This window comes from Rattus norvegicus, chromosome 7 (genome assembly GCF_021556685.1).
Source record: "Rattus norvegicus strain SHRSP/BbbUtx chromosome 7, alternate assembly SHRSP_T2T, whole genome shotgun sequence".
In the NCBI taxonomy this organism is placed as follows: domain Eukaryota; kingdom Metazoa; phylum Chordata; class Mammalia; order Rodentia; family Muridae; genus Rattus; species Rattus norvegicus.
In genome coordinates, this window is record NC_141540.1 from 137,515,692 (window position 1) to 137,659,870 (window position 144,179).

General features: G+C 45.6%; 5 long non-coding RNA genes across 16 annotated transcripts; 3 read left to right on the forward strand and 2 right to left on the reverse strand.

Moving 5' to 3' along the window:
* Window positions 1–13,947: 13,947 nt before the first annotated feature.
* LOC148004961 (uncharacterized) lies at window positions 13,948–20,636 on the reverse strand. The gene is made up of 4 exons (XR_015624980.1): window positions 20,381–20,636; window positions 19,745–19,877; window positions 17,884–17,950; window positions 13,948–15,826 (listed from the first exon to the last, which is right to left on the reverse strand). It is a non-coding gene; the product is annotated as an uncharacterized LOC148004961 (long non-coding RNA).
* A 21-nt stretch (window positions 20,637–20,657) lies between these two features.
* Window positions 20,658–98,691, forward strand: LOC103692969 (uncharacterized). Of its 7 annotated transcripts, none has more exons than XR_015624975.1 (7): window positions 20,658–20,881; window positions 28,097–28,248; window positions 31,509–31,701; window positions 32,400–32,562; window positions 95,399–96,025; window positions 96,804–96,947; window positions 97,665–97,779. It is a non-coding gene; the product is annotated as an uncharacterized LOC103692969 (long non-coding RNA). The 7 variants fall into 7 exon arrangements; XR_015624978.1 differs by lacking the exon at window positions 20,658–20,881 and adding an exon at window positions 21,415–21,599; XR_015624977.1 differs by lacking the exons at window positions 20,658–20,881; window positions 97,665–97,779 and adding exons at window positions 21,506–21,599; window positions 98,465–98,691.
* On the forward strand, window positions 61,096–65,833 carry LOC148004962 (uncharacterized). The gene is made up of 3 exons (XR_015624981.1): window positions 61,096–61,661; window positions 62,623–62,668; window positions 64,379–65,833. It is a non-coding gene; the product is annotated as an uncharacterized LOC148004962 (long non-coding RNA).
* A 7,043-nt stretch (window positions 98,692–105,734) lies between the features above and the next one.
* LOC134479564 (uncharacterized) lies at window positions 105,735–110,104 on the reverse strand. Its single transcript, XR_015625982.1, has 3 exons — window positions 109,917–110,104; window positions 106,554–107,253; window positions 105,735–105,831 (listed from the first exon to the last, which is right to left on the reverse strand). It is a non-coding gene; the product is annotated as an uncharacterized LOC134479564 (long non-coding RNA).
* LOC134479561 (uncharacterized) lies at window positions 106,973–116,163 on the forward strand. 6 transcript variants are annotated; one of them, XR_015625972.1, is made up of 4 exons: window positions 107,753–107,798; window positions 109,671–109,809; window positions 111,296–111,410; window positions 115,826–116,163. It is a non-coding gene; the product is annotated as an uncharacterized LOC134479561 (long non-coding RNA). The 6 variants fall into 6 exon arrangements; XR_015625969.1 differs by lacking the exon at window positions 107,753–107,798 and adding an exon at window positions 107,812–108,183 and having other exon boundaries at window positions 111,100–111,410; XR_015625970.1 differs by lacking the exons at window positions 107,753–107,798; window positions 109,671–109,809 and adding an exon at window positions 106,973–107,178 and having other exon boundaries at window positions 111,100–111,410.
* Window positions 116,164–144,179: the final 28,016 nt, after the last annotated feature.

The following is a 144,179-nucleotide window of genomic DNA, read 5'->3' on the forward strand; positions in this document are numbered from 1 at the left end:
CTTTGGGGAGTTCAGTGGCAACTGTGTTTGCTGATGGAGGGATCTTTGGTAAAGAGTTTATGAACAAATAAGATGTGTGTTCATCTGTATTCAGCGCTCTAGAGCAGGAAGATCCTAAGTTCAAGTCCAACCTCAGCTACATAGCAAGTCTGGGGCTGGTCTGGGCTTCATGAAACCCTGTCCCCCAAATATAAACAAACTACACAGTGGTGTAAATAGTAGGACCTGTCATATCTGATGTGACGAAAATGGTGGGATTATTATTTTTTCTTTTTTTTTTTTTCGGAGCTGGGGACCAAACCCAGGGCCTTGCGGTTGCTAGGCAAGCGCTCTACCACTGAGCTAAATCCCAACCCCAAATGGTAGGATTATTATCGAAATGACTGACACTTGCCTTAACAAGGTCCTGCATTAGCTTGGCAAATGAATTTGCATTGCACGGTTTTCAGTTGGTGTGTTTTAGAACCCAGTGTGCACGGCCATGATGCTCTAGGCAAAGCTTTCCTCCTTCTTGTTTTTTAAACACGTGATAGGTACCTGCCCTTCTATTCTGGCCGGTAAACAAGAGGCTACAACACAATTCACATGTCGTAGTAGAGGGGCTTCAAATACACAGTTTCGATGTTGATGCTGAAGTCTGAACGCATATAGGTTTGCTTTGGAGTATAGTTTTTTAACCAAGAGGGTGAAGCCCTAAGATCTAAAAGCACTGAAAGACCCTAAAAACTGCATTGTGAAGCAGAGATCAAAGCTGTTATGAGGAAAAGGCTTCAAGGTGGGGACGTTTCCACACGCAAAGGGCGGATGACCGAGGAGGAAGCACCGGCTTGAGCTGGAAGCCAATTAGATGTGGGAGGTGAGGTGGGCATGAGGGAAGGAAACCACGAGGGGACAGGAATTCCGGGGCCTGGGGAAAAGAGTGCAGGAAAGACAGAATCCAAGTCAGCGGGGAATGGTGGATGGTAGAAGCCACAGGAGTCAAAAGCTTTCTGAGACCACATTTCCAGAACTGGGCTCTGTCCGTGTTTCAGTCGAGAGCTTTGCGATGGACTAATGCACACCACAAACACAGGTCTGCAGCTACCTGTGCTATACATCGTCTGGGGAACCTCAGCGAGTCTGAGCACCCCAAGCAGGGTCACAGAGCTCTTGAGTGCCTGGTGGGGGTGGGAGAAGATGGTGCCAGGAAACGTAATACGACAGAGGCTAATACGACCTCTACCAAATCAAAAACTAAATCTAATCAGCGGGCCTCAGGGGTTTGGAGTACTACTTTTCTAGGGTAGTGTGACAACTGAAGAAGCTTTTTGGAAGCAGCACCACATCTGTGAATCACCAAACAGAGAAGAGTGGGAAAGGGACTGATTCCATTTGACTTACTTATCGAGACAGGGAAAGCACATGGCAGCATCAAACACTGAGATCTAAGTGGCCTCTCCTGACACCAGATTATTTCAAGTGACTTTCCCCTCCCCACCTCCAACCACAGACATCTGGATCTTTCTCTCCGGAGGCAAGGGAATAACACAGGTATCCTGTGTAAGTGAAAATCCATCCTGGTGGCCAGGATACCTGAGTAGAGAGCTGTCGACGAGAGAGGGAGAGAGAACATCAGGGGTCGTCATCCACTGGATGTTGATGGGATGGAAACCCACAGCCGTAGTCAGTGGACAGGAGCGAGTCAACCTATCCAGTGATGCCTGACTCAGTACCTCACAGGGCTCTGGGTGATCTTCAGGGTGGATCCTGTGGGACTCTGAGAGAAGATCTTATTGTCCTGCCTTCAAGACTTCTTTCTATCTGGGGCCTAGAGAGGTAGCTCAGGGGTTAAGAGCACTGGCTGCTCTTCTAGAGAACCCAGATTCAATTCCCAGCATCCACATGGCGTCTCACAACTGTCTCTAGCTACAGTTCCAGGCGATGCAACACCCTTGCATAGACACACTTGAGGCAAAACACCAATGTACATAAAATAAATAAATGCATCATTTTTTTTTAAAATGGCTTCTATCTGAAAGGAAGGGGTTTGGGCCCAGGATTTAGTTGAGATGGCCTGTCCCCTGCCATACACTGTCGTTCCCCTCTTCAATCTATAAACTGGGTGTTGTTTCAAAAACAGATGTTGTCAGAGTTCAGCAAACACCTGCACCACCTCTCTGAATCACTGGACAGAGAAGAATGGGAGGAAATCTGGGACAGTGACATGGTGCCTCCTCTTCCCCCCTTCCTGCTGTTTGTCATGTCCCGGCATGATGTGGATCCATAGGTTCGAATCACAGACATGCTTGCGATCTTTATAACGTCAGGGTCTTTTTTTTTTTTTTTAAACACGAAGCATCTCCTTCCGAGAGACAAAACCGTCCTGGGGAATCCCAGTCTACTGACACCAGGTTGTGCAAAGTTCCTTCCCCTGAGCAGACTTCTACAGTTGTGTCCAGGGTCAACACACCAAGTGAAAGGGTTGGACGCAGGGGTCACTTGTGTGGGTGACAGACAACAGTGACACTCCCGCCCTGGGCAGCACTGACAACCCACAGTGGCTGGCAGTTGTTTGGAATCCACTGGTTCCAGCAATTGCTCTGGCACCTTCTATACGCTACCGGTTTAATTCACACAGAAGCGGCCAATGCACTGCTACAGTCTTCTCAACAGTGAGCAAGCAGATCCTGAGGGGGTCGCATAGCTTTCAAACAGAGGAGCTGGGCTCTAAGTCGAGGCCGACAGGCGAACAGTACTGAGGGGAACAGTGAGGACTCAGAATTTTCCAGAGGGTGAAAAAAAAAAAAGACCTGAGAAGAGATGGCTCCATCCATGACGTCACCGATGACGCCAAGGATGATGAACATCAGCCCCCAGACTCTGCCCTTGCAGCTGCCTGGGTCGTTCCATACTTCTATGAGAAGGGGCCTGTGATAGGACAAACTTTTGGGGGATGGGGGTGCTGCTCACAAGACCTTTCTCAGATGTAGCCATACATCCCAGAATCCTGAAACACAACAATGGCAAGGGTCCCCCCCAAGCCCCTCACCACGCTGACATTGACATCGGGCGGCTACAGGGACACTTTTGTTCCCCTCCTGGGAAAAGAGACGATTTCAGGGAGAAGTTAGCGGAGAAGGCATCTGGAGTCCCATTTCTTTGAATCTTTTGTTCCTGACAGACAGGAATCACAAAGATGAAAGTTAGATAAAAGATTAAAGAATCAAGCGGTTTTTTTATTATTATTATTTATGGAGAAACATGTGAACAGGAAGGAGACCTTCAGGCGGGATTTATTTATAGTGCTGGGGGACTGTATGGATCCCTGTTTGTGAGCAGGGAGTATTCAGGAACTCTGAGGCTTAAATTCTTTTAATGTTCTTGGTAGGTGCCTGGAGGGTTCCTAATGATGCGTTCAGTAAAGTCAGAAAGTCCCCCCCAGAGATCCTCACCGGCTCCCCTTCTGCGTGCTGCCTTCTTGGGCATTCCTTGTTCTTACGTTTTGGGCGCAGGCTCATATGACTCTCATCTGGACACTTGGGGTGACGACTGGTTGACCTGGAGCACGTTCCTAAGACATGGTCTCCTCCTGCTGTTGGCTTTTACTGCAGCCTTCTCATTACTGTACCCAGGAAACTGTTCCTTTGTCACCTCTTGATTGTGCCTCTGGGTACTTTATGCTAAGGGTGACATTTTTCTCTTGCCAGGCATATTGTAGTATAGAATCGTCCTTGTTACTCGTTATTGCTCGTAATAACTATGAAATCTCTCGCTAGATGTCGAGCACTTCGTAACACACATTGGTGACACTTTTACCCATCTTGAGATGGCGAAGGTCACAGACAATGTGCTGGAGAAAGGAAGACAATGGGCACACTATTATAAATAGATATGAAGCTCAGAACGGACCTTTCAGACTTGAGAACATTAGTTGGCAATTAGGAAGGAAATGATGAAATGCAATAACAATTTTGTGTTTTTTAGGAAATTCTCCAGATGTGTGCCATAGACAAGCTATTATGTCTAATCTGGTAGACATTTCAGCATGCCAGAGGCTGAAAAAAGTTATTGAAGTTGTTTTCTTTATATTGAAAAGAGAATTCAAGTGGTTTCCATCTGTGCCCGGAGCTGACCCTGTGTCATAGCTCTCCATACCCAAATCCTGCTTAGAGAGAGCTGGTCTCCCAGGTGTGCTGATACACAGGCTTACAGGAGGGACAAGCTGGAGTCAGAGACAGCAAGACCAGCTAACACCAGAGACAACCAGATAGCGAGAGGCAAGTGCAAGAACGAAAGCATCAGAAACCAAGGCATCATCAGAACCGAGTTCTTCTACCACAGCAAGCTCTGGATATCACAACACATTAGAAAAGCAAGATTCTGATTTAAAATCACATTTCATGATGATGACAGAGGAGTTGAAGAAGTACATAGATAACTCCCTTAAAGAAATACAGGATAACACAGGTAAACAGGTAGAAGCCCTTAAAGAGGAAACACAAAAATCCTTTAAAAGAATCACAGGAAAACACAACCAAACAGGTGAAGGAATTGAAAAAAAAAACCATCCAGGATCTAAAAATGGAAATAGAAACAATAAAGAAATCACAGAGACAGCCCTGGAGAAAGAAAACCTAGGAAAGAGATCAGGAGTCATAGACACAAGCATCACCAGTAGAATACAAGAGATAGAAGAGAGAATCTCAGGTGCAGAAGATACCATAGAAAACATTGACAAAACAGTCAAAGAAAATGCAAGATACAAAAAGCTCCTAACTCAAAACATCCAGGAAATTCAGGACACAATGAGAAAATCAAACCTAAGGATAATAGTATATAAGAGAGTGAAGATTCCCGACTTAAAGGGCCAGTAAATATCTTCAACAAAAGTATAGAAGAAGGGGCTGGGGATTTAGCTCAGTGGTAGAGCGCTTACCTAGGAAGCGCAAGGCCCTGGGTTCGGTCCCCAGCTCCGAAAAAAAGAACCAAAAAAAAAAAAAAAGTATAGAAGAAAACTTCCTTAACCTAAAGAAAGAGATGCCCGTAAACATAAAAGAAGCCTACAGAACTCCAAAGAGATTGGACCAGAAAAGAAATTTGCACCCTCCACCCCCCATCATATAATAGTCAAAACATCAATGCACAAAGCAAAGAATATTAGAAGCAGTAAGGGAAAAATTTCAAGTAACATATAAAGGCAGACCCATCAGAATTACACAAGACTTCTCAACAGAGACTATGAAAGCTAGAAGATCCTGGGCAGATGTCATACAGACCCTAAGAGAACACAGATGTCAGCCCAGGCTACTATACCCAGCAAAACTCTCAAATACCATAGATGGAGAATCCAAGATATTCCATGACAAAACCAAATTTACACAATATCTTTCTACAAATTCATCCCTACAAAGGATAATAGATGGAAAACTTCAACACAAGGAGGAAAACTATACCCTAGGAAAATCGAAGAGGTAATCTTCTTTCTTTCTTTTTCTTTTCTTTTCTTTTCTTTTTTTTTTTTTGAGCTGAGGACAGAATCCAGGGCCTTGCGCTTGCTAGGCAAGTGCTCTACCACTGAGCTAAATCCCCAACCCCATCTTCTTTCAACTAACCCAAAAGAAGATAACCACACAAACATAATTCCACCTCTAACAACAAAAATAACAGGAAGCAACAATTACTATTCCTTAGTATCTCTTAACATCAACGCAATCCCCCAATAAAAAGATAGACTAACAGACTGGACATGTAAACAGGACCCAGCATTTTGCTGCATACAGGAAACACATCTCAGTGACAAAGACAAACACTTCCTCAGAGTAAGAGACTGGAAAAATTTTCCAAGCAAATGGTCCCAAGAAACAAGGTGGAGTAGCCATTCTAATCTTTAATGAAATTGCCTTTCAACCAAGAGTTATCAAAAAAGATAAGGAAGGACACTTCCTAATCATCAAAGGAAAAATCTACCAAGATGAACTCTCAATTTTGAACATCTGTGCTCCAAATGCACGGTCACCCGCATTCATAAAAGAAACCTTACTAAAGCTCAAAACACACATTACTCCTCACACAATAATAGTGGGAGACTTCAACACCCCACTCTCAGTAGTGGACAGATCATGGAAACAGAAACTAAACAGAGACACAGAGAAACTAACAGAAGTTATGAACCATTTGGATTTAACAGATATCTATAGAACATTTCATTCTAAAACAAAAGAATATACTTTCTTCTCAGCATCTCAGGGTACCTTCTCCAAAATTGACCATACAATCAGTCACAAAACAGGCCTCAACAGATACAAAAATATTGAAATAATCCCATGCATCCTATCAGATCACCACGGACTAAGGCTGGCCTTCAGTAACAACAAAAACAGCAGAAAGCCCACAAACACATGGAAGCTGAAAAATGCTCTACTCAATGATAACTTGGTCAAGGAAGAAATTAAAGACTTTTTAGAATTTAATGATAATGAAAGTACAACAGACTGAAACTTATGGGACACAAGGAAAGTAGTGCGAAGAGGAAAACTCATAGCTCTGAGTGTCTCCAAAAAGAAACTGGAAAGAGCATACACTAGCAACTTGACTGCACCTCTGAAAGCTCTAGAACAAAAAGAAGCAAATACACCCAAGAGGAGTAGACAATAGGAAATAATCAAACTCAGGGCTGAAATTAACCAAGTAGAAACAAAATGAACTATACAAAGAATCAACCAAACCAGGATCTGGTTCTTTGAGAAAATCAACAAGACAGATAAACCCTTAGCCAGACTAACCAGAGGACAACAGAGACATTGTCCAAATTAACTCCATCAGAAATGAAAAGGCAGACATAACAACAAAAACTAAGGAAATTAAAAAAAAATCTTCAGATCCTACTACAAAAGCCTATACTAAACAAAACTGGAATACCTCAGAAGAGGGAAATGACACCCTTCACAATAGTCACAAAGAACATAAAATACCTTGGTGTGACTCTAACCAAACAAGTGAAAGATCTGTATGACAAGAGCTTCAAGTCTCTGAAGAAAGAAATTGAATACCTCAGAAGATGGAAAGATCTCCCATGTTCATGGATTGGAAAGATTAATATAGTAAAGATGGCCATCTTGCTGAAAGCAATCTACAGATTCAATGCAATCCATATCAAAATTCCAACTCAATTTTTCATAAAATTAAAAAAGAGCAATTCTCAAGTTCATTTGGAATAGCAAAAAACCCAGGATAGCCAAAACTATTCTCCACAATAAAAGAACATCTGGGGGAAGCACCATCCCTGACCTTCCTGACCTCAAGCTGTATTACAAAGCAATAGTGTTAAAAAGTGCAGGGTATTGGTACAGAGATAGACGGGTAGATCAATGGAATAGAATTGAAGTCCCAGAAGTGAATTCACACACCTATGGTCATTTGATCTTTGACAAAGTAGCTAAAACCATCCAGTGGAAACAAGAAAGCATTTTCAACAAATGGTGCTGATTCAATTCGCGGTCAGCAGGTAGAAGAATGCAAATTGATCAATTCTTATCTCCTTATACAAAGCTCAAATCCAAATGGATCAAGGGCCTCCACTTAACCAGATACAGTGACTCTAACAGGAGAGAAAGTGGGGGAGAGCCTTGAACACATGGGCATAGGGGAAAATTTCCTGAACAGAACACCACCAGCTTATGCTCTAAGATCAAGAATCGACCAATGGGACCTCATAAGATTGCAAAGCTTCTGTAAGGCAAAGGACCATGACAATAGGACAAAATGGCAACCAACAGATTGGGAAAAGATCTTTACCAATCCTACATCTGAGAGAGGGATAATATCCAATATATACAAAGAACTCAAGAAGTTAGACTCCAGAGAACCAAATGATCTTATTAAAAATCAGGGAAGAGAGCTAACCAGAGAATTCTCAACCGAGGAAACTCAAACAGTCAACAAGCAGCTAAAGAAATGTTCAACATCCTCAGTCATCAGGGAAATGCAAATCAAAACAACCCTGAGATTCAACCTCACACCAGTCAGAATGGCTAAGATCAAAAACTCAGGTGACAGCAGATGCTGGTGAGGATGTGGAGAAAGAGGAACACTCCTCCATTGTTGGTGGGATTGCAAGCTGGTACAACCACTGTCAAAATATCTGGTGGTTCCTCAGAAAATTGGACGTGGCATTACCTGAGGACCCAGCTATACTATTCCCGGATATAACCCAAAAGACGCTCCGACATGTAATAAGGACACAGGCTCCACTATGTTTGTAGCAGCCTTATTTGTAAATAGCCAGAAGTTGGAAACAGCTCAACAGAGGAATGGATACAGAAAATGTGGTACATTTACACATTGGAATACTACTCAGCTATTAAAAGGAATGACTTCATGAAATTCACAGGGAAATGGATGGATATAGAAAATATCATCCTGAGTGAGGTAACTCAGCCACAAAAGAACATACCTGGTATGTACTCATTGATATGTGGATATTAGGCAAAGAGCTTGGGATACCCAACTCACAGACCACAGGAAGCTCAGAAGGAAGGAAGACCAAAGAATGGATGCTTTGGTCCTACTTAGAAGGGGGAACAAAATAATCAAGGGAAGTAGAGGGTGGGAGAAATTTGGGGGGGACGACAGGAGGGAGAGGAAGAGGGGCAGAATCAGGTATTAGAGGAGATGGGGGAGATGAACTGAGGGTCAGGAAATTGAACAGAGATGTGTAGCAATGGGGGATGGGGAGCTGGGGGTAGCCACCAGAAAGTCCCAGATGCCAGGAGAGCAAGGGCCTCCCAGGACCCCACGGGGATGACATTAGCTGAAATATACTATAAAGGGGAGGGAGAATCTGTTGAGACCCTATCCAGAGGTTAGGCCTGGGTCCTGGTTGAAGGATGGGGCCATCCACCCATTTCCAAAATTTTAACCCAGAATTGCTCCTGTCTAAAGGTAATACTGGGACAAAGAGTGCAGCAGAGACTGAAGGACTGCCCCACTGGGGATCCATCCCACATGAAGACACCAAACCCAGACACTATTGTCAATGCCAAGAAGCACTTGCTGACAGGAGCCTGATACAGCTGTCTCCTGAAAGGCACTGCCAGATCCTGACCAATACAGATGCGGATGCTTGAAGCCAACCATCGGACTGATCACAGGGATCCCAATGGAGGAGTTAGGGGAAGGACTGAAGGAGCAGAAGGGGCCTCATACGGCGTCAATGGGAGTGGAGGCCCTTGGTCCTGTGAAGGCTCGTGCCTCAGTATAGAGGAATGCTAGGGCAGTGAGGCTGGAGTGGGTGGGTGGGAGAGCACCTTTATAGAAGCAGGGTAAGGGGGATGGGATAGGGGTGTGCAGAGGGGAAACTGGGAAAGGGGATATCATTTGAAATGTAAATAATAAAATATACAATTAAAAAAGAAAAAAGAAAAAAGTGAATTCAAAATTAAGATTGGGCAAAGTACAGTTCAATAGTCACAATTTAGCATTTGATACATACACACATAGACACACATATATGCATACATATTTACATATATGCATATACATGTACATACACAATACTTACATGTACACACATACACACATGCATACACACATACATGCATGCATGCATACACACATGCACATATACATACATGCATGCATACACATATACATACATGCATACATGCATATACATACATACATGCATACATATACATATATACATACATGCATGCATACATGCATTATATATGACAGGGTATCATTATGTAGCCCAGTCTTGTCTAAGTGCTGGAATAACAGGCATTGGCTGCCACAAAGCTTCCACCTTATAATTTTAAATAATGAAATCTATCAGAAACATGTTAAACACTTTCCCTTAAGTTTTCTCTGAACTCTTAAGACTGCACACACAGGAGACCATTTTAGTTAGCGCCGAGTTCCGCTTAATCTCTCAGCAATCCTCAGAAATACATTTTAATGGAAGACGTTTCATTTTATATTAGGTTTGTTATCTGGTCCTCAGTAATGTCACCAGGCACTAGTTTAGAATATCGAGAACATGTGTTGCTAATTCGTGCTTCTTAGCAGCTGGTGAGGGACCGTGACTGCATTAAGGTAGTGACAATGACTGGGCCTGGAGGTGGCAGACTCCTGGGGTCCTAGCATTAGGGAGCAGGGGCAGGAAGAACTGGAGTCCTAGCTTAACTTGGGCTACACATCAGGTCCCTTTCTCAGAAAAGAGAAGAAAATGAAAGCAATGGCGGTGCCACTAAGTTGCCGTTAGTCCGCAGTCAGTGACTGTTAGCCTGCCAGTGCCTGTGTGCTGTCACCGTAGTTAGTACAAAGGGTCAGGGCTGGAGGTAAGTCCCCTAGAATTCCAATTTCTTCATCTGTAAAGGAGGAACCTCTGGTCAATTACTGTTGTTAATACTGCCGTAATGTTCTTTTGCTGAAGATTAAACAAACAGTGTGTGCCAAGTACTTGTACAACCCGTTTTATGAGGAGTCGGTATAATCACTACCACCTCCATCCCATTGTCAGAGAAACTTCTGGTTTAGAGTTTCAGGAAGCTGGAAATGGCTAGCAGGAAAGTGCAAGGAGGTGCCCAGCTCCTGAACCACCCCCCCACCCCCACACCCCCACCCCGCTACCCCGCTGGACGCTGGTTTCTCCTTCTCCTACTGCTCTTTGGAGTGCTGCATTGTGGGAAAGGAGGGCGAGGGAGTGAAGCTTAGTCTCTGGGCCAGAAATCGAATTCTAACTTTGGGAAGAAGTGACAAGGTGACTGGGAAAGCAGTTATTTATTGCCAGGTCCCCTTGGCACTTGTCTCTACTTCTGTACCATTTCAATGTGTCATACCTGTCCAGCCTTAGGGAGAAGGTCAGGGTAAAAGACCATTTTCTCTGAACCTGCTCGATCCTCTGGAAAACAAACCGGCCTGACGAGTAATAACCCGCTGGCCGGTTATCCGCTGCTGTCACGGTCATAGAGCTGGCGCTCCATCTCTACCCAGCTCCGTCAGTTTGCGGGTTTAACTGTACGATTTTCAGCAAAGTCAGCATGAGGGCTACTGCCGAATCGAGGGCGTCACCCATCGGAGCAGAGCTCGTAGAGTGACCGACCTTGTTCCCTTTGTGTTAAACAGCGAGGACTCGCACTGCGCAACTCCCTGCCCCCCTGCGAAAATTTATTAGCACAGGTGTTTATTTGAGGCCGAAGTTTTCTTTGCACGGCACCCAGATAATCTCGATTTTGCATTCTTGTCTTTTTAAATGTTCTCTTTGCAGTACAATGTTTGGGGGGCGGGGATGAATAAAAAATGTCCCCCACAGGCATGAGTATTTGAACGAAGGTGTGGCTCCCAGTTGGTCATGCTGTTTGGGGCTCTTCAGATGGTCCAGCCTTGCTGGAAGACGTGCACCCCTATGGGCGGTGCTAAGAGAGTCTCTCCCTACTTCCGGTTCAATCTCTATGCTCCAGGCTCACGAGCGCTCGGTTTCCTGTTCTCGCCACCATGATAGACTCTTCTCCCTTTGGAACCATAAAGCCAAGCGAACCCTTCCTTCGCCATGCCTTAGCTATAGTGCATTACCACAGCATCAAACAGGGAACTAACGCAGAGGGTTTAGTGAAATCTCATCCTTCTCGGGATTTGGTTGCGTGTGCTTCCCTCTGCTTCTGTTCTGGGTTTCACTTGATATTAGAGTCGCCTGTTGCAATTTGTTGGAGCTCAGCCTTCTGGCAGGCACACACAAAGGGCCTCCTCTTCACTGTGTAACGTCTATGTAACTCTAGCCATTTCTCAATGAGTCACCAGCGTTCTTAGACAAGCCAAGCACTTCACACTAACTTAGAATTAAACTTGGTGGTCACTCCCTGACAAATGAACGGAGAGGAGAAACCACCTCATAGTTTTGACTCTAAGTGATTTCTTTTTTTTTTTTTTTTTTTTTTTGGTTCTTTTTTTTTCCGGAGCTGGGGACCGAACCCAGGGCCTTGCGCTTCCTAGGTAAGCGCTCTACCACTGAGCTAAATCCCCAGCCCCGACTCTAAGTGATTTCAAATACTGGCTTTTCCAGTTGTTGGAACAACATTGACAGGAACGTAAGCTATACAGTGAGAAGGGCACAGGGGGGAGGCGAGATGCAGGGAGGACCTGGTGAAAAGAGAGAGGAGGCAGGAGCATATCTTACTGGTTATTCCCATGCCTTGGGCCAGTGAATTCCTCCATTCTTAGCTGCAAATGCCTTCAACTTTTTTCTTTTAAATATTTATTTAGATTTCAACTTTTTTTTTTAAAGACTAAATCAAGAGAATGGAATTCTTTAGGTTCTCAAGCCAGAAAAACCAAACCATTTGGCTAGTGAGAACTGTCCTATACTACCTTTCCATATTTTACTCCACCATACTAGACCCTATCCCACCTACCCTACCTGTCTCAGTCAGGGTTTCTATTCCTGCACAGACATCATGACCAAGAAGCAAGCTGGGGAGGGAAGGGTTTATTCAGCTTACACTTCCACATTGCTGTTCATCACCAAAGGAAGTCAGATCAGGAACTCACACAGGGCAGGAAGCAGGAGCTGATGCAGGGGCTATGGAGAGATGCTGCTTACTGGTTTGTTTCCCCTGGCTTGCTCAGCTTGCTTTCTTATAGAACCTAAAACCACCAGCCCAGGGATGGCACCAACCACAGTGGGTTCTTCCCCCTTGATCACTAACTGGAGGCATTTACTCAAGGGAGGCTCCTTTCTCTGTGATAATTCCAGCTGTGTCAAGTTAACACACAAAACCAGCTAGTACCCTACCCTGCCCTACCCTGCCCTACCCTGCCTCCTATCCTACCCATTCTTTTTTTTTTTTTTTTAAGATTTATTTTATTTATCTGAGTGCACTGTAGCTGTCTTCAGACACCAGAAGAGGGCATCAGATCCCATTACAGATGGTTGTGAGCCACCATGTGGTTGCTGGGAATTGAACTCAGGACCTTTGGGAAAGCAGTCAGTGCTCTCTCTCTCTCTCTCTCTCTCTCTCTCTCTCTCTCTCTCTCTCTCTCTTTTGGTTCTTTTTTTCGGAGCTGGGGACCAAACCCAGGGCCTTGTGCTTCCTAGGCAAGCGCTCTACCACTGAGCTAAATCCCCAACCCCCAGTCAGTGCTCTTAACCGCTGAGCCATCTCTCCAGCTCCTATCCTATCCATTCTTACCCTCCTCTCCTCTCCTCTCCTCTCCTCTCCTCTCCCCTCCCCTCCTCTCCCCTCCCCTCCTCTCCTCTCCCCTCCTCTCCCCTCCCCTCCCCTCCTCTCCCCTCCCCTCCCCTCCCCTCCTCTCCCCTCCTCTCCTCTCCCCTCCTCCCCTCCCCTCCCCTCCTCTCCCCTCCCCTCCCCTCCCCTCCTCTCCCCTCCTCTCCTCTCCCCTCCTCCCCTCCCCTCCCATCCCCTCCCCTCCCATCCCCTCCCATCCCCTCCCCTCCCCTCCTGCATCCTCATTTAGTTTTGTCAGCCAGATCGAGTTCCGGTATTCGTACTGAGCTAAGTTACATGGCTGCAATTCTGAACTTCTTTCGTTCGGGATCCAGGACAATGGACAGTGATGGTGAGGAGATGGACAACAGGAGGCAGGAGTTACTTCAGGGTAACCGCAGGGCATCCATCCATTTGGGGGACCAAGTAGCTCTGGAGTGATCCTGAGGTGACCTGCTGTGGCATGGGTCACACCACTCCCCAGTGGGTTTCAGGGACTGGAGCTCTTGCCTGACCACAGCGCTAAAGGAAACAGCTTCTCTAGTCCCACAAGGAACGTAGAGAATTTTATTTCTTCTTTCTTTCTCCGCTAATGTCTTCCTGGGCTGGTGGGATAGGAAAGAAGGGTTGGTTTGTCAGCGTATGAAGAAAGAATGACAAGTGTCCTAAGGCAGGCAGGAGAGTCAGCCCCGGTTTCTTCATTCTTTTTTTTTTCTTTCTTTCTTTTTTTCTTTTTTCTTTTTTTCGGAGCTGGGGACCGAACCCAGGGCCTTGCGCTTGTTAGGCAAGCGCTCTACCACTGAGCTAAATCCCCAACCCCCGGTTTCTTCATTCTTGAATATTATCTCCAGGCCATTTTTTTTTTTTGCCATTTTTGGTAATCTTAGCTGCACCTTTAATTAATTTAAGTGTCTATAGTTAACGTGGCTTCAGGGAGTAGATGGGTTGGGTCTCCTCTACTTTGTTGAAAACAATATACCTTTATTTCTTAAACTTCTATAGTTAATGACCATTGGAGGAGACCCTTATGCCTTCTTTCTATCGGTGTCTCTGAAGACAGAGAAGGAATGAGGGACAGCAAGCTGCAAGAAAAGGAGGCATTTACTTTTTTCTTGCCTTTACTTTTATAAGTTTTTTCGAACGGCCCGACTGGAACCGCAGGTTGCCTTTGAAACCGTGGTGATCCTTCTGCCCTGGTTTCCCCGAGTGCGTGTGTGCACCAGCACACCCGGGAGGAGACATCAAAAGGTGGGGCTCCCTTCGCAATGGAGCCGTTTGCCTCCTACTTAGTAGAAAGCACTTGGGTTCTTTCACGTTCTCCAAGAAGACCCAATTCTCTTGGTTTGCTCTGCACACTCCGTGTCAGTCCATGCCGGTCCCCTGCCCCTGTTCCAGCTGCCTCCATTCACGGACAACGGATGGCAGGGCAGTGGGCAAGGCGGCAAGGCAGCGTTCTCGGTGCGCTCCAGCTGTGCTTCCTGACGCTCAGTTGCCAGACCGCTCGAAATGGTCTTATGTGCTCCTGAGGAGAATGGCGTTGTGCTGCTGGCCCCGGGCTCTGCCGCTCCATTGTCATGAGAAACACTGCTCTAAGAGAATCAAGATTGGACAGGCGGAGGTTGGACGGAGCATGCACAGGTGCCAATGCGGGCATCGTTGCTTGCTCCCCCTTGGGCACGTTTTCCATTCAGACCACTTCACACATTCACGCCAAGGTTACCACTAATCTAACGGAGGGAGGCGAGGCTTGTCTTACCCTTGTTTGTGAGGGGCAACCTAGGAACTAAAATAATGGTTTGCTTTTGACTTTTTTTTTTCAAACTCCATTGTAATTGGCTACTCAGTTAGCTGTAGAGGAGCACAGTAGGTCCTAAAGCTCAGTTGGCTGTAGGGTAACACAGTAGGTCCTGAAGCTCAGCAAAAATGGTCCAAAGTCTTGGATTCTCTCAGGTTATGTCCCTCCTAATTGTGTTTCTATACAGAAGCTGTCAAGATCCATCCCAACTTCGCTAAAGTCACAGTTAAGATGATTGGTTCTCCACCTGTGGGTCATGACCCCTTGGAGGGGGTTGAATGACCATTTCACAGGGGTCACAGAGCAGACGTAATGCATATCAGATGCTCACATTTCAATTCACACCAGTAGCAAAGTTACAGTTGTGAAGTAGCAACGAAAAGATGGCTGGGGTCAGCACAACACGAACACTGTACTGGAGGGAAGCCTTGGGAAGGTTGAGAAACGCTGATTCAGACGAAGGCTAAGGAGGTGTCAGGTCAGGTTGAGACAGCGTCTATGACTCATGGTGCTCTAGAGGAAATCAATCAAGGCCCAGCATCCAAGAATAGAGTTATTAATCAGAGTTTGGTAATACAGAGGGATATGGGAATCTTAGCGGTAGATATCACTTGTTCGAATCATAAGAGGGTGAGGGGAATTTTTCCTTTAAATTTTTTTTATATGAGGAAATTTCAGACTCACAGGAACATTAGGAAGACTGTACAATGGTACTTTTACTACACACAGCGAGTGTTAGTGACTGTGTTGATGTTGTTGATGTTGTTGATGTTGTTGTTGTTGTTGGTGGTGGTGGTGTTGTGTCCTTCTGCAGGAGCCGTGTGCTGTTCTGAACCATGAAAGACATAGTGACACATTGTCCTCCATGAGCAACACGTACAGTTATGCCCTAAAACCAAGTGACCCCACAATATGACCTTGGATAGAATCTATGTCTTCATTTCTCTAATTGTTACATCTGAATCATTTACAGATATTTCCTCACCCCCTATATATATAATTTTAAAATGTACAATATAATATATACTATATACAAATATATAAAACACATATACATTTAAAACTGGAGGCTTAAACTTGGGCCTTGCCAGTTTCATTCTACCACTGAAGCACATATCCACCTCTTCCACGTTCTGGAATTTGACTAGGAGCCACGTGACTTTAATTATGATTTTTAGTCTCTTGAGATTTATACTTTTGTAAGGTTAAAAGAATGTGCCGGGTATTAGGTTCTGATGACCTTTTCCTTTGTCTCTTTTTTCCCCTTCCCCTCCCTTTCCCTTCCCTTCCCTTCCTCTCCTCTTTAGAGACTGTTACACCAGGTTGACTTTAACTCATTGTGTAGCCCAGGGTGACCTAAACTTCTGCTTCTCTTGTCCCCACTCATCCAGCACCGAGTGCTGGGGTTAAAGGTACACACCGCCATGCCACATTTTTGTAGCGCTGGAGATTAAACCCTGGGCTTGGTGGGTGTTAGGTGAGCACTCCACCAGCTTAGTTATATTACCATCCTGACGATACCTTCATAAATAGAATCATGTAAACCTTTGGGGCAAAGGTCCTGTCTTAATTAGGGTTTCTATGGCTGTGAAGAAACGACATGAGCAAAGCAACTTGGACAGGAGAGGGTTTGTTTAGCTTACATTTCACAGCCCATTGATGGAAGCCAGGCAGGCACTCACACAGGGCAGAAACCTGGAAGCAGGCACTGAGGCAAAGGACCTGGAGGAAGGCTGCTTTCTGGCCTACTACTTTTGGCTTGCTCAGCCTGCTTTCTTATAGAACCCAGGACCACCGGCCCAGGCATGGCCCCACCCACAATGGGCTGGGCCCTCCTCCATCAATCACTAAGGAGATGCCCTAAAAGCCAGCCTCCAGCTCAATCTTAAAGAGGCATTTTCTCAACTGAGGTTCTCTCCTTCCAGACGATCCCGGCTTGTGTCAAGTTGACATAAAACTAGCCAGCACAGGTTTGTCAGAGTTCGTCATGCTGCAATCACATTAAATCTAGAGTTTGTAGGTTTATATTTTAAACTATGAAAATATAAATTTAAGATATAAATTTTAATTAAGTTTATGAGATGGGTATTCTGTTGGCATTTCTGTCTGTGTACCAACTGCGTGCTTGCCTGGATCCCTTGGGCCTGGGATTACAGACAGTTGTGAGCTGCTGTGTAGGTGCTGGGAGCTGCACTCGGGTCCTCTGGAAGAAGAGTCAGTGCCCTAACCTGCTGAGCCGTCTCTTCAGGGTCTCCTGTGTTTTCATACGCCGGCCAATATGCGTCTCACTGTGCAGACCTTTCAGTTTTCACTAAGGTTTCAAAGATTTCCAAAACTTGAAAGTCCCCAGAGGTCGGGGTTGGAGTAAGCTATTCTCATCAGGAATGAATAAAATTTATTTATCCCATACTCATATCTTAAACTTGCATACGGCTCTGGGCCACCTGCTGTGGGTGCTGGGAATGAATCCAGGTCCACTGCAAGGGCAGTGTTTTTAGCCACTGAGCCATCCCTCTATCCCTGATCTATTTTTTAAAAATAGTAACTACATGATATTCTGTTGCTCAAGTGCACCAGACTTTATTCTATTCCTATCCTCTGCTGTGAGCTATGCCTGCTTCCCTGCTATAATTAAAACGAAGCAGCCGTTGAGACTCTTAGCCGGCCAAGCACAGGAGGACAGTTAGAAACCATGGCTGTCTGGACTTGAAACTACACGACAGATTTCCTTTTTCTGATTACTTTTGCGTTAAGACCCTTTGTCCCTTGCTTTTACTACCTCAGTTTTGAAAAACAGGATTAAAAGTAGTATCAGTTAACCTTTAAGAAGCCTAGGTTGACATGGTTTGAAGTGTCATGTCATTAGGTCTCCAAAAGATAACTTACCAAGTCTCTCTACTGGTTAGAGTTTGTTCCGTGTATCTGCTTCTGTATGGCAGCCACTTCATAGCTCCTATTTTATCGAAACAATAAGGAGAAGAGGAAGGGAAAGATAATAGTGCAATTTTATTTTAATATTTCCTAGGGCGTAGATACACAAACTGTAGCTCCTCCTTCCTCCAACTCCGTTTTAAAAAAAATGATTATGCCAAATGTCCCACTTGATTTAATTTTAACCATTTCTGTTTGCCTGTGCATACGTGTGCACCAGTGCACCCATGTAGATGTGTGTGTAGAGGACCAAAGCTGGAGTCAGTGTCTTCCTTAACCACTCTGCACTCTATTTACTGAGGAGGACTCTTGTTGAACCTGGCTCATCTGCCTAGCCAGCTTCCTCAGGGATCTCTGCCTCTACCTCCCAAGTGCTGGACTGACAGTAGCTTCTACACCTTCCCTGTTTAAGCCTGAGTTCTGAGACCCACTGTGGCAAGAGCTTTATCCACTGAGCCATATCTCCATCCCCATGGTAAGTGTTCTGAAAGCCATGATTACCCCAGATTACTAGTGGGAAGCTCTCCCATTACATCACGGTTTTCTGTGGCAGAGATAGAACTCATTCCAGGTTAAGGTGATCAGCCCAACACCTACAAATGGATCCCAGATACTGAAACACAACATTTTCCTTAGGTTTACAGAGCAGAAAAACATTACAAATTTCACTTAGCATCTGCGTATTAAAACCATTTATCATTTTAATTGTGCCCATGTGTGAAATAATTTTTTTAAAAGAAGACTATGTCATGTGTACTGGGTGCTGTGTATGGACGGATGCTCAGCACAGGCATGAAGTGCCTTTAGGGACAAGAATAGCCTGTCCCATCCCTGAACTGAGTTCAGGTGGTTGTAAGCTATTCTGGGAACCGAACCTGGGTCTTCTGCAAGAGCAGCGAGTGCTCCTAACTGCTGAGCCATCTCTTCTAGAATAACGAAAAAGCATCTAGTTTCGTTTCCCGGAATCACGCATCCAGTCCCCGCAGAACTGTCTGGGGTGGGTACCGCTCTTGGCCCTCTTTCTTCTCATCTTAAAGTTTTAGTCTGCATCCCAGCCCTTCCTGACGCAGCTTACATCACCTTTGACATCTGTCAGCCTGGCTCTCGCTGTCTGCTCGTTTACTATGGTCTTACATAGGAGTCCGTCCAAGCTGAACGAAATCCTATTAGAGAGAACTTTGGTTGTTGTTGGTGGTGGTGATGCAAAAGTATTTTAAAATTAACTTTAAAAGAATCATTGTCTCGAGATGCCAAGTCTGTTAAAACAAAGCCACGACACAACTTTCTGTTCTCTTGAGACTTTTTAAAAGAGGACTGCTGTCCGTCTTGCTGGCTTTGTGAACCGAGTAATTCTGTTATAGCTTAATTTCATCTCCCTCCCCTCTCTCTTTCCTCTCTCTTCTCTCTCTCCTCTGTCTCTGTCTCTGTCTCTGTCTCTCTCTCTCACATGGGAGAGAGAGGGAGAGAGGGAGAGAGGGAGAGAGGGAGAGAGGGAGAGAGGGAGAGAGGGAGAGAGGGAGAGAGGGAGAGAGGGAGAGAGGGAGAGAGGGAGAGAGAGGGAGAGAGGGAGAGAGAGAGAGAGAGAGAGAGAGAGAGATTCTGTCCTTCTACCATCCAGGCCCTGGGAATCAACTCAAGGGTACTTGGGGCTTAGATCATTAGGTTTGGAAGCAAAGGCCTTTCTTCGTTGAGCTCTCTCTGTGGCCCGCCCTGTTATGGCCTCTGGTTGTTCACATGCACGGGGATTATTGATTTCTCCATAGTTTGACAGTCGGGTGTCATGCTGGATCACTTCTCACCGGGCGAGCTTTCTCACCAAGTCTCTTGAGCTCTTCAGCTAAGTCTTCCTTTCATCTGCATGTCCCCACGGCTGTACCAGGTAAACAGTGGTGACCTGAAGGTGTAACTTGTCTGTGTGCACATCCAGCAGAGTCTCCCTGGGCACCTGCCTGATTGCAAAAGTGACGTAAACTGTCAAACATCAGCACACGCAAGACAACTAAAGTTACAGACGGCGTGAGGCAAAACAAGACACGCATGTGGCTGGTTAATCAGTTGTTTCAGAGCTGCTGGGGACAGGATGAAAGGACATCACTGCACACCGCTGTCCCTGAATAACCGCCGCTATCCCCAAATAACCGGTCTTGCGTTCTCTGTGTTCCTTAATACACCATTTGTCTATAATACAGATTTGAACCTGTAAAGCACTCTGATGAGATTTAATTTACTGCCTGCTGCTTATGTTATAGTCCCTCACAACTAAAACCAAGTTTAGTGGACCAGGTCTAAAGGACTCTTGCCTCTCAGTTTGGGGACACAGAGCTGTCACTGGGAGCCCAGTGCCAGGGTGTCAGCAAGCCACAGTCTCTGTACTGTATGTATTACACTGCAGAGAGGACATCTTTGACTCCTCTAAGTGATGTTTGGGACAATGCCAATTGTGTGCCTTTACCTGCAGTGTATGGAGAGTTGAGACATCGCTGCCCTGCCCAGTCCTATCCGAGAGCGTTGAAGGAAGTGATTCATTGACAGCCTTGCTCGGAAAACACAACTCAGGATTGCATCAGCCAACATTTGAAAACAGCGTGTCCCAGGAAATTATTTGGAAACCCATCCTGGCACTTTCTCTTATTGGTCTGAGTACTGGTTGAGTTAACGCAAGCAGCCGCCGCCACTTCGCTTTGCTGGTTACGTGTTCTGGTAGCTCTGGAAAGGGGTGTGGGAGGGCCGGCTCTCTCATTTGCTCACTGAGGGAAATGAGGCCCCACAGAGGATCTGGGGTGTGTTCAGTGCTGCGTAAGCAGAAGGTGGTGGAGCCAGGAGTTCCTAAATCCCGTTCTGCCAAGGTAGCACGAGGACACACGTAATTGGATCCCTTAGGAACGTGGTTTTCTGACTTGGAGAATGGACGTCACGCTCTACAGTGGTGGTGTAAGGATGAAAGGGAGCCCTGGTAAGCGCATGTAAGCCATTTCAGGCAGTGTTTTCACATACACAGAGCACGGTGTATTTATGTATCATGTCTGTATCATACCTCAGCTTCCGCTCTTCGAGCATCGTGTTGACAGGCACAGGTTTAATTTACACTTCTAGACATCCACCCCTAAATCTCTTTACCTATGTCATAGCAAATTATGGCACAGTTTATCAGATCCTCAATGGGATGATTTCCCCGGGGTCTAAACTTAAAGCAAGTTTCTCCCAGTACTTTTTACTTGTTATCCTCTTCGACCACTTTGCAAAGGCCAGGAGTGTTTCCCGATGGTCAAGATGAGGCTACGGTTTATTGGATCACACCATCAGGTGGAGTTAGATTGACGCTGTAATATGTGTGCCAGTTGACACATCTGAATAAGGCCATAAGCATCAGGCAGAAGCAGAATCATAAAAATGCACTTATCGGCCACTGCATTTGTGTAAGCGATTACACAACTGGTCAGGAATTTCCTGCTGTGCCAATTTCTTTTCCCCCCTGTGGAACTTTTCGACTGCTTGTAATGGGTCCCTGTGCTTCTTCCTGAGGCCTGGCTGTTATCAGCTAGTCCTTCCTATGTGGTTTGGCGTGCTCGAGACACTTGTGAATGGGTGTGCCCGGCTTCCAATGATTAGAATGTGTGGCTGTGTCACAGAAGGCTGGCTGTCATCTCTGCTCCTTCACACACAGGAGTGTTGTAAGTGACTTTTCAAACACATCTTAGTTCTTCAAACCTCTAGGAAAATGGTTTCATAAGATCAGAAGCGCTGCACATTCTATAAGAAATAATTTTCTTAAAAAAAAAAAAAAAAGGATGTGTGAGGTAACAATGAAGAAACTTCCGGAGAGCTGAGGAAGGTAATCTGAGTATTTTTTCTTTTTAATTTGTTTTTAGACTTATATATGGGTATGGGTGTTTTGCCTGCTTGCCTGTCTGTGCAACAAGTGTACATCAAATACCCTCGGATGTCCGTCAGAAAAAGGCGTTGTATTCGTTGAGACTGGAGTTACAGATGATTATGAACCACTATATGGGTTCTGAGAAACAAAATGGGAGTCCTCTGTGAGCATCCAGTCCTCTTTTTTTTTTTCCAGAGTTGGGGACCGAACCCAGGGCCTTGCGTTTGCTAGGCAAGCGCTCTACCACTGAGCTAAATCCACAACCCCGAATCCAGTCCTCTTAACTGCTGAGCCATCACTACAGCCCCTCATCTGAGTGTTTCTAGTTAGAACTGTGATGCAAAGTGAAACAAGACGTTGCAGAAGACGGCCAGCCGGCGGGCAGCTTAGCGGGCCACAGGCTCCAGTCCAGCCCCACAGCCAACTCAGTGAGCTGGGAGAGCACTAGGGGATTCAGGTCTGCTTTCTTCAGCTCTAGAAATGAGGGTGCTGGTCAGTGTTCATCATCTCTGACTTATCTAATGAAGTCAAATGAAACACCCCGAAAAATCCTCTTTTAGAGATATAGGGGGAAACTTACAACAGCCTTATTTTAGTGCGTAGACATGCAAATTAACCTTGAACCTATTTTAACATTCGTTCACATGGTAAACAGGAAGTAGCCTAGAGATTTAAGGTTTCTTAGCTTTCCCATGGAGAAGCCCGGACCTTTGTTAGTTTGTTAAATTAGATTCAGCAATAGCAGATTTAATGAGCTATCAGCTTCCTAAATCTAATCTAAATCTAATATAATCTAAATATATATTTTTTAAAAAAATCAATTTCTGGAATTGGGGATTTAGCTCAGCGGTACAGCGCTTGCCTAGGAAGCGCAAGGCCCTGGGTTCGGTCCCCAGCTCTGAAAAAAAGAACCAAAAAAAAAAAAAATAAAAAAATAAAAAAATAAATAAATCAATTTCACAACAATCTACCAGGAAAGGGGGGGGAAATCAGTATTTTCTTAAAATCTCTCTGCATATGTAGCTATCAGTTGAACTTTACCAAGTGTTTTAACTCCCTTAGATTAAAATTTCTGACATACTGCACAGGTGAGCGACAGTGATACAGTTGCATAATCCTTGAGGCAGAGGCAGAGGCAGAGGCAGGGGCAGGGGCAGGGGCAGGGGCAGGGGCAGGGGCAGGGGCAGGGGCAGGGGCAGGGGCAGAGGCAGGGGCAGGGGCAGAGGCAGAGGCAGAGGCAGAGGCAGGGGCAGGGGCAGGGGCAGGGGCAGGGGCAGAGGCAGAGGCAGGGACAGGGGCAGGGGCAGGGGCAGAGGCAGAGGCAGAGGCAGGGGCAGGGGCAGGGGCAGGGGCAGGGGCAGGGGCAGGGGCAGGGGCAGGGGCAGGGGCAGGGGCAGGGGCAGGGGCAGGGGCAGGGGCAGGGGCAGGGGCAGGGGCAGGGGCGGGGGCGGGGGCGGGGGCAGAAGCAGATCTCTGAGAGCTACAGGCCAGCCTGATCTATGCAGGGATTCCAGGCCAGCCAGGGCTACACATTGAGACCCGTGGGGGAAAACATAAAAGAGAACATGTTAGTGCTACTCCCCTGCTGTACAGAGGAGCCAATGTCTAGAAATGCAAACACAAATCCAGAGATCTCACAGGGCAACTGGACAAAGGGTGAGCTAGGAATGTGTATCTTGGGAGGAGCAGGAAGAATTACCATGACCTCTGCAAGTGACATAATGGTCTATTCTGTCAGACTGGAAACTCAGCAACAAATATGTTTAGAAACAGAAGGCGAACTTACTTTTCAAAAAATAAACTTCTTAAGAAGTAGGCATGCTAAAAATGAAAAGGTCGGAAACAATAGCTTTTGTAACTGCAATTGCCACTATTTATTTTGTCTTCTCCATACTGGGGATTGAACAAGGATCTTGTAAGTGCCAGGCAGATGTTTGCTAGCTGAGTTTGCTACCTCAGTCTTCAAAACTATAACATATAGGAAAACAGGATTTCACTGTTATAAGAACAAACTGCGTAAGGGCAAAGGCTGGTTTTACACAAAGCCGTAGTAGAATAGTCTTTAGTAAAGACAGTAGACCGACACAGATGTGTGCCGATAAGTGGATTACAAAATAAGTATAAGTAATCATATTATAAAATACATAGGTCCGTAGTAAGGAAATAGTTGAACCATACTGAAGGACGTGAGAGAGGACTTGAATGAATGCCTGGCTCTTTTTTTTTTAAAAAGTTTCAAAACAGGATCTCGGAGCATACCTGTGGCTGTCCTGAAACTCACTATGTAGACCGGGTGGCCTGGAACTCACATAGATTTGCCTGCCTCTGTCTCCCAAGTGCTAGGATTAAAGACTTGCACCACTACATAGGTCTGACCAGAGTAACTTTTTTAAAAAAGATTTATTTATTATATATAAGTACACTGTAGCTGTCTTCGGACACACTAGAAGAGGGCATCAGATCTCATTACAGATGGTTGTGAGCCACCATGTGGTTGCTGGGATTTGAACTCAGGACCTTTGGAAGAGCAGTCACTGCTCTTAACCACTGAGCCATCTCTCCAGCCCCCAGAATAACTCTTAATTTGTACTTGATACTGTATTTGATACTGTAACAGCTTCCATTCTTTCTAGAAGAATCTAATTGGTTAACATTAGTGGAATTAAAATATCCCATAGACATTGTTTTGTACTTGTGAAATTACTTGTTTGGTGGAAGAAGCCTGTGTAAAAGAAGCCAGTGGGTGTTCAGAAAGAGGAACAGCGGCTGAACATAGGTTTTTCCTCTCCTAAGCCTTCACCAGTTCACCAAATACGTCCAGACTTCACTATGAACATGGGGGTATTTTATGACTATTGATACAAAAAACTCAATCAAGTAGACCCAAACTCGGTCTCTCTTAAAAGTACCTCGGGGGGAACAAACACTATGCCAATAAACAAGAAACTGTGCAAGGTAAACGGTGGTGACCTGTTAAGGGGAAGGAAGTGAAGAAGAGGCCAGACTGGGAAGTTAGAGTCGGAGGCGGGGGGGGGGGCATGAAATGGTCAATGCTAATTGTTGGTTGGGTGTCTGGAGAACTCTTAGCAGTAAGGTCTGAAGTCAGTGAGCCGTGAGGTCTTCTGGGATAGCAAAGTGCTGCACTAGACTGAGGGTGCAGCCAGCAACAGTGCTTTCTAAGCAGTTCGTTCCCTGGGTTCGAGCCCCTGCACTTCAGAAAACAAGTAAAGAAACTCAATGTGGCAGTTATACAGTTTGGTCTTGGCCCCGAAGAAACACCGGGGAATGGATGAAATATTGAGTTCAAAACCAGCCCAAACTGGCCAAATACATGTGAAGAGTCAGAATAAACTGGCTAAGAATATGAACTGTTCACTCACAGTGCCGGAATAAATTGCTAGCCATTTGGCTGGGGAGTTGGGGGTGGGGAGCTTTCTGCAAATCAAACTTACCAGTGCACATAAAAGGCCTCTTGCTAAAAAATATGCATTAAACTGTTAGAATATTAATTAAAAAAGCAACCCATCCGCTCTTTGACTATGGAAAGATACTTAGAGCAAGACAGCAAAGCCAGGACATAAACGAAGAAGTCGACGGAGCTGATGACAAGGAAGTTTATGGAAAGCCGTAGAAGCTTACGGTAGAGTTACAGCTGGGGAGGAAGGGAGGAGCGGTCAGAAGAGACATGGCGGGAGTGATGCAGCGAGAAGTTAAGGCTTCTTTCCAGAACCTAATGAAAACTCTGACCTTGTCATCCAGAAAAATCCTCAAATAGACACACGTATTTTTGCGTGTAGTGTTAGACATGGCAGCAGTCCATCCGTGGACCTCAGATTAAGGACCTTAATATAGTTCATTTATTTACTTATTTCCAGGGCTGGGTAGGCACCGAGCCACGGAGCCACACCCCCCCCCGCCCTTATGTTTGACTGTGACACAGGACTTCAAGTTTATTTATTTATGCAACGTTGAATAAAATTATGTCACATCGTTTCAAACCCCCCAAGACTGCCGAAAGAAAGGAAGGATTTGCTTATTTCATTTTGACTGCTTAGAGGGTTTAGCAGGGCTTTCGAGATGGATTGGCGCCTGATCCTGCCTGGCCGAGCAAGGACTTGACACTGGAACTTAAGTCCTGTCTTCTGATGGTGAACTGATCTTTCTGCCTCTCCCCTCCTAAGGGGAGGCTCAGTTCTTCAGGCTTGGGACTCTCTAGAGTTGAGTAAAACGATGTCAGGTCCGACATTTCGGTAGCAGTTCATGCCCACACGGAACGGTCGCGCAGTGGACACTCGGTTTGCAGTGTTACTGAAACCCTGATATTCCATTGCCTAGCTACATAATTTTACACCACGTCAGGTCTGGGGAAGAATCTGGTTACTTTGGCCAAAGCAGTTGCTGGTAATTGTTGCTTTTAAGGTTTTTTTTTAACTTCCTAGATTATGTGAAAAATATTTAGTGTATGTATTTGAAGATATTTTTATGACTTTACTACAGAGTTTTTTTGTTTTTTTTTTTTTTTATACCAAATAGTATCTGTGAGGAACGTTGAGGCTAACGGGGAGAGGCAATGCCACAGAAAACAGTTCCTTGGGATGAGTCTTAGGAGATCATTCACTCAGGTGCCTTTTTGGATGTAATTTTTTTCTCCCAGTAGGGCCAAGCAAGGCCTCTCTTTATTCACTTGACTTCTGATCACTCAGTGGTTAGCAGTTAGCCCATCCTTTGCACACATCCACCTGCTTGTCTCAAAAGCATGCAGACTTCTCTCTGTCAGTAAAGAAACCAGCAGGTTCAGGACATTTCTTTGCCAAGGTATTTTATCAGTCACTGTGGCCTGGAATTAATGTCTTCGTTAACTAGAGATTCATCTGGTGGGTCTGAAGAGGAAGAGAGTGGATGTGAGAGAGGAGGAGGAATCGCAGAGTTCTCTGGGAGTGTGGCCACTAGAACTATGGGGGAGATTCAGAAGCGGCTGCTGGAGCTTCCCGGTCTCTGGGCTATGTGCTGTGCACAGGTGGGCTCTCCTCACATTCAAGGAGCCTGTGAGGTGGTCGGTGTCACCATTTATTGCTAAAGTAGGAAGGAACAGACTCAGGGATGTCTTCAGAAGTACTTCGAATGGATACTGTTATCAAGTAACAGTCAGAATTTGAACTCAGGAGCATTGAGGCCCCAAGTCTGTAGTGTGCGTGCGAGCGTCTGTGTGTGTGTGTGTGTGTGTGTGTAGTATGTATATGTGTTGTGTGTTGTGGTATGTGAGTGTGCATGTGTAGTGTATTGTGTGTGTGTAGTGTGGTGTGTTGTGTGTTGTGTGTGTGTGTGAGTGGGTAGTGTGTATGTGTATAGTGTGCGTGGTGTGTGGTGTGTTGTGTGTGTATGTGTGTATGTGTGTGTGTGTGTAGTGTGTTGTGGTGTGTGGGGTGTGTGTATGTGTGTGTGCATGACCTGTGCGTATGTGTGTAGTGTGTTGTGTGTTGTGTTGTATGTGTGTGTGTGGTGTGTGTGGTATGTGTGTAGTGTGTTGTGGTGTGTGGGGTGTGTGTGTGTGTGTATGTGTGTGTGCATGACCTGTGCGTGTGTGTGGTATGTGTGTAGTGTGTTGTGGTGTGTGGGGTGTGTGTGTGTGTGTGTGTGTGTGTGTATGTGTGTGTGCATGACCTATGCGTGTGTGTGTAGTGTGTTGTGTGTTGTGTTGTATGTGTGTGTGTGGTGTGTGTGGTATGTGTGTAGTGTGTTGTGGTGTGTGGGGTGTGTGTGTGTATGTGTGTGTGCATGACCTGTGCGTGTGTGTGTAGTGTGTTGTGTGTTGTGTTGTATGTGTGTGTGTGGTGTGTGTGGTATGTGTGTAGTGTGTTGTGGTGTGTGGGGTGTGTGTGTGTGTGTGTATGTGTGTGTGCATGACCTGTGCGTGTGTGTGTGGTATGTGTGTTGTGTGTTTTGTTGTATGTGTGTGTGTGTGTGTAACCATGCTACCTATGGCCATCTGAGGTATGCCGATGTAAGTTCTCCCCATTCATCTCTGATTAACTGCCCGGCATTCTTTTCCGTGCATGTGCCACATGCTCCTGGTTTATTTTCACTCAGAGATAAGAGAACACGAGAGCTGCAGGTCCTTTTATGGCTCGTTGAAATGTATTCAGTATTTACTACTTGCTGTGCATCAGAACGACTTGATTAGTTGAAAATAGAGGCATTAATGCCTGTGTGGAATCTGAATAATGCATGGTGTGTAAATTTCTGGTTCCTCTTTCGGAACATGCTAATTTGTGTCCTCTCTTGTGCTTCTGGCAGAGCATGAAACCTTCGAGTATTAATCAAGGAACTGCTATGTATGGCTTTCTATACTCCATGAGAGGACAGTTGTGAGCCTGGGGACAGATCCAGTGACCCGGGATTGCAGCTCCTACCCGTGTCCCTCTGGGGACCATCACCGTGGTCTGAAGGTGTGTGAAGAAGACTTTGTTCCACCAGACGTCAGCTGGCTTGTTTACTGGCTGATATCTGCCACAGGGCTCTAGGAAGAACACTTGCTGTTATCTGTTGTGTCTGTCTGTCTGTCTGTCCATCCATCTGTCCGTCTGTGACTCTTTCTCACTCAACAGGCTCTCAAAAACTCAGCTGGCCTGGGATTGACTGTGAACTCTTGATCCTCCTGCCTCTGCCGCCAAACTTTGGGATTATAGGTGTGTGCACTATGCCTGGCTTAGCAGTTTGTCCTCTGCAAAGTTATAAAGCAACGATACAGGACTGGAGACGCCGAGAAGGTTCTGCCCAGTGTTAGAGAATCATTTACTCATCAACCGTGGGAAATGCAGTGATCACCTACTCTTCACTTCTGCTTTCAAGGAACCTATGAACTGGAGGGAGGGATACAGAGATGAATTCCAGTGTGGAGGTGTCGATGGCCACAGTCACAGGGCCAAGTGAGGGCACAGCGAAGAGGTGCTTGGCATCACCAAAGGGTGTCAAGGGAAAGGTTCCAGAGGGGAATAATCTATTCCTAGCTAGGCTGGCCACATAGTTTGTGGGGCCCAGTAACTGAAGATGTTCATTCACTCGAAGACTTTCAAAACATTTCAAAACATGGGCACTTTGAACCCAAGTTTCTACCGCTTGAGAGTGTAGCCCTCCACAGTGGGAAGATGAAGCCAGCCTGGGCATTGTTACTGTTTGTTTCCTTTGAAACATTCTTACAATCTAACTGCAGTCCAGGAGAATATATTTAAATCATTTTGCGGTTCTGGTAGTTTTGGGGGAACCAAGGACATCAGAAAGGGTCAAGGGGATGTCTGTTGCTTTCCCCGCACCGATGGGCAGTTTCTGAGAAGTTTGGGGGAGGGCAGGGAAGTGGCGATATTTATGACCTTCTCCAGCAGCCTTTGCCTCCAAAAGGAATAACATGTCAATGGCAAAAGGCAAGTTATTAATAGCATGCTTGCTGGGAATGGAAGAGAAACCCCACCTGCCAATGAGAGAAAGCCAAGGGCGTGACACCTGTGGCTCTGTTTCCCTTCCACCTCCCCTCACAGCCTGTAGCTGTGCTGTCTATGTATAGATAGTGCCCTGTCTGGAGGGACACTGCTTATGACAGGCCGGGCCATGCATCTGTCATGTAACTCCCTTTGGCTATCGGAGCAAGAGGAAGCCATGACGGCTGGGTCTGAGGGGAAGTTCTGGGCCAGTTCTTCAAAGGCCACGTGAAGTTGGTGGTGCCTTTCTCATCCCCCACCACAAGTCCTAGAGTCCCCTGTCCTTCATCTCTCCCCCCCACCCCCCACCCCCGACGATGAGGAAAGAAGCTTCAGGGAGGCGTGGCCAACACACAAAGGAGAAACCATGGAGGTCAAGAGCTTATTTATAACCCAGGGAAAGGGGACTGGCACACTCTTATCGTGACCGAATTCTTGCAAGGACAGCACTAAAGGACAGGGTGGTGGCCCCATCCTCTGGGGAGCGGCGTTGTCCTAAGGACAATGGCAGCTTCTTCAGTGGAGGAGACCGAATTCTGCTGATGGGTACAGGAACTGCTGGGAAATCAAGCTGGACACTGGGTGCAGGAAAGGGCTTGGTATCTGCAAGTCCTTGCCCTGGCTTCCCCACCTGGCTCAGCGGTCTGTGGCCTGCTTGACCTTGGACAAATCGCTTAGCATCAACTTCCCCATGGGTAAACCTGGGAGGCTGCTCACCTTCTAAGGCTGTGAGGGCAGAGACACCGCCTGCTATTCCTTTAATATCAAAGTCCCCTTCCGTCCAGTTTACCTGTCTGGTGATGCAGTCAGCTTTTGTGCTTTTTGCATTATCTACCCTTCATGTAGACCAAAATAAAGGGGGGTGGGGAGAGGCAAGAGAGGCCAGCTGGGAGAATACCTAGTTGGTAGAATAAGTCTCTAGGACTTTCAGGGCTCAGGATTTATTCTCAGTACAGGAGACAGAAACTAAAACCCCTCCGAAACAATAAGTGAAAACCAAAACAAAATGAAAAGACAGAGAGAGAGAGAGAGAGAGAGAGAGAGACAGAGAGAGACAGAGACAGAGAGACAGAGACAGAGAGACAGAGAGACAGAGAGAGACAGAGAGAAAGAAAAGAGAACAAAAGCAAAGAAATGGCTCCCTCAAATGAAATACAACAAAACTCCAAATCAACTAGAGTGTCAGGATGTTTGCAGGTTTGCAGGTTCCTGCCCAGTACTCCTTCTTCCTCAAGATCCTCCTTCTCTAGTGACATCCGTGATCTCATATACGGTGTCCTCATTTTGCTATCTTATGCGTGTCACTAAAGTATATTGCTTATTACCACAGTATACACTGCTCCAGGTAGATATGTACATACAGTTAAAAACTTAAAAACACAACTATATTCTTTAAAAAGTACAAATCTAGGATGAAAAAGTTAAGGTTGGATATGCTGGTGCATGCCTGGAATCCCAGGGCTTAAAGAGCCAAGGCAGAGAGATGGTGGGTTTGGGGCCAACCTGGGCTACGTATTGAGACACCCACTCGCCCACCCCAACTCACAAAACAAAAAAGAGGGAAAAAAAGTTAGCAAGACATGCTACTTCTTAAAAGGTAAAGATGAAGGAGATTTCTGTCAGCATTAAGTGGTAATTTTTTGTTATTGTTGTTGTCTTGTTTTGTTTTGTTTTTGTTTGGTGATTGTTACTAAAGCTCAGGCCCTGCACTAGTAACTGGAAATCAAGCAGAGGGAGACAGAGAAAGGCTTGTCCTCTTTGTGGTTGCTTTCTAGTTGAGGGCAGGACGGTACATTAGCAAGCAAATACAGTAATAGCCCCTGAAGTGTCAAGTGAGGGTCCTCAGGGGCCTCACAGTAGTAGGCTCAAAGGCTACACTACGGCTGTCTCAAGGAAGGAAAGCAGTAACTTAGAATGTATGCGCTGCAAAAGCTAAGCACTAAAATATGATAACACAACCAAGATGGCTTATGGCTTGCCAAATAAGAACTTAAGAGAAGTACAGAGGGTCAGGAAATCGAATAAAAAATATATCAATGGGGGATGAGGAACTGGGAGGTAGCCACTAGAAAGTCCCAGATACCAGGGAACTGCGAGGTTCCCAGGATGCAACAGGGATGGCAGAGGGGAGGTATAACCTGCAGAGACCACCTACAGTAGATAGGCATGTGGCCCCCAGTTGGGGCCACCCACCCATCTCAAAATTTTTAACCAAGAAGTATTCCTGTCCAAAGGAAAGACAGGGAACAAAAATGGAACAGAGACTGAAGGAAAGGCCATCCACAGACTGCCCCACCTGGGGATCCATCCCATCTGCAGATGCCAAACCCCCACACTATTGCTGATGCCAAGAAGCGCTTGCTGACAGGAGCCTGCTATGACTGTTCCCGGAGAGACTGTACCAGCACCTGACCAATACAGATGCAGGTACTCACAGCCAACCATTGAACTGAGCCTGGGGACCCCACTGGAAGGGTTAGGGGAGGGACTGAAGGAGCTGAAGGGGTTTGCAACCCCATAGCAAGAACAATACCAACTAACCTGGACCACCCAGAGCTCCCAGAGGCTAAAAGACAAACCAAAGAGTACCCAAGGAGGGAGCCATGACTCCAGATACATGTGTAGCAGAGGACGGGCTTCTCTTAAATCAATGGGAGGAGAGGTCCTTGGTCCCGTGGAGGCTTGGTGTCCCAGTGTATGAGGATGTTAGATTGGTGAGGCAGAGAGGCTTCGTGGGTGGAGGAGCACCCTCATAGAGGCAAAGGAGAGGGGGGGAAGGGGAGATGGGATGGGGGAGTTGTGAAGGGATAACTGGGAAGGGGGATATCATTTGAAATGAAAGCGAATAAAAAGATTAATAAAAAATCTTGGAAAGTATTTCACTATCCCCATCCCTTGGGTACAAGCAAACAAACTAACTTGGGATGTCTTCTCGCACTGGCCAAAATGAGAAGGGAGAACTCTCATTCATCGCTGATGGGAGTGTAAGCTTGTCCGGAGTAGAAATCTGTGTGTGGGCTCCTCAAAACCCTAAAAACAGCTGTCCTGGCTACAACTCTTTGGGGAGTATTCGAGAAAGACGGGGAGACCATAGAGATACTTGTCTATCTGTGTCTTTACTGCAGCACTCACAATAGCCAAGCGATGCATCCAAACTAGGAGTCTATCACTGCGAGAAGACAAATGGGGCCCATGTACACAGCGGGATCTTTTTCAGCCATAAAGAAAAACGAAATCATGGCACTCGCAGGAAAATCGATGGAACTGGAGACCATTATGTGACATGAAGTAAGTTGGAACCCGAAACACGAATACACTCTTTCCGTTATATGTGCAAATTATATTTAAATGCATATATGTTTGTTCAGGTTACAAAACCTAAACAGGAAGGGGGATATGAGGGAGGAGGAAGAGATCGTAAGGGGGGATATGTGTGATTGCACAGGAGGAGAAAGGGACACAGGGGAGAGTGGCAAGGAAGGCGAGGGATGAGGGGTGACAGGGAGAGCGCTGAGGGAGGGGGAGCAGGGTGAGAGAGGGAATGGGTGATAACAAAGTATCAAACGTGTGCAGCACAGTGCGGTAAAGAAGCCTGGAGATGGACAAAGAAGGAGAAGTGAAGTAACATTTGTTGGTTACAAGCTTTGACTGGTTCTTCTGTTTTATTTCACTAACTATAGCTCCTAGTGGATCCATTTTTCAGGGAAGAAAATATAAAGTTCACAGTGGTGAGGCTACTTTCCCCGAGTGAGCCAGCTGGTGAAGGGGGACCTTTGGTCCTTACCTTTCAGTTCCTCAAGCCTGATGAGTTCTTACAAGCAGGCAAAATGTGCACTTCTCTGTCCCACCCCCACAATTTCTGCCACGCTATTTTTAGACGATCGATTATTGTGTCTTAGAATAAAGTTCAACCTCAGCTTCCTGTGCCCTTAGAGGAAGTCTCCTCCAATTCACTGTGTGGTCGGTCTCTTGTTGGCTGCTCCCCCCTCCCCGCTCCGCCCCCCACCCACACCATGCGCCTGTGAAAGGACCCTGCCCAGTGAAGTTTCAGGATCTTATGCTCACACACGCGGCTCTGTGAATGGCCCAGCGTTGGTTGCACATGGCTATTGATTCTCTCAGATGTGCTTAACTAGCTGACCACTTGTTCTCTGAGCCCCAGGAATTGAAGAACTGAGTCCTTCTGGCTGCAGTAGAAGCCCAGAGGATCCCTTTTCTCTGAGTGGGAAGAGGTGCCCTTGGAGGGACTCAAGAGGCTGCTGGAGGAAGGCAGGCACCCTATGGTAGCTATGGCTCAGTTTGAGATGGGATGGGAGAACTGCTCTGGAAGCAACCTAGGCAGTGATACAGTTTCAAGCCTCAGGTCAGTCCCTGGGAGGTGCTAGCGCTACCCATGCCTCTCTGAGAATGAGTGGCACAAAGTTCAGGTGACTCAGAACCTCTCTCTCCATGGAGGTCACTAATGTTCAGTACTGGAAACTACCTAGCCTTGGCCTCGAGGGAAATCTCACATGCCCGCCCTAAATGGCATGATCTCATTTGAAATGCAAAGATCTCATTACCATGAGCAACATGGGGAGAGAAAGGCTCTCCTCTGGGTCAGGCCTTCTCAGGATGGTCATTTCCAGCAGAGAATGCATTTCAAGGTAACTTTCGTATTGGGGATGCAGTGTGACATATGTCATACTGGCAGTGTGCTTACATTTGTCCAAGAAAACCAGGCAGCAGAGGAAAACGGGAATGCACCCCTCAGTAATGCTCCCGATGACGGCGCCTCTGCTGAACACACATCCCTCCATGAGAAAGCTCAATTTTTGCTTGCCGGTTGGGGATACTGAGTCCTACCCTAGACAGGGGTGTGGCATCCGTACATGCCGTAACGTAGACCCAGCCTGCCGGGTGTGTGACAGCAATGGATCAATGCCAGCTTCGGCCTCTTGCTTGCCTCTGCACACGCCCTTCTGATGTCTTAGAGGCACCAGGCTCTGTGCCTTCCAAGTCCAGGCCGAGTTCAAACTTGTCTTCAAATGTGTGCGATTTGGGAGGGACTGAAGTGCATAAATAGACAACTGGTGGTGACTGAGGAGCCCGAGAGTCTGGACCCTTTCCTGGCCAAGCTGGGATTAAGACCTGAGATTGATCTAGAGTCTCAGAGAAAGTGGCCTGGAGCTGGGAGAGGACATGGAGCAGTGGCAGGAAGCCTAAGGCAGGGAGAGTAAGAACAGGCCCCCACTGGAGTTTGTTTTCAATTTAAACCAGGGGCTCAAAATAGCTGGCATTAATACCTCATTACTGGCTGGTTTATTTGGTTCCCCAATCCTGGCTTTGTGTTAGAATCACCTGTGGAGACGTAGAAGGGTGTAAATGCTTGGTTCCCTTTTGGGGAATTTGTGGATGGTATCCAGACATCTGTTCTGAACAAACCCTCCATAGGTTTAATATTAAGGAAGCAATTCTGTGAGTGTCTCCTCTTTCAAAATACAGTACTTTTCAAAAGGGACCAACACTGATCACATGATTACTTTTTATGAGGGAAGTCCCTCAACTTTATTGAGACCTTTTTGCCAAGACAGAATCTCAATGGAGTAGCAGACAGTGTTCATTACACACAGACACACACACACACCCCTGCAAAGATATGTTTGTTCCTCTTCTTTTTATTCTATACTTCAAATAATTAAGACAGTAGTGTGTGTGTGTGTGTGTGTGTGTGTATCTCTGTGCGTTTATGTATGTATGTGTCTGTGTGTGTGTAAGTGTGTTTGTGTGTCTGTGTCTATGTGTGTGTGTGTGTATCTCTGTGCGTTTATGTATGTATGTGTCTGTGTGTGTAAGTGTGTTTGTGTGTCTGTGTCTATGTGTGTGTGTGTGTGTGTGTGTGTGTGTGTGTGTGTAAGTGAGGAGGTCAGAGGCGCATGTAGGCTATCCTATACGAGATAAAACAGTGTCAGTCACCGAACCTGGAGCAAGACTGGCAGCCAGGAAGCCCCAGTGACCCTCCTCTCTTTGTCTCCCACAGTGCTGGGGTGACAGGAATGTGTGACCATGCCCAGCCTTTTCTGAGTGACTGAGATTGCAACTCAGGTCGCCATGCTTGAGCTACAAGCAAGCTCAGCTACTGAGCCACTGTCCCAACCCCTGCCATCCTTTTCTTGTGCTGGCCTTGTGCTAACCACCTGCAATAGGAAGAATTTGGACAATAGGCTCTAAACTTATAAAACATGTTTTTTAATTCTACCTAGAACCTGCCAAGGTTGATAGTTGTTTGTTCTTTAAAGAAAGCTTTCCTACTTTCTGAAATACTAGAACATTTCGTTCTGTGTAGATGCCACCTCGATGAATCACTTCCCATTACATTAGGGATAGAATTTTGGTACCCATTGAACTGTCACTTCCTCTCACGCCTTTTTCTTTTCCTTCAGCATCAGTCACATTAACTGTTTGCCCATATCCTGCTTCCGACAATAGACAGCTGGAGAATGCTGTAGAAAGAGTGATGTGAACCACAGCGGGAGCTCCAATCTGCACAGGGCAGAAAAATGTGGGGGAGTTATGGGGAATTATGGGGGTTGATATATGGGGAATTCCATAATACAAAATAATTAACTGATCACATACTAGGCAGTAGGGTCCAATGGCAATAAAAGCAAACCAATCTTAATATGTGTTCATTACTGATTCAGTTCCTCATCTTGTGCCCCCACCCCACATCGTTAGAGGAACAGAGCTAATCTAGATGTAGAATTCATTCAGTGCTTATTTACTTAAAGGTTTCTGCACAAGGACAGTGTGGCAACAGCCAGCATTTACTGAACTTCAACTCTGCCCTTTCATAACTCAGTATTTCCTCTATTTTACCTGATACAGAAACTGAGCTGATTATAGAGCCAATGGGTGGGAGAGGCAGACCAATGCCAGGAAAGTGTGGCCCCTCACTGCTGCATATTGCTGTTTGGATAATATTGTAAGAAACCTCAGAAATGTGGGATCTGGTACTTAAGATGTAGCTATCTATCTATCTATCTATCTATCTATCTATCTATCTATCTATCTATCTATCCATCCATCCATCCATCTACTATCTACCTATCTACTATCTACCTATCTACTATCTACCTATCTACTATCTATCTATCTATCTATCTATCTATCTATCTATCTATCTATCTATCATGTAGCTATCTATATCTATCTGTCATCTATCTACCATCTATCAATCTATCTATCTTTCGTATCAGATATATAAGCATATATATGTATGATTTATTTTGCATATGTGAGTGTTTTGCCTGCACGTATGTGTATGTACCACATGTGTGCTCAGAAGAGAACGTCGGAACTCCTGGAACTGGAGTTACGGATGATTGTAACCCACTATGTGGGAACTGGGAGTCGAACCCAAATCCTGCAAGAACATTAAGTGCTCCTAACCACTGAACCCTCTCTTCGGCCCCATTAAATATTTTTTGAAAAAAAAAGTATTTGGCTAAAAATAGGTTGTGAAATCTAAGGCTGGCTGGCCAGAAGAGATGATGGGGGAGTCCCCTCTCGACTTTCTGGACGGACGTTAAGCTCAAGGGAATGATTTTCTGAAAAGCCCAACACATCCCTTGCTGCATGCATTCAACAGAATAGTTGGTGGACTAAAGGCTCAACTTCCATTTTTCCTCCTGCCTCCCCTCCTCCTTCCTGCCTTCCTCCTTTCTCCCTTCCTCTCTCTCTTTCTTTCTTCTTTTCTTTCTCTCTTTCTCTCTTTCTCCCTTCCTCCCTCTCTTTCTTTCTTTCTTTCTTTCTTTCTTTCTTTCTTTCTTTCTTTCTTTCTCCTTCTTTCTTTCTCCAAGACTAGTAAAGGCTAGTGGGAAAAAAAAAACAAAACAAGTCCTGATGCAAAATATTCCCAAGGGCACTTGAGTGTATCCAGAAGGAAAGTGTCCTGAATGATTGACAAGGACACTGAGTGTTGGAAAACAAGCAGAAATTCTTCAATGAGCATGGGGGCATGAGGTAAGTGTGGGAAAGGATGTTGTGAAACTGCTAAAGTCACCCAAGAAGCCCTGAGAATTTCGGGTATCTAAATGTACAGGGCTTAGGAAGAAGGGCTATGTCAATCAAGGGAAGATACTGGGATTTCCCTTCAAGGGCAGGATGCTCAACCCCTTTTAGTTTGCCTGCATTCAACAGGAAAAGTTACTTAGCAAGTCCTCTTAATCATGTATATGGGTACTTATTTACATACAGGTTTCAACTGATGTAACAGTACAGTCAGAAGCAACTTTCTCTCCCTCCCTTCTTTTCTCCTTTCCTTCCTTCCTTCCTTCTTTCCTTCCCTCCTTCTTTCCCTCCTTCCTTCCTTTGAGACAGGGTTTCTCTGTGTAGCTCTGGCTGTCCCGGAACTCACTCTGTAGAACAGGCTGACCTCAAACTCAGAGATCCACCTGCCTCTGCCTCCTGACTGTTGGGATTAAAGGCAGGTGCCCCCACTGCCCAGTGTGATAGGATATTGTCAATGACTGGTTCTAAATTCAGTTTATTCCGATTTCTAGTTTTAATAAAAGTAAGATGCCTCACAAGCAAATATAGTTCCAGTTTCAAGGCTGTCTTGGCAGGACTAAGTCAAGACACTATTATTCCTTTTCTTTCATTTTAGAATCTTTTCTTTTTGAAAGTATACATAATTTCTCCCTTCCCTTTTCTTCCTTCAAACACTCCTATATATTCCTTGTTCTCTTTTAAATGCATGGCCTCTTTTTTCATTACTGTTGTTTCATGTATGTGTTTACATGTGTGTGTGTGCGTGTGTGTACTATGTATTGTATGAGTGTCTGTATGTGTTTAATGTGTGTGTTTATGAGTGTCTGTATGTCTGTGTGTATGAGTGTGTGTCTGTGTGTAATGTGTGTGTCTGAGTGTCTGTCTGTGTGTCCGTGTGTATACGTGTGTGTATGTGTGTAATGCGTGTGTCTGTGAGTGTGTGTATGTGTCTGTCTGTATGTGTGTCTGTGTGTATGAGTGTGTATATGTGTGTAATGTGTGTGTCTGTGAGTGTGTATATGTGAGTGTCTGTCTGTGTGTCTGTGTGTATGAGTGTGTATATGTATCTGTGTGTCTGTCTGCGTATTTGCGTTCTTAAATACGACCTGCTCAGTGCATGATGATGCTCACGTGTATGTTGCGAGGGCTGACCACTGGGCATTAGATAGTCCACTGGTGTGCTGTTCCCCGGAGAAGACTGTTTCTCCCACTCTTAGCATTCCTTGGTCGTCTATAGTTTTCTGTGTAGGACTGAGACCTTGGGACTTTTCCCCCATCCATCTTGGCGTGTCTACTGTTGTTCTCTGCTCATGTTTAGGGGGCAATGCTGGTGGGACTTTATGTGTGTTGCTTCTGACATTCCTGGGAGACAGTCTCACCGCCAACTCCCTGACACTCTGGGGCTCACAATCTCTCCACCCCACCTCCACGGTGTTCCCTGAGCCTTGGGTGCTGGGCTTGTTTTGTAGACCAATCTATCAGAACTGCTTTTTTTTCCTTTTAATCTAAAGTGCTCTACCCAGACTTCCTTAGTTTAATTATTAACTTCCCACCTTCCAGTCACCCTTGCAAACTCTTTGGAGGATGATTCTATTATATTTTTAGCTATTGATTCAAATCTATGAATAGGTTTCACTTGGAATATTTAAACAGATTAGAAAATTTTGTTTCTAGTTTGTTTTTTTTTAAGTGTTCAGATCAAAAAGAGAGAGAAACTTATTATTTCCCAGCATCAAGCCAATGAGGGAAACATTTCCCTGTAGCATGAGCTAGCTCTTGCCGAGTAAGAGAGCACCCAAAATCTAGTGTCTCAAAACAGCCAGGATTTCAGGAGACACTCAGCTGTGCTTTTGTGGCTGGAAGTCTCTCTTAAGTTTGCAGTTGGGATGATGCCAATCCCCTAGTCAGCTCAAGGCTGGAAGACACGGGGTTGGGGAGGGGGAGCCTGGTTCCCAGGTCACTCATGCGCCCACCATCAGGTGTGTGATTTTCATGGACTGATTGACTACTGGGCTTGTCTATAAAGAGACAGAGAACAAGTAGGTGGGGGTCGGTCTCGGTCTGGTACGCACGCCATGTTCTCTTCGTTAGACTCACTATCTGCCGTTCACACTTAAGGTGAGGGAATCTCTCGTAATACGCGGTAACCGGGGAGATGGGATGGGGTGGGACTACCCCAAAGGTTCCCAATCACACCCATTTTTCAAAATTAAAGATTTCTTCAGAGAAGCAGCTTCTTTCCCAATCACTGTTAAAAGGCCATCTTTACTTAAAAGAGACACATTAAGCCTAGTTGTTTGTATGAAGATATTTGCCCAGCCCTGGAAGATGCTACTCACGCAGAGGACTGTATCAAACCGTCTGCATAAGAGAAAAAAGGTGAAAAGGTCGACAATTATTTTAAGTCTTTGAACCTCGAGTAACTAGTCCACTATAATGAGGTATAAAGCTTTTCATCTGCCTTAGAAGAATTATGAAGAATCTACTTTCTGAAGCACTTAATTATATGCAATTAATTATCGATAGGACCCTCTAGCACAGTGGCTCTCTCCTCGTTTCTAATGCTGCGACCCTTTAACACAGTTCCCCATGTTGCTGCTACTTCTTAATTGTAATTTTGCTACTGTTACGAATCTCGAGTCAGTCGACCCCCAGGGGCTGCAACCCACACATTGAGAACCACTGCCAGGTAGGTGGAAAGCAGTCCGCTCTGATTTACTGAAAGTGAAGGCATGAATGGTCCTCTCACACGTGCTAACACTCATTTATCCTTAGGAAGGCTTGGGTATGTGCACGAAGGACAGACAGGGTGGGCGCCATTCCATATAGTCATGTCTGAACGTAGTTCATGTGTCTGAATGTAGTTCATGTGATTGAACGGGGTTCACATGTGATTGATTGAGTGCAGTTCATGTGATTGAATGTAATTGTTCATGTGGTTGAGTGCAGTTGCTCGTGTCTGAATGCAGTCCATATGGTTGAATCTAATCTATATGACTACACTTAAGCTCCTTTCTTGTTACTTGCATTTTGGTTTTATTAAAGATTAGGATATATGGAAATCTAACTGCTGACCCACTGTGGCTAACTCAGAACTCGTTAAATGTGTTTCCATTGGGATTCCTTCTGCTTGACATATCTTTACATGATCTCAGGTATGGAGGCATACAATAGGTATATCAGTCAAGCACTTAATCATGCAGAATACATATTTTATTTTGTATACATGTAATTTTACAATGTATTAAAGATTAAAATAAACTTGCACGCTGATAAGATGGGAGTCCTTATTTGTTCTTACATAAAGAAACAAATCTTGTGTGAGTGCAAACCATCAACAATGTTTTTCCAAGTTGATTGATATTTTGAACGATTAGATCGCATGCAGAGAAAGCCACTTTGCACACATGCATAGTACAAAATGGAGAGGTATGATCGAGGCTGCGGGAGGTTCCACCGTAATCCCATGCCGAAATTCATTTAATGCTTTTTGTAAAATGAAGCTTAAGTCAGCAACTCCAACAGCAATGTTTCAAATCAAACACTCTAATATGATACAATCCAGAGAAACCAACTTGATACTCACGGCCCTGAGGACCAACGATAGGAGAATATGGGAAGTCTAGAACAGATGGAGGAAGCTTCCTCCTTCCTGGCAGCTCTCATAGGCCCAGGCTACTGGGGTCAGGGGAGGCATCAGGGTCATGCCTAGCTATTACTAATCTCCTGTGATCTACGAGACTGACTTGCCAAGCAAGTGATAGTAACACCGTGGCAACGCGATGACCAAGTGCTCACTGGATTTGAGACCTAAGCCACAGGAAAGGAGTTCAGGAGTGTATTCCTACTACTTGAACCTGGTTTCAAAACAAAACAAAACAAAAAATGGGGTGGAGAAGGTTGAAGGCCTTAGGCTTAACCCTAACCCTAACCCTAACCCTAACCCTAACCCTAACCCTAACCCTAACCCTAACCCTAACAATCCTAACCCTACCTGCTATTTAGCCAAGTTAACACAGCATCACGCTGCCTTCTAACTTGTCGTACTCATAAATAAACACTACTCTCACCCTGATTCAGAAAAGCTTCTCTTTCCAGGGGATGGTGGTGAATGTGGAGATTTGTAGCTCCACAGATGCTGAGAATGAGGGCTGAGTACTTGGTCTCTGTCAGACATTTATATCATCCTCCCTGAGGCTCTAGGACTGCTGCAGAAGAGGGAGGAAAAAGAACGGACGCGCTGGAATATAAAGTGAAAGACCGTGGTCTGCTTCTCTTTATAGCCGTCCACCAATGGGAAAAGACAGGGCAGGAACTCAAGGCAGGAGCTAGGAAGCAGGAAGCAGGAAGCAGGAAGCAGGAAGCAGGAACAGGAAGTGAAGCAGAGACCATGGAAGTCCGAGCCTTGCTGGCTTGCTTTTCATGCGTGCTTAGTCAGTCTTATATAACCCAGAACCACCAGCGTAGGGGTGGCACCGCCCACGATGGTATGGGCTCCCCGACATCAATTGCTCTTCAAGAACATGTCCCCTAAACTTGCCCACGTGCCAATCTGGTAAAAGCCGTTTCTCAACTGGGATTCCATCTTCAACACGGAGCAGCCTTATTTATAATGGCCAGAAGCTGGAAAGAACCCAGATGCCCTTCAACAGAGGAATGGATACAGAAAATGTGGTACATCTACACAATGGAATACTACTCCGCTATCAAAAACAATGACTCAATGAAATTCATGGGCAAATGGATGGAACTGGAAAATATCATCCTCAGTGAGGTAACCCAAACACAGAAAAACACACATGGTATGCACTAATTGATAAGTGGATATTAGCCCAAATGCTCGAATTACCCTAGATGCACAGAACACATGAAACTCAAGAAGGATGATCAAAATGTGAATGCTTCACTCCTTTAAAAGGGGAACAAGAATACCCTTGGGAGGGAATAGGGAGGAAAAGTTTAGAACAGAGGCAGAAGGAACACCCATTCAGAGCCGGCCCCACATGTGGCCCATACATATACAATCACCAAACTAGATAAGATGGATGAAGCAAAGAAGTGCAGGCTGACAGGAACCGGATGTAGATCTCTCCTGAGAGACACAGCCAGAATACAGCAAATACAGAGGCGAATGCCAGCAGCAATCCACTGAACTGAGAATGGGACCCTCGTTGAAGGAATCAGAGAAAGGACTGAAAGAGCTTGAAGGGGCTCGAGACCCCATATGTACAACAATGCCAAGCAACCAGAGCTTCCAGGGACTAAGCCACTACCTAAAGACTATACATGGACTGACCCTGGACTCTGACCTCATAGATAGCAATGAATATCCTAGTAAGAGCACCAGTGGAAGGGGAAGCCCTGGGTCCTGCCAAGACTGAACCCCCAGTGAATGTGATTGTTGGGGGGAGGGCGGCAATGGGGGGAGGATAAGGAGGGGAACACCCATATAGAAGGGGAGTGGAAGGGGTTAGGGGGATGTTGGCCTGGAAACTGGGAAAGGGAATAACAGTTGAAATGTATAAGAAATACCTAAGTTAATAAAGATGGAGGAAAAAAAAAAGCCGTGGTTAAATGGTACAGTCCACTGGAGACCTTTGCTCTAGAGTCAGAGTTGTTGGCGACCCAGGGTCTAATTATTATTATTATTATTATTATTATTATTATTATTATTATCCATTATCTAATAATAATGGATGATTTATCTAAAAATACAGTGGTTTAAAAAAAAAGCAACCCAATCTCTAATCAGATATCAAGAAGGAAAACAAAATAAAACAACCAAAAAACTCCTAAAAATAAAATAAAAACAAAACAAAACAAAAAAGAATCAAAAAACAAAGCAAGAGAAAAAAATGTTAAAAGTAATCCTATGTGATGGATCAACAATAAAAAGTATTTTAAAAATCTTTTTTTTTTTTTTTTTTTTTTTGGTTCTTTTTTTCGGAGCTGGGGACCGAACCCAGGGCCTTGCGCTTCCTAGGTAAGCGCTCTACCACTGAGCTAAGTCCCCAGCCCCTTAAAAATCTTTTTATGTGCGTGCATGCGTGTGTGTGTGTGTGTGTTTGTGTGTGTATGTGTTTGTGTGTATATGTTTGTGTGTTTGTGTGTATGTGTGTGTGTGTGTCTGTGTCTGTGTGTATCTGTGTATGTGTGTGTGTGTGCATGTGTGTGTGTGTGTTATGTCTGTGTATGTGTGTGTTGCCTGCATATGTACTACATGTGTACCTGATGCTGCAGAGGCCAGATGAGGACATTGGATCCCCTGGAAGGAGAACTATAGGCTTCCTATGTACAATTTATGTTTCTTAGCTGCCAGGTGGGTGCTGGGAACCGGATCTGAGTCTCTGGAACAGGGCTCCTCAGTCTTTCTAACGCCGCGACCCTTTAACACAGTTCCTCATGCTGGGGTGACCCCGTAAAATTATTTTTGTTGGTACTCCATAGCTGTAAATTTGCTGTTATGAATCGTAATGTAAATATCTGTGCTTGACCCTCCCCAGGGGGTAGGGACCTACAGGTTGAGAACCTTTGCAATGGACTCTTAACCACTGGATCAGTTTTCCAGCCCAACCACCTCCTCCCCCCAAATTAAGACGTAGAATGCTGTCATTTCAACCTAGAATGCTTCCAGAGCCCTATGTGCCAAAGGATTGGTCTCCTGCCCATGGTACAGTTAGGAGGTGCTGAACTGGTAAGAGGTAGGGCCTGGTGAGAAGTCTGTTGCTTAGTGTGGGGTGAACTTGACCAGCTGGGACCCAGGCTCCTTCCTAACGCTCCTTTGTTTCCTCTCTGTCACCAGGTAAGCAGGGTGCCTTGGCTTCACACTCTCATCATGACGAGGGCCTCCCCCACCATAGTCCCTCACTAACGGGTTCAATTAACCTTTCAGAGTGACTGAAGCTCTGAAACCATCAGCCAAAGACATTTTTTTCTTCTTCAAGTTGTTTCTCCCAGGTATTTCGTCACAGTGAGAGAAACCATGAAGGGTTTTAAGATTATTTAGCTCCCTGGGCTCCAGTGTAGAGGCAACCTTCAGGAAGAAGGCCTAGAAATGGGAAGAGTGGTGTAGGGCCAGATCCCTCAGCAGAGCAGAGAGGGCCAGGGATCAACCAAGCCATGTCTGTAGCACAGGAGGGGAAGTGTACGCAGGACAGCCAGGATGTGCCACGGAAAAGTGCAGCGCCATGAGGCCACCGGGCGTGTGCTGAAAGGGCGCTGTAGAGAGTCTGTCTTCAAGGGGAGTCAGTCTGAAAGATGGCTCAGCTCCCGTGCCCTCAAGGCAGACAAGAGCAACAGAACCCTCTGAATATTTCATCCATCCATCCATTCATTTCTCTCTGGATGATTCAAAGTAGGAAAGAAGAGAGATTAAGTATCATCATCAATGGCTGGGCGTGTGGTACACACCTTTAATCCCAGAGCTCAGGAGGCAGAGGAGGGTGGATCTCTGTGGGCTCGAGGTCCGTCTGGTCTACAAAGTGAGTTCCAGGACAGCAAGGGCTACACAGAGAAACCCTGTCATGGAAGGAAGGAAGGAAGGAAGGAAGGAAGGAAGGAAGGAAGGAAGGAAGGAGAAGAGGAAAAAGAGGAGGAAGTAGAGGAGGAGGAGGAAGAGGGGGAGGAGGAGGAGGTGGAGGAGGAGGAGGTGGAGGAGGAGGAGGAAGGGGGGAGGAAGAAGAGGGGGAGGAGGTAGAGGAGGAAGAAGTGGAGGTGGAGGAGGTGGAGGAGGAAGAGGAGGAGGAGGAAGTGGAGGTGAAGGGTCTAAAGAATGACACTGGACCTCTGTATAACCCTGAGGTCTGACAAGTTGGGAGACACAGCTAACCCGAATTCCAACCTGTATCCTGTTAAAAAGGCAAAGTAAAGATTCATTCCCCTTTAGATTTCATTTTAGTGAGTCCGAGTCTTGCTACTGTAACTCAGGCTAGCTTTGAACTCACTGGCCAGCCTCAAACTGGCAACCCTGTTGCATCTACCTCCCAAGTACTGAACTCTACTGACAGGAGTTTCTGTCACAGTCAGCCTTGCTCTGGTTTTGTCTGGATTGTGCCACAGCTGCTCAGTGGCCTCTCATCCCTCACTCACACAGCGCCATGTCTGCGTGACCTCAGACCCCACGAGCCCCTTCCTGCCTACTGCCTCATTTCGTTCATCTCTTGCTCGCCAGTGACCGAGTCGATCTCTTTCCATGGTGGTTTTATCTCCAAGGTTTCTCAGGGCTGTAGGTGTAGGGTTTCAGGAATTCAACTGAGACGGAGGTGGGAAGGAGAGGTGGGCTTCACGCTCATGGCATGCGAATTGTTTCAACAAGGGCCTCTTTCAGCCCTGGGTGGCCTCAAGTTCCCCAGCGTAGGCTTGCCCCGCTTCCAGAAACAGCACTGTGAACCTCTGCCTTTCCTGTGCTGCTGTGTTATTCCTGTGGCCCAGCCAGGACCCATCCTGGGGAACACGGAGCCAGTGTGCTGTGGGAGTTAGGGCTGCTGTTGAAGTTGGCCCATTGCTCCTTAGCCACAGCGGTTCCCATGGGGGTGAGCCAGGGCTGGAGGGTGAACAGGGAGGTGCCTGTGCCATGGTCCTCTCTCTCTGAGTGGCAGGTGTCCCTGAACACAGTGGATTGCACCCTGTGGGAAGAGCCCAGTTATCAGTGACCTCAGGCTTGAATTGTTTAAATCTCTGAATGCGCGTGGGTAGGGCTGCGGGGAGGGTGTTTGGGAACCTGAAGACATCTGACCTTCATTTAGCCCTGATTCTTGGGGAATGGAGAAAAAGGGCTTTAACTGTTTTAACTGGCCTGAGAGTCTAGTTCTGACCTTGTGAGGTGCCTGGTGAGGGTGATGTGTAGAAATCTGTTCCCTCCCTTCCCCTCCCCCTTTCTCTCCCCTCCCCCTCCCTTCTCCTCTCCCCCTCCTTCCTCTCCCCTCCCTCCCCCTCTCCTCCCTCCTTCCTCTCCCCTCCCTCTCCCTCTCTCCCTCCCTCTCTCACTCCTACCTTCCTCCTTCCCCTGCTCTCTTGCAATTCTGGCTGGCTCTTAAGCAGGATTGTGTGTGTCTGTGTGGTCTTTGTGTAACCTTGTATATGCTAGGCACTCTCCGTGTCTCATCCTCAGCTTAGTTCTGGCTGGTTGACCAGGACTGTACGACTTGGGTGGAGTCAGGCCCAGCCAGGCTGCAGCACCCTCTCAGGACTTGCCTTGAGGAAACTTCTTAACCCCAAGGTGGTGCTTTCTCCAGTGCTACTGACACCTGTGTCCCCCTCCCTCCTCCATCCCCCCCCCACCTCCCTACCCCCGCCCCTGGGAGCATGGCTCCACACAGCACAGTGCCCAACATATTGAAAGAGCTTTCAGGATGAGGTCGTAAATTTACTGTAGAGATTGTCACCCGAGGGCCAGTAGGACCTTGTAGAGGAGTGAATCAAGGGTTCTGGAAAGACATATGTATGTGAGCCTTAAGATCTGAGTCAGACACACAGTGGGTTTAGTCAGCAATGAAAACGCATGCTCTCAGCGTGTGTAGCATTACAAATCATCAGGACAGAAGCAAGCATACAGACTTTCTAGTCACTAAGCACTTAGAATATTCGGCAAGGCACGGAAGCATAACAGTATCTAGAACGATTAATTTAAAAGTTTAAATCCAGGCAGCTGTGTAATTCTCTAGACCCTCTTGTACTTGATAGTGAGGAAGAGGCCTGCCTTTGCCCCTAGACGCCTGTGCAGCCTCTGGGAGGCCAACAGCTCATTTCCGGCCTTTGACATGGTCGGCTCTGTGCTTGGGGCATTCCAGCCCCACTTGAGATAACCGTGAACAAGCCGGGCGAACACACAGCTTGAAGCACGTCGTCACCTCTCCTCCGGGATGCTCAGCCCACAGCCCCTTGGCCTGGGTGGGTAGCAGGGTAGTGTCCGAAAGACACTACCACTCCTCCTCTCTCTGTTCCCAGGGGATCATGTTCTCTGCTATTTCTGGGATCGCAACTTGCTGCCACTGTCTCCTCTGAAGTCACAGGGCTGCTTGCCACCCCACTGCCCCCCAACCTCCTTCCCTAGGAGCTTTTTGAGCCGCTGCTCCCTACTGGAAGTCACACCCTGGGGTGTCCTCCCTCCCCCACACTCTCATGCCTTACCTAGCCTGACCTTCCTCCACACAGAGGCCTATCACTCAGTGTTTACCAGGATCTGTTTTGGTTCCCCCCAGGAGGACTCTGGGTAGAGGTCCAGGTTCTTCCTTCATGTGAGGGTGTCGTGTGTGAAATTGTGTGGAGAGGTCACCGGTAAAGGGTGGGAAGCTCACTACCCAGACCTTCCACAGTGTGTGTGTGTGTGTGCGTGTGTGTGTGTGTGTGTGTGTGCGTGTGTGTGTGTGCCTGTGTGTGTGTGTGCCTGTGTGTGTGCATGTGTGTGTACCTGTGTGTGTGTGTGTGCATGTGTGTGCATGTGTGTGTGTGCGTGTGTGTGTGCGTGTGTGTGTGTGCGCGTGTGTATGTGTGTGTGTGCCTGTGTGTGTGTGCCTGTGTGTGTGCATGTGTGTGTACCTGTGTGTGTGCATGTGTGTGTGCATGTGTGTGTGTACCTGTGTGTGTGCATGTGTGTGCATGTGTGTGTGTACCTGTGTGTGTGTGCATGTGTGTGTGTGCCTCTGTGTGTGTGTGTGTGTGTGTGTGTGTGTGTGTGTGTGTGTGTAACTTTAGTCCTAATCTTGGCCTGATGTCTTATTATTAACTAAAAACTTATTAGGCAAGGGTTCTGTATGGGGCAGGAATGTGCACAAGTTTGGGCTGGTGCATGACTCATTGGTTTTAAGGAATTCAAAAGTGGTGGCTCACTAGGAAAGTCAGCCTGAGAAACGACAGAGAGGGAGGCAGAGAGAAAAGAGAAGACGGGAGGGGGCAGGGGAGTGAGAGAGAAGGTGGGGAAGAGGAGTTCAGTGAGCCTTTGGTGGGTAGAGCTGAGTGAACAGGGCATTATAGGGCGCCTTGCGGCCCATCAATAGTGCTGCCTTTCCTACACGACGGATGGTAAGAAGATGGCGTTCTGAAGCTGCCTGAGGGAGGGGAAGGGGAAAGGACAATAATTATAACTTTCCTTATAATGTCTGCCTGAGTTCAGCTCCAGGTAGAGGTGAGTGCTGCTGTCCATCCATAGAGTCCCTTACTGACCCTTACCCACAGAGCTCTTTCCTATGTCCAGACATCCCATTAGAACAGACACAAGCCAAGAGCAACAACCAGAGAACAAGAAGAAACTGCTATCTCATGTAATCACGCAGACTCACGCACTCGGAGTGTCTACACGGAACACAGAAACCTGGGGTCACGCAGCTGTGGTGACGGGGACAGGACGTGGATATGGGGATCTGGGCAATCTTCGCACGGTGCACGCGCTCACCTCTGTATCTGTTCACGCCGACTTTTTCATCTTTTTTCCTTTTTGGGAGGGAGGGGGGATGGTCACATTCTTTGGCGATGAGAATTTGCCTGTCCCTGGGGCTTTCTGAGGTAGGTCCTCAGCGCGGTTTTTGATGAAGGATTGAAGAATGCCGCCAATGGGTGTGGAAGCGAACCTGGAAATGGGTTACACAGAGGAGGGGGGGACATTGGGTTATTGTTCTGTCTCTCAGATCCCTTGGTCTTCAGTTCTGAAGGGAGCGAGGAACAGTGTAGTCTCCAGAGGGGGGTTCTCTAGAGGCCAGGAGAAAGCCACCAGAATCCCTTGAGTGAGTCATCCAGGGGGACTTCTGTGCAGTCTTTTTATCTCACAAACCTGTCCCTGTGCTTCACCCAAATGCTCCTCCTTTTCCTGTACTGCTTTCTCTGTTTTGGCAAAGGACGACCATCTTGCTCACTGCTTGTCAGGATCAGAGAGTTTTGTAGAAGGCGAAAATTCAGCAGAGATTTAAGAAGGCTTGGTGACCATGAAAAGACTGAACAACGTCATCTGACGGGAAGTCAGCAAACGCAGGGAACAGCTACGGCTACCCACAGAGGTTTTGATACCAGGTACACATCAAAGAAAGGTGCCGATAAAATTAGATCATTCAAGCACAAACTAATTCCTCCAAGTCTACCCCACAACTGATTTCACTGACAGCGCCTAAATTGAAGCAGGCTCAAACGGAAGACTTGTTCTTCCCTATGAAGTGAGAGACTGTATTCAGAGACGTAGGCACTTAAGAGGAGCGGACTTTAGACAAATGGAGAATCAAGCCTGCTGATCTTGACCCACTCATGTTTTCTGCTGGGACCATAGCAACCAGGGCGCACACAGTCTGGAAACAAAAATGCCTTTAAGAAATGACGCAAAATCTCGAACATGTGTGACTCATGGAAACGCTTATTATCGAGGCCGCAGGTACGAGGGGGAAAACAGACCGTGTGCCAAGCACCCCACTCGTTATTTGGAACACATCGAGCAGGAGACATAAACATGTCGATGGGGAGAAAGCCCTGCAGGTACTACACGTACTGCAAGCGGCAACAACCACGAGCTAGAACCCAGGTCCTGTGGCCTCTGCAGTCGCCGTCTACTTTATCTTTTTTTTTTTTTTTTTTTTTGGAGCTGGGGACCGAACCCACGGCCTTGTGCTTCCTAGGCAAGCGCTCTACCGCTGAGCTAAATCCCCAACCCCGCCGTCTACTTTATCAATCCCGACGTTGTTCTTCGGTCCTTGGACTTGCAAGGCTAGGACAGAGGAGTGCTAACTGGACGGCCATCGATGGGTCAGAGCTTCCCTCGCTCCCTGAAGACAGAGCACAGAGAAGCGGGGATGCTCTTGGGGAGATGGGTGAGGGAAAGCCGTGCGTGGAAGGGATACAGCAGGCAGCTCACAACACCGGCGAGAGTGGGGACTGGGGAGCCCAGGGATGTGTAGATGCGGCAGGAAGGTCTTCCAAAGCAGCAGAGCTGTGTGCCTTTCCGGGCTCTCCCTCAGAGTATTTGGGTACTAGGAAGAATCATGGCGGCTAGTACTTCTGAGTCTACTTCAGAGATCCACGCAGTCTGCTCTTGCTCCTTCTCTGCCAGCTTTGACATGTGCAGACGATCCCCAGAGTCTCGGGACTGCATTCTTTCTCCGGCAATGTAAACTCAGGCCCTCTGCCACCACTGCTTAAACTGATACATCACCTCACCTAGGGCAACCCCAGGAAACAGCTTAGGACAAAGACGTCCACTGGAACACCCGCTTGGCCTCCTTGCCTTCATAATCCCTTTTTTTTTGTAGGGCATTTGTTTTCTTGGTCTCCCCTATAATTAATTGCTTTGGAAGCCTGTCTGTCAGCTGCCCCTGTCACTCAGCCCTCAAGGGCAAGCCGTTGTCATCCACCAAGAATTGGAACAGGTGGAACTCGACGCCAGCAATGTGACACATAGAGGAAGGTCAGCGGGTGACTCAGTTCTGGAAGCTTGAGTCAGGTGTGGTAGAGGTGACCTGGAATCCAAACCCCTCCTGGAGGTTCCTGCAGCAAAAGGCCTTTAAGCAGCTTTGTTACTGAAGGGTCAATTCCAGTGTTAGAAAGGTGACCAGTTCAGTACAAGCGCCCCCCACACAGCTACCTGCTTGCCTTACCCTGGCTTCCACTGTGAACAAGAGTGGTTCTGGAAACTCATGGGGGGAAGAACTTGGGGGTGGGAGGGTGGAGGGCTTGGGACTGTGAGGAGGCTTGCTCCAGGGTTCAGACACACACACAGAGCTCAGGGCCAGGGCAGGCCTGTGTGCTGAAGCCAGCCAAGGAAGGGGTTCATGAGAAAATGCTCCCGTTTCTCGCTTGTTCTCCTATGGTTCCGTTCTGTCGTCGACTTGCTATTTATGCTTTGTGAGTCCCAAATCTCAGGCCAGGTTGACCCAACCTCAAAAGAGTCCGCTTGTACTTTGCTCAGGTGGTCAGTCCTCCCTACTTTGTTCTGCTAGCCAAGCTGACAGCTTCAGTCTATGGAAGAGAAAGAAGACGACCTCTCGGGCGCGAACCTCTTGCATCGAGGGAAGGCCCACACTCTAAGCCAGGTGTCCCTGACTGGTGGCTGTGTCACATCTGAGGTGTGACATCATCTCCCAGTGTCTGGGTCTGACTTCTGTGTCTTGAGGGACAGTGACTGCAAACGCCCTAGAATGCTCTGAGGTGAGGGGCTGATGCATACAGAGCTCCTGGACACCCCTGAGGTCAAGTCTACACAGTGCAAGCATTGGGAATACTCCGCTCATGATGTCAGGGCTATATCTGCTTGACAGGATTAGTGGAGGAAAGTGGTAGGGAGGTGCTTTGTGTTGAAAAGAATGCAAAGCCGGGTGATCTCCCTTTCCCCGTTTTTTTCAGGGTCCGTGTGTGTGTGTGTGTGTGTGTGTGTGTGTGTGTGTGTGTGTGTGTGCGTGCATTCTGCTTTAAAGCTCCCAATTCCTTTCTTGGGAAGGTTTTGCTAAAATCTGTAAGTTTAGACTATGGTGTGGAAAAAAAAAACCCACCCATATCCTCCGGTTATTGATGTTTTAAAACATTTAAGTATTTTGACCTAAATCCTAAAGAACAAAGCCAATTGTTTAACTAAAAAAAGCAGAAGGTAAATATTTAGGTTAGATATTTGCAACATCTATTTTCACAATTGCCGAGCTTCCTTCCAAATATCAGAGAAAGAGTTAGGGCTTGGGCCTTTGAAAAGCGTGGGAAAGCAAGGATGAGAGGTAAGCCTGGTCATAAATGTCCTTCCTTCCATTTCAGAGAGATCCTCGAGCCTCAGAGGTGGGCCCCGGCTGGCTCCTTTAAGTGGTTTCATAACGTGTATCTTTGGAAATCCTAATTTCATTTAAACGGAGAAGGTTGACGGTGAACGAGGCAAAGTGTTAAACAAAACACAGCTCTGGGAAAACAGAAAGTGCTTTTCATTCTGCCTGTGTCTTTCTCCTTCCCAGTCTCCTGCAGGTCAACTTAGGCTCAGTGGCCTTGCTTTCCAGCTATCATCTATCTGCTTTCTTTCCTGCTCTTCCATTTTTCCTGCGTGCAATCATTTATACACTAACCACCCAGTGTTTGCCCGCCTCGCGTACACACCAGCTACCGCGCAGGGCGCTGTGATGGTTCACACCGGCTGGCCCTTCTCCTTCAGGCGTATTTCTTCATTATTTGACAAAACGATTATTTCAAAGCACAGCCTGAATGCTAGAGAGCAATGAATCATGCCTTGTGTGGTAACCGGAGAGTGAGTATCTGCAACTTAGGATGGAGACCTGGGTGAGGAAGGAAGGTCAGAGGTCAGAGGTGAGACAGGTCAAAAGTGATAATGGCTCGCAATGACAGAGCCCCAGACACAGCAACGTGACCTAATCTGCATTCTTTGCATCCATAAACTAAAGTAATATTCACGATGACTGTTCGCTAGGTCATTCGTTGTAGGAAGGGGGAAACTGAGTCAGAGAAACCTCACTTTAAGTAGTGTTCTTAAGAATTAGAGAGGCCCATAGAGCCCCGAACACAATAATATGAACCTCAAAAGTGTTTTGACAGGATTAAAACGAGGCAGTCGTGGAAAGGGTCTGCATTTGAATAGTCGAGGCGGGGGTGGTGGGGATACAATCTACCAATCATCCATGGAACAAGTAATTCTATAGCCACACCGCGTGGCACGCTTAAAGCAGAGTTTCTTGTGGATTTTAATGCTAACTGTGTGAGTTTGGGGAAGTTGCCTTGCTTCCCTGAGCCTTGGTCTCCTCAGCTAAGGAGAGTAAGGAGCCTGATCATGAGGACGAAATGAAACAGTACATATGCCTAATTTAGCATGCCTAGCCCATGATAAACAGGCCATAGATGTTAGTTTATACCAGTAATCATTACTTCCTGAGAAAAGGGAAGAGCGGTGAAAGTACAAATGACATGGAGATAAAATCTAATTCAAAGTCAGAAGTTTGGATCTCGGGCAACTGAGACAGCGTGTCTTAGGAGACCGATACATTTCCCAGAATAGATGATGGAGCTTTCCGTGGGGCCATAATGGGGTAATGTTTGTCACAGAGGAGGAGAACAGGCTAGAGAGTGGCTGACTCTTTACAGTGGTAGTGAGCACCTTTTGTGTGTCTGGCATTGTGGGTTGGTGGAGAGTAAGGCAGAGAAGCCCTGGCTGGCTTTTCCAGTTAAAAGTGGGTGAGGAAGATCATGTCTAGAAAAAAGACACCCACCCAAACAGGAAAGGCTTTGGAAAGTGAGGCGATCATTGGATTAGGATCAGGATAGACAGTGTGTGTGGGGTCTTCTATCAGGTTCTGTATAGACTATGGGACCCTATTGAGCAACAAGAAGTTGAGAGGTACAACAGAAGACACAGGTATTGCTACAGTAACTAAAGGTTGAGGCACCCTAAGAGATGGGTTTGACCGAGGAGGACAAGAAAGCTGAGATTTCATCTCTTTAATATTAAGACCTCCAGACTCAGATCTCATTTGATGGAACCCATGGTCTAGAGGTAGGGTGGAGGGAAAACGCAGGTTCACATGAATCTATTTGACTTTCTCAAATCTCAGTTTCCCCATCTGTCCCATGTTAACTCTTGAGCCTCCTACATGGGTATAGGAATAACTCAGTTCCGAAGGGGAGCGGGGACAGATAATAGTGTCTCATAGACCACAAAGCCAGAGTGTGGGGATTCTACGGCAGTGTGATTTTTATAGTCCCAACCACTGCTAGGACCTTTAACAAAGACTACAGGGCTGAAATAACAAACCCAGCAATCTTTTCCAGTGAGGCAAAGCCTCTGGATCCTTGTTCTTAGTCCTTCCATAAGCCACTCCCTTTTGTTGACGTCTTGAACGGGCTATTGGGGTGTAATCGGTTTATCTTAAAATGTCATCTTAAAGCGGCACCCAGGTCTTTGTGGAAACAGTAGCCTCTTCTGGTTCTCTGTCACGGGTGATGGCTCTCCTGCCACCCTCCTCCGTGCCAGAAACTCATCCTTAAATACTTTTAATTGACTGCATCTCTCTGTCCTGTAATTCTAGCTTGCAAAATAAGCTCTCCTAAAAATATCATCCGATGACAAGTCCAGCCTGCCATGCTTTCAGTTTCTCACGTCTTGGGTGACTTGAAGGTGCTCACATCTCCCTAATCCCTTTAGCAGACAGGGTGTAGGGCGGTTCCTCTGTGTGTGCTTCTTCCTTCTATTCGTTGAAGCGTTGTATTTTTTTTTTAATTTAAAATATTTGAAATTTGTTTGCCTATCTACTGGATGCGGACAAGGGAGATATGCACGCCATAGGGCACATGCAGAAGTTAGAGTACAACTTGTGAGCGTGGTTTTTTTTTCCCTTCTGCCATGTGGGTTCCAGAGGGTTGAATTCCGGTCACCAGACTTGGTGACAAGTGCGTTTACGTTCTCGCCTGTCTTGCTGTTCCTGACACAGTTTTTCTTGTACCTTCATCCCTTGGTCTATAGCTTACTGTTCTAGGACACTGCTCCATAAACACAATAGGAAGCCCTACCTTCCGCCCCCCCCCCCCCCAGATCACATTTCCATGCTGGCCCCAAATAGCCTAAAATAAGACTCAAAACAGAGGCACTGTAAAGTGCCATGCCACCCAACAGAAACCAGCTCGCTATATGACTGACCACCTTGAGAAGTCAAGAGAGATGACATCCAAACGGGCCACTTTCCTTCAGTGTGAAAGTGATGTCCTCCCCACTGTCACTCTCACACACCAAGGCTAGTGGAAATGGCACGGTGACAACCAGTCTCCTGTGGCTCTACTGATCTCCCCAGTGTCCATGAATTACATGGAAAGAGCAGTAAAGGCCAACTACTTTTTCTTAGTTTCTGCTTTCCTCACCCATTTGCTGCCTGTGAAGCCAACCTTGGCTGCTCACCCCCTTGGAATTCTGTCTCCTTTATGGGATAAAGGTCCTTATCCACTCATACCCCCAGGGATAGCTAACCAAGGCTGGTAGATTTGAAAGGATTTGCCTTTTGTGCCTTTTGACAGCGGCGTGCGCTGGATCGTCTTTGTTGCTGAGGATCCTGGTGGAAAAAAATGTCTTCAGTGGTGGAATCTGGCCCTTCATCCTACCCATTACGAGCTGGCACTCTCTAAACACCTTTGGCCTCTGGGGTTGAGAATTCCAACATGGAGCTCTCTGCACCTTGACAGCGCTCTTGACAGCTGCCCGGAACTAGAGTTCTGTGCAACCAGGCCAGGTGCACTCGGTGTTTTGGTGTGCTTGCACCACTTCCGGTTGCATGGTTTAGTAACTTCGAGAATTGAAACACTTCCCCTGATTCTCCACATCAAAGTAGGGGGTGGTCCTGGAAGGAAGTAGGGTATGGTGTGCTCCCGTACATTCTGGGGTACAGAGACATGGAGGTCAGGGCCAGAGAGCTAAGGCTAAGCTAGGCTGTCTAGATTCAAACGCTGTTCCAAAACCAGAATTGAGTGGAAAAACAAAACAAAACCCCAGATCTGCATAAAAAGCTTCAGACACCACTTGGCTCGTGTCTACTGATATTATTCAAGGAATACATCAGACTGCCCCTGCAGGATGTGCACCCCCCTATGCTCAGGTATGCACGAGAGTGGGCAGGCGCATGTTCTGCAGGACCCCAGTGGGAACTGCGCATGCCAAGAACTCGAGCTTGAGTATCGCGTTGGATCTTGCTTCTAGGATGAGGCTCCTCTTTTGCAGCAGCCCCTGCTTTGGCCGCAGCTGGATCGCTCTCCCATTTGGCGCCCCTGGGTTCCTGTCCAAATCTATTTTGGCAGTCATTTCTGTGGAGACGGGACTACGTCTGTACTGTTCAATGTTATATCTGTAACTATTAGCTTTTGGCAGAGGAGGATGTAAAAGCATGTTTAACAAATGATACATGGAATTCTAGAACGTGCTATTGGACGTAAGCAGCTTCCAAGAGATATTCTTGCATTTAGTAAAGTCAACATGCTGTGATGGGGTTGTGTGGGTGGAGGGGGCGGGGACAGGGATACTTGAGAACATTCTATTAGCAGAAACACACTGTAAATTTCAATTACAGGGTAAAACAAATATGAAGGTTTATAAACTGATCTAGAAAATGGTTCTATAATGTTACAAAACAATACAATACAAATACAAATATAGGTGTGCAGTTTAGCACTGACTTTAGAAAAGGACATCGAATGGAAGATTCCATGCATAAGAATCACACAATAAAGATTGAGAAAATATTATAATTGTCTCAAAGCAAATTTTGATGATGACTATTTCTTGTCTATTAATTAATTGGTCTGGTGTCTAAGGAGAACAAGGCCAGGAAAGTTACCCTGCCGTATTTTTAGAAGTACTTAAGTGACCTACCTATCTGACAGCGCTTTGAGAGCTAGACCATGTCCAGAACGTTTTGTATCTTTGTGGAGCATAAGATACATTCTTGCCACCCGCCCCTTTCTTTTAAGGAATCCTGCAGATCAAGTGTCGGGCCACAGTGGGATACTTGTTCTAAAGCAATCATCAGCCAGGTTGAGACAACATGAAAAGTATTTCTAAGTTTGCCAAGAGTTTGTTCCCACACTTGAGTCCAGATATTTTCTTTTGCTCCTTGGAGATGGTAGAGGCAAGTCTCTGTATCACAGGATGCTTGGTAGTGGATGTCACATCAGGTTGAGTGACTGGCTTGTAATCCCTCCTGTTTTAGCAGAGTAATTAAAAAAGACAGGAAAATCCCTTTTGATCTCTGACTGTACCTATTTATAAAAACCTCTTACGGACCAAAGAAGCTCCATCTCACAGATAAAATGTAAAGACATATAGATACTAAGTGTTGGAATAAGTTGAAATTTGGAGACAAGGTGTGCTGTCTAGTTTTGTGACAACTTGACACAAGCTAGACATCACAAAAGAGAGAGCCTCAGTTGAGAAAGTGCCTTCATATGATTAGCCTGTAGGGAATTTTCTTAATTAGTGATTGATAGAGGAGAGCTCAGCCCATTGTGGGTGGTGCCATCCTTAGGCTGGTGGTCCCTGGTTCTATAAAATAAGCAGGGTAAGGTATAAGGAACCAACCAGTAAGAAATCACTCCTCCCAGACATCAGCTCCTGTCTCCAGGTTCCTGCCCTGCTTTAGTTCTTGCCCTGACTTCCTTCCGAGAAGGACTAGGAAGTAGAGACGTAAGCCAAGTAAACCCTTTACCCATACTTGTTTTTGGTCATGGTGGTCACCACAGCAGCAGTAAACCTAACAGAGACCAATGGTGTGAACCGCTGATGTCAATAATTTTAACAAATTATGCAAAATTTTTGTATGTACAAAAAAGTACAAAGTTCCAATTCTTATTTTCCATAATCAGCCAAAGGAAACTAAAAGAAGACTATTTTTGCTTCAGGTTTAGATTTATTTCAGGCATATTTGTTGGTTTTTGGATGTGTTTCCAGCCTCCAGTGGGAAGAAGGCTGTTCTGGCATTGGGAGGACGAAGCTTGAGGTCTGTTTTGCACCGGGAAGGCTTACACGCACTAGTATAGGTTCCCTTAAGGGTCCCAGGGCTGGACCCTCACTGAACTATCTGGGGTGGCATCCCTGACACATATAGTAAGCTATAATGATGTGAGAGTCTGAATCTGGGTTGGTCTTTAGCATACATATCTATAGAAAGAAAGCCAGCCTCGTGGCAAGCACCCAGACGCATAGATCTATTTATTCCACAGTGTCAAACTGATAATCCAGATATAAAAATCTAGAACTCGAAGAATTTGGGTAGAGATCGTCTAACCTGTACAGAGCAATTGTAAAACCAAGGTGTAGAAAAACTAGGGGCTTTCTCTAATGGTGGGCAACGAGCTCATGACCGGCTACTGACATAAAAGATTCAGGAATCAGTGACCTCAGGCTTTCAGGCCAGCTGAATTAGCTTGCCTTCAGGTGAAGAGCTACATGGATTTCTTATAAAATCATCCTTGTGTTCACCTGGTTTTTGTCTTCTGAACTCCAAAATGTGCCTTCAGGCCAAAAGGGGAAACAAACCATCAGGATTATTTGACCAGGACAGGACAATGGAGCACAACCCTGAAGAGCTCAGCTGTGGCTCAGATGACTCAGGCTCTGAGGGGAAAATAAGACACGGGATGCCAGGATTCTACATTCTCTACATCACGATGGCCTTGAAATAAAAATTAAAATAAAGAAGGTTCCATTGTGTATGTGTGAGAGAGAGTGTGTGTGAGTGTGTATGTGTGTGTTTATATTATATTATGTGTGTGGTATGTGTGTTCATGAGTATGTGTGTGAATATGTGTGTGTGAGTGTGTGTGTGTGATTGTGTATGTATGTGTGAGAGTGTGTGTGAGTATATGTGAGTGTGTATAAGTGCATGAGTATGTGTGTGTGAGTTGTGTGTGTGTGAGTATATGTGAGTGTGTATGGGAGTATGTGTGTGTGTGAGTGTGTGCGTGTGAGATGCCTTGGTCACGGTGTCTCTTTACAGCAATAGAACCCTAACTGAGAAAACTTCTTTCCATCTTATTTCATTTTTTACTCTTTTTGTAACTTTCTTTCTTATTATTTCTATAGGCTGGACCTGAGAGAGATCACTACATTGAATAAGAGTAGGGAGAGGCAGGGTTGGGGATTTAGCTCAGTGGTAGAGCGCTTGCCTAGCTCCGAAAAGAAGAAAAGAAAAAGAGTAGGGAGAGGCATGCTTGCCTTGTTCAGATTTTAGAGGAAATGCTATTCATTCCTCACTGTCTGAGGTGGGCAGCTTTCTTTTCTTTTTTTCTTTTCTTTTTTTTTTTTTAGTTCTTTTTTTCGGAGCTGGGGACCGAACCCAGGGCCTTGCGCTTCCTAGGCAAGCGCTCTACCACTGAGCTAAATCCCCAGCCCTGGTGGGCAGCTTTTTTGACACACACCTCACTGTGGTGTCCAGTTTCACCAGAGACTCAAAAACAAGGTCCAAAATGCTGTGGACGGAGACCTAGAAACACGAGCCAAATGTCTGCCCTCCATTTTTCTGGCGTTTTGTCTCATCTACAGAAGGATACCCAACCAAGGAGAGTGCAGGCTATGCAGAAAGACCTGTAAGTGAAATAGGAATTTGACTTACAACTCTGGCCAGAGGAGGCCTTTGATTCCTGTTTCTGTCATATGAAGAGTCGAAGAGATTACAATCCTACTTAAAGATGGGATGAGTGGGCTACTCACAAAGAGTTATTGGAGGTAGGCATGGCCAGAATTGATAATTTACTCTAGGAACCACTTTTTTTTTTCTTTTGTTAAGACAGGGTTTCTCTGTGTAGACCTGGCTGTCCTGGAATTCAATCTGTAGACCAGGATGGCCTTGAACTCGGAGATTCACCTGTCTCTGCCTCCCGAGTGCTGGGATTAAAGGTGTTCTTTTACAGACGACTTCCCTTTTTCTACAGGTTGGGTACCCGAATGCCTACATAACTCCCTCAGACTTCTTTGTGAGTAGGAGTCCTGTGTGACTCAGTGCTAGCCAGCGCTCTGAGCGGGAGGTTGGAAGCTACGTGGAAATCGCTGTGTGTCTTCTCTATTTTCTCCTCTCAGCTGGCTGAGAGACAGCCAGCCATTGCAGCTGCTCTTGACTTCGGAGAGAAGTGTTGTGATTGTACATCCTTGGGATTGTACTCCCTCTGGACCGCTGCAGGAACTATTATGACCTTCTGTCTACAGAAATATAGGCTTTTTTTTTTTTTTTTGGTACAATACAAAGAAGGAGAAGTAATTGCATTTTAGAAGAGTTTTAATTGAGGAACTAGCCACTCATTAAGGGCGCTCACTAGAAGGGATGAAGAACCAGCTTCTTCTTTTTCGTTCTTTGATCGTCTATAAGTTACACAAAACTACAAAACTACTGACCAGGAGCGCTATGCTCCCGGAAACATCCCTGGAGCTGCACTGTGACCTGGAACCATTGCTATCTAGCCTTCCCAGCACCAGACTTGGAAAGCCAGGGACCTCGCCAGGCCAAACAGTGGGCAGCCTAGGAAGGTACCTGCTACCGCTTTAATTTTATTTCATTTGGTTTGATTTGGTTTTTAGAACTGTGTGTGTGTGCCCCTGCACTGTGGCATCAATGTAGAGGTCGATTCTACTTGTGGAGGTCAGTTCTCTATTCGCTCCTTGGGTTCTCTTCAAGTAGGGTTGCCGGGCTTATTCAGTGAGTGTTTTTACTCACAGCCATCCTGTCAGCCCTTGGCTTATTCTTAACATATAAGGTAACAGGCTTCCTTGGGACATTTTCATACATATTTTGTTTCAGTAGAAACTGCCCCCCCCCAAGTCTTCCTACCCCTATCTCCTGTCCGCACCCCCCATTACCCTCCCAAACCTTTTTCTTAACACCTCATTTTTTCTCTTCCCCTGTACCACGCCCTCAGTCCACGCTCTCACAAAACCATACATATATAAAAGATGGAAATCTCTGCTCACAAGAGAGAACCCGCGGTATTTCCCTTTCCCAGTCCGGAATGGTTCATTTAATAAGGCATTTACAGTTCTATCTATTTCCTGCCTCGCCCCCCCATCTCATTTTTCATTACAGCAGCATAAAATCCCGTCTGTGTCTGTGTCTGTGTCTGTGTCTGTGTCTGTGTCTGTGTCTGTGTCTGTGTCTGTCTGTGTATCTCATTCATCTGTCGATTGACAGATGTCTGGACTGATTGTCTTTCCTCGATCTTGTGAATAGAGAGCGGCAAGAAACCTGGATGTGCAAATATCTTCGTGGCAGGAAGCAGTCTTTTGGGTATATATAAAGGGTTGCTTTGATTGGGTTGGATGACCAGTCTATTTTTAGTTTCTTGAGAAGTCTCCACACTGATTTCCATAGTGGCAGTACCAGTTTACACTCCCACTGACGGGGAGCAGGACTCCTTTCTCCACAACCTCACAGGCATCTGTTGTGATTTGTTTTCCTGTTGGTCTCCATTCCGAAGGGCGTGAGACAGAATCTCAGAACAGCTTGAATTTGCATCCGCATGGTGGCTATAGATACTAAACACTTAAAAATGTTTATTGATTATTTAAATGTCATCTTTCTGAGACGCGTCTTCTCAGTTCGTTGGCCCTTTTCATTGAACAGCGAGTATTTTCGGTTTTCTCTGTTTTCTAAAATCTCACTCCTGCCTCAGGCTGGCAGAGGTTTTCTCACCTTTTGTAAGCTGGCCGTTTCCTTTCCTGTGCTGTTTAGGAGCTTTTTAGTGCCATGGGTCCTGAATTGTCGACTTGAGTCATCTGAAAGGAGAAGCCTCAACTGAAGAATTGCCTAGGTCAGATAGGCCTATGGACATGTCGTCATGAGCTTATAATGGATGCAGAGGGGCCCAGCCCACTGTGGGCGGCACCACCCCCTAGGCAGGTGGTCCCAGGCTTTGGATGAAAGGCAGCTAAGCATAAACTGGTAAGTGAGCCAGCCAGCAGTATTTCTCCATCATTTCTGCCATGAGTTCCTTAGCGGTAGATTGTGAGCCAAATAAACTAAACCCTTTCCTCCCCAAGTTGGAGTTTGTGGGTTCTTTTAGGTATAGAGTCAGGTCTTTTTTTGTTTTGATAACTTGACTTCTGTGGTTGTTTGAATAAGCTTAGCCCAGGGAGTGGCAGTATTAGGAGGTGTGGCCTTGTTGGAGTGGGTGTGGCCTTGTTGGAGTGGGTGTGGTCTTGTTGGAATGGGTGTGGCCTTGTTAGAGTGGGTGTGGCCTTGTTGAAAGACGTGTGTCACTGTAGGGGTAGGATTTGAGACCCTCCTCCTAGCTGCCTGAGAGCTAGTCTGCTCCTGGATTCCTTTGGATGAAATGTAAAACTCTCAGCTCCTCCGGCTCCATGCCAGCCTGGACGCTGCCATGTCATGTGTCCTGCCATGATGATAATAAACCGCACCTCTGAAGCTGTAAGCCAGCCCTAATTAAATGCTGTCCTTTATAAGAGATGCCTTGGTCATGGTGTCTCTTCACAGCAATAGAACCCTAACCGAGAAAACTTCTTTCCTTCTTATTTCATTTTTTACTCTTTTTGTAACTTTCTTTCATATTATTTCTATAGGCTGGACTTGAGAGAGATCACTGAGTTGAATAAGAGTAGGGAGAGGCATGCTTGCCTTGTTCAGATTTTAGAGGAAATGCTCTTGACCCACCCCTCCCCCCATTTAGTACAGTGTTGATTATGGGTTTACTGTGTACATTCCTGATTCTGGCGGGGTATGTCCCATTCATTCCTACTTTTTCCAGACGTTTACTCATGGGGACATGTTGAACTTCATTAAATGTCATTTCTGCATCTATCACAAAATATTATAGAGATCTCTCGCCATGGCTCTTTGGAGTTCTAAATATTCCCTTGATTTGCCTATTTTTATCTCTCTACAGGTTTGGGAAAGTTATAGTCATCATTTCGTTGACTTGACAAGATTGTGTAAGTCACTTGACTTTTACCTCATCTCCTTCTACCTTGTGGACTCTTAAGTATAGTTGTTCGAATGGATCCCAGAGTTCATAGCAGTATGTTATTGCTTTGCCTTTGTCCCCTGTCCCCGGCATTCGATCTTCTGTTTGGGCTTATCTCCAATAATGCTTTCTGATGTTCTTTATTGGACTGATTGATTCTTTTATTCTTGCTTGATTCTTTTCCGGTATCTCAGCTTCCTTGCTGAATCCCCCCCCCCCCCCCCCCGGCTTTTGATGTTTCCGCTCTAAATTCCTAATATGTTCATCCATTTTGGTAGCTTTCTTTTTTAAGTCATAGATTGAATAACTTTACTTCATAGGTTGTGAATTACATTCTGTATTTGTTTTCTGTTTGTCTGTCTTTTGTTTTTGTTTGTTTGTTTTGTGGTCCTCTGTTTGATCATTGGCCTATTTTAGAAATGGGACTGGCAGTGTGTATCAATATTTAAGTAATAAAGTGAAAGAAGAATGGGAGGAAGAATCGGGACTGGAAGGAAGGAAAGCATGTATGTATGCCAGAGTGTAGACAGACTTAGAGGGCTGACTCAATGAGACACGAGCTACAACATTGCAACTGAACACTTCAGGTACCAAAGCACACCTACTAAAAAGTTTTAAAGACTTAAAATATTTTTAAAAATTTGGTATATATACACATATATAGTATAATTATAAATATATAATATTATATTATTTAATATATACTATATTAATTATGTACTTATTTATATATCAAATATATAATCAATATATAATAAAAATTAAAAATTCAAGATTAAAATGATATAAACCCCAGTGAGTAGCAGCATGAATTATAAGGTATATGTTCCCAGTCACTGCTTCTTTGTTTTTTTTTTTTTCCAGAGGTGGGAACCGAACCCAGGGCCTTGCGCTTGCTAGGCAAGCGCTCTACCACTGAGCTAAATCCCCAACCCCCACTGCTTCTTTCTAATTGGGAGGCAGTTCCGTTTACTCTGCTTAAACCCATCATGAGCTGTACTCAGTTTCATCTCAAACTTCCGGTCATCTGTGGCGCTCCTCCCATTGTGATGGGCTGGGTGGTGCAGAGCCGTGGCTTTGAGACTGCCTTGCTGCTGTCTTCACAGTGCAGTTTGGAGTCTGCGGTTCCATCAGGGTGCCGGAGTTCTAAGATCTGTGCCACTCTTCCCGGCTCCCAAAAGATCCCTAGGGATGGGGGATGTCCTACTATGTTGTGGTTTTCTCAGCTTCAGAGGTTCCGGAGTTTGTCTGTGAGTCTTTGCTGAGCAAGGCTTTTCTGTGGTAGACTCGGGCAAGCCAGATCTAGCTGTGGTGGAGTTGTACCAATAGTCCTACAGCCACTTTGTCCCCTGTTTCCCCCAGGCAACAGTGGCAGACAGGTTGGTGAGCATTGGCAGGCTTTTGTTTCCAGATTCCTATACCTTGGGTTTCCAAGGTTTGCTGTGGCTCACTTTCCAGTCTGGCCCTTGAGTTAGCCTTGAGTTGACAGCAATGCAAATTGTGTCTCACAGTGAGCTGTGCCAGGAGCTAGGAGATCATTAAGGCACTTCCTTGTTAGACGGCTCAGTGTGCACCACGTGGTACGGCTGCAAGCGCCTGCTGGCCCTTTAGTGCTGAACGCTTCACCTAGTCTTGTTTCACCATTTATAGTTCTTACTCTGTCTTATCTGTCTGGCAGCCTCTGCTTCTGATTGGCCCGAGAGACTCCCATTTGCTTTCAACAAAACTCAGGCCGACGCCTGACGTCGCAATGTATTGTTGGAGGATGGCACTAAGGCGGAAGCTTTAGGGCGATGGCGCAGAGCCCTCGCAAGTGGATTCATGTTTTCCTCATGTGATTCTTGCTTTCAGAGAGTGGGATGGATTAATCACCGGGAGGGATGGCTGCTGTTCCTATTTCCCTCTTCTGCTCCAACGTGGTTTGAAACAAATGTCACCCTCAAAGACTCAAAAACATTCATTCCGATGTATCCAATTAAGTGAGAGGAAAAGTCATCTCCTGTGGGTCTGCAGCTGCGGAGGGAGAAATGTTACAGAACACTGCCTGTGAAGTAGATCCTGAGTGTAAGAAGGTTTTCAAACTCGATGCACTGTTTCTTAGTAGTGGCCCAAAGGTTGATACATTATTTTGCATGACCGGACACTGATGATTTTACTAAAGCTGTCCTGGCAAGGTGCAGAGCACAGGAAAGCCCCGAGGCTACGCACTGAGGATAGTCCAGCTGCGTCAGCTGCAGGTAATCCTGCTGGAGTCCCATTTCACGGCTCTGCTCCTGAGCGGAAAGAAACGACCCTGGGATGCTATCCCTATTGTTCCTTCCGGAAGGAGCAAATTCTAAACAACAAGTGTGCTGTGCCCTATCTGGAAGACAAATGAAATCCAAAGCAATTCTGGGGCATAGCAAAACCCCTGGTGAGGTTAGCAGGTCAAACGAAAAAGAATCTAGCTATGTGGTTCGCTGGTGAAAAAGAAATCTGTCAGCTTGGGGCTGGGTCACCGCTGCCAGATGTCAGTGGCACTGGCATCCTTACAGGTAAAAGGTCAGTGACATATTCAGCTTCCTTGTCTCTAGTGTCTCCTATGCAGGCTAAAAATATGCTGGGAGAAAGTCACCCGAGTCTACACCCCGAAAAGGAGACACAGGGTTTGCTCTTCCCCAGTTGAATGGTGGACTAGTAAAGAAATGTCATCATGCAGCAGTCCCCCTCCTCCCAACCTTCAGAATCCGTCAAATGTAATTCTGTAATCAGACGGGTGCCTATGAGCATTCTGACCACCCCAGTCTGTTTGCAGCCTTCCAACCTTTGAATCTAAGGAAAGAAGTTACATCTCAGGGGAGGCCAGGCTCTAGAACGGATCTTGAATGGCGAAACCTCAGAAGTTTCATTCCTCCCCTCCTTTCCCCCTCCCTTGGTCCCCCTTTCCCTCCACCTCCCACAATTGTCCTATCCCCCTTCCATGCAGGACAAACCCGGGTCTTCCTTCCTTCCACACTCCGTATGCTCTGTGGGTTGTATCACGGGTATTGTGGGCTTTTGGGCTAATAGTCACTTATTATCATACCGTGTAGATGCGCACGCATCAGAAAATGTAAACTAGATGCAAATAAAACACAAAGGAACATTCTCGGTCAATACGGTAATATTGTTATATTTGTATGGAGTCCTTGAAATGGTGTTTAGTTTCTCTACAAGAATTCACAAGATGAGCCAGGTAGCTCAGTAGGTAAAGGTCCCTGTCACCAAGGCTGGTGATCCAAGTAAGATCCTCAGGACCCAAGTAAAAGAGAACTCTTGTGCGCACACACACACACACACACACACACACACACACACACACCCTTGAAATAAAAGAATAAAATACCCTTTTAAATAGAATTCACAAAAGTGAATAGATACATTGAAGAACACAGGAAACTGATTTGGAGAAATTTCCAGTTCTTCCTGCATACTTAGTGACTTATTACAAGTCTCACGAACTTATTTCTAGATTTAAAATTACCGAGAAGTACAAGAAGACAAGTAGGAACATGTAGAAGTCTGACCTAGAGTCGCCTGGCCTATGCTAAAATGCACATAAGTTCCTTTATTCCTATTTCGATACTTACAGCACATGTGCTTAAATGTCAGCCTTCTAGCTCTATCACCCCTCCCCCCAGGCTTATAATATTTATTTTTCAATCGCCATAGAATTCGTGTCTGTTCTTTCCTCTAGATATGGAGATACTAGGTCTTGACTCCCCACCCCATCCCCTCTCTCATGATAAAGCAGAGATTGCAGGGCAGGAGAGCATTGCCCACGGTTCATGACCCTTATCTCACCTGGGAATTATGCACTGACCATTGATTTTGGGGTGCCTTTTCAGATCTCTTTCTGTGCTAGCAATTCCATTTTTAAGACGCAATTACACTCTGGAAAGAAAAGACCACAAACTCATTCCACTTTAGTGAGGAAGAATCTGCAGACTCAGGAGTAGAGAGAAAAAAAAATGGGTAAGGTTAAACGTCGTGATCAGGTGGCACCATGATCTAAATGATGAGAGTCCCTGTGAAAAGAAGGCACCGGAGCTCTCCGAGTTTCCCCTGTGCCTGCGGGAAGAGCTGAGCTAGCATCACGCAGCACCAACGTGGCAAGCCTACTAGGCAGGAGAAGCAGCTTCCCAGGTTCCTCAGCTTCCCCAGAAACCTGCTGTAAGCATGCGCAGGAGTCCAGGCCCAGCCGTGGCTCCCTAAGAGCTTACCTACCTCTGGAACTTCATTCAGTTGTTTCTTGTCTGGCCAGCCCAGAACATGGAGGCTTCTCTTCAGGCTCCAATCCTGTTTATGTCGTGGGTTCAAAACATAGTTTGGACAAAAACATTTACTCATAGGAACTCATATATCTCAAAATATAAATCCGTAGGATTTCAGAATTTGGGCAAGAGTGGTCCACAATCCCCTGCTGCGGCAGAGAAGGAGCACAGGGAACTCAGTCCCATCCCTCTGGTTACTCGATGCTCGCAGGGAACTAGAGTTTGGTCAGGAGTCTGTCAACTGCACTGTAATCACGGGAAGGCAGAGTCTTTAGATAAGTTAAACTTGGGAGCGTTCATTTGACAAACGAGAATAAAGGATAACTCATGAGCCAGAGTTTTTTTTTTTTTTTTTTTTTTTTTTTTTTTTTTTTTTTGGTTCTTTTTTTCGGAGCTGGGGACCGAACCCAGGGCCTTGCGCTTCCTAGGTAAGCGCTCTACCACTGAGCTAAATCCCCAGCCCCTAGCCAGAGTTTTAATAAACAATGTTATTCCAGCTTTGGAAAGGTGGAAATGAGGCATAGAGAGCATCTTAATCGACTGCAGCTTGAGCACCCAGCTGACTGATTACAGCTTAACTAGTTAATTGGCTAATATTAGGTAATTGGCTACAGGGCACCCTTTAACAAACCAAAGCCCCGTTGGTGTAAATTAACGGTTTGATCTGTCTGCCCAGACCTGGACCCTCTCCAGACTGCTGGCTTCTCTCAGTTTTAAGATTACCTTGGGGGGACTAATTGGGGTGAAGTGACGGGCACCTAGGATTTGGGGCTACTTTAGAAAGAGAGGAACAAAAATGTCCCTTTGCGAGTCCTGAGCTCTGAACTAAAACCCAGCTCTTCCAAGAGTGGACAAGACGCCTGTGTGTGGTGGGGAACGAGTTGGCTGGGTCTGTTGATGGGGTCAGAGTGAGAGAGTGACCAAGGGTGTTGAGGAAGAGGACATGGAATGAGACAGAGATGGAACCCCAGGCATAAGCTTGGCTGCGTCAGCCCACATTCTATTCTAAATCGTGGGAAGGTCAAGCTATATGGGGGCCATCTTGGTGGCTATTGGAGAATGGCTTTGAAGAGGGCAAGAAGGAGAGGGGAAGGATACATATTGGCAGGTGTGATAGTGATCTAGTGGGAGGTGAGTTTGGCTCAAGCCAGGGCAACAGGAGCTGGGAAGAGCTGGACAAGAGGGATATTTAATAGGTATCCAGAATGTCAGATCTTGCCAGGGTGCGTTCAAGACCCTCCAAGGATCCTGCAAAATCCACAGATGCTCAAGACCTCTGTTTAAATTCATATCTTTACACAGGATCCAGATGCCTGGGAGCACCTCGTGTGTGCTCGAGACCATCTTTGAATTTCTTACAGGATCCCCGATATAACATAAACGGCACGTCAGTAGCTATCACGTATTGTTTAGAGAGAGATGACAAGAAAAGTTCATGCATGTTCTATACACATAAAAATGTTCTGTTGACTCTGTTGATACAGGATGAGGAGAGCTGACATTCTGGGTTAGTGCTGATGAAACTTGTAGGGAGGTTGGACGCTTTCTTGAGAGAAAGTGAAGAGGATCTTCGCCAGAGGGAAGAGTTAGATTTCAGTAGCCAGGAAAAGGATGAATATTTAGAAGGCGAGAGACCATGTTAATGGAGTACATGAGGGGCAACGTTTATTTTAATACAATAACAATTAGTATATTATTTGGCGGCGATACTACTCGTGTGTGATGGAGTTTTCAAATACTCCTGGTCATTAATTTACATTAGGTGTTCTTCTCCTGGTACAGACTCCACTTAACATAGACTCTAGCTCTCTGTGATAAGATTTTGCTTTGCTTGATGGCTTAGCTCGTTTTGTCCTGGATTCAGTGATTGCTTCTACATTAGCTCAACAACTCACAGCAACGTTTTCTCAGCGATTCTCAACATTTCAGATAGATTTATATTCCAATGTTTGCACTCCTCACCAAGTTCTGTCCCTCTTCGGAGACCGTAGAGCTGAGCAGAGATGACATCAGACAACGAGGCCAGTTCACTCTGCAAGGGGAGAGGAGGACTGGATTTGCTGCTCTATTCGAAGGATTTCAGGAAAGGAGACAGGAGTTGAGCTCAGAAAAGGCTGAGGCTGACTCCCTTGCTGTGAACTGTGTGCCGGTTTTTGTGGCTTCCACGCCTGGATATGGCCACCGTGGCCCATGGAAGTGGCGACCGACTGGGATTGGGCCCTGACCTTGTTTGAGGATTCGACTTGGTCACATTATGATGATTAATGTTTACTTCAATACCCAAGTCGGGAGATTTGCCTGTCAGCTCTGAAGACCGAAGCCTTTTCAGCGCTGAGCTCTCCAGAGCATGATAGCACCGGAAGTAACCGGAAGACAGGTCAATGTGTGTGCTTCGTATCGATCTCTTCATGAATTTGAGGATGGAGAATCGGCCCTACTATTTGATCTTCAGCTCCTGCTGAATTCTTAATTAAGTTCATAATATACATTAACTACAGTGGCAGAAGAGACTTCCTAGCTGAGGGTTAACATACTCTCGATTGCATTACCAGGGGAGGATGGATTGTGCTGTCTCCTTTAGCAGACCTCTGTGGGGTACCTCAGAGATGGTCTGTACCTCAGCGCATGCGCTCTCGTGCCTGGTTGTTTATCGGGATGTTTGGGACGGACAAAAGGCTAAACGTGGAGGAGCCTTCGGAAGCATTGGGAGAAGAACTAAGAGGCTGAGCTCACCCTGACTTCCCAGTCACAATTAGTCACTGAGGGAAACGTCAGTGTTGTCTCGTGGAGACGTCCACCCAGTGGTGAAGTATTTGTTAAATTCTTGTCAAATGTTCCAAATGACAAGCGATATTATCATTGTTTCTATTCAAGTGAAATTTCAATTCAATTCTTTCCTTCTTTTAGGAATTCGGTTGAGTTTCCTGGTCTGATTTCAGTGGAAACAATGAAATCGCAATCAAGTGAGACTATTATATCCATTTTCTAAGGTGCCATTTGATATTTATATCTATAGATACAGTGTTTTTTGGATTTTATGTGCCTGCTTTGGGAGAAGTTATTACTTTATAGGTTTAAACTTACCTTTAGGTCTTAACCTCCTTTGCCTGTGGAAACACAGCCTCCAGGGTCCACTTCCTTTGCTGCTCTCATCTCTGACATTCTGCTGTCAGGAAAGAGGGTGGCTTCTAACTGGCATCCAAAAGTCAGAGGTGAAGACTAGAAGCCTCCCTTTGCAGTCAGTCAGTTGACAAAGAATAACCAAGTGCCTAACACTGACTCCTCCCTGGAGACAAGTCGGATGGCCATGACTGAGGAACCAATGGCTGGTCACATGCGGGCATCTGTTTGTATAAGGAAGAAAAAGAAGTTAAGGGGTCCAAAGGGGATTGCTGTGTTGGATTAAATTTAAAATGAAAGTTATTTGAGCCTTGAGATTCTGCCTTTCACACCCTGAATAAGAGACCAGGCAGGACTCTCTGTTTTTGAGGTCATGGATATTATATTCGTATGGTGTTCTTAGGAGGACTAGAAGGAGAAGCTACACAGAAATCTGCCCTCCCTTGCCAAATTTGGCTACTGTTGTAGCTTTGCACTTACATAAAGTCACCTGTGTATCTAGAAAAGCATTCTTTAAGAATCAACAGTTGTCAGTGTCAACAATGAACTTAGGAATCACTGAATTTAGAGGTCTTCCAGCCTTGGTGTATGTTAGAGCCTCTACACTGTTTTAAAATATCTTCAGATGCAGAGTCTATTCCCAAGGCATCCAGGCCCTTTTTGTACAGTACTCTTACTTTTCGAGGAAGACAGTGGCATTCAAAGGGTTAACGCACTGCTCCCACTCCCCTCCCCCTCCCCCAATTGCTTTATCAGTTATTTTCTAGCTTAATCTTCATTGGCTGTGTGCCCAGGCAAAGAGGGGAAAAATCATATTTGGGAGGCTTCCAAGGATAGTTTTATTTTAGTTTTTATGACAGAAAGGGAAGGAAATATATAATCAAATTAAGACAAAATTCTATGAATACATTAGTGGGTATAGTGGAACAGAGAAGCTTATAGCTATAATTTTGTGATAAAGTTACAATTTCAGCTGGTGGTGGTGGTACACACCTTTAATCTCAGTACTTGGGAAGCAGAGGCAGATTGAATCTCTGTGAGGTCAAGGCCAGCCTGGTCAGCAGAGTGAGTTCCGGGACAGCCAGGGCTACACAGAGAAACCCTGTCCCTACCCTCTTTCTTTCAAAGGGTCTCATATATCCCAGAAAGGTCTTGAAATCACCAGGTCATTGAGGAGAGACTTCAACCCCTTTCCTTATCCCCTTGCCCTGACCTCCCAAGTCTTCAGACTACAGGAGTACCACACCCAGTCTGTGAAGTCCTGCGGATCAAATACAGGGCTTGGTGCAAGCTAATCAAACACCCTACCACTGAGCTAAATCACCAGATCCCCACCTGACCCACTCCCCCCTAACAGTAGCTATGCGCTCCCTCCCTCTCTCTCTCTCTCTCTCTCTCTCTCTCTCTCTCTCTCTCTCTCTCTCTTTTCTCTCTCTTCTCTGTCTCTGTCTCTCTCTGTCTCTCTGTCTCTCTGTCTTTCTATCTCTCTCTCCCTCCCTCTCTCCCTGTCTCTGTCTCTCTGTCTTTCTCTCTCTCCATCCGTCTCTGTCTCTGTCTCTCTGTCTCTCTGTCTGTTTTTCTCTCTCTCTATCTGTCTCTGTCTCCCTCTCTGTCTCTGTCTCTCTCTGTCTCTCTGTCTCTGTCTCTGTCTCTCTCTCTCTCTCTCTCTCTCTCTCTCTCTCTCTCTCTCTCTCTCTCATTTTTCAAGACAGGGTTTCTCTGTGTAGCCCTGGCTGTCCTGGAACTCAGGAACTTGGTCTGTTCACCAGGCTGGCCTTGAACACAGATATCCACCAGCCGCTACTTCCCAAGTGCTGGGATTAAAGGCGTGAGCCACTAAGGCCTGGCCAACTATGCAATACCTACATTCTCATCTTTATCTATTAAGTTTTGAAAGATGGCTATTTTATGAGTTTTCCACATCATGCTGATAGAGCATTAAGCACGGAAATATGAATTACAGCACAACCCGAGCACAGGTGAATCCGGCTTACATTTTATACGATGAGACAGAGAGAAGTGGTGTTGGATCTAGCGCCATAGGAATGATTATCACAATGATAACGAAAGCTCTTGATATTCGAGTTAGCGCTGGGCCCGCAGTCCCGCCATCCACCTAGGACCCAGCGTCCGAGGTCCTGCACTGTACTCCTGTCCTTGTGACAGTAATGGACACCGCTCTTTACACGCATGCTCTGAAGTACGCTCTCCTCTCTTACCAAACAGAACTTCCCTTTGAATAATGAGTCAGCACACTGGAGCTGCTTCCCTGGTGGTGGACATAGGGAAGCTATGGCCAGGGTAAATATCCACATCCCAGTGTGGCTGTTCAAAGTGCTGGAGGAGAAAAATCTAAGAGATGAAATTGCCTCCCCAGCCTCACGAGCCGTCGGCTTTGGCTGGCTCTGACTTAGCTCCAGTAACTGTGGTCCCACATCACTATTAGGTTTGCTCGAGAATCACACTAATCCTTTCTTCTACGAAACACGCCAGACTTCTTTAGAGACAGAATCTCCAAGGGGTCTAAGACCAGCCTTGGGCCTGAGATTCAGACTGGTCTCAAGTTTGTCTCAGGGACCATTGTAGCTTTGTTTTGATTGGGAGCAGAGAAAAAGTGCCTCAAGTTTGGTGCAGGAAAATTTAGTGACGTTGTTTTAATGTCCTCTTTGTTTTAATTTTTCTGATGCAAGTCATGGAAACAAAAAAAAATCCTTTTAATTTACATGGGGACTAAGCCATCATCACACAATCGTGGCTTGCTAGGGAGTCCAAGGTTTGTATGTCTGCTGCAGGAACAGCTTTGTCCTGTTCTCCAGTGAGCAGGGGTACAATGACCCTTGATGCAATGACCCTTGACTCTGTGACCCTTCACCCCATGACCCTTGACTCTATGATCTTTGATTCTGTGACCCTTGATTCTGTGGTTTTCTTTCTGTCATAATACAATATTAAGCATTATTGGTAAGCTAGAATTTATACTTAAAGAAAAGTCTGCAGAGCTGACATAGTCTTCCTGACGTTTCATATACTGTTGAGGGAGCTTTGTGATTACAGGACTTGGTTTATTCTTATTTGGTCCACTATACAAGGGTGACAGACACTTTGAGTCTGTTATCAGTCGTTAAAAATTCAATATGTCCCCAAGGACTAGAGAATCTTCTTCCAGCTTTGGTTTCCAGGCACCTGATTTCTTTCCAAACTGTTAGTCCTAGTTTCATACACACATATTTCTAAGTGTACACTGTATGCTCACAAGTATACGCATATATACATACCTGTACATTTACAAATACGCTATGCAGATGGCTTCATACTACACATGCTCTTCTGAGTCATGCATGGTGTTGGAGGTCTACCCATCTAAAGGCAGAACACTGGCTTAGCCTTCCACCAGGGGATTTAGTTTGTTTCCAGTATTTGCCTGTTGCAAACGAAGACACACTTCACCTGTGAGCATGTATTTACCAAATAAGTACTGGGAGTCAGTTTCAGGTCCAAGTAAGTTTAGCGATTGTTGTCAGATTGCCTTAGATGGAGATGGGTGAGCTCTCGTAGAAGATGGCAATTCAGACCTTCTCCAAACCACTCCCACCTACCTGTAACTCCGTCTCTGAGGAAGGAGATTCAGACCCTTTCCGGTCTCCACATGTTACGTGTACCATGTGTGCACAGGGCCACACACATATACATGCGATTAAAAATAAAGCCAAATCTTCAAAAAATTTTGACCTTTGCCAACCAGATTGTTGAATGATGGTCTCATTGTTGCTTAAATGTGGTTTTTTAAAAGAATTACGAATGATGCAGTGTCTCTTTGGAGTTATTAATGCCTCTCCTTACCTTTTCTTCTGATAATTTCATTGCTTCATGTTTCCGTTTTTAATATCTATTTGATTCTGTGTGTATGCGTGTGTGCCTGAGCATATGGATGGACACTGTGTGCATGAAGGACCCTGTGGAGGTCAGACTGGTGTTGAATCCTGTGGAATCGAATTACAGGCAGGTGTTGGCTGCCTTATAAGTGCTGGGAACCGAACTGGGCTCATGTCTCTCTTTTAGATGCCAATCGAATCGGGATATTTTGGGTGTGGGGAGTGAGGTAAGAGTCTGCCAAGGGTTTTAAGGGTCTCCCACATACTCGTCAAGCTCTGTTCTGAGCAGCTCTGAGAGCAGCAAGCACCATGACAAAGTGGAAGAGGCTATGATTCTGCCTTACAGAAGCAACCGTGGCCTTTCCCTTATCCTGAAAGAACCTTTAGAGAGGGCATGAGGGAGTGTGCACTTCACTGTCAGTCTGCGTGCGATAATGGCACCTGCGGGCTCTGCAGAAGACGACAGCTCTGTAGCAAGAGAATACTGACATATGGATGGGCAGTGGGCTAAGGGGGTGGAGTCAATAAATGTGTCAAACATTTCCCACCAACTGTCAGAGCTGGTTTTATTATTGGGGGTGGGATTGATGTGCATATTTCCTGTTCATACTGAGTCGCCACGAAGTGAAGGGGAGCTGATATTCACAAATCCAATGTGGGATAACTGAACGATTTAAAAACTCTGTGTGTGTGTGTGTGTGTGTGTGTGTGTGTGTGTGTGTGTGTGTGTGTATCAGTCTGCCTCATGTGCTTGGGAGCCCATAGAGGACAGAAGAGGGTGTGTCAAATCTCCTGGAATTTGAATTACAGGCAATTGTGAACCGTCAGAAAAGGGTAATGAGAACTGAACTTGGGTCCTCTGCAAGACCCAATGAGCCATCTCTCCAGCTCCCTGGACCAACTTTTGATAACACTTGTTTTTTGAACTTGGGATAACTGTGTCCTGTTAATGACATTGTATATACTTGCAAATTCAAGACTGGGGACTGTGCTATTCCTTCTCTGCTGCTGTCAGAGGATGCCATGGCCAAGGTGACTTATAGAACACTGTTTATCTGGGCTCACAGACCTGAGGAATGAGTCAGTTGTGCCGGGAATGCATGGCAGCAGGCAGCAGGAGGAACCAAGAGATCACATCTTCAGCTGCAAACACGAACCAGAGATAGTAAACTAGAACTGTGGGGAGCAGCCATGTAACCCAAAAACTGCCCCCCAATGATGTATTTCCTCCATGAAGGCTACACCTCAAACAGCACCACCCCATAATTCTCAAATAGCACCAAAACTTAGGGACTAAGTGGTCAGATGCCTGAGCCTGTGGGAGCATCCTAATTCAAAGAACCTCAGGAACTATCACTGAAGGCAAAAAATGCTCAAAAGAGTGTAAAAAGGTCCATCTTTGATTTGGACGTTATGCACGAGAGGCTTTGGATAAATTCCACAGGATGTCTGTTCAGTATATGTTATTCTTTGGCTCTTTGCTGAGCGTTGGGTTATCTGTAAATGTTCACAGGCAGGATGACATCAGGCTCTGGTGATGAAGCATCCACTGTGTTAAACAGCTAAAGCAGATGGAGAGATTTTCGATTATTTCCAGGAAGTTTGCTGACCTGTGTCACTGGAAGTTCACAGATGCCAGCCTTCCTGGAGTCCTGTAGGGTGTGCAGTGACCCAGCTCCTCCAGACAGCCCCTCCTTCATTCTCACCCTACTGGAGCTCACTCCTTTCGACATTAGGTATTTCTTTTCCTTCAGTTGTGAAGGGGTTGTTTTGGTTTTGTAATTTAGGCCTACGAATACATCTATATCCTGAATGTATAGCCTTGCTGATGTGTAATTTTCTGAGACACGGTCTTACTCCGTGGTTCAGGCTGATCTCAAACTCACAGTAATCCATCCCCTGCCTCAGCTCCTGAGGGCTAGGATTAAAGCTGTGAGTCACCATTATCTTTCCCTTATCCTGAAAGAACCAGAGAGGGTGCCCCAAGGCTGGTCTCTCCATCTCTCATCATATTTTATCACCTTCCATATCTGTAGGAACTCTGATCCTTTCATGTTCCTTCTGTTTGTGTTGTCCTCTCCTTTCCTGACAATACACAGATGTTCTCAGAACATTCTATGCCAAGAAAAAGGTGCAGAAATTCTGCCTTCCCTGCACCTTCTGTCCTTGCAGAGAAAGCTAGTTGAGTTCCTCTACAGCCAAGACTGGTTGAGTTGCTCTAGCAAGACTGGTTGAGTTGCTCTAGCAAGACTAGTTGAGTTGCTCTACCAAGACTAGTTGAGTTGTCCTAGCAAGACTGGTTGAGTTGCTGTAGCAAGACTGGTTGAGTTGCTCTAGCAAGACTAGATGAGTTGCTCTATAGCCAAGACTGGTTGAGTTGCTCTAGCAAGACTAGTTGAGTTGCTCTACCAAGACTAGTTGAGTTGCTCTACAGCTAAGACTGGTTGAGTTGCTGTACCATCAAGACTAGTTGAGTTGCTCTACAGCTAAGACTGGTTGAGTTGCTCTACACTCATCTCTCATTTACCCTCACACTCTAGCCGTTGCATCCTCAACTTGCTGTTATTCTCATTGAGTCAAGTCTTCAGCTTGCTGAGCTTTCAGTCTTCCCTTCCCTGAAGTTGGGTCCTTCAGTGTTTACCATTCTTCCTTCTCGTGTGCTCCCCTCCTTTGGGATTTTATTCTGCTTGCTCTTTTAGTGTTCCAGGGCCTTTCTCCCTGCCCATGCTCTAAAGGCCAAGCTTCTCATTTCTCACACTGTGTGAGCTTGCCACATCCACCCACTCTAGAGAGCCAGTTGTGGTTTTTATAATGTTTATAATCTGCAAGGCCCAGGTTTTACGTTTGACCCAGTCTTAGAAGTTTTGTTATCTCAATAAGGCACTTGACATATATATCATTAACTTTCTTATCTTTAAAATGGGCATAATAATTTTGACTTCACAGAGCTGTAGTTAGAAGTAAATTAAGTTACATATGTTTTAGAAGATATGTCATTTACTGAGTCAACAAACAACACTAAGCCCGCATTACTATGGGTAATTATATAGATAAGTTTTTATTTAACCATCACATACAGTAGTAAATACACTTCATAATCTTTTTTTTCTTTTTTTTTTCGGGGCTGGGGATCGAACCCAGGACCTTGCGCTTCCTAGGCAAGCGCTCTACCACTGAGCCCAAATTCCCAACCCTTATACTTCATAATCTTATCTAGGAAACATATACATGATTTTCTTTGACAAATTCTTGTATCCCTTCTGTTTGATGTGATATGCATTCTCACTTTCTTCTGAATTTCAACAAAACTTATATCAGTTAGAAGGCAACTAGGCTTTTGAATGAACTAATGTATTAACTGACAGTTTGGGAAACATCCTTGTGTCTCTGGTGGTAGAGGGTGTCATGGTTTGAACATTATATATTTCACATGGGCTCAGTCATTTGAACTTGGTCTCCAGTTGGTGGTACTGTTTGTGGAGGTAGCAGAATTTTGCTGGAGGAAGATACCACTGGGGATAGGCTCTGAGAGTTCACAGCCTCCACTCGCTTCCACTCTCTCTGCTTCATGTTTGTGGTTGAGAATGCGATCATCCAGTGCCTGCTATCTGTTGCCATGTCCCCTCCACAGAATGGATTCTTTCTAAAAAATTAGTTGTTTAATTTTTAAAAACTAAAATATAATTCCCTTCCTTTCTAATTCCTCCGACTTTCCCATGTACCACCCTTGTTCTTACTCAAGCTCATGGCCTCTATTTCTTTAATCATTGTTATACACACACATTATTATTATTGGTTAATAAGTACAACATGCTCAATCTGTACGATGTCGCTTGTACGTATATGGCTTCAAAGATGTCCACGTGGTATTAGATATGCAATGAACATTTATCCCTTTGGAAGAGTATGTCCAGATAAACTCGTTATTCCACAAGTTGCTTTTCAACATGGTCTTTTATCACAGTAACAGAAAAGTAGCCAATACATCTTAGGAAGAGAGAGCCCCTCTGTGGAGGTCACGTCTCGGTTGATGTCAGAATTTGGCCATCTATACTGAGGAGATTCCTATCAGAACAGTGAAAGCAAAGCCATAGAATCAGATATGAACAAGTCCTGTGTGGCTGGATTACAGGACACTCAATATCAATAACATAAAGAAAAGAAAAGTCATGGCACAATTCTTCGCCTTACTGCTAGATGCTCCACCAGACAGCCCCAGTGGCATCCCAAACTCATGACATATTGAGTCTTCAAAAGTCATTCTCCTCTGTGTGTCCTGTCTTGGTGCCATTGCCATTAAACCTGCTATTGTCTCCCACCCTCCTTTCTCATTTTTCTCTCCTCTTTATTGCTAAGTCTTGTTATTGTCCTTCCTAAATCTCTCTAGAATATGTCTGTCCTTAAATCATGGACTCAAAGTGGTATCTTTCCTAATCTAGTTCTCATACTATGACCATATTAATCTCTGTAAAAGATGAATTCAATTATGCCACCTTATTAAATTAAAAGCACATAGTGATTTCTGGTATCTCTGTTTTTCAACACTTGAGAATTTCATGCTTTGTACTTGTCAGGCACCTGCAAATAATGTCCCTTCTATATAGGATTCCTTTTGTTCCCATCCTCTTCCACTTTCATATGGCATCCTTGAAGACAGTATATATTATATCTCCTCCCACAGCCTTTCCCACCTGCTTACACATGCTTGTCCCTTCCAGGAGCCTTGTGGGTACTCTCAACTTTCCCCATCATGGCGCCCACTAGAGTACACTGTAATGTGAAGTACATTCTTTGGAGAGACAGTTGTGAAGGACTATGTTTTGCTGGGGCAAACACATGGAGGAATGTTTTCCTGAAGCAGACACAGGTGAAAGAATGTTTTACTAAAGCAGACTCATTAAGGAATGTCTCACCGAAGCAGACACAGGTGACAGGTCATTTTGCTAAAGCAAGCTTGTGAAAGGATACGTGATGAAGGATTCTTAGCTAATGACAGAAATGAATTGGTCTGCCATATATTGTGTATTTGAGATCCATTTGTTAGAACTCCATAGAGAGAAATGTACCAAAAAACTTCTGGCAGTGTGCTGTATCTTCTTGTCAGTTCCACAGACTCAGGATAATTGTCAGTGATGTCAGCTGATACAGTCACACGTGGAGTTTTGCTGAGACAGACTCACATGCTAAGGCAAGACATGTAGTAAGGTAAGATCCGTGGAGGACACATGATGTTTGGAGGGAGTATAAGACCATCCTGGATATTAGATATTTACATTATGATTCATAACAGTAGCAGAATTGCAGTTATAAAGCACCAAGGAAATAATTTTATGATTGGGGATCACCACAACATGAGGAACTGTATTATAGGGTTACAGCATTCAGAAGGCTAAGAACCATTGCTCTAAATGCAGGTGTTATTAAAGATAGAAGTTTCTGAGAATTGCTGGTCACTCGCTGAGGTTACACAGCCCTCAGGTGACAAAGACAGACAGCGTTGGGAACCTAATCGAAAAATCCATATTCTTTATTCTCATGCCAGATGTAGGCTTGCTCAAGAGTTTTGTTCTAACAGAGCATTCACAGAAGATATATACAACCATATTTGTTCTGAGCTTATCTCCTATCCATGCATTTAAAAAAAAACAGCTTTTGCATTCTAGGTTTGAAATGAAAATACCAGACCACGCTGTTATCTGAGTCAACCTCAGAAAGCTTTTTTTTTTTTTTTTTTTTTTTAATTTAGAAGTCTCCTAGGAGGCACTGGTGGAGTGCTCCAGGAGTGAGTTCCTGTGTGTCAGAGGCTGTGTCTGTGGAAGGAAGGAAGCCTGGAAATTGGAAGCTCATGGGTGGGTCATTTTCTGCTCCAATGGGTTCTACATTCTCTTGGTAATTGCAGTCTATCTGGGTAGTGCCCTTCTTTCTAATCTTACTTCAGGAACTACCACCCTGAATTCTAATCCTGTGATTTATACTGTCATTGTACTTGGTGGAAATTCTGGTGGACTGTTGTCATCGTCCAGCAGTTTGACGTGACTCCAGGGATTTCTGATTATGCCATTTTGGCCCATGCCTGTCATCTTTATGATGGGCTGAATAGTTAAACAGAGTGCCTTTCATTTGTAAAATTCCAGACTCTTGCCAGAATTCATTTCCTTTTTTCTTTACTACCTCTATCTTCACCAAGAGGGTGGCAATTGTTGGTTCCCTTCTTAACGAGAAGGACAATAAAGGTCAGGAGGTTAACTGGCCTACCTCTGTGTAACATCCGGGTTACAGTCAGCCAACACAATGGGGTTATGCTTTGAGTCAAATTGTGTTGCCTGACTGGGGAAGAAATGTACACTCTATGTTTATATAGATCTATAATGCTTTCATGAATATTCATTTATTCGTTCAACAACTATTATGGAGACCTACTGTGTACCAAAAGGTAAAGGAGTAGGGAATAAGATAAATACATCGCCAGTGACCTGACTGCTGCAGGTGGGACAGATGACATCTTGGAAGTATATGTGTTACATAGATTCACAGCAGTGATCTTCTGTAGGTAAAACATCAATAAAAGGATAGAAGATGTTTGGGATAGATGAAGAAAGGGCCATCCAGGGCTTCCATGGCATAGCGTCACGTGAGGTAGTTACAGAAAGATGAAAGCCAGTTCTTAGAAAGCATGAGAGGAACACTTCACACAGAACAAACGGCAGTAACAAATGCCCCTAGCATGAAGCTGACACAGACAAGAAGGGAGAATGACGTCACCGGACCATGGGTAAGATGGATGTCGTAGCACACATTATGGTCTCAATCAAGGATGTCCTCAAAGACCCCATGTTGAAGGCTTGGTCTCCAGCTGGCTGTGTCATTGAGAAATGATGGTATCCTGAAGGCACTGACTTCATCAGTAGATTCATTCATCGATGAATTTAGCAGTGAATGGGTTATTAGGACATAGGTTAGGCCTCTCTCAAAGATCACAGGGTAGGAGGGTGGACATGCATGCATTTGATGTGGGTAAACTGACCTTGGTCCTTCTAGGCTATCATGAGGTGAGTGTTGTACTCTACCGTGGTGTCTCTGCCTTACCATGTACATAAAAGACAACCTACCATGGGTTAAACATTTTGAAACTATGGGCTCAAATAGTGCTTCCTTTAACTTGTTTATCTAAGTTTGTTTGGGTTTTTTTTTTTTTTTTTTGGTCATGGTGATGGACAGCTGACAGCTTTAAGGAGGAGTGAAGGGAACCTGTTGTTTCTACAAGATCTCTTGGCTTGTCCTGCAGAGGTGAACTGAGGGAGACAGGATAGTTGACTTTTGATGTCGCCTTGTGCCAGATACTGCAAGAGCTCCTTATACATGTGTCTTACTATTCAGAGCCCTGCAGTGTAATAATCACTCTCTCCACTTTTCAAATATCAAAACCAGAAGGCTCACCCAAGGCTATTCAATCTGAGCAGCATGAGGGTTTGATTTCACTAATTAATTTCATTAAAGTTTAATTTAATTTTGACGAATGTGCCATCGAACTGTCCTTTTGAGCTTTGGTTTATCTTCAGTCTAGTGGGGTGCTTCCCATACATATCCCATGAATATCTCAAACTGAATGCCCACCGTAGGCTCTTGTATCCAATTATTTGGTCCCTAATTGGTGGCACTGTCTGGGAAGGTTTAGGAGGCGTGGCCTTACAGGATTTGAGAGCTTAGAGTCTCACCTACTTCCAGTTTGCTCTCTCTCTGCTTTGTGCTTGTGGTTGAAGATGTGAGCTCCCGGCTTCTTGTTTCTGGTGACTTGCCTCCCTCTTGCTCCCTTGCCTTCCCAGCACGATGGAATCTTATCCCTGGGGAACAGTAAGCCAAAACTCTTTCTTCTATAAGTGCTTTTGTTCATGGTGTTTTATTATTACACCAACAGAAAATTAACCCATACATATCCCACGTCTTACCTCTTTCTTTATCCCCTTAATTGACTGTATCCCTTTAAACTCATTTCTCCATTCTATTTCCATTTCTCTGTCCCATTTCCATCCCATTGTGTTTGTACAAGTAAATCAAACTATTCCGGCAACCTCCTCTCTGTTGCCAATTCTGTCTTTACCCTCTGCAATCTGAATTCACTCCACTTCTACTTTAATTTCTCATCCTGCCCCCAGATCATGCTATCCTTATCTTTTTCGAAGGACAACAGGACTTCTCTTCATTGTGGGAAATGTGTTGAACATTTTGTTGTTTTAAGAAGATCGTTTTGGGGGTTGGGGATTTAGCTCAGTGGTAGAGCGCTTGCCTAGGAAGCGCAAGGCCCTGGGTTCGGTCCCCAGCTCCGAAAAAAAAAAAAAAAAAACCAAAAAAAAAAAAAAAAGAAGATCATTTTGTTTGTTTGTTTGTTTGTTTGTTTTTTGGTAGCACTGCCTTAAAAGTTCTAACCAATGATTCTCACCAAGCCTAACCCATGCCATGAAGAAGTAAGTTAGGTGTGCACAGCCCATCCACTCCTGACTCGTCTATGTAGCATGAACTGGGTGACGTTATGATGAGCCACTGCATTCAAAAGTTCTTAGGCTTTTGCAAAGTTCGAGTTAGCTGTAGCCTCGTGACTTTTGCCGGCACTTGGGGAAGAAAATGCAGTTTAGTTTTTTAAGTTAATTTTTAAAAATCTGCGTACAAAGTTACAGCTTTCATGCTTCCTTTGCCTTGGTCGATCTTCCTCCACCCCTACCCTGTCGTCTCCTTGTCCTTGACTTCTCCCTTTTTAGCCTACAGCAGGTCCTTTCCACTCTCACATCGCATACATTCGGTCACCCTCCCTTCTCTTTCTTAAAACTTCTTTTCCTCCATTATGGTTCCCTTTAGAGGAGCATGACCCGTACCTATCTCACTCATATTAATGCACATTCATAAGAATTCGAGGGGCTGGAGAGATGGCTCAGCGGTTAAGAGCCCTGACTGCTCGTCCAGAAGTCCTGAGTTCAATTCCCAGCAACCACATGGTGGCTCACGACCATCTGAAATGGGATCCGATGGCCTCTTCTGGTGTGTCTGAGGACAGCTACAGGGTACTCATATAAATAAAACTTAAAAAAAAAAGAATTCAAAGCTAAGATCTTAATATGAGACAGAATATCTAATATTTATGTTTCTGATGATAGTTATTAATCTTATCAATCTCAGTTTGGGATACCTCACTTAAATCATAATTCTCAGACCCATCCAGTTTCATGAAAATCTCATTTTTCCTTATGGCTTAATAAAAGGCTATTACATATATGTATCACAATTTCATTATCCATTCCTTCTTTGATAGGTATCTTAGTCAGGGTTTCTATCATTGTGATAAAACACCATGGATTGCAACTTGGGAATAAAGGGTTAATGTCAGCTTAGCTTAGCTTCCTCCATGTCTGAGGAAAACAAGGAACCTGGAGACAAGAGCTGAATCAGAGGCCTGGAGGGTGCCGCTCACTGGCTTACTCAGCCTGCTTCCTTATACACCTCAGAGGCAGCTTATTCAAGGGTCGTACCTCCAACAGTGGCCTGGCCCTCTCACATCAATCAAGAAAAGTCCCTGTAGACTTACCCAGAAGCAATCAGGATGGAGGCATTTTCTCAATTGAGCTTCCTCTTCCTGGATAATTCTAGCTTGTGCCAAGCTGACGAAAACTTAGCCAGAACAATGGACGTGTGGGATGATTGCATTTCCTTGCTGTGAATGGAGCAGCCACCAACTGTGGCTATGTAAGAATCTCTGGGGTGGGTAAGCTTTCGGGCATATGCCAGAGAGGGGTTTCACTAGACCCTGTGGTAGTTTTGTGAGCAGTGTCCATCCACACTGATTTCCACAGTGGTTCCAGTTTACACTTTCACTAGTAGGGAATAAGGATGTATTTCCCATACCCACATCCTCACTGGCTTCCCTGTCCTTTTTGATAATTGTAGTTCAAATGAGACTCCGGTTCCCCAAACAGCAGTCCAAATATCCAAAAAAGGGCTCAACACAGACTAGAGGGGGGTTTCTGGTAGTTAGATAAAATCCAGCATTCCTCAGAAACTCGTGAAGCCAGTTTCCCTCTGCCAAAAGGAATCATTTTTCCTTTTCACTGGCGGAAGGGACAAATGGCTCTCCAAGGTGCCTACTAGCACACCAAATAACATGCTGGCCTCCAGGCTCCTGTTATCATGATTTCAAAGTCCATGCTGGGATCCCAGCCCTTCTCCAGCTCATGGGCTTCCCTACCCACAACTACTCATTCTCCTTATAACCCTGCTGTTTTCCCTATCCCCTGCCCCTGTCACATACAAGCACACAGACACAGACACAGACACACAGCACACAGACATAGACACACAGCACACAGACACAGACATAGACACACAGCACACAGACACAGAGACACATACACACAGACACACACACACACACACAGGTGCATAAACCCAGAAACACACACACACAGAGATACAGACACACACACACACACATAGACACTCACACAGACACATATACACAGACACATACACAGATATACACACAGAGATACAAACAGAGACACACACATGACACATACACACAGACACAGAGATAGACACAGACACACAGACACACACACACAGACACACAGACACACATAAAACCACGCAGACATGCACAGGGACATACAGACACAGACACAGACACAGACACAGACACACACACACACACACACGCACACACACTCTGCTCACCCCCACCCCTCTGTTTTGCCCCTGGTTAGGTCCACTCTGTTGGCCATGTCCGGTCCACTTCCTCTCACTACTCTGACACTTCCAGGTGTGACTGTCTGTCTCTGTCTCTGTCTCTGTCTCTCTGTCTGTCTCTGTCTCTGTCTGTCTCTGTCTGTCTCTGTCTCTCTGTCTCTCTGTCTCTGTCTCTGTCTCTCTGTCTCTCTGTCTGTGTCTGTCTGTCTGTCTCTCTCTCTCTCTCTCTCTCTCTCTCTCTCTCTCTCTCTCTCTCTCTCTCTCTCTCTCTCATACCAATAAAAACTCTTCCCTTACCCAGACCAGCAAGTGGCCATGTGGTTGGTTTATGCTAGCCCTTTGATTGACATAATCTAGAATCTCAAAGTCCTTTCAATTTGGATTTTCCTGTTGGCTAAGGATGCTGAACATTAAGAAACAATGCCCAGGAGGCTGGGGATTTAGCTCAGTGGTAGAGCGCTTACCTAGGAAGCGCAAGGCCCTGGGTTCGGTCCCCAGCTCCGGAAAAAAGAACCAAAAAAAAAAAAAAAAAAGAGTGCTGACTGTTCTTCCAAAAGTTTTAGGGGTTGGGGATTTAGCTCAGTGGTAGAGCGCTTGCCTAGCAAGCTCAAGGACCTGGGTTCGGTCCCCAGCTCTGAAAAGAAAAAAGAAAAGAAAAAAAAAAAAGAAAGAAACGATGCCCAACTGTTGACCGTCCTCATTTCCTCTTTTGAGAGCCGTGCATTCAGCTCATTGGTCCGTTCACTGATTGGCAGTCTGTGACCTGTGCGAATGTGTGTGTGTTACCTTTGCAGTTTTTTATGTGTTCTAGATATTAGCTCCCCGTCTGAAGCTGGCAATGTTCTCACACTGTCTGTTCTCTCTGCTGACACCTTCCCTGGTTGGACGGAGAAGTCTTTTAGTGAGTGTCATGTGGGTCCATGTATTTTTTGCCCATGCTCTTGAACCCTGCTCAGGAAGTCTTACCTATTGTCTGTATCACGAAGTGGTTTACCTTCAGATCTTCTAGTGTTCCCAACTTTAAATCAATGTTTTTCGTCCACTTTGTTTCCATTTGATCTTTTGTGCAGGGTGAGAGGTTTGGTTGACATTCTCTCTTCTTTATGTGTGTCTATAATTTCGCCAGCACCATTTGTTGAATGGGTTGTCTCTTTCTCCTCCTTTTTAAAAAGCAAGCTGTCTGCAGCCTGCCCCTTGTTTCTGGGCCCACAATTTTGTTCCGTTGGTCTGCAGGACTGTTTTGGCTGTCACTAAGGGTCTGTATTATAATGGTGGAGCGTGTGGGAGCACTGGCCATGAGCTTTCTTCTTTGTCTTCCTTTGACTGTGTGAGATGTTTTATGTCTCTGTATGAGTTAAAACGCTTCTTTTCTAGTTCTGCAAAGAATGCCACTGTAATTTTGGTGCAGACTGCATTGATTCCACATTACCTCGTTTGACAGAGGTTTTCCCACGCTGAGCTATCAAGCTAAGTATGAAAGGTCTTTCCGATCTCATTCGTCTTCAATCTTCCCGAGAAGCCTTAACTTTTCACCGTAGAGACCCTTTACCTCCTTTGTTAGGTTTATTTTTAGGTATTTAATTGTTTTCGATGCTGTTCTGGATGGTGTAACTTTCTGATTTCTTTCTCAGCAAGTTCGTTATCGGCATTTATGAAAACTACTGATTGTTAATATTGTATCCTGTGATTTTACTGAAAGCGTTCATCAAACTTTACAGTTTTCGATTGAGTTTATGGGGTCTTTCACGTATAAAGCCATGCTGTTTGCTAATGGGTAATTTTACTTCTTCCCTCTGATTTGTGTTTCAGTCTTTAAGTATCTTGCTTGTCCTGCTCTTCTGGCTAAGACTGGAGAGAGCAGGCACACTTATCTTGCTCTAGATTTCAGAGGAAGTTCTCTCAGTTTTCCCTCATTTAGTATAAGGTTGACTGTGGGTTTGTTGTAAACAGCTTAAATACATTGCAGTGTGGTCCATTAATTCTTATCTCTTCAGATGTCTATCATGAGAGCATGTCGAACTTTGTCAGACGTCCTCCCTGCATGTATAGAGACGAACACTGACGTGTTATTTATTGATTGGTCTACCTTGAACCAACCTTGCATCCCTGTGATGAAGTCAGTTTGGCCACCATCTGTATGATCTTGTTAGAGTGTGGGATTTGGTTTGTAAGCATTTTGGTGGGAATTTTCACATCCCCATTCATCTGGGGAATCGGTCTATAGTTTTCTTCCTTTTGGGTCTGTGTCCTTTTCTGGTTTTGATTTTTTTTTTCTTAGTTACTTTCCTACTGCTTCGGTGAGACACTATGACCAAAGTTAACTGGGAGAGGAAAACCGGAAGAACTTTATTTGGCTCATGTATTCTGCACCACAGTCTATGCTGGGACGCCAAGGCATGAACCCAATCCAGGCAAGTGCCCAGCTAGAGGAAGGAGCTGACACAGACAGAGGTCGTGGAGGGGTGCTGCGTACTGCTTCCTCCTCATGGCTTGCTCAGCTTTCGTTTTTTATACACCTTAGGACCACCTACCCGGTGGCACCCCCCCACCCCCCAGTGGGTTGGGCACTGTCCCATCAATCACTAATTAAGGAAATGCTCTTCAGGCTTGCTTGCCTACAGCCTGGTCTTATGGAGGCTTTTTGATTTTCAGTTGAGATGTTTATTTTCCCTCTAAGACGACTTTAGCTTGTGTCAAGATGACAGAGTTGGCCAGGACAATGTTGATGTAACACTGACTTCAGAGAACGAGTCCAGTTTTTCATTTCTTTCTGCGGAACAGTTTGAAAATGGTTGGCGTTGGGTGTTCTGTCAGAGTTTGAGTCAGCAGTGAATTCATCTGGCCTAGGACGTTTTCTTTGTGTGGGGGATTCTTAGTGTCTCTTCCAATCTCACTGCTCGTTATGGGTCTGATGACATCGTCTATGTTGTCAGAATTTAATTTGATGGGTCATAGCAGGTAGAAACTAATCAATTTCTTTTAAGGCCTTCAGCTTTGGGGAACGTACCCAAAGCCTTCCCAGTAAGTTGACTCATCACTGGAGTCTTTATCTTTAATTTAATCAATTTGGGTCGTCTCACCGTTTTGGTTAGCTTATCCAGGCATTTGCTGACTTCCTCAATCTTTTCTAGGAACTAACACTATTGATTAATTTCATGGATTGTTCCGAATCTCACTCCTTTCTCTCCTAATCTCTCGTCATCCTTTCCAGTTTACTGCAAGTTGAGTTTGGCTTTTTCTTGTTTTTCTAGAACCTTGAGGCCCACCAGTAGGTCATCCCTCTGAGATCGCTCCGCCTTTTAAACCACGAGCTTCCTCTTAGGACAGCCTGCACTGTCCATCAGAGGTGCTGCTGGGTTAAGCTCCAGTTCACTGGATTCTAGGAACTTTGAAATGTCCTCCCTGATTTCTTCAATGGCCCGCTTGTTCATTCAAAAGTGGATTGTTCGGTTTCCCAGTACTCGGGTCGTCTCCGAGTCTCTCTTGGTATTGATTTGTGTGTTTAGTGTATTGTGGTCCAATAGGATACACAGTGGCTTCTTTCCTTGCTAAGCCTTGATTTGCACCCTGTAACGCGATCCGTTTTGAAGAAGGTTCCACGTGTAGAAGACTATGTAGTCCCTGTCTGTTAAGTGAGATACCTGTTAGTCCCCTGTTAAGTCCACTGATCTGTGGTATTCTTTAGCTCTAAACTGTCTTTACTAATTCTTAGACTGGAAGACTTATCTAAATAGGATGGGGTGGGGGTAGTGACATCTCCACTCCTCTTGTGTCAGGACCCATGTGTTGTGCTTTCTAATACTAATTTCATAAAATTTGCAGCTCCCAGTCAGTGAATAAACATTCACAAGTCTATATCTTCTTGGTGTACCGCGCTCTGCACTAACACGAAGGGACCCTCTCTCTCTCTGCTCTGACCAGCTTTAGTTTGAAGTCTATGCAATCGGGCAGGAGAACCAGGACACTAGCTTCTCCCCTTCACGGGGCAGGCAGATCGACTGCCAGCATTCGACTTCATTCTTCGGCGTCTTTGGTAGTAACTGTGAGCTTTTCAGGGATTGCAGATAATTGGGTTTTGTTTAAAATCTTTCTTTTCATTTTTTTTCCCGGGGGGTATGTCTATGACATGTGGGTGCATGTGTGACATGGGACAAGTGTGCAGACCAGAGGACACCTTTCAGGAGTCAGTGCTTTCCATCTACAAAGCAGGTTCTATGGATCAAACTCGGGTCATCGGGGTTGGGCAACGAGCACTTTCACCCCACTGAATCACCAAGCTGGCCCCAGATCTTGTTTTACGATCTAGTCGGTCTGCATCCTTTAATTGGTAAATTAACGCCGTTTCCATTTAAGATTACCACAGAGAAGTGCGTGCTATTTCCTGCTTTGATGGCTGTTCATCTGGTTGGGTGACCTGAGGCTGGCTCCCCGTCTCTTCCTTGCTTAGGATCATTCCCTTGTAGGGCATAATCGGCTCCCTTTGGCGGTCTTCCAGGGCCATAGATCATATGAAATATATTCTTTCCTGATTTCTTTTTTTTTTTTTCTTTTTTTCGGAGCTGGGGACCGAACCCAGGGCCTTGCACTTCCTAGGTAAGCGCTCTACCACTGAGCTAAATCCCCAGCCCCCTTTCCTGATTTCTTAAGAGTGGAACGATCTAACAGATGGTCTGATATCCTCCTCGTGGCTCTCCCTTTGTATGTGAGTTTTGTTTTTTTCCCTCACAGCTTTTAGCGTAGCCCCTTTGCTTTGCACTGTTGACATCTCGACTATGATACATAATGGAGTCTTCTCCAATCCTATCTGCCTGGAGTTCTAAGGGTCTCGTATCACTTAGGGCTAGACCCTCCCCTTTTTCACCAGCACTGGGAAATTCTCGGATATAATTTTATCGACTAAATTCTTTTTATACTTTATCTTGGCTCCTCCTCCTCCTTACCCATGGATTCCTTCTGACACCTTTTTAAAGTTAAATTTTATCTTATGTATATGGGTGTACCGCCTGTTTGCAGGTCTGCATACCTTGTGTATTCCTGGTGCCCTTGAAGGCCAAAACGGAATGTCTGCTCCCCTGGAACTGGAGTTGTGAGCCACCATGTGGTTGCTGGGAATCGAACTCAGGTCCTCTGGAAGAGCACCCAGTGTTCTTACCTCCTCAGCTGTCTCTCCAGCCCCTTCGGCCTCTTGAACATACCTCAGAGCTCTTCTTCTATTCAACTAGGCCTTTTTGTTGATTATGCATTGCTGATGGCTTAATTCTTTCTTTCTTTTATTCAGTTCTAGAATGGTTGTGTTTTTGTTTTTGTTTTTGTTTTTTTGTTTTTTGTTTTTTGTTTTTTTTTTGTTGTTGTTGTTGTTGGTTTTTTTTTTTTTTTTTGGTCTTCAAACCTCCTTGCTGTTGTTTTTTTTTCCCCCTCCATGTTTTAAAATCTTTACTTAAGTTACCGTTTCATCCACCTTGACGTCTTTCTCATGAAGGCTGTAGATTGATTTTGCAACTTCCTTATTTAGGTCCCGAATTGATTTTCTCACCCCACCCTACCCTCATCCCCCCACACACCTTAAACCAAACTTGGAAGTTGGTGGAGAGTGTGGCTAGTCTCAGTGAGTCAAGCATGTTAAAGCAGCAAATCCCACCAGAGGGAAGGTTTCTGTGGTTGAAGACCCCAGTGCTATTAAGGGTTTTTCCTGACAACTTGACGTAAGTTCAGGTCCTCTGGGAAGAAGGAACTTCCACTGAGGAACTGCCTCCAGCAGACCTGTAGGCAAACCTGTGGGGCATTTCTTGATCATTGATTAGTGTGGGAGAGCCCCGCCCATTGTGTAGGGTGCCACCTCTGGGCAGGGGGTCCTTGGAGTGTAGCCAAACGTGAGTCCAAGCGTAAGCTAGTAAGCTAGTTTCTTTCTACTCCAGCTCCAGTTCCTGCCCCGAGTTCCATCAACGGTGGTCTGTGATTGGATGTGTGAACCAAACAAACCCTCTCCTGCCAGTGCTGCTTTTGGCTGTGGTATCTGTGACAGCAAAAGAAAGTGGGCCTGGAGAGCTACTTTCTGCCAGACTCCCCAGTGTCTGATTTCTGAGGCCGATACTTTGGGGCTCTGTGGGATCGTTTTATCTCCACAGGGTTTCTTTGCCCGAGACGTTGAGGTCCTAGGAAGGGCTCACCCACCTTTCCTCAGTGCCTCAGGACACTGTAGGAAATGCCGTTACACACACAGCTAGGATCCCAGCGTGGGCACGTGGGTGGAGTGGAGGTGTAATGTGTTACAAGCTATGGAGACTCTCCCAGCCTCAGACTCCTAACACAGTTCTGCAGTCCCCACTCTGTGTGCTGTTGGGGATCTGCTGTCATCAAGGTGATACCTCAAGTTCCAAGTTCTATTGCCCCCCTCCTCCCTCCCTCTCTCCTGTGCCTCCGATCCCTGATCCCCTTGCTCTTCTGGGCAGTGGTGGAGGTGAAGGAGAGGTGGGCATTGCACATCCTTTAGCTGCAGACTCCCATGCCCCTTTCCTGTGCCTCAGTCTTCTGTCTGTCCAGACAGACTGAATTCTGTCCAGTTTGGGTTTCCAGTAGCAGACACTGTTCTTCCTACTGGGCTTTTATGGTCACCTGTGTTCAGAGTCTTTGAACAAGCTTCTCTTGGGGGGGACCCAGGTCAGCGTGAGCCTCTTAACGTGGCTGGAGGCGCTAGCTGGCCTTTGTGGGGAAAATTCCTCCTAGCCTTCTTCCTGTTTTCAGTTACTGTTTTCCTCACTTCTCTCTTGGTGGCTTTTCAGCATGACTTTCTTACATCTGATCCCACGGGGGTGGTGGGGTGGGAGGGTGGCTTCTAATGACTACCCCGACACCACCTTAAAGCACTGACAGTCTGGTTTGGCTTTGTTTTGTTTGCTTGTTTGTTTTGGGTCAGGGTCTCACTGTGTATCTTGGCTGTTTCAGAACTCTCTAAGTAGAACAGGCCGGCCTCTAATTCACAGAGATCTGCCTGCCTCAGTCACCGGACAGCAAAGATCTGACCAGCTAACAAGTCTGTTCTTAGGGATAGGAACTATTTAATTTAAAAGGCAGATGTCTGGAGTGACAGTGTCTGCTAACCCTCTCTTCAATGCTGTTTACTGGCAGTAGGTTGTGGGGGTGGACGAAGGACTGAATAAACAGGGACAGTGCAGTCTCTTTTTCTGAGTTCAATCTGTAGACCTGCAATTTAGTGATTCACGTCTGGCTTTTTGCATTCAGCCAGCATCCTGTCTTTCAGTGCTCATCATAAGCAAATGTAAGATAAAATATTTTCTGGGTTACTCCCAATCAGGGTTTCTCCACTTCGTGGTAGTTCTCCCCCAGCCCCCAGGGAAGTTCTCTGATCTATTGGGTAATGAAAAGAAAACTTAATAAAAACTACTCTGGCTCACCCTCTCTCACTGAAGGAAGTAGTTTTGAGGCTGCTGTCTCTGATGCCCAAGGAGACGAATGAAGTTCATTTTAGCTGATTAAAAAAAAAAACAAAAAAACTCTAGGGGTTGGGGATTTAGCTCAGTGGTAGAGCGCTTGCCTAGCAAGCGCAAGGCCCTGGGTTCGCTCCCCAGCTCTGAAAAAAAACAAAACTCTAAAATTCTTCTCCGTTTTATTTTGTAGAATAAGTAATAGCTTTTGAAGAGCAAGGAAGAAAATTGTCTTTTTTGCATTCAATTTTAAGGTGGATTATAATGTTAACATCTGCACTGTAAGTATATTATGCTTTCCCACAATAACTTAAGCTTAGTGTATACGCTGGGCTGACAACCTTTTATTGTGCAGATAACATTGTAACGGCAAGAGCAGAAATCAAACGAGAGAAAGAAAAGACCCTCTCTGATCTGCCGCTTTAGTAAATGGTTCTTGATGTTTCTTTCTAGCTCCTGTCAATCTGGCTGTCTAATTCTCAGATGGCTACAATCTTTCACACCAGTCTGTCTGCAAGGCGAAGGTTGCTACTGGTGTTTTGTAGACCTTCCCTTAGCCGCTTCTGAACTCTTAAACGCCAAGACATTTTGTTAGGAGGTTGCCAGATGGTGATGGGTTTCTTAAGAAAAAAAAGTGCCTTAAGCTCTGCGGTCAAAGGTTTCAGTTGTCAGCGTCAGTGTTACCACAGAGCACTGTTGGACTGCACTTTTATCGCCTCAACAGCAGCCGGCCAGGGACCAAAGAGAAAAAGCATCCGAGGACACAGGATTCTGCTGGGGTCCACGGGAGCTGAGAAGACCGAAAGACTCCCTTTTCCTGTTCTTAAAAAAAAAAAAGAACAAAGGGAAAGATTTTCAGTGCTGCTTGATTGTACGTGAGGTGGCCTTCCAGAGGTGACGAGTCCAGCTGGACATCTAAGATTGCCGGCAGCCAGTCTTGGAAAGTCATCTTCTCACGTGTGGATCCCTCCTCTCAGATGGCTACAGGCTGACACAAACTAACCAGCACTCGGTTGGCACAGGCATTGTGATAGGGGCTGGGATCTCCATATGTCCCCAGCTTGCAAAGCTCTGCTCTGAGGAATCCACCAGCCTAGCGGAGGATCTCACAGCATGGTATAAGAGCCAGAGTGCAAGGGACTAAAGTTCACAAGGAGGTCTGTGATCCGGGCACGAAAGCATCTTCAAGAAGTTCAGGCAGACTCATCAGAAAGAATAATCTTGACTAGGTTATGGTTGCTATGTGGCTGTTATGTGCTAGGTCCAGATGCTAGTAAAAAAGTGTCCCTGTGAGGTCTGGACTTAGATTAACATGTGGGTAGGCATCAGTCTAGGGACAGCATGGGATTTGGTACTGAGCAGTCAGTCACCCAGTTGGTGGTGAATAGAGAATAGGGTTAGCAAAGAGGACACATGGAGGGACCCATGGCTCTAGCCATATAGGTAACAGAGGATGGCCTTGTTTGGTTTCAATGGGCAGAGAGGCCCTTGGTCCTGTGAAGGCTCGATGCCCCATTGTAGGGGAATGTCAGGGTAGGGAGATGGGAGTGGGTGGGTGGGAGGGGGAGCACCCTCATAGAGGCAGGGGGAAGGGAGGGGACTGGAAAGGAGATAACATTCGAAATGTAAATACATAAAAATCCAGAAAGGGGGGGCAGCAGGGAAGGCAAGCTGTGAAACCTCAAAACCCCCAGCTTTCTGGGGGAAAGAGAAGAAAATAAAGGTGGTGACATTTTAAGCTGGAAAAGAAGAAAGAAAAAGAGAGGGAAAAAAGAGGCTAGGGTTAGTACCTGGTTGATTCCAAAGCCCGGGCACTGGCCTTGCGTCATCCTGTCTACTGTCCTGGCGTCATGCCAGCAAGTGAGGAAGATGCCGGGAGGAGGTACCAGGCCTGTAGAACAGCACGTGGGGAGCTTTCCGGTGGAAGAGAACTGGCAGTGAGTGAGGAGGCCAAGGGAGGCTCTCTCCCCATTGTCTTAAGTACTATTGGTGGAATGCAGAGGCATTTCAAGGGAACCGAACTGTCGGATCTTCTGGGCTGTGTTTGTTAGGTGTGAACAAAACCAAAACCAAACACAAACCAAAATAAGACACCCAAACCAATTCTTATTCTCAGTGGCAGTTGGAAGACTTGCTATCCATGCACAGTGCCTGGCCCTCCGCTGTCCCGTCCCAAGAACTACTCCCTTGGCTTAACCTTTGGGAAATGGGGCTGCGATTTGCCTAGATTTACTATCACCCAACACGATGGACTGCCTGGGACACGGGCTCTTGGCATCGGTTGACCAAAATTAAGCGGCGAGATGTACAGGCCAGGCACGGTGCCTTCCACTCTTGAAGAAATGGGTTCGATATTCAGATCTGTGTTTATTTTATTTCAGTAAGCTGAGGAAAAGTGACAGGGTTGGTCTCAAAGAACCGGACAAAGGATGGTGTGGCCATATGGATTCCAAGCCCCATGGAGAAAAAAGGGAGAAGAGAAGCAGTAGATAGTGAAGGTTGGACAACAGCCGGCAGGAGTCCCTGTGGTGGGAATCTCTGTGGGATTCTTTCCTTCACAGCACACCAGCCCCTGTAGAGAGGGGCTTTGTTTCCAGTCAGGGCTTGAGGAGTTGGTTACACAGAGTTTTGTTTTCAGAAGCCTGTGTGTGAGCTGAGGTTGGTGACTCCACCGTCTCTGAGTGGAAACAGCTACAACACTCATGTGCCCCTAATTATCCCCGAGGATATAAAACATCTAGTACCTTGCAAGGCCTTTTTTTCTCTCTAGGACACAAATTCCTCTTTCCTCCCTCTTCAATAAACCAAGTTGTGATTAAAACCTTAGGGAGGAAAAAGGGCGCCACCGAGCATGTCCTCCACAACCCTCCCAACGTGGCCACTGAGTCACAAGAAAAACATTCAGGATGAGAGACCTCGGGGCCCCTGGAGGCAGGGGTGGATCCGACTATTGATAAGCTTCTTCTCTCTATTTAGAAACTTGCTTTTTCCCAGAGAGGTCCTTTAAAAGTGTTGGACCACTGACTGCAGTTCCGTTCACGGCCACAGACAGTGGCTGGGGTGGTTGGCAGGAGAGACACGTGAAGGACTGATTTGCCTTTCCATGACACGCAGGCGGGTGGCACGGTGCCCAGGACTGCAGTACAAAGGCCACCCCTAGATCAGGTAAGGCCCCATCTGAGCACAGAAAATACATATTTGAGAAACGTCAGCACCAAGGATGTCATTTTTTCTGTTCCAGGATATTCGTTTGAAAAAACGGGAACAATAATAAAACATAACACAGTGACTCCTGGGCCTGGACTATTTTGCCATGTGACCACACTGACCAAGAAACAGAAGAAGGGGCAACACAGCTAAAGCGTTATAAAAAAAAACAACGTGAAGTGCTAAACGTGTTCCCTTCCATTTTGAAAGAGGCTCCATCCTTCTCGGCTGAGCGTACCAAAGACTAAGCGTGCGGGTGCCCGAGAGTATAAACATTGCTCACAGCCTTGCGCCCCAGAGAAGCAAGAAACATTTTTTCTAAAGTTTGAAGTCTCTGCCCAAACACAGTTTGCAATGTTTTGGGAGTAGGATCCAAGTTCTGTTGAATGCTTATGAGACATTTTGCTTATTAAATAATCTTCTGAAATCTGCCAGGTTTCAATGACTCATGGATTCATGCAAACGAATGCATGGCAGTTTGGATTATGGAATCCGAGGGAAGAGAATCCTCAAATGTGCACTTTACAGGGAGGAGACCGGCTGCCAGGACACTGGAAATGATTTGCCCGGACCACGCCCTGGGAAGTGCCCATGTTTGGAAAGCCGGGCCGGAACCCCAAACCTCCGAGCTCAGGACTCTTTCTTCTGAACCCAGTTTTCCGTGGGTATTCTGGTCTCATGGCTCTATTTCCAAAACAAAACTCTAGAAAGAAATCAGAAATGACCTGCCCCCACCCCCGTACCCACCCCCGCCTCCCGCTGCCCATCACCCCCTCCCCCCTCCCGCCCCCCCGTGATTTTAAGATGAGAAAAATGTTTAGAACCGCAAAGCTGTGTGCCTCCAAGGAACGCACGACATGCCGTAAAACGCACAACGCAAAGCATGTTATTCTTTACAGCCATCTTGGCGATGCTGTTAGTGACACCAGACAGGGAGATGAACATGTGAGAGGCTTGCTCAAGGTTCCTAGAAACCAAAAGTGGGACTGACCGGATGGCTGGGCTTCCAATCTCGGAACGTTGTAGTACAACATGACCCTAGACAAGTGTTTTTAAAGATGAGTAACTTCTGCCATGGAGACGGGACTTTCCCCAGTCCCATCCTCTGTCCCCCGTGAAGAATGCTGTCTCCCACCATCCCCTCGTGTAGCACGCTGCGGGCCATCAGCAAGAAGGGCTTGTTCTACGAATGCCCGTGTGTGGATTGTCTGAGTGTCGGCAACAGCTGTGATAACAGCAAGAGGATTTTTATTAAGCACACATTTCTAGGTTCTACCCTAGGTTCTTTACGAGTACTAACTAATTTGATTTTCTTAGCAAGCATATTGTTATCTCAAATTTACACATGACGGACTTGAGGCACAGGGAGTCCGGGCAACACAGATAACAATGGCTAAGGAATAATATTTACATTTTTTTCTTTTTCTTTTTCTTTACAGTGGGGGCCAGTGAGAAGTCTCTCTGGGTAAGGACGCATGCCAGCAAGCTATGACCTGGGCTTGATGTCTGGAACCCACACAGTAGAAGGAGAGAACTGACTCTCACAGGCTGCCCCCCTGATCTCAAGAGGCTGTGGCATGCAGGTACCCCTCCCCCCACATAAACGTATTCATGTAAAAAATAGAAAATGTTTTCAGTGATTTTTTTTTGTATGCTAGTGTGAGGCCTTTGTCCCCCCATCTCTCTCTCTCTCTTTTTTTTTTTTTTTGGTTCTTTTTTTTTCGGAGCTGGGGACCGAACCCAGGGCCTTGCGCTTCCTAGGCAAGTGCTCTACCACTGAGCTAAATCCCCAACCCCTGTCCCCCCATCTCTTAACCTTAGCTGCACACACCTAGAGCAGCTAGTTTAAGCCCCTTGCTCCCACAGTTCACCCTAGCTCTATGTATTTTGCGGTCCTGTCCGCACACCCTGTTGTGTACGCAAAGACTTAGGTATCCTTTCTCTACCCAAACTATACTCTTTTTAATAAGTTGTTATCACTCTTGTACACAAGCATAAGCTGTGCTAGCCCTTCAAGACAGTTGAACTCGTTTGAAGAAAAAATAGGAAACAACCCCCTCCCCCACCTGCACACACACACATCCTGATCTTCCCTTTATTCCAATGTGTTTATACAGACCAGACCAGGTCCAAGTGAACAGAGGGCAGACTGAAGCAAAGGGAGGGTGGTGGGGTCACCAAGGCTGTGTGTGTCACAGTTTGGGCGAAGCTGGAAAAGTGCACTCTTGGGGCAATTCACCAGATTGAATTTACACCCCATTCCGGAGTCATCTCTAACAAAACAACCCACCTTCCCACAGGTTTCCGAAATGACCCCCAGCTGTGAACTCAATGATAGGTTTGGAACTGGGTTACCACAGAATAGAACATCCTTGACTCAACGCGCTTCAATAAAAATAATGAAAAATGCTTAAATGTGTGCCTTTCCGTACACAAGGGGACGGTGTGTCTACCTAGACCTGAGACAAAACCAAGCACTGGTATAACAAGTGTTTGGGTGCAGAATGTCTCAGGCAGGAGAAACGGTCACAGTGGCTAATGTATGTTTGATATTACAACCAGAAGGGTTAAACCCCCTGCTCGGGTCCATGTGGTTTCCTCCTCATGAATTAATCAGGAAAGTATGTCCGTTTCATAATGTTCCTCACACACCTGGCTCTCAGCGAGCTCTGTCTCCACTTGTCTGCAGACAGACCTCTCCGTAGTTTGTTGACCTGGAGCCATGAGCCCTCCCGATGAGAGAGCGTTGGCTCAGGAGGTCAGATGTGAGAGTTCTGTTTGGCTTGACAAAGCCATGCCTGCCTTTTCTGTCATGTGACTTTTATCTTCTGGTTGAGAACGTCGTTCTCACACCCTCCCCTGCTTTTGCTCAGGGTTGCTGTTGCTATCTGAGGACTTAATTCTTCAGGTGAAGAGAGCGGGATGGAGCTTGGAGGGCAGGTGATGATCGCACCCCTGCTGTGTGTTAACCCCCCCCCCAGTCATTCCATGGGGGATAGTGTGGCGGGCTTGTCTCCAGGAGGACAAGGGGTTACTCTTGCTTTGTAGAACGGCTGTAAGTGCTGACTAACACCTCAGTTCCGTTCTTCTCTCCATATAGGAATTCTGGGACTCAACTGGATTCTGTCAGAGAGGAAGGGATGTGCTGAGCTCTGCAAACCTCCTTCCGCTATTGACAGCGGAGCCTGCTGGTGAGGGACGGGTGACCTTCACCTGCTCTGCCTTAGTCAATAACAACCCAGAGACAAACAGTCGCTTCATCTACAACAACCACTTAATTTTGTGCCCCACTCTATTTACAGTCAGAAAAAAGAAAAGCAAACCAAATTCTGTGATATGTATTTTTTTTTCTTCAGTCAAGGATGTACCACAAATGTCAACAAAGTGTCCTTTTGGTCAATACTTGCTAGGGAAAGTACAGTGTGTTCTTGGGATGATTATGGTACACAAGGCTTCTCACAAACTAATGAAAACATCGAACTTGTTACATATTTATACACAAGTACTTTGGGATGTTGTAGGAAGGCGAACTCCACAGATCTACATTCTAATAAAGCCCCATTCACACATAAACACATACACACATAACTTTTTTGTATTTACATCAGCCATGGGTGGAATTTTCTGCCCAGTCCTGGGGGTGGGGGCAGCTTTAAATATTTCATGGGAAAATAAGAGTGCTTCTTTACTCCCTTAAGACGAAACGGAATGGATAAATAATGCATATGTCTGAGGCCAGTTTTAAAAACCTCGTGATTTGTACTGACTGAGGGGAACCAACCGACACGTGAAGCCAGAAACTATGAAAATTGAAAGGGAAATAGGTGGAAAATTCCACAAGCCTAAATCCCAGCTCCCAGGACGGCAGGATTGTCACCTGAGAGGCATCTGCTGAATTTTTGGCAGCCTTGCATTACCTTGCTTTGAAGACAGAGTGTAATATCAAGGGCTTCCAGAAGGAGACTGAATTATATTTGCTGGGAGACTTCTTGGTACCATCAATTTATCTAAATCTAAGTGAACAGCCAATATCGAGAAAGACGTCAACCCCGGAAGCTTCCCCTAGTGGACAGTATTAACTGGGGACAAGCAGCTAAGGTGCCCATTTGACATAATCAAAGTGGACCTGGGCTGTCAGGTTCTCCCAGCATCCTTCAGTCCCTACTCCTCAGGGTATAGTTGACAAACCCCCACGACCTCTACTCTGAAAGGTCCAGCCCAGGGGCTGGGCTGCCTACCCCCCAGAAGCTCTTCTCTGTGTAGCCCAGACTTTAGCTTTCCAGCTGCTGCTCTTGGTTTCCTTTTCCCCCCTCTCCCTACATGGTACAGGGTCATGAACTCTATGGACTCTCCCAGATGCCTCTCCCACATATCTATAATAATTTTTTCCTCCACCATACCTAGGAGCAGTCACAGTCTGTTCTTTCCTATTCTTTTTTTTTTTTCATTCAGAGAGCACTGTCTTTTGGTGGGGAGGGGAAACCTACCCTCAAATCTGCATTACAGAGTTCTTGTAACCATGGGTCCAGGCAGACAGATTGTTACTGCAAAGGCTTTCTGCGCTAGTTTGTACACCACCTGAGGAATACAGGGGAAGGTTCACCTACAGTAGAAGTTGGGACTTCCCACAGCGGGAACAATGTCAGGCATTGTAATAAATGTGTCCTTCGGACCTTCATCAAGTGCAGAAACATTTCATGTATGAGGAGGGTGGGGCCGATAAACTCTCAGAGAGGTGAGTTCAGTTACCTTGACTGCCACAATGTGTTACTTTCTAGGCATAAGAAACATTCTATCTGAGTCTTTTCTATTCTAGGGAATGAATACTTTAAAACCAGTGTTTAAAACAAGTATTTTTACAAGTCTTTTCTTTTACACTCCTACCCCACACTGGGAAAACATTTCTGTAAATGTTTTATCCTTCTTCCCCACCCAGTAAAGATTTTGTGCCTGCTGTGTTCTGGGCACTTGATGTAGACCTGTGATCCCTTTCTCCCAGGAGCAGTAAACCCGATTTCCCATTTCCTGTGCTCACAGTCTTAAAAGATTAGTCAATCACAAAAGACTGTGAAGTCGCCAATCATAAAAGACTGTGAAGTCGGATTCTAACCAACAGGGAAAAGACACAGGCACTACTTACATTAGAATAAAAATCCAAGAACAATTCCCATCCCGGTGTGTTTGCTCTTCCCATTGGCGAGCAATGTTCCCTGTTGATTAAGAGTAAAGTTTTACCTTAACTTCATTTAGAAGGGCTATCCCATTCTTAGTTCTAAAGTAGGCATCTGAAGTAGCTTTTGAGGAAAAACCTAAGCACAAAGGAAATATCTAATAAGAACCCAACCCCTTCTTACTTGGATATTTATTTAAACAAATAGAGGGGAGACTTTTTTGGGGGGAGTTGAAAGGGTTTTTTGCTTATTTGTTTCTCACTAATTTTTATTTTAAACTAAAAAACATTATTTTATGTGTATGGGTGTTGTGCCTTCATGAATGCCTGTGTACTATATGCACGCCTGAGTAGCCAAAAACAGGGTATTGGGTCCTCTGTGAGCTGCTGTCCAAGTGATGGGAACGGATCCCTGGTATTCTCGGCAGAAATAAGTTCGGGGTGGCAAGGAAAGAGACTGCCACCCCATTGGAAATGTCTGGAAGAGGCAAAACTTTACTCTTGGTCAAGAAGACCGAACTCCTGTAAAACCTGAAAATTTCAAGGAGAAAGATCAAATCCACAATTGCACAATTAAAACAATTACGTACTCGCCAGGAGGATGGACACTGGCCAGGTCCACGCCTGGGACTCCCAGAGAATGGCACTTAATCAGGTTGCTGAGGTGCTGGTAAAAGCAAACCTCACAAGGGAATGGTACTTCCTGCCTTCGTCCAAGGAGGGCAAGCATACATCCTGACGTACTTCCTGCCAGTGCACCTCTTGCCTGTGTCTGATCAAGCACATCCTGAGCAGTTGGCGCAACCAACCTTGTTTACTGCCATGAAAGCACAGGACCATCTTACCTGAACAACAGCCCCCAGCATTCCAGGAAGTTGTCTGTCCTCAGGCAATTAGGGCTTCCGGGTTAACTTTGGCCTTTACTCTCCCGAGAGTGGGCACACAGGAAACACGCTTGGTTCGATCTAACTCGGTGGTGCCTATGCCTTTCCCACAGTGGCTGGGGTTGGATCTCACAGGCCTTTGAGGATTGGCTACTTTTAAAAGAATCAGTGCAAAGGAAATGAAGGGAGAAAGGGTTAGCTACTCTAATCTCAGGGTAGAACAGGCTCTTTGTGTTAAAAAAAAAAAGTTTTACCAGGTCAAGGTTAGATTAAAAACACTTGCATAAAAGTTTTTCAAGGTGAGGGAGACAAAAGGCTCTGCATTCCTTATAATAAAGTTTTATAGTACCTTATAAAAAGGACTCATATTTAATACTTCTTACGTTCTTCAAAAACCACGTGTGCTCTTGACCACTGAGCTATCTGTCCATTCTCAAAAGGGTATATATTTTTTTAAAGATTTATTTTATTTATGTGAGTTCACTGTAGCTGTTTTCAGACACATCAGAAGAGGGCATCGGATCCCATTACAGATGGTTGTGAGCCACCATATGGTTGCTGGGAATTGAACTCAGGACCTCTGGAAGAACAGTCAGTGCTCCTAACCACTGAGCCATCTCTCCAGCCCCCTGTAGTTTTTTTTTCCAATGCTGTTTTCTTCTATAGTTAAGTTGGCAGAGGAGCTCAATAGAGCATGAGTGTGGGACTTCAAGGTGTGTGGTGTTTCCCTTTAAACGAGAATGGATGGGGCTTTCGTACAAAGTTGGTTTCCCTTCATATTTAGAATACTAACAGAAAGGCAATCAAATCATTTCTCTTTTGCCATGTGGGTTCTATAGGGTATGGAATAAAAATTCACCAAATGTAGCCTTTGAGAAATTTGAGTCAATAAAGAGAAGTGTTCCCAGTTAGAAGGTCACAGGCCTTATCAGACAGGCTGGGGCCAATCCCACATAACTATCAGCAGACTACTCCAAGGGGCAAGGTAGCTCACGCCTTTAATCCCAGCATGTGGGAGGCAGAGGCAGGTAGATCCCTGGGAGTTTGAGTTCAGCGGGATGCACATAAAGTGTTTTTCAGGACAACAAACAAAACCAAACCCAAGCCAAACAAACAAAAACACCACACCCCCAACCCTCCAAACCAAAACAACAGCAGTAAACAACGAAAGCCAAAACAAAACAAAACCAAAAACCACTCCCATTATCCTGTCTTGGTTCTCCATAATACCAACTTTCAGAGTCAATATTTGGACTGGGACACTGTAACACACACACACCTCTCCCCCTGCCCCTGAGAGTAATCTTGTAATCTTAATTGCTTCATTTGTAAGGGACATTCTTTTGGTTAAGGAGTCATAGAAAGTGACTTAAAAAGTACTTGATTTTTTTAATATTTAGATTTATTAATTTATTCTATATGAGCACTCTTGTCATTGTCTTTAGACACAAGAGAAGAGGGCATCGGGTTCCATTACAGATGATTGTGAGCCACCATGGGGTTGCTGGGATTTGAACTCAGGACCTCTGGGAACGCAGTCAGTGTTTTTTTTTTTTTTTTTTGGTTCTTTTTTTCGGAGCTGGGGACCGAACCCAGGGCCTTGCGCTTCCTAGGCAAGCGCTCTATCACTGAGCTAAATCCCCAGCCCGCAGTCAGTGTTCTTAATCACTGAGCCATCCCTCCAGCCCCATACCCTCTCCTTTTCCAGCTCAAAGAGCTGGATTCCTGGCCACCTTGGTCAGAGGAGCACAGCTTGAACAGTCTCAGAGCTGGAGAAACACAAGCATCCGAGGCACTGGCTTTGCAGACAGCCTCTGGGATTCTGAACAATGAAGCACTCTCCGGCCTTGTCCGGGGACAGACCACGTGGTAAAGGCTGCACGTGGCTGTGGCCCCCCTTTGGCCTTATCGTTTCTTCTCTGCTTGGTCATCTTAGATTCAAGTCTCTGATGAACTGAGTTTAGTTTCCCTTTGATATGTGGTTGCTTTCTAAGACCTTAATCTTTAAGATGTCACGCCTAACTGGGGCGGGGGTGGGAGGTGGGGGTGGGGAAACAAAGCGAGAAAAATAAACTCCGCTCAGTTGTAGAGAGAAGGGTGTATAGCAGTGGGAAGATAGACGTGTGCGGGGCGGTGGCTACAGCCTCTTTGTGTAAACCCGTATGGTCAGAAGCAGAAGTCAGGAACTGGAGTATGAATGCAGGTCCCTTTTCCAACCTGTCAAGGTCTCTACAGACGGTTGCTGCAGGTAATATGTATGACTGTCTGGAGCTACACAGATAGCTGTTGTGAAGCTGAGAGCTGAAACGGACTGAAATTAGTCATATTTTTCATCTAGTCCATAGGGTCTGCCTTCGTAATTGTTCTATAGGTAGGAGACTCGAAACTTCCACTTCATTAACTTCCTAGATTCTTTTTACTGTGTTTTTGAAGGTTATATTTTCAAGAATAGCTATGTATGTATGTATTATTTATTTATTTGTTTGTTCTAAATAAATATAAATATAGCCCAGCCTGGACTTACCACCTTCCTGTGTCAGCTCCCTGAGTCCTGGAGTTAGAGGCCTGCACCACCATGCCCAGTTAAGGAATAATCCTTTTGTTTGGTTAGTGTTTTTGTAATTTCTCTTAGCATTTTGAGTATACGTTCTTCTCTTTGTCTTTTGATAAATCCATTGACAGCCATGAGTAGTTCCCACGTAGGGCAGAAGGTGTTTTGGGTTCACTGGTCACATCTCCTGGATGCTTTTCAGACTTGCGAATTTCCGGTTCAGCCATTGTGTCCCATTTCTTTTGTTCGTTTTAGTGTTTCCCTCTCCCTTTCTTGAAATTTTCACTTTGCTCACCCACATTTTTCCTCACCCAACGAGAACATTTTTTCTCTTTTATACTTTTTGATTCTCTTTCAGCTAAATCACATGATTCCATTTTATTGAGGCCCAACTCTGATGATCTATCTCATTTCTTTGTTCAGAATAGCTCTGCCCATTTTCTCTGCTTCCTTACTTCTGTGTGGCTTCCTGGGCATCGGATAAAACCTACAACTGCCACAGTCTCCATGGGGAGGCTTTATACAGGGAAAACCCCCTCCCCCCAACACACACACAACCACACCTTCCACTTAGTCCTACAGCCACTCCGTTCTTCCTCAGGGAGAAGGGAGCTGCTGTGCCCTTCGTTCATTTTCTGTGTTGGGCCTGGGACTAGAGGAAGCTAATGGTGTCTTCCAACCCAAGTCATTGTGCTGGGCCAAGCAGAGCTTGCAGATTGGCAAAATGTTAGCCGCTTGTGAAAGTTTGGCGCTTTTCTACACCCTGTTAGCTCAGAAGTAATGGCCAGGAGATCCGGTATATTTATTCACAAGCTTCTTCCACTATAGTTGGCCAGGGGTCTCATTTGTTCTGACCTGACTGTGCTGTCATAGCCTACTTCCCAGTCATGGGGCCATTTTTTTTTAATTTTATGTGAGTACACTGTTGTTATCTTCAGATACACCAGAAGAGGGCGCCAGATCCCATTACAGATGGTGTGAGCCACCATGTGGTTGCTGGGAATTGCACTCAGGACCTCTGGAAGAGCAGTCAGTGCTCCTAACCGCCAAGCCATCTATCCAGTCCCGTTATCTGCCATCTTTGGCTGCCTCTGCTCCACCCGTCCTCTGCTGGGGATCCTCCTGTGCCCACCTCTCCTCTCTCCTCTTTCCACCTGAGACCCCTCACAGGGATCAGAAGTCCTTCATCTTCCTCCCCTGCCCAGCTATTGGCTGACCAATCCTTATTAAGCAATCAGAGGTGATGGAAACAATTTTTACACAACTTTGAGACAGGACATGCTTGACACTGCCAACATCTGACTGCAACCAGATCTCTGGGCTCCGGACAGAAGGCAGCTCTTTTAGATTTTGCAGAGGCGAGGAGATTGAGCGCAAACCTTCTCTTCCCTTGGTGAAGCTAGAGGACATCTGAGGTATACAGTTGTGCTTAGAACAATGTCCTTAGCAGGAGGGTTTCCCAAATATCTCTTCAAGCTCTGATTTGCCTAGTTTTGTGTTCCCCTTGAGTTCATGGGCCTTTCAGTTCATTTCTCACAAAGGTAATATTTTTTTTTCTGAAACGTATTGCCGAATTGTAGTTTAGGGTAGCCAAATTGGAAGCAGGACAGGTGGATGACAATGAACCAATTCTTAGCTAGAATACACAATATCCCAGAGGTGCCAGGGGCTGGTACCATTTAGAGAGCTACAAAGTGTCCAGAATGCACCATGGTTGACTTAGGGTTTCTATGGCTATAATGAAACATCATGACCAAGAAGCAAGTTGGGGAGGAAAGGGTTTATTCAGCTTACACTTCCACATTGCTGTTCATCACCAAAGGAACTCAGGACTGGAACTCAAGCAGGTCAGGAAGCAGGAGCTGATGCAGAAGCCATGGAGGGATGTTACTTACTGGCTTGCTTCCCCTGGCTTGCTCAGCTTGCTCTCTTATAGAACCCAGGACCACCAGCCCAGGGATGGCACCACCCACCATGGGCTGGGTCCTCCCCCATTGATCACTCATTTGGAAAATGCCTTACAGCTGGGTCTCATGGAGGCATTTCCTCAAGGGAGGCTCTTTCCTGTCTGCCTACTCTAGCTTGTGTTGAGTTGACACAAGACAGCCAGCACTCTGGATGATAGGTTCGGAGTGGCATGTGAAGCTAGAGAGACAGAGGTGATGTGAAGAAAAAAGAGCGAGCTAAACTGTTCAGACATGGAGGGCATCAGTGAAGCATCTCAGATAGAGGGTGTGTGATAAGATGTTTCGGAATTACTCTACGCGCTGACACGGGGCATGAGAGAGAGTTGTAGGACGCCATCTAGGATGGCAACCATAGTCAAGAGAGGGTAGTTTTAATGGCGACCCAACGCAGGAGGCCGGGAGTACGTATGTGCTGATTGATAGTAACAAGTGGAGAACGGGAATCAAGAATGAGCAGAGGAAGGGGCAATGCCAGATAGTGCAGGAAACTCTTGGGAGAGCATGGCTTCTGTGGTCACTGAGAATAAGGTGGTTTGGGACAGGGATAGTGACGTTGGCTAATGTCATGGAATGCTTTAGTGACAGACAACGCGCAAAGAGCCGTATCCAGCACTTACTACATGTCTGGTCCTCAGGAAAGGATCTGGCATAGAGACGTGTATTTGAGAGGCAGTGAGAGAAGCTAGGAGTGCCTTCAGAAGACTTCTGAAGAGATCCATCGCTGTCCTCAGTTTTGATGTGGCTTGCATCATGCCATAAAGAATGGGTCTTATGAGGCCTTACTGGGGCACGCATCTGTGTGTGCGTTTCTGATATCGACACCTGCATGAACAGTCGCTCGGGAGACAAGCTAATACAATCTGCCCAGGAAACCCTCCGCCTTTGAAAGGCAGAGCAGAAGTTAGTATTCTCCCTTCCCACGTACTCTTGATGCTCAAACAAGGTATGGAAAAGAGAGAGACACTGCAGTGCTCACTTCCATCTCCTTACGTGGGTTTACCAAACTGGGCCACGCCCACTTCCTCTTCCGCTTGGCCTTCCATGGCTAGGATGCTGAAGGGTTAACACGGGTGCCTTGTGCCCTGAGGTGCTAGGAGCTTCTGAAGACAGAGGTTACACTTCATATTCATCTGGAAACTCGGTTTCTTGACCAGGCCTCACAGTGTCTGGCAAGGTGTCTGGACATTGTCATTGTCGTCGCCGAAGTTATTTCCTCGTCTCAGAGTGCAGTGCGCATGGCAGGTAGGGTGGGTTGGAGGCATGGGCAGACGGTCCAGAAGCTCCGAGTGTGGGGTGCCTGCTCCGGCGTTTGGGAACCTCAGAATTGTGGAGAAAGACCCTTAGGGTTCTACCAAGAAATCACCCTCAAGTTTGATTTGTCGTCTTCCTTGGAATAAACTGATTTTTTTTTAGAGATTATTAAACATCACAGCTGGGGGAGGGAAATCGTCAAGGGCAGGACGCGTCAGCATTGCGCAGGTAGTAAATAGTAGACTACCTAACCCAAACACGAGTGAGCGAAACACACTCTGCTTTGTGCCTGATTTAAGGTGCTAGATGTGCGTGGCTGAGGGCAGTCACAGGATCGGTTTTCTTTTCATTTCCTCCGGTCTCCATTTACCTATGAACCCCTCTTCCATGGTTGCCAGGCAACTACCAAAGTCCTCTAAACTGAAATTCCAACGTAAAAAAACAATGACTCTTTGTCGCGGCACCTCCTCACCAAGGTCCTCGGTGGCCCCACCCATAAACCTGTCACGATGGTTAGTTAGGTTAAATGCTCTACTGTGAGGTCAAAGTACCCAGCTGCCTTGCAGGAGACCCTGTTTCTGCAGAGGGAAGTGTAGTTTCAGCCTCCAGAAGTGAGGAAGGAATGCCACAAGGCGGGGGTGGGGGGGGGTGGGGGTGGGGGAGTCCCGTGACCATTTTCGCATTCTTCACCCATGGCAGACATTACTAATCACTGACTGAGCCTTTTATTATGGCTGTGCTTGGCCATGACTGCAGCAACTCTGTCAGGGTGGTGCCCAGGACTGACTCAGTACGACATTGCTGGTCTAGAAATAGAAAATACCCAGAAATCCTTAAAACAAAACAAAACAAAACAAAACAAAACAAAACAAAAACAAAAACAAAAAAGTGTGCTTTTCCTCACCAGTAAACCCGGGTTGAAGCAGTCTATAGTTCTATAGTGGGATCAATGCTGATCAGGGATGAGCATTTTCAGTTACCCGATGTCATGCGCATGTGAGTTAGCTTGTTAATAAGACCTATGTTATAGTTTTTTATATATATATATGTATATATATAAAAACCCGTATATATCTATATCTATATCTGTATATATCTCAGTGTGTGTGTGTGTGTGCGCGCGCGCGCGCGCGCGCGCGCGCGTGTGTGTGCGTGCGTGCAGGCGTGTTGTGGAATAGTAACAAGTTTGTTCTTTTCAGAGCAGTCATCAAAATCTTGTGATTTTAGTGAGTACGCTATGGCCAAAACCAACTTTATTTTTCTGGAAGAAAGGGGAAAAAAAGCAAATAAAAGCAAAGTGAATAGGGCTTAAACAGACTGGTTTCCCTCAGGGGCCCCACAGTTAGACTTAGGGGATTCAGAGCCTGGCAGCCTAGGCACCCTGCATGAGCATGGGGCTCCTCTACGGCATGGCATGGATGTATGTCCCTTGGACCCTGCCCTCCCATACTGCCTATTCCAAAGGTTCTTATGTGGGTGCCCTGGGCTGGAAGGTCCAGAACCAGACATTCCTCTTTGGGATCTAAGGCCTAACTTCCTTGCCTCCTCTTAAGCAACCTTTAGGAGGTCCCAGAGAGAGAGAGAGAGAGAGAGAGAGGAGGGGGAGGGGGAGAAGGAGGGGGAGGGGGAGGGGAGGGGGAAGTGAGCAGATCATTAGTTTCTACTAGACTTCACAATTCTAGCAGGGATGTTAAATTGTTCTTTAAATCGAGTTTTACTGTACAGGAGGAGAACATTGGGGTTGGGATGTCACAAATGGATAAAAGCATCAGAAGGAGGTTTCCCAAGACAAATGTCCCTTCTTATCTGTGACAGGACCCTAGCAATAGCCTTAGGGAAGTAGCTTGGGAGCCAGCACACTCAGTGTGTTTATTCTGCGCACATTAACTTAACAGGTGCTCGTTGACACTAACGAGGTAAGACACCTTGGGTGGCTGACCCCCACCAGGTCGTGGTTTTTGACAGAGGAATCTAATTACTTACTTTATCATATGAAATGGGAAGTAGCCATGTCCCCTTATTTGGCAGAATTCAAAATTTTACAAGTTAATGATTGTAAAATTTCCTGCAGGTCTTGGTACCATCCTGTCTAGACAAGAAACTATTTTCTCTATGGCCAAACATGTTTTCTTAATACTCAAAGTTTACCAATGTGTCAACACAGCACTGAGAACTTTTGTTCCGCCAATCCTGTACCATGTCTGTGTCATGGTCCTCACATAGCACTGAGTCCTGGACCACATCTATGTCTTGACCCTCAGTTTACCTTTCTTTCCTCCCTCTTTTCTCTCCTACTGTCTCAGATACCTTATTTCTTTTATTACCTCCCTTCCTTTCTTTCGATCTCTCCTTCTCCCTCTCTCCTCCCTCCCCACCCGGTCTCCCTACTACAGAATCCATTTTTCTCCTCTTTTCTTTTTTCCTTATTGCCTCTCTTCTCCCCTTTCCAGTTTGATCTTGTTTTGTTCTGTTTTTCCTCTTAGAGCCGCCCACATGTGAAAAAGAGGACTTTGACCAGAATAGATTCAGGATCATACCAGTCCTCTGCGGATTTTGGAAGATGAGGGTAGCCCACTCTGGGAACACGTCTATAAGTTGCTCCGATTAACCGGCCTTGGTGAGGTTAGATGACATCCATGTCAGTCACTGAAGAATGAGGACCGAGATGGAGTCTACCCTGGGTTTGGTCCCTGGAGACCAGAACCATAATTATTCCTATTGGCAGTTACCTCAGAATGAACAGGAGGGCGAGGAAGATTTGTTGGGTGCAATCTCTCCCAACAGAGCGTGGGAAGTGATCCAGGGAGTGTTCTTATCAGGGAAAAACGAAAGGTGCACTGGGCAGGAGGAGCAATGGTTGTCCCTGCTCATCATGTCCAGGAGACAGTTGTTTTCAAGATGATACCACACACGCATGACCTTAGGGACTGAAGGATTGCTTCCGGAGTGAAATCACGGAACACGGAAGTCCACAAACGTTTATTTTCATGTCCTTGCATGGAATGTGGTGGCTGGACTGTTTTTTTTTTTTTTTTTTTTTTTTTTAATATCTAGTGAGAGTCTCTCGAAGCCACCAAGAACAAGCTATTTTAGTACTTGGGTGTTTTAGAACACGGTCTGTGAAAGCCATCATAAGCGATGAGAATGAATAAGTAATTGAGATCAATTTAATTCCACTCAACGGGCGCTTTGACGAGTGTGTGGTTTTGATCAATAGATCAAACGTTTCAAGGAGAAAATGGGTGAACAACTAAGGCACCTGGAAAGTCATGCTGCCGGCTGAGTGGTTGCAGGGTCTGCCTCAGACTCAGGGAGGTAGAGCCGGGCGTTGCCGGTCAGAGAGTGAGCCCCACCCATCCTCAGCATCTGGGGAATGTTGGGTGTTCTTCAGCCTCGAGCACACACACAGCTTCCCCTTAGCCTTCTTCGTGTCCTGTGGTAATAATACTTCAGGTTCTCTTGAGGTGGTTAGGCCAATAACCTACCTTCACACAAACCATCTCACTGGACTCTGGATTCTTGCTGGGGGCGGGTGGAGTGGGGCAGGGCAGGCAAGGGAACAGGGACAAAGGAAGTCCAGGGAGGTGGTGCGACTTGCCTGCTGGATCACACAGGTCGTTAAGGAGAGAGCTAGGACTCAGCTGAACTTTTCCGAGCACATCACTACCAAGTTCTCTTTCTTAGCCTCTCCTCTGCCCTTTTCTTCCTTGGACTATGAGGGATTCCTCTTCTTTAGCTCATTCCCTGGTCTTCCTTAGCGTGTCAAAGGCTGGCATCATTTAAGGCAGGGGGACTCCAAGTTCACTGACAACCACACCTTCCTTAGGGAGAGCAGCATTCCTCCCAACATGTCTCCAGAGTTCTGAGCCCAACTTCGTCCTCACCTCTTCTAACATTTTGATGGCGTTGCAGGTTACATAGTTCAGAAACCAGCCCCTGGCACAGGCATGTGAAGGAAGGACAACAAAGAAAGGAAAAGGAGATTCAGGCCCAGGCCCAGGAGCCACAGACCTGCAGAGAAGGATGAAGCCACTGCCGTCTGAAGGCTGGCTAGAGGAACGCTCACTAGATAGATGACCAGGCCCGTACTGTTGAACTGTTTCCTCAGGGCATCATCTGGGGGACTCCTGAGCGGAATCTGACTTGATTTGGAAGCCAAAGAAGCCAGCGGTCGCGCAGTGAGTTTCTCGGAACTGTACTCCACAGACATCTTTGGCGTGCTGGTTAGTGATGGTTCAGTTGCTTTAGCTCTTTAGCTTTTTACCTCAGTAATAACGAAGTAACCTGATTAAGAGCTGGGGCTATTTTATGGGGCTAAGAAAACACCCCTTCTACCAAGCAGCCTGGTAGATTTCCTATTAGGTCATTGTTTGAGTTGGGGAACAAAATGACTAGCTGCCCCTGGAAATAAAAAAGAATGACGTCTTCAAAACCTACACAGAGGAGAGATAAATATTACCTCCGTCGGAGGAACCTGACAAGCCGGGACAAAGAACACATGATAAATATGGGCTTTGTTTAAAATTTAATTAAGTTTCTGAGTCTCTGGTCTGTTTGATGGTCAATATTGAATGCACCAGTGGAAACAAATTCTGGAAGTTTACAGCTGGAAGATGAATAACTCCAGGGTAACAAGCACTGGGCTTGGGTTTGATTGACTAAGGCTGTCTCACAAAAGGTGGCTCCCTGTCCTGGTGGCAGCTGGATCTGGTGCAAGCCACCGATCCCAGTCTTTTCCTTCCCAATGTGGTCACCACCGAACTTCTCAGCCTTAGGATGGATCTAGGGACCGGGTGTTCCGAGGGAGCCTTCCCATAGGAGAGGGGGCTGAGCATTTATGAGCATTGCCAGACATTTCCTGTCAGCCCTCAGCAGCCTTTCCCCATGTCAAATCTTCCTTACTATTTAGGAGTAACGGCCAAAGTAATCCTTCCGACTCACTTCATTTGACAGCGTAATTTAAAAATACATTTCCCCAGGGGCAAAAATATGCCTGATACACAGAAAGAACTATCTTTTTAAAAGGGGGATTTTTAGTGCACAAACAGCTGTCTTCCATTTTTGGCATTAAAAAAAGGACCAAATAAAATGACTAATCTTGCTAAGTATTAACAATAAAAATGCTGACAAAATCTTAACTATACACCTCACATCCTTAGTAACACTGTAATTATAGCTCTGGCAAAAGCATGCATACACACACACACACACACACACACACACACACAGTTCGCACAACACCCCCGACACAAGCACACAAGCGCCACCATGGTCTCACCCATCCGCACACATGAGCACATGCCCCCGAGCGTGTTTGAGAACATATAGGATTACTGTCCACTCTTACCACTGCCGCCCTCCCCACGGAGGGAGCATACTTACACGATGACTCCCCACATGAGTCATTCAACTGCTCTGAAAAGGCCAGCGTGGCTTTTAAGAAAACGTCTTTATGTAATGCCAGTCTCGGCAGATGATACTCCGAACCAATGATTATTGACATATATTGATCAGAACTGGGATTCAGTTATGAATACTTGACTAACGCATCAAGATGCCATATGTCTACGGTTTGGGGGCTTCTTATGCATGCAATGGGACCCTGACACGAGGGTGAGCCAGTGTGGCCCACGATGCTGAGACAATGAAGCTCTTCTGAGAGGTCACAAACAAGCCGCCAGCAGTAGGTTCTAGGGCTTGGGGAAAGGGCTGACCCAAGAGAAAGGCTTTCTGAGTTCCTTTGGCCCAGTCCCTTCCAGGTCTGGTTTTCCTCTCTGTTCTGGAACGGGGGGAGGTAGACTTTTGTCTGTGAGTTTCAGCCAAGTTTCATCCCCCAAGGGCACTGAATTCTGCAGAGAACTGAACCAGTGCCAGTGAGGAGAAGGCTCTGCAGTTCAGCCTGCCAGGGAGCGCATCTGCGAGGACCCATGGTCTGGAGACACCGACTGTGCTTAGAGTGAGGCAGGCAGAGGCGTTGGAAAGGAGGACTAGGCCTCGGAATAACCATAGCACCTTCAGCCTTCAGGTTTTGACGAACATCCCTATGTGTTCGTTGTAGGCAGGAAGGGTGGTTGGCTGTACGACTCTCCTGTCTCACTTAGCTGTAATGGCCTTTTACCAAAATAATATGACTCATAGGTTTGAGTGGATGGGACAGGTTCTGTCTTCTTTCCTTTTCTGGGCGGTACCCACCTCACCTTGGCCAAGAGAATAAACTATTTGGGTTATAGGTCAGTGCCCTTCTGCCAAAGAAAAGGGTGCTAGTGAGGTGTGGCTGGGGGCTGGGGGCCGGGGTCGTCTGCACGTAGAAATGATCATACGTCAAGCAACGAAAACAGATAGAATTTATTTCGTACTAGCTAATTGCAGGTACTTTCGCATATGCCGTTTCTCCCCAAAGCAGCCAAAGCACCCACTGGAACAACCGTGGAAGGAATCGATAAAAGAACAAGGCTCAGAGGGATGAAATCACTCATCCAAGCCATACAGGGTTCCAAGTTCTAGTCTGACTCCAGGTCTGTCTGATGCCAGGCCCGCAGGAGTGTGGGAGCCATTCTTCGTTCTTCTAGATTGAGGCCCTAAAAATAATAAAGAAGAATATAGATAATAAGAAAAGAAAGACGTAGGGGCTGGGGATTTAGCTCAGTGGTAGAGCGCTTACCTAGGAAGCGCAAGGCCCGGGGTTCGGTCCCCAGCTCCGGAAAAAAGAACCAAAAAAAAAAAAAAAAAGAAAAGAAAAGAAAGACGTTGGGTGGTGGTGGCTCATGCATTTAATCCCAGCATGTCAGAGGCAGAGGCAGGCGGATCTCTGTGAGTTCAAGGCCAGCCTGGTCTACACACCAGGTTTCAGGACAGCCAGGGCTACAAAGAGGAACCCTGTCTTGAAAAACCAAAATATTGAACTGAAGACCCAAAATTAAACACGCACCCCTACAGACACTTGAGTTCTTGGCAAAGAAGCCAAAACCATACGGTGGGAAAACAAAAAGCATCTTCAGCAAATGGTGTTGGATTAACTGGATGTTTGCATGTAGAAGAATGCAAACAGATCCACATTCACACTCAAGTCCAAAGGGATCAAAGACTTCAACATCAAACCAGGCACACTTAATCTAATAGAACAGAAAGTGGGGAATGGCCTTGAACTCGTTGGTACAGGAGACAGCTTCCTAAACAGAACACCAATGGTTCAGGCACTAAGTTTAAGAATTAATAAACGGAACCTCGTGAAACTGAAAAGCTTCTCTAAGCCAAAAGACACTGTCGTCAGGACAAATGAACAGTCTGCTGATTGGGGGAAAGATCTTCACTAACCCTACACTCAACAGAGAGCTAACATCCAAAATATATAAAGAGCTCAAGAAGACCCCGACAGTCCAAGTAACCCAATCTAAAAGTGGGGTACAGAGCTAAACAGGGAATTCGCAACAGAGGGATCTCAAATGGCCGAGAAGCACTTAAAGAAGTGTCTCAAAACAAAACCAAGCCAAACCAAACAAAAAGCAAGAAAACAAAAACAGAAAAAGAAAGGAAGGAAAGAAATTTGGCTTGGCAATGGAAGAGCAAAGAGAAAACGAGTCACCGTGTCAGCTAGGATAGGAAAGGAAAGGTGTGAGATGGGTGGCCGCAGGATGTGGCCAGAACACAGTCACCAAACAGAAAGTTCAGTCACCCGAATTGCCTGGGCTGAGGAGGAAAAGATAGAGCAGGTTAGACCCTCTGCTAAGGGAAGAATGAAATCTGGTTGGAAGATAGGAAAATGGGCAAAAACAAACAAACAAACAAAAACAAACAAACAAAAACACCATGTACTTTCCCCAGGATCACCTTAATTCAAAAGGAGTGCTTTATAGAGTTCAGAAAGGGAGTGCAATGCCTTTTGGGCATTTGCTCATGTGTTGTTCCAATCCCAAACCCTATCTCCTATCCCTAACCCCAAGCCTCACCCACCCCCAATAACCCACCCCCAACAAAAAGTAATGCACTTATCAGCACCAACGTTGCTGAAAGTGGGAATATTCTGCATAAGAATAAGACTAGATTTCTAAAATATCTAAGTAGGTTCACGGATGCAAGGCCATATGCAAAGTTAACAAGATGCCTCCCCCCACCCCCATCCCCAGCCCCACCCTCTGGCCCATCCTATTAACAGCAGACTGGGGAGGCCGACAAGTTTAATGAATGCCAGGTGCCCATCCACGCATGGGATTCTGAGATGTGACCTCTTCTTTTTGGGACACTGATGATTTTTTAATAGAAATAATTGTATGGAGAAAAATTTTGGAGATGTATGTGCATTCTGCTGCTTAAGTGAGGAAGTCCCAGAATTTCTATACTATATTCTGTATGAGAATATTGGGCTATGAGTCTCTCTAGTTGAATACATTAAGTATGGGCAACTTGGGGATGAAGCTTTCATAATAAATCACAGTATCTTATTTCAGAGAATGTCCACAAAATTTTCAATACTTTGGATAATTTTATAGAAGAACAGTAGATCAAGGAACATAATCACTACACTCGTGAGATTAGTCAACACTCAGAACTGTTGGCTCATTAAAAAGCAAAACAAAACAAAAACCGATATACTTTTCTTTTACATGTGTGGGTGTTTCGTCTGTGCACCATGTGCATGCAGTACCTTCAGCAGCCAGAAGAGGGCGCTAGATCTGCTGGAACCGCAGTTATACAGACCGGTGTCTACTGAGAATCAAATGGAACTCATCTGAAACAGCAGCGAGTGCCCTTAATTGCCGAGCCATCTCTTGAGACCCCCAGAAGTTTTGATTTGGATATCTCTGTTGACTACCTTGGGTATTCCTTGGTTAACTGACCTTGTGCTTTCCTATCTTTTTGTCTAATCTCTTTGTTTGATTTTTACCGCCCCTCCCCTTGATTTGTAAGAACATATTACTTATATGGATACAAGTCAGTTGGCAGTTTTATGTTTTGATAACATCTCTTCCCCTTCTGGTACCTGCCTTTTTACTGGTTTTAGTGACACATTTAGACAGCTCCGTGGATAAAGCAAGGACCCAAGTGTGGATCTGCAGCAGCCAGGTGAAAAGCCAGGTGTGGAGGGGGCATGCACCTGTAAGTGCACCTGTAAATGCACCTGTAAGTGCACCTGTAAATCCTGGCGCTGGAGAGGTGGGGACAAACACATCCCTGGGCTTGCGGGCTAAATCGGTGAATTCCAGGCTCAGTGAGAGAGCCTGTTTCAAAAAGTAAGAGAGTACGTAATAGAGAGAAACACCCGGCATTGACCTGTAGCCTCTACGCACGCACGCACACACGCACGCACGCACGCATGCAAGTATTCATAACTGTGTGTACTCATACATACATGCACGATATGTATATGTGTGCACATATGTGTATATATGTATGTGTATATGTCTGTATACTTATACTTACATACGATATAAAAATATATATACATATATGTATATATGTGTACATGTATATAGATGGGTATATATGTATTATATGGGTATATATGTATATTTATGTGTATATATATTTATGTATATATATACATATATGTACACACAGACATCATATTCCCCCTCACATTTTTACAGTTAATATCATAGTCAGTGTTAGAAAGCTCTCCTGCTAAGCATTGCAGTGACTAAACCCACTTACAAACTAAAACATCTCTGTAGACCAAGACCTCACAGACTTCACAGAGTGAGGGTGTAATGGACAGGGGACATATATAGAACATGCAAAATGGTAAAACTCTCTGGAAATAACACAGCTGAGTGTTAGAATGACTTTGGGTTTGGTAATAAGCTTTTGGTACAACACTAAAGGCCCAGACCTAGATGGAAGGATCCATAAGTTGGCTGTCAATAAAACTAAACACTGCCATTCTGTGAGAGATACTGTGAGGGACATGCCAACGAGATGTGGGCCGGAGGGACTTATTTTAAAAAAGGCTTATTTGGTAAAGAACCAGCATATAGAATGCTTAAATCTCAAAACAAGAAGACAGACACCCCAGCTTAAAAGGTAGTCCAAAGATTTTATAGGCCTTTTGTGAAATGTATGCACATGCACACATGTATACTGTTTGTATGTTACGTACAAATGCAGGTGGCAGACACTGGTGAGATGCTGTCTATCACCTAGGGTCAGGAGACCGTGATTTTAAGCAGCTGGATGTTGCCACACATCTGTAAAACGGTCTATTCAGAAAACTGGCAGTAACAAGTGCTGGAGAAGGATGCTGGACAGCAGAAAGTGTTTGACGATGTGCGTGGAGAACAGTGCCACAACTTTGAAAGGCAGTCTGGCGGTTTGTCACAATCTAAACAGACTCTTACCATAATATCTACTGATTGCTGTCTGGAATTTGCTCAGAGGATGAAAACTATGGCCACAAAACTCTGCAGATGACCTATTAGCAGCTTTATTTGTAAATGACCCTTAAGACACACACATATAAAATGCGATTTGTCCACACAGCGGGATGCTTTTGATGGAGCTGTGAAGGATGAAAAGAAATGGCAGAGGGGGGGGATCTTAGCTGCATTATTATGACGTGAGAGAAGTCAGCGGTGAATGATTGTGACAAAAGGCAAATCTGTGAAGTCAGGATCAGGTTAGAGAGGACAACCAGGCGGACCCTGTGAGATGCTCTTGGCAGGGAAATCACTCCGTGCGATGTCTTCACAGCGAATATGCAGTAAACACTTCTCAAGATCGGCAGAGCTCACAGTGCCAAGAGAAAACACCAGCATAGACTTTGGGTTTGGGGATGGTACTTGTCAGTGTGGGGCCCTCTGCTGAAGTGTGCGGTTCATAGGAGACTGTGTATGGGAGAGCAGGTGGGGTGAGATAGATGCCGGCCTTTTCCGTTCAGTTCTACAGTGTCTAAAGGCAGTCTACTGAGAATATTCTCCATACACAGAGGAGTGTCTACTGGGGCAACACATAAACTCAGCCCCTCACCTTAACTCCTCTGCTGACAGATGCCTTGCCCAGTCAGACACCAGATCTCTTGGCTTAACCTTTTAATCTATTCATTTCCTGTTTCTGCGGTTTGTTGTTTGTCTTTTTTTGTTCAACTCCCTAGAATATCTTTAATATATTCGAAATTTCTCACCGGTTTTATTTGCTCCTGTAGCCTTTTAAAGTTTTGGCGATCAAAGAAGTATTTGACTTTTCCTTCATCTCTTCACCACCTCCTGGATTTTAATTCTCATTTCAATGTGTTCAGTATTTTTTCTTATGCATATTTATCAATATTCATTCTAGCTTTACGTTACTGATTCATCCTTGTTCTTAAAATGGATGAAGTTCTGTTAAGGGCAATTTAAAAAAAATGTGTGCGTGTGTGTGTGTGTGTTTGTGTGTGTGTTTATGTGTGTATGTGTGTGTGTTTTGTGTGTGTGTTTATGTGTATTTGTGTGTGTATTTATGTATGTGTGTTTGTTTGTTTATTCGTCTCTTGTGTGTATACGGGTGTTTGAATGTACATTGGACACAGGTTGTACCAGTTGACATTAGATATCTCCCCTTATTGTGGTCTACCTTATATATCAGGGCAGGGTCTCTTGAGGAACCGAGCTTGCTGTTTGGTTGAATCTGGCTAGCAAGTTTTCTTGAGATCCTTTTATGCACCTCCCAATACTCAGAGGACAAGTGGATGCCATACCCTCCTGGCTTTTGCAGTCTGTTCTAGAGATTCAAGCCCCCGCCCCCTGCTTACACGGCACATACCCTTTCCTTCCAGACATCTTCCCAGTCCAAACCTATTTGTATGTTGCAAGCCTTCCTTCTGGGCGTGCAGTTTGTCTCTCCAGTCTTGTTTCAGAGTAGTGCTGCTGAGCCCCTGAGAACTGAGGGCATCTTTGTGGGGCGCCAGGGGAAAGATCGGCTGTCAGTCAGTTTTCCCACAAATACTAGTCACTCTGGTCTGTCAGCATGAGTTTACTTGGTTTTCTTCATCTACAGAAGGATTCCACGACTCCATCATGTCCTACTTAGGTTTTATTGCCGTGAAGAGACACTATGACCAAGGTGACTCTCATAAAGGCAATCATTTAACTGGGGCTGGCTTGCAGTTTCAGAGGTTCAGTCCGTTATTACCACAGCAGGAAGCATGGCGGCATGTAGTCAGCTGTAGTGCTGGAGGAACTGGGAGTTCTACTTCTTGATCCAAAGGCAGTCAGGAGGAGGTTCTAATTCCATATTGGCCAGAGGAGACTTCAAAGCCCACCTCCAAAGTGACACACTTCCTCCAACAAGGCCACACCCACTCCAACAAGGCCACACCCACTCCAACAAGGCCACACCCACTCCAACAAGGCCACACCCACTCCAACAAGGCCACACCTCCCAACAGTGCCACTCCCTATGGCCAAGCATTGAAAGACACAAATCCATGGGAGCCAAACCTGTTTGGACCTCACAGGAACCAGTGGGTGGGCTCTTAATTTCCACGTTTATTTCTCCTCTTTATAATTCAAGGCTTTGGGGTCATCCCTAGCCTACATCTTAGCCCATGATTTCTGTTCTCTGATTCTGCTGGGCTCAGGAGACAGTTGCTCAACTTTCTGTTCTGGGGTGAGAAGGGGTACACACTGGGGCCTGGCTGTCTATTGCTGGTAAAGATTTGAAGCTAGTTTGTGCTTGGTTGTATGTCTCACTGCCACATCTGGGTAAGGTCTTAGGGACTTGGGGGGAGGTCACAGTGAACTTGCTTTCTCGTCAGTGGAGATACTTGGTCTCAGCCTTTCCTGTTCCTTGTAGCCACCATTCCTTCATCTGATTTCCAGTCTTCCCAAAAGGGAAGAGTGAGGCTTACCCTTCAATTCTCCTCGCCCGTTCTAGCTTTTTAAGCAAGCAGCAAAGAAAACGCATGTGATTTTACTCTATGGATAAGATACCTGTACCCATGTGTGCACAGGAAGAGAACCTTTTTAGTTGAAAGATTGGGGGGCAGTAATGGGGGGTGGATGGGGAGGGGAACACCCATATAGAAGGAGAGGGGAGGGGCTAGGGGGCTGATGGACAGGAAACCTGGAAAGGGAATAACATTTAAAATGTAAATAAGAAATAACCAATTTAATAAATAATGGAAGGAAAAAAAAAGAGTTAATCACATGACTGTCATCGTAAGGCAGGGAAGGCAGAGCTAGGTGGATCTCTGGATCTTGGTAGCTGATCAGTTTTCCTGAATCTGTCAGATTTATGTCTAGTAAGAAATTTGTCTCCCCCCAAAAATTAAGACATAAAAAGGTATCAACTCCTGGCCTTTACACATATATCCCTCTCACACACACACACATGTATGCTTAAACATGTATTCAACACACACACACACACACACACACACACACACACAGAGAGAGAGCAGTAAAAACGTCCCTTCTTAGCAGATGTGTTGTATTCTTGAACCACAAAATTCGTGCACATGCTGCACAATTCAATTTGTCATCCGACCTCCATGGACACAAATGAACTGTCACACATACATACACTGCACACATTCTCAGAAAATAAAGGAAGAAAAGAACAAAAAAGAAAGAAAGAAAGATTAGGAGAGAGACATTGTGCAAGGAAATAGGCCAAGGTTTCCTCTCCAAGTTGTGACATTACTCATAATGGTAATAAACCTGTCCTTTCTTTTTAAAAACTCTCAGGGAGGAAACTTGAAGTTGCGCTTGAAGCATCCTACCTGGTCAGCAAGAGGAATGAGTATTAGTGACCTAGAGAAGGAAACGGAGTTCGAGTTTTCCGGACCGAAGGTTAAAGCTTCAATAGCGATCGAAAGGCAGGGGGTAAAAGAACAAGCTCTACCCCTCTGCTGTGAGGGAAGCCCCTTCTCTTCACTGTTGGCGTGACTTCAAATCCCATACTCCGTGTGAGCAGCGTGCACGTTGTGGTTATGAAATGCGTGAGTTGGTGGGGATCTAGTGGAAATGTATGTTCTCACAATATAGTTTCTGTGGTGTTGGAAGATGGTTTTCAACACCGGGCTGTTACACGGGAACACTCCGAACTCTTCCTTTCCATTGAACACATAGTTCTGATGGGTCCTCTGCAAAGAAATCATGTGATTTTAATCCGCCATGCTTAACCATAGATAACATGCCTGTGTCTGTCTCACAGTTGCGTGCGTTAGTGTGCTTTCTTGGTGAGCGCCTTTGGAGACTCTGACCTGTGGACCTGAGGTAGTGCTTCCGTGAAGAAATTTGATTAATCTTCTTCCTTTGCTTTTAATCATATAAGACTATTTGAAGCTTTTTTTTTTTTACCACAAATACCCTTTCCAAAAGACCCCTCCATGTGATTATCATTATCACTATTGATGCCTACATTTAAATGCCCTGTGGCTAACGTATCAGAGGTGAGAGGAAGATTGGCTCTGCCGGCCCGTCTTGCCCTCTGTTCTAGTGGCAGATTGAAGAACGTTTATTGCTGCCACATCGGAAAGAGGAGGGGTTGTCGTACTTGTTTGCTTGGCTTTGCTTTGAAGTTTTGGACACATCTTTGTAGGTCCCCAGCCGTTTCCAGCAGTCATAGCTGTTGTAAAAGCCTGAAGCGTCTTGTGGGAGCCCACTTGTTAAAATACACGTGCAGGGGCTGATAATTGTCAAGTGTACAGCTGGAGCCCTGAGATAGGACGGTTTATTGTCTAATTTTCCAGCAAACACAGTTTTAATGAAAGCCATCATTCGAGGATTTCCCCTACGGCATTGGCTTTCTATGCCTGGACCCCTCTCATGAAATGAAATAGGGAAAATAATTCGGACTCTAAAATAAGCCAGACTTTATCTGTCGATATTGGTAATCTTGACGGTGTGCGTGCACACACACGGTGAAATGCTGTCAAACTGCTGAGAAATGGTCGGCAGTCCCAATGGTTTTCAAAGCTCCGCGCTCTAGGGACTTCTTCCACGGTGGAAAGCCGCCAGGAAACTGGCTATTACCATCAGCACAACTGCCTTGTAGCACCTTTCATTGAGTGCTCAGTACCTGCAAGTTGCTGAGATGCAGGACGTCATCCTGGAGCTGTGTCTGTGGTGCCAGGGCTTTGCTCCGCAGTGGGGGATGGAGTGTCAGGGACTCGCTAAGGGGTGGAGCCCCCGGAAGCTCGTAGTTGCTGAAAGGGGTGGGGCCCCCGGAAGCTCATAGTCGCTGAAAGGGGCGGAGCCCGAGACCATGACTTGAAGCTCAGCTCTGTTTTGTTTTGTTTTGTTTTGTTTTATTCCAAACTAGTATAGCGCCCTGGGTGGGTGGTGTATATTAGTAATATTAGAATCAAATGCGGGAAGTGACTGTGTGTGTTTGGTGGCCTGAGCGTCAGGAAACTTTACTCTGGAGAAGGCATTTTCTTTCATTATAGTAAGAGAAGTAGCCACTGCAGGGGTAGCCTGGGCAAAGGGCACAGTCCTAAGGAAGAGATTGTGGGTGGGGGAGTGAGGAGTAGTAGGGAGACGATGCTCTATGGCGTCACTGATAGACTCCCACCGTTGTTGTGGAGTTAGGACTCATGGAGGAAGTTCTGACCAGGAAAAGGGCTTTTCACCAGACTTTCACGATTGAGAGATGACACTGGACACTCTGAGCTGGTAGGCTGGAGGGAGGTGTGCACAGAGACTAATTTGTGAGGAGAGCAGGGCACCACTGTGACTGTAGGACGTGTAAGCACACACTGCTCCCCTCACTGTGGAGTAGAATGGGGTTGCTGTGTAGGCAAGGGTGGCCTTAAACTTACAATCCTCATGTTTCTACCGCTAGAGTGGATTACAGGCGTACACTTAGTTTTTACAATGTAATTCAAAGCCTCAGAAAGCCAGGAAGACAAGGGAAGTCAATGAATTAAATGTCAGATGAGGGACAGGTTTTGTGCACAAGTGTTTTTTTTTGCTTTTTTGTTTTTTTTGTTTTTTTTTCTACATTCAGGTCAAATGCTTTCGGGTTATTATTAGACCATTTGAACATCCCACCAACATGAGATTAATAATAATGTGAACTTGATTTTATTTTATGTGCATCTGTGCTTTGCCTGCATCTACATCTGTGTGAGGATGTTGGATCCTTTGGAGTCACAGACAGTTGTGAGCGGCCATGTGGGTGCTGGGAATTGAGCCCAGGTCCTTTGGAAGGACAGCCAGTATGACCACTGAGCCATCTCTCCAGCCTCAACAATGTGAACTTGTGTTAAACCCACTCTCACTGGGATTTAAGGGAGGCATTTCTAGGGCTGGAGAGATGGCTTAGCGGTTAAGAGCACTGACTGCTCTTCCAGAGGTCCTGAGTTCAATTCCCAGCAACCACATGGTGGCTCACAACCATCTGTAAGGAGATCTGATGCCCTCTTCTGGTGTATCTGAAGACAGCTACAGTGTACTTATATATATAATAAATAAAATAAATCTTAAAAAAAAAGGGAGGCATTTCTAAAGGACTCTCCAACAGAGCTAATGAGAAGGTTCAATTTTTACTAGAAATCTGGGCTTGATACAAGCACTTAGATGTAGTTTTATAAATATGTTTGACATCTAAGCCCCAAAGACACATTCTGACCGAAGATTTCATTGCCCTCAAAAGAAGGAAGGAAGGGTCCCATTAAATCTGGAGTTATTTCTTTCCTTTCTTGCCCTCATCTGGGCCATTTCTGACTCTGAACCAGGAGTACTGGGGCAGAGCTCCTGTGGCTATCCAACCAGGTCATGGGGAAAGGACAGACAATGAAAGATACACATTTAAAGGCAACAATGTTGCAGAAATGAAGCCCGCAGGGCAAGCCAGATCCTCTTACTCTTACTGCGAGATAAAGTCCTAACAGGTGCTGGGACTTGGGTCAGCATTATTAATAGAATGGAAATTCTAGTGGAAACGACAGAGTGATTCTGAGAGCTAAGCACGAAGACTCTGGTGAGGAGCAAAGAGTCTCAAATATCTGCTTGTCACGGTCCTAGTCACCAGCTAACCCTCCCCTCCTACCTCATTTACGACATCAGTTGATCCTGCCTTGCGTGCGATTTGGTTTAACTGGAATCTACCAACACGTTTACTTATCTCATCCCTTACTGGGGCTGCTGTGGGTGTAGCATGGTAAAGCCTCGGCAACGAGCTGGCATGCTACTCCGATTGGCTCCCGGTAGCCAGGGCTTCTAGATAGCAAGTGCCCGTCAGAATGGCAGGTGATATCTTCTGCCTCCCGACAGCTTAGATTTCTGGCTCTGCCTCTTAGGCATGTGGCCCAGGGGTAGTTCAGGCCTTCCCTGTCTGATATTCACCCATTACACAAACCATAGACTTCTGTGGTTGTACTTTCATTTTTTTTTTTAAATTTATTTTCGAAATATGGCTTCAGTCTTAGCCCAGACTGGTAAGAACTCGGAATGTAGCACAGGCTGGCTTAAAACTTCAGACAACCCCTCTGTCCCTACCGTTTGAGTTCTGGGGTTACAGGGATGAGCCTTCTCACCTGGCTAGAATGACGTACTTTTTAAAACCCAAGTATGTCGCATAAAATATGCTTTCCGTTGCCTGCTGTTTACTATCAGTCCACTACTGTTGTATGTGCTCAGTTTCAGTAAATGGGAAACTTCCTCCCTCTTATTCCTGTGAGTGGCTCACCTTATTTTAACAGAGTAGGACCAAGACAGTCCTCAGAATTAACAGTGTAGTGGCTGAAATACACACTCAAGAGACCCAAGAAAGGGCCACAGTTAAACTACTCAATAAGGACAAAGAAGGGATTGGTTTCTCAAACAGCCTGCCAAGTTCACCCGGGACACGTGGGGTCTTCATTTGGATTAGAAGAAATCTCTTTGTGTGTGTGGTGTGTGTGTGGTGTGTGTGTGTGTGGTGTGCATGGTGTGTGTAGTGTGTGTCTGTGTGTGTGTGCGTGCATGTGTCTGTGTGTTGTGTGTATGTGGTGTGTGTGTAGTGTGTGTGTGTGATGTGCGTGGTGTGTGTGGTGTGTCTATGTGTATGTGTGTGGTGTTTGTGTGTGTTTGTGTGTGTGTCCGTGTGTGTGTGTATGTATATGTGTGTGGTGTGTATATATGTATGTGTGTTTGTGTTGTGTGTGATGTGTATATGCATATGTGTATGTGTGTGTGGTATGTGTGTGGTGTGTATGTGTATGTGTATGTGTGTGTGGTGTGTGTGTGGTGTGTGTGTCTGTGTGTGTGTCTGTGTGTATGTGTGTGGTGTGTGTCTCTGTGTGTGTGTCTGTGTGTGTGTGGTATGTGTGTGTGGTGTGTGTGTGTCTGTGTGTATGTGTGTGGTGTGTGTCTGTGTGTGTGTGTCTGTGTGTGTGTCTGTGTGTGTGGTATGTGTGTGTGGTGTGTGTGTCTGTGTGTGTGTCTGTGTGTGTGGTATGTGTGTGTGGTGTGTGTGTCTGTGTGTGTGTCTGTGTGTATGTGTGGTGTGTGTGTGTGGTGTGTGTGTGATGTGCGTGGTGTGTGTATGTGTGTGTGGTGCTTGTATGTGTGTGTGGTGTGTGTCTGTGTGTATGTCTCTGTGTGTATGTGTGTGTTGTGTATATATGTATGTGTGTGTGGTGTGTGTGTGGTGTGTGTATGTGTATGTGTGTGTTGTGTGTGTGTTGTGTGTCTGTCTGTGTGTGTCCGTGTGTGTGTGTGTGTATGTGTGTGGTGTGTAGATATGTATGTGTGTTGTGTGTGTGTGTGATGTGTATATGCATATGTGTATGATGTGTGTGTATGTGTGTGTGTGTATGTGTGTGTGATGTGTATGTGTGTGTGGTGTGTGTATGTGTATGTGTGTGTGATGTGTAGTGTGTGTGTGTGTGTGTGTGTGTGTGTGTGTGGTGTGCGTGTGTTTAAGCATTTCTATCTTTCACACACAGCCTCATTAGCTGATGGCTCGCACGATCTGCATTTTCTGGGAGTGAAGGTCTGTGATGGCCTGGGCAGCCATCTCAGTGTGCTGGATCTCTGGAGTCAGGGAAGTCTCTGCTGCAGTTTTGGGTTTCCTCTGCAACCTCAGAAAGCATCTATTTTTCTTCTACTCAGGCCAAGCTGTCCCCAGAAAGCATGAGCCACAGAACGGGCCGAGGGTTGAGCTTTTGGGACCGTCAGGGTTCCCTTGGGGCTTGGTTAGCTGCTGACTCACGGGCTTGTAATTTGGATGCCATTTGCATCCTGTGAACTGTATCTTCCTAAGAGCCTGAATGCGGGTTCAAAGATGTAAAGACAGCTCCTAGGTGAAGAGACAGTGATTTGGACACACGTTCTGTCTACACCAATAGCTTCTCCCTGCATTCCATTGTGCCTCCTGAACACACCAGCAGGTCACTGGCCAAAGGCACTGGCATAACCTTGGCTTGCTTGGTCATAAAATCGAGATAGTATCTACATTGCAGGGTTGTCATGAGAATACATTCATCCAGGCAGTTACCTGGGAGTGTCTGTGTCTACCAGTGGGCAGTCATTCAGGCTAAGTGGAAGTTTCAAAGGGAGATCTTAGATAGACAAACCCTGCTTTCCCATGGCACCAGTAGAACAAGCAGATGGATGGAGAACATATGCGCCTCTAACCAGTGCCGAGTGCACAGCGCAGAGGGGGGTTTCTAGCGAATGCACCTGCTCTGCTGGTTTCCCCTGTAGCGAGGAACCAACATTCCCCTCCTCAACAAACCCAGCTCTGGACAGGAGACCGCAAACAAACAGCTAGATCAGGGTGGTGCATGGATTATAAGAGATATTTTTGGGAGTTGACTCTAGAGGCTGAGTTTTAGAAGTTATATGAGAGTCAGCCAGAGAAGAAAGGGGAAAATTGTGTGTGGGAGCACTATGAACAATGTGGGAGCGCTGTGGGCAATGTGGGAGCACTATGGGCAATGTGGGAGCACTATGGACAGTGTGGGAGCACTATGGACAGTGTGGGAGCACTATGGACAGTGTGGGAGCACTATGGACAGTGTGGGAGCACTATGGACAATGTGGGAGCACTATGGACAATGTGGGAGCACTAGGAGCAATGTGGGAGCACTAGGAGCAATGTGGGAGCACTATGGACAATGTGGGAGCACTAGGAGCAATGTGGGAGCACTATGGACAATGTGGGAGCACTATGGACAATGTGGGAGCACTATGGACAATGTGGGAGCACTAGGAGCAATGTGGGAGCACTATGGACAATGTGGGAGCACTATGAACCATGTAGAAGGACTATGAACAACGTAGGAGCACTGTGGGCAATGGCACACAGGCAGGAAGGCAGCTTTCAAGGTGGATTGTTCTGGGAGGGGGATGTGCATGGAAGAAAGGGGGGCTGGTGAAACTGTGGTGCTAGGCCCTGAACACTGTGGCAAAGAACCTGGATGAGGTCCAGAAAGTAATGGTCCAGTCCCTGAAGACTCTGTGTAGGGGAGCACTGGGGCGCATTTCTGTTTTAGAAAATCCACATCAATGGGGAAGGTGTGGGATGGTTGGGATCGAAAGAGATGGAGATGCAAGCGGAGTTAAAAGGCTTTAATGGAAAACACGATACGGACCTGAGTGAGTGCAGCAGAGACGGGGAGGGAGGATTGACCACAGCTGTGTTCCAGAGGACAAGGTCATCAGACTGAAGATCACATCCACTCTAGAGAAAAAGGAGAAACAATGCATAGGACACATGCTTACCCCGAGCAACCAGGTACTATCAGAAGCAGACACACACTGTCTCACTGGAAGAAATTTATTGTTGAGCAGGAGAGGGGCAAACTTTTTTTTTTAAGTGCACAGCATGAATTTGGATTTGGGGATTTCCAAGCCTATGTTATGTATGTGGCAGTCTGGAGAATGCTCTGCCCATCTTTCCTCTTTGTATTTAGACCGATCTGTTAAGAGGCTGTCCCTAGTCATCAGCTATGTGTGGATATGGAGCCTTGGCATGAATTTTGAGGCCCTAAGTGACTTTTCTTCTGGATTTACCTTTCTTATACATATTTTTGAAGCCCGAGATTCTACATCGGAAAATTCACCCTTTCCCTTACAAAATACAACCTTTTATTCCAAAGAAGAGGCTCACGCAAAACGTCACTAGTCATTTGTCCACAAAGAAGAGTCACCCACTGTCTTGGGTCTGGTCCTGTGGACCTGTTTGTGCCCAGGGCAGGGAATGGATGAAGTTTCTGTCATCAGGGAGAAAGGAAGAGAAGTACAGACTGCTTAGGGTTAATCATTATGACATATTGTAGGCAAATCAGTTCAGGTGGTTCAGTAAGTTTTAGGCGGATAGAAATTTAATCCATAAGTTTATTCTCTGTCCTGTGTTATAGTTTAGACCAGCCAGAGGAAGGCAGGGAAGCCAGATCCCGAGCTCTGAGTCCTGACCTCTGACCTGACATCTAGCTGTTGCCCTTCATGGAAAATCCGGGACAGTGGTGGATCGTCCACTGAGATTTGAGCGTCTTTGATTTTGTGCTAGGGTTGAGTGGATAAATTACCATCTTTGTTGTTGTGTTCACTGACGTGGGCTTGTGTGTAGGCGATGGGCAGAATGCAAGACAGGGGGATATCAAGAATGAATGGGCATGGCCTATCAAGATAAGTAGACCCTGGTTTAATCTATCTGAGAAGTCAACCCATATGCAGAGCAGAGCATCTCATGCTCATGTGTGCTGCCGATGGTTGATTACTGAATTCTCTCTTCACCGCTCTCCAGAGTCCTCAGAGGCTTATTCTCCCCCTTGTAAAAATAGCAAGAGTTTCGGCCTCCAGAACATGTGGGGTCCCCTTGACTACCCTTCTCACTCATTCCTAAAGGGGGGCATCAGCCCTTTTCCTGCAGAAAGGAAGAAAAGGCAAAGGTAAAGTGTCTAAGTCTGTAGTTAATATTTTTAGGGACTAGGGCCCAGCTAATGAGGTGATCAACCCCAAGGTGTCGTACACCAGGATAGCCTTGAACTCCAGATCCTCCTGCCCCCACCTATTAAGTGCTGGGATTATAGGCGTGTGCCACTGTGCCAGCCCCAAATCCTTTTATAATCGAGGAATGTGTTTATTCAAAAATCTAGCAAATGTGCAATTTTGGTATCCAGTAAGTCTACCCACAAGAAGAATAATCTAAAAATCCAAGTAATTTTTGTTCAAAGCTTATAGAGAATTATAGCTACTCTTCTTCATGGTGATTATTATTTTTCAAGCCAAGCAGTGGTAATTAAGGTGAACCGATACCACGACAGCCATGTGTCAGAGGCTAATCTTCTTTCCACTGCCCTCCTTTGTCCTTTCTCATTGGTTGCACTTTCCACTTCTTTAAAGGCCTACAGAGATGGCTGGGAATTTTTTAATCATCAAATCAAAGCCCCTTATTAGAATAGTTTCATTTTGGTGTACTGCAAGATGAGTTGTGGGTGTAGGTAATTTGATCAGCTCAGTCATTTCCACAATTAGAACAAGATCATACCTCCCTGAAATGTTTGCTAGGTCCACTGTTGGAGTCACACAAAAGTGTGCACACTGTCTGGACATTGTGCGGCCCCAGAGCAGCTGTTGTTTAAAAATATTACGTATGTGAGTAGGCATGTAAGTATTACCTCTGGGAGCTTGTCCATCATCCCAGCAAGCCATGTTTGCTTGTCTGCTTGATGCTTGCCTTGTTAGCTGGTGACTAATGACACACAAGTCAGGACACTTCACCATCTTCTCTCTCTATTTGGTGGGCAAGCTGTGGATGCCCACCCAAGCCTTCCCAGGATCCGAATGGTCAGGGGAAGCAATGTTGAGACGTATCAGGTGCTGTCTCTCAGTGCTGTTTTCCTCCTGTGGGGTCCTGTGCATATGCTCACCTTGGTGTGAGGTGGACAGAGCCTCCTGGGGTCACAGTGACTGTGGCTACCCCATCTTCATTGTAAAGAAGGGAACGGCTGGACAGCAAGTGCGTTTACCCTGAGACTCTTCGTGATCTACCTTGAAGGGCTGTCCTGCAGAGCTCAGGGAAGATGTGTGTGATGCTGGTCAGCCTCCCCTGATCTCTCTTTCCCCTCACACTCCTCACAGGAGTTACAATAAAGTCCCTTGTACACATTCATCATGATACTCGCTGTTTTCGAGTTGTAAAATTTCGACATCTCAGCCACCCTCCCCTCCAGCTGCCCCCATGTTGCCTGACACCAGCCTGTTTTGTACAAACTCCTTGGTACATGTCTAAATCTTCCCAGTTGTCATCGGTCTAGTGAATTCTAGTGATTTAGTTTCCTCATTTCCTACACGAGGTCCATTTTTTTTTTCCTTAGACAATAATGAGAACTCCTCTTACCCATGTTCTCGGATATTTCCCTGATGGTGTTGAATACCTTACATGCTCCTGTCCTAACACAGCTCCGCGTTTGAGAATTCACCATGCTTCTTTAGGCACACAGTTTGTAGAGTTTGCATGGTCTGATTGACATATCTTGTGTGGTATGTCCATTCAACATCATTCCACAGCTATTTTCCCAGGCACCATGCTGCCTTCATCTTTAGGGTGGGAGTACTAGTCTCCCTTATAGAAAGTGAGTGGCGGAGGAAAGAGAGTGGGATTTGTAGTCTCATGGGAAAGCCGCACACACCGTTTGAGCCTCATTTCTTTTCAACTGTGAAGGAGGAGAAAATGTATGGAGGTGCGCTGTAGCATTTCCGTCATTCCACAAACGTGTCTTCTCATGTAATAATGACCAGTGAGTCATTTGATTTTATGGCGTACTGTTTTGAGACCCATCTGTGATTGTTTGATTAGCTGTTTCCAGGACACTCCTTAGTTCTTCTAAGCTACAGATGTCCCCTTTGGGTTGTTCGGGGTCACTTCCTAGGCCTTGTATTGAAAGACAGACACGGGCACCATGGGTCTTCAAACAACTCTGAATGGTTGTGAGGTTCTTATGCTCCAAAACCTGGTACCTTCACTGACGTTGCCAAGATAGGAAAAGTAGGGTAGTTAGGCCCCCTTATTTCATCATTCCTACCCACCTTCTGGCAAGTAAACTGAGTCACTCAGTCCTCCAAGTCACACTTACCTCAAGTACATAACTCTAAAACCCAACCCAACAAACCAACCAGCCAACTAACCAATCATTCTACCAACCAACCGACCAGCCAGCCAGCCAGCCAACCAACCACCAACCAGTCAACCAGCCAGCCAGCCAGCCAGCCAGCCAACCAAGCAACCAGTCAAAAAGCCAACCAACCAACCAGCCAGTCAGTCAACCAACACAAATATGTCCTCTGTTTGGAGTATCTGTTCAGAGCAACTAAAATATTTTTAGTTGTGGGAATAACATTTGATGTGAAGGGCATGGTGAGGGGCCTTAGTGTCACCCTGACCCGCATAAATGCCCTTATTCTTAGTATGACAACATGGGGTACTTACTGAAGAGTTTTGGCCTTGTCTTTATGTCAGCCAATTGCCATCGTTCAACCTGACCCCTCTTCTGGAGAAAGACGCACCTACTTACAGCTAACATTTTCACGCTAAGTTTGGGAGACTCAAATATAAAACCCAGGTATTCATATATTTTACTCATATGTGTCTTAGAGCTAATCTTTATTTCCAAAATGAAAATTGAGCACAACACTGCAGGCGTTCCATGGGGCCAAAGGTTGTATCTCATGAAAGAGAGAGAGTATTTTTAAAATTCAACGCAGAGATTCTAATCCAGGTGTTGTGGCAGCTGAACTGTTATCTGTCACCGGAATTCCCAGTCTCATGGTAAAATTCTTCTTCTCCAACAAGTCTTTCGCAGTTGCCCCCGGGATCTCTGAGTTCTTAGACAGTGTCTCCTTATAGCCCAGGCTGGCCTTGAACTTGCTATGCGGCCGACAATAACCTTGAATTTCAGATTCTCTGCCTCTGCCTCGCAAGTGCTGGGATTAAAGGTGTGTGTTCCCTCCCCTGGGTCGTATTTTCTTCTAAGCTGTACTGCGTTTGCCAGTCATTAGTGGTATGTGTAGGATGTGTGTGTGGGGGACGGTGGGAGAGTCATTCTTGGAAACCAACCCCCAGGTCTCTCAACTGCTGGACAAATACTTTGCCACATATAACCAGCCCAAGTAGGATTTCTTTATTCCAACAAGCATGCTGCTATTTTAAGAAAGGATACTTTTTAAAGAAAAAAAAACCCTTTCTGTATGGATTCTAAAAGCAATTCAGGGAGGTAACTTAGGATGGCTGCTGACTCTTCAGCTCAAGGAAAGTCTTGATAGCTCGAAAACAGCTACGGCACCCTCCCCAGGTCAACCTGCCCCAACATGCCTCCTTTGCGTGTTCTCTTCTTTCACTCTTCAAATTTGGCCTAGCCAGAAAGCCATACGACCCGAGAGGACAGTACGTGACTTTGGGAGTCTGTGGGACACAGCCCGTTAAGATCTGGGTGTCCCACCTTTTGGGTTTAACTGATCTCATCTCGTGCTGCACCGGTTGTTAAGTAGATTCATTTCTTGAAGGGCAAAACATTGTATCAGAGCTATAATCAATTTCCCGTGTGGTGATAAAGGAAGTAGGACCTTTCTCTTAACCTTGAGGGTTTGAGCCTTGAGTTCTTAGAAAGTAGTCGTAAAAGCACCATAGCAAATCCCAGCGCACCGAGCGAGTTTCTCGTGGAAAAGAACTGGACGTTTTGTTTTGCTGTAATTGGGATTCCCCCAGGGTCTATCAAGTAGAATTTATTATTTAGATATAAAAAAGGAGAGTGTCGCTGGGAGAACAGGATGAGTTATTGAAACAAGTAACAACAAAACCTACATTTTTTTTTTGACGTGTTCTAGAGGATGCCCTCTTGGTGATCAGAGCGTGGCGGGGTTGGAGTCCTGGCTTTCTTTGCTGGCTGTGGGGGTTCCCTCTTCCCCTTAATTTTCTCATCTGTAGAATGGAGCTAGCACCACCATGATCGCTTCTCTCAGGGTTAGTTCAATGATTAAATGAACCAATAAATAATCAATCAGGTGCTAAGAAGCACACTATGGCGTGAAGCCATCTGCTACTGTCACCACAGATGATGGACATTTTTAGTTTGCAGAAGCATATGATCGGTTTATGATATAGAATATGAGGTTGTGAACTGTGAAAGGACTAAGGTGAGCTAATTAGCATTTATATTACTCTACATGTACACTATATTTTAGTGGTGCAACATTTAAAACCTACACTCTCAAGTAACCAAAACGTTAAACATAGTCACCATTGTTCTAGTGACATTTTTTTTATTGTTTTGATAAACACCACAACCAAAAGCCACTGGAGGAGGGAAGGATTTATTTCAGCTTAGAGTTGCAGGCAGTCAGTCAGGGAAGTCAGGGCAGGAACTTGGAGCAGGGACCGTTGACCAAGGTACTGGTTTGCTCACCCTGACTTGTCCAGCCAGTTTCTTTATAGCACCCAGGACCACCTGCTCAGGAGTGGCCCTGGCCATGGGGTGTTGATCCTCCCTCATCAGTCATTAGTTAAGAAAATGTCCCACTGATCTGCCTAAGGGCCAGTCTGATGAACATGTCTTTTCAATTGAGGTTCCTCTGCACAGATAACCTTAGCTTACGTTAAGTTTACAAACCAACTAAGCAGCAACCCCAAACAAATTAACAAAACCAAATGCACACCCCCAAAACAATGGGGAGAACAACAGATCTCTTGAAATTTTCCTCTTGCCCGAGAGTTTTTACTCTGGCCATGTCTCCTCTGTTCTCCGAGTACTTTCTGCCAGCCCCAGTAGCCACCGTTCCGCTCATTGTCTCTGTGAGTTTTGTAGTTCCCATTTTGTGTGGTATTTGTTACTGGTTTGTTTCATTTAACATGTGTGCTCCAGGCTAGACGTACAATGTTGCCAGTAAACCACCCAAGATTCTTCTCCTTCTCTGGTTTGAACTGTGTGCCAAAATCTTTTCCCTCTCACCCAGTGCAGACCCAGTTACATCTGGAAATCTCATTACCTAATGCCTTAAGTGACAAATAGCACACCATGTTGGTGGGGGGGGGGCATCTTTTAAGCATCAGTCGGTGCTGAAGATGAACAGACATGAATTAGGGAGCAAACGAGGACATCTGATAACGAAAACTTGGCGTTGCCTGGGTCATGATGATAATGCACTACACTTCGGCATACGTCACTTTGTGCTTAGATGACCAGTTTGTGTCTTCACAGTTAGGCTTTAGAGCATGAGCAGGGGGTTTGTTCAGAAATAAAGTTTAGTGACCAACATCTGATACACAGTGCACATTCAAATATTATTGCTACACGGATGAATAAAAAGTGCAACTCAGTAACGATTCTCTGAGAGCCGCTGTGTTATCTGCCAAAGACGTTCACAGGTAGTTAATACTGTTATCTACACTTGGCTGCTTTTTACCAAGAAATCGGATGGTTGACAGAGAAACTGAGGTATAGCAAGGACCATTAATTCGCCAAGAGGTGGGCGTAAGCAGGGGCCTCCAGTTCTGTGATCCCCAGTTTGGATGTGTTTCTACAAAATAAAAAGGGATTTAAGGAATCAAAAAAAGATATGAGGTAGATCAAGTCTGTAATCTCAACATGTCATGGTGAGGTGGGTGATTCAGCTCATATAGGCAGTGCATCAGACAGACATACAAATACATACATATACACACATGACATATATAGAAACACATATTTGCATAGACACAGGCACATGTTTTTAGCATGTTCCTTTCTTCTTGCATACAGTAGTTCTGTGGCTTTGGATCTATAATGTAGAAAGAGAAACAGGAAGTTGGCATGTGCTCTCCTGGAGGTAATATGGATATTCAAAGACACCTGCAACACAGAGCCCTCTCCCACAGGCTGGGCTGTCACATATCTTCGAGTGCTGATAAAATTAAAGTGTACTGATCCTCAGGCAGGTAATTGTCTTAAAAACAAATGCACATTAATTGTAAATGGGTATAATTTTAACATTTTCACAATACATGGACGTGCTTTCATCATGTTCCTACCTCATTACCCTCTCTATCCCCCTTCCTCCTTCCTGGGCCTCCTTCCTCTTTCCAACCTTCTAGGTCTTGAGTACTAGAGGACAAGTGTCAATAACGACAACTGTAAAAGAATGTAGAGTCTTGAAGAATATTTACCAAGTAGGCGAATGTCTGACCTGAGATCCCCCATTGAGTTGACGTCCTAAAGCCAGACTCCTCTAGCGGCATTTCTGATGCATTAATGGTCAGACTCTTTGGTTAGTCTCTGTCCTCTCTGACCTTCAGGTCAACCTTCAGGTCATCCTCTGGCTTTTCTCTACGTTCCATATCTCAGACACAATTGTCCAAGCTTGCTTGCTGCTCTTGTCACGCGGGGATGTGGCTTCATGGCTGAAAGAGGGTTCCTTAGACATTTGTGTTTCTCAGGATCTAAATTCCATGTGATCGGACAGAGTTGTTTCCTGTCTCCGAAAAGTATTGTCAGAAGCACGATCAACCAATCCATTGATCAATCAATCAGACAAACATTGACAAAAATGAAATAGGTCAATAGTGTTGTTCTGGATCGCCTGGTTGGGGTTTTGATGTCGGGTGGTTTTGGTAATTATTGTTATGGCACGGTAGGCCAAGGTGGAGGCCTAGTTGTCTTCAGGGCATTGCCACCCCCATTTCGGGAGGCTCCACAAGACCATGATGAGCTGGAATGCGTCAAGAATGAAGGCTTACATTTATTTAATTTTTGGTTAGCTGAGGTTTAACCAGAAGACTGGCTTGAGTTCTTGATGGAAAACTTTCTAAAGTTATTTGACTTTATTTTCACATCGAAAGGATAGGACAGTGGAAAAGTTTGTCTTCCATAGTTGAGAACATTGCACGTCTCTCGGGATCATTTTCCGGCTACTAAAAAACTATTTCAGCTACAAAGCTGATTGGCTGACAGAATGTGGAAACTAGTTAAAAATTAGATCCCTGGGGGTGGGGGTGGGAGTGCGGGAGCAAATAATTACTCTTGACTTTTCAAGTTGGCTCATAAATAGAATTCAGTGACCACTTACTACTTTACAGGCCACAGAATCTTCTTTAGGAGCCTATACTTGAGGGAGGGGCTTACATGGTTATTACACAATGTAAGTGCTTAAGATACTTAAACTGTAACCATAGAGCTCAGAGCAGAGAGCTATGGGAGTCCTGAAAAGGCCAGGGCCATCTGCCAGGGAGGATGGGGTGGTCCAGGACATGGGCAAGAGCACACAGTCTTTGATAATACACAGGGACCTGGTGTGTACTTCTCTGTGTCAGGGCAAGGCGAGGTTGGTGGCTGGCAGGGACTACGGAGGAAGGCTGGAGCAGGCTGGGAAGTGATGTTTTCTAAATACCATCTAGCAACAGCTAGAAAGTTTGATTTGTGTTTTGGAAAGTTGATTCTGGCAGCAACGGGACAGAGCTTTGGGAGAAAGAGACAACTCTGATTAACTGTTCCATTAATATTAAGAAAAAGCTTTCACTGTTTTAATATTTAATACATTGACCCGGATTGTAGTTTGTAACGCTGTTTTATCTCCATTTTGATAACATTTAGGAGTCCTGGTATTGTCTTTACTTTAAATGTTAGGAAACTGAGGCACAATAGACAAACCAAAGTTAAAAGGAAGTGGTGCATTCTCTTCCAATTACTGCTAGACCATTCCTGCCCGTCCCCCCATCCCGACTGTTATAGCACAGTTATGATATAATTAACTTGCAGAAATCCATATGGTTTTCGTTACAAAGACTAAAGGAATGTGCTTGTCATAACGAGCGGCACATGGCCTCACCATTGCTGCCTGCTTGCAAGTTTTAACAAATGAACACGTACATAAATTAGACGCCTCAGGTCAGTTAGCCGACCGAAGCTGACTTCCTTTCACTCTCCCCTAATTGAAGCTGCATTTCTGACAAATGTCAGGCCAGGGGTATAAACACACACAGCATGGTTTGAGCAAGCCTTTTCTCCCATGACCTGGCCCCTTTGAGGAGTCAGCATTTGCTCAGATTCCAGTCTAAGTGGTAGCCAGCTGAACTCTGACTCTTTTAGATGCAGCTTCATGCTTTTGAAAAATTGAGTTGACTTACATGACAGAGTTGTGAAAACAGTAACAACAACAACAACCTCAAAGCAAAGCGAAACACAGAAACCAACTAACCAACCAACCAGCTAACCAACCAACCAGCTAACCAACCAACCAGCTAACCAACCAACCAACTAACCAACCAATCAACCAACCAACCAGCCAGCCAACCAACTAACCAACCAACCAACCAGCTAACCAACCAACTAACCAACCAACCAACTAACCAACCAACCAGTTAACCAACTAACCAACCAACCAACCAACTAACCAGCCAACCAACCAACTAACCAACCAACCAACTAGCCAACCAACCAAACAACCAACCAACCAACTAACCAACCAACCAACCAACCGACCGACCGACCAACCAACCAACTAAGCAAACAAACAAACAAACACCTATGTTATATTTAAGGAGAACAAGTTGGCTTTGTGTTTGGTCACTTAAATGGTACAGGAAGGTGAATTTATGGGAGAGACTGCCATGCCGGGCAAAGGTCAAGTGGACAGGCTCCTGCTTGCTGTCTGGAGTCCTTTACAATTCTTCCTGTTTTAGGTGGCAAGCCTTAGAATTCGGCTTTCTTAGTGCACACTCCAGCTCATCCCTTTGTTGACTTAGCAGGTTTTCTGATGGAGCCTGAGAAGGAGCCCTTCAAAGCTTTCACACTGTCATGCCATAAAATCCGCCAGTGACTCTTTGTTCTTGAGGTCAGTGACATTATCTCGTTGGAATTCCCTGGACTCTGAATTTATAAGATAGTCCAAAACTGCTTTTTGTCTGTGATGGAAAAATACAGCACAACGACTAAGCCAGCTGTTGGTTTGCAGAGAGTATTTGCGGTTCAAATTTAGCTATGCGTCACATTGGCACATTGCTTGTTTTAAAAAGGTGCTTGTATTTATAGCCCACTAATAAATCGTTGATTAAATTAGATAGAAGCACATCAACCATAAAAGGAGATTTAGAACAGATACAATTATGAATTAAGGCGGCTCAGAAAATAAAAGAAAACATTTTAATTAATATTAAAATGGACAAGCCTATCTTCTACTCAAAAGCCCAGAAATTTCCCAGGAATAAAAACACATAATTTAGGATAATTAATTCATTAAGCATAAACACTAATAAATGAATTCAAATAATAAAATGCTAGCATCCATTTTCTATCTGAAATGACACTTTGAATTCCTGTGTTTGTTGACCTAACTTCTAGCCCTTTTCTTACTTACTACCTTTATTGTATTTCCTATAATGTATATCCTTTTTTGGGCAAGTACTAGCTTCTCGTCTCTTAAGCTCACAGCTTCCATTGTGACCCAATTATGGATGTCGGACATAGGTGATTGGTGACTCGGAGGCTAGTGGACTGGATCCTCATTGTTCTCGTGGACCCCAAGACATCTGTCACCCAGACCTGAGCAACAAGATAGGCAATAGATTTGCTTTGCTGGAAACCTGGGTTTAGCCTACCAGGCCTCCCTGGCATTTGTCAGAAGCACAGAAATTTTGGGGGGTGGCGGGTGTTGGGGGAGAGAAGCAAACCTGGGAACTTTTTCCTCTTTAGCAAAGTACTTCTTCCTTCCTTTTCCTTCTCTCTCTCTCTCTCTCTCTCTCTCTCTCTCTCTCTCTCTCTCTCTCTCTCTCTTTTAAAGTGATCGTGCCCTAAACTGAGTAACAGAATCAACACATGCTTCTCAAAAACCTGTCGTAGGTTGACCTCCTATCTGAGAAGCAGATACCCAGTATGTGTAAGACAAGGCATGTACAAAACCAGGAGTCTCTCCTCCATAGACTGAACTTACTACAGGACTACAAAGTATAAAATCAGTTTGTCAGCACAAAGCCGATAAGCAAACCCATACCATGAGCCTCTGTGGAAAGCCAACAGAAGGGCAGAGAAACAGGATGATCCTTATTGCTAACAACTTACTTGGAAGTTGGGGAAAAAAATGTCATTTTTCTCAGGTCTTAAAACTTGCTCATGGTAAGATGGCCGCTGGTCTGCCGACAAGATCTGCAGCATTTTGGACAGCTCCAGACAGCTGTGTGAATCTGGCTCGCTGTACAGAGAAGACCGTCAGAATTACCGGCAGTCGAGATTCCGTGGTCGTCTAGACAAAAATGGTCCTCTCGGTATCGGGCAAACGAGGCCACAGAGAGAGCCACTTTACTTCTGAAGTTGCCTTGCGTATTGAGACATTTGAATCTTACATTCTAAACGAATTAATGGTGCGAGACATCAGCGACCACTTCCCTGTATTCGCAAATCCTGCACCAAACTGTGCTGACAAAAGTGGCTCCATCATAGAAGGGGAGACAGACCCACACCAGCTGTTTAACTGGCTCCCAAGAGAGGTGAATCTTGATGGGGAGACTGATGCCCTCTGTTCTCCTGACTACCATGCTGACCTGACTGCACCAGTTGCTGGACTTGCTAGAGCTGAATCTGAATTGGGAAGACAGGAAAGGAAGGATAGAGGAAGAGAAGTCACAAGAGGTGAGAGGAGGAAAACAAAGAGCTAGAAGGCCATACTGGTAACCCACAAGGTGAAGGCAGCACCAGAGACTCCTGGGTACGGGGTGGCTGAGGGAATCGTAAGACCGAGCGTGTTTAATATTTAACAAAGGTGTTCTGATGGGCACAAGCCCTTCACCTCATTCTCTGTGGACTTCCTTTTTTTTGGATCAAAAATTATGGGAAAGGCTTCATTCCCTGGGTGGGGCAGGGTCGGCCTGTGATGAGTAAGGAGAGGGACTCTTACGGAGTTGAGCATGCTCATGGAGCACACCACCCCCTCTCTCGACAGCTCTCCCTGTGGAGTCCACTCCAAATAGCTAGGGGCTTGTTGGAGGCTTTGGTTCTCAGGCAACCACGGGAGGATGGTTGAGCCAAGGGGAAAGGAGATGTTAGCTGACACTCGATTGTATTTAAGAAGCTCAAAAGCATGCTTTTTTACTAAGGGAGAAAGTAGGAGTAGAAATTTTTGTTCTCCAGCACTGTGCTTTCTGTCCCAACGTTCATTATTTGTGGGCAAGAGACACTACTGGCGTCTTGTGACAGAAACATGCCAGTCAGTCAGCCTGCACTTGCTTTTTGTTTTTGTTTTTTTTTTTTTAAAGTCAAGCCAAAGCTAGTTGACTTTGTGTCAAGTACAGCAAATGGATGGCTGGAATCTGAGGCGGTTTCGAAACCATTTTGTGCATGTGCATCCAATTTACCGAGGCATAATCGTAGGCTGCCTCTCTCCGGCGTCTGCCATGGAATAGAGGGGGAGATGTGTGTGGGAATCTCTGTAGGAAGTAGCAGGGCAGTGCGAGACTTGGAGATTGGTACCTCCGTGTTTAAAGGTGCCACATTCTGGGGGCTTGTCATCCCTTATGAATAACGACCACGGTATATTGTAAAGTCCGTACTGATGGCCGACTGCTCCAACTTGCCTTCTAATGAGTCTGAGTTTTAATTGGTGTACATTGCTTCTGTGGATGCCCTGGCATTGATAGGGTGAAATATGCCCATAAAGAAAGAGAGAAACCGAAGGCAGAAAGACAAGGGGAGGCAGACTGTCTGGGTCCTTGTCGCTGGGAAGCCTCATGTACTGTTTCTAACCAACATGCCCTGAACTGCGCCGATGTTGGGGGATGTGCTCAAGGAGACGTTATGTGTTGGAACAATTCCCGCACAGTATGTCTTAGCATTTGAGAATCTTCTAGAAGACACTTCAAGTGTGCAAACGGAAGAAGCACTTGAATATTTATTGACATTTAGCCACAACTATGCCCGTCCCCTAGTCATGGAGAAGGTTCACTGCCAAGTTCCAGGCCGGTTCTACCTCCGGTCGAGTTCTTACATGCTTCTGTGGAGCTTGGGGCAAGATTTCATTTTCTCATGATTCATAGGGCTCACTGTTCAATGGCAGGCAGGCAGGCACACACACACACACACACACACACACACACACACACACACACACACACACTCCCCTCAAGGAGACGATGATAAAGTCCAACAGGTTTCTGGAAATCCAGAATGGGAGTCACCTATTAGACAGTCTTAATCCAAGCAAAGCATTACCCACGGAAACCTGAAGATTGTTACTAAATTTGTAACGGTGTGACTTCGTAGAGGTAGACATCCTGCCGGGTGTCTAAACTTTGTTCTCAGAGGTCTGTCTCTGTCCTGTCCTTGCCCGTCTTTATCCAACAGAGCTGTTGGGGGTTGGGGTGGGGAGATGGGGTGGATTCATGTTTTTTTTTGTGTTAGCCTGAAATTCGCCTTCCTAAAGTCTGTTTCCTCCTCTTCCTCCTTTATTTCCTTCTCAGCCTCCTCCCCTTCCCCTTCTCCTCCTCTCCTTCCTCTTCCTTTTCTGACTGTTAGGTTCTGGGATCATTCATTCATTCATTCATTCTTGTGTGCGTGTTATTTCTCCCAGACTGTCACCATTCACAGAAGAGCAAGGGTGACGTAAGGGGACTCACTGACTCACTGGTGAAAGCTGATGTAGGGCAAAGGGAAGCCTGTGGCCCAGCTCTGGTACCTGCCCTTCTGGAACCTTCTCTTCGTGGATGCAATTGTTTAATAGCCTTACAATAATTTATTCAAGAAACACTGTCTACTGCCTGAATCGGAGGCTTTGTGGAATGAAGCTGACCCTGCCCCTGAATCTGAGTCGCCCTGAGGAGCAAGGCATTCAAATCCAACGCCCCTACAAAGCACGCTTGGGTTCTCTGACAGCTATATGCTCTGACAGAAAGGTTTATGGAATGAAAAACAATTTATAAGAAAACATAAATGAAATGAGAATAAAAGCCATATAGTGTGCCTTTTTATAGTTTAGGCCACTTGGGAGCTTAGACATGAGAAACAACACTGAATGGCCCAAAAGACAAAAGTTCTTTTTTTTTTTTCTTTAGATATTTGTCTTACTAGATAGCCCAAGCTAGCCTATCACTCACGGTCCTCCTGTGTCAGCCTCTGAGATGCTGGACGTACAGGTGCGTGCCATTAGCCATGGCTTCCCAGTACACCCTGGAAGATTTTCAAGGACCCAAGAAATAACTCAGCTGTGTTTGAGAGGGGACGAGTGGGCTACAGTTGTGGATGAGACAAGGCAAAAGCTGACCTAAATGATTTGTTCATCTACCTAGCTGTGTTTCTTTGTCCAGTCTGTCAATCTCTGGGTCCATGTCAGATGCTCTATTCCAATTTGGATTGAAATAAATTAACTGAGTGGAGCAAGAGCGTTCTCTACAATCTGTTCAAGATGTTTTCACTTTACACTATCAATATTTCAAAAATGCTAGAAACAGCTCATTGAGTTACCTAGAAAACCCTATTGCAGTTTGGACTATAGCTGCCTTAAAATACCGACTTTTCCGGTTCAGTATTCTATTTTGCTGTTAAGTTTTTTGTTAATGTTTGTTTACCGCCTATGAATTTATGCATGTGTGGACCACTTGTGAGAGCCAGTCTTCTACTATGTGGGTCTTAGAAATAGAAATTATGTCACCAAGGCTTCTTGGCAAGTGCCTTTACCTGCTGAGCTATCTCCCTGGCTCCCAATTCAGTATTTTGACCAGGAATATGATCTAATTACCAAACAGAGGAGAAGCCACGCAGGCTTGGGGACTGTGTGATTTAGAGGATTGTGGTGGCCATGTCTGTAAAGAACAGGAAAGACAGACGCGTGGTAGGACAACCATTTAGCTGTGCAACCAGCGTTTGAAGTGTCCACGTGATGTCGAGCGGAGATAGTACTGATCTGGGAGCTGGCACTTGGAAAAGAAGACCAAGCCAGCCGGCCTTCCTGTCCTGCCTGATGGTTTCTCTGGGAGCATAGACAGGATCATAACAAGAACAGACAGAACGCAGCGAATGAGCTTGCATGTGCTTGCCCTAGTTTGCTCTCTGTTGCTGCGGTAAACACCATGACCAGAAGCAACTTGGGAGAGGAAAGGGTTTGCCTGGCTCACAATTCCACATCACCACATCTGAGTCAAGTCAGAGCCGGAACTCAAGCAGGAGCCCTTGAGGACAGAGACCATGGAGGAACGCTGCTTGCTGGCTTGCACCCAGGTTCATGTTTAAATACTTTCCTTATACAGCCCAGCCTCATCTGCATAGGGACGGTGTTGCCCACGGTGGGCAAGGCTCTCTCCCATCAATTATCAATCAAGAAAATGCCTCCACAGACACGCCCACAGGCCAGGTGGATGGAGACACCTCCATTTGCGTTCCTTCTTCCCACGTGTGTCAAACGTGCAAGTTCGGGACTCGCCGTGCTCCTCTGAAACTCTGCTCCAGTTTTCTCTTGTTGTTGGTAGTGATGCCGTTGCGGGAAGAGCCATTGTAAACCATATGTCACGGCCTCGGGGAGTGCACGGACACAGTTGTGAGCTATTACGGCTGTCTCCAGAGACGTGTTCGCCACACAGCTGCGTATCTCGTTTGCAGAAATACGTTTTCAAGTCCTCTCCCGCTTCTCAATCTAGTTTTCCCCTCCCGCGTTGTAAAGACTTTCCCAGCTGTCTGGAGAGTCGTCAGCTTGTGGCCACTCTGCTCTGCTCACCCGCGTGGTTTTCATGTGCTACATGAAAGGTGTGTCATTGTGCGTGTGTGTGGGGAGGGCATGCTTGCCCTGGCGTCATTTCAAAACAGAAAGGCTGGGGCAATCTGTTCTTTGTCTTATGAATGGTAGAGAGGCCTCTTCACTTCTTTTTATTATTTGCAGTAAACAATTTTCTTTTGGAAACCAGCCTGTGGGAAGAAAAAAACAAAACCAAACGAAGCAAAACAAATAAAACCAAGACAAAAACAAAATCAAATTAAAACTCGATCCATCAGAACTAGGTCCAGCCACCTCTGGCTCGAGCCTAACTCTGTCTTTGTCTAGCTGCGTGCCTGAGGTAACATTTGCACATCCTAAATCAGCGCTTGTGTGCTGTGTCCACATGCACAACTATTTCTGTGCTCCGTTGAAAGCTCTCTGAATGACTCT